The sequence below is a fragment of the Nicotiana sylvestris genome, chromosome 9 (genome assembly GCF_000393655.2).
Source record: "Nicotiana sylvestris chromosome 9, ASM39365v2, whole genome shotgun sequence".
Taxonomy (NCBI): Eukaryota; Viridiplantae; Streptophyta; class Magnoliopsida; order Solanales; family Solanaceae; genus Nicotiana; species Nicotiana sylvestris.
The window spans coordinates 79,629,397-79,773,575 of NC_091065.1; the positions used below are offsets into that span (position 1 = coordinate 79,629,397).

Genomic DNA, 144,179 nt, shown 5'->3' on the forward strand with positions numbered 1-144,179 from the left:
TATATGTCAACACCGGTGGGTGATTCTATTATGGTCGACCAAGTTCTTCGTTCTTGTATCGTAGTGTTTGGGGGTTTTGAGACCCGTGTTGATTTGTTGCTTTTGGACATGGTCGACTTCGATGTTATATTGGGGATGGATTGGTTATCCCCGTACCATGCTATCTTGGATTGCCATGACAAGACCGTGACCTTAGCCTTACCGGATTTACCCCGTTTAGAGTGGAGAGGGACTTCTGGTCATTGTACCCATAGTGTTATCTCGTATGTGAAAGCTCGGCGTATGGTCGAGAGGGGATGTTTGGCCTACTTGGCGTATGTTTGCGATTCTAGCGCGGAGGCCCCTTCTATTGATTCTGTGCCCGTTGTTCGGGAGTTTCCTGAGGTCTTCCCTTCAGACTTGCCGGGTATGCCACCCGACAGGGATGTCGACTTTTGTATTGACTTGGCCCCAGGCATTCAGCCCATTTCTATCCCGCCATATCGTATGGCCCCGCTGGAGTTGAAAGAGTTAAAGGAACAGCTGCAGGATTTGCTTGAGAAAGGTTTCATTAGACCCAGTGTTTCTTCTTGCGGTGCGCCGGTGTTGTTTGTTAAGAAAAAGGATGGTTCGATGAGAATGTGCATTGATTACCGGCAATTGAACAAGGTTACAATTAAGAATAAGTATCCACTGCCGAGGATTGATGATTTATTCGACCAGCTTCAGGGTGCGAGGGTGTTCTCGTAGATAGATTTGAGATCTGGTTATCATCAGCTGAGGATTAGGGCGTCTGATGTCCCTAAGACAACATTTCGTGCTCGGTATGGGCATTATAAGTTCTTGGTTATGTCATTTGGGTTGACCAATGCCCCAGCAGCCTTTATGGATTTGATGAACCGAGTGTTCAGGCCTTACTTGGACTCGTTCGTGATAGTCTTCAATGATGATATTTTGATATACTCCCGCAATTAGGAGGAGCATGAGCAACACCTCAGCGTGGTTCTTCAGACCTTGAGGGATAGTCAGTTGTCTGCTAAGTTCTTAAAGTGCGAGTTTTGGTTGAGTTCGGTCGCATTCCTGGGTCATGTCGTATCAGCAGCAGGTATTCAGGTAGACCCGAAGAAGATGGAGGCAGTCAAGAACTGGCCTCGACCAGCTTCAGCTACGGATATTCGGAGTTTCCAGGGGTTAGCAGGTTACTACCGTTGGTTCGTAGAGGGGTTTTCGTCCATTGCAGCCCCTATGACCAGATTGACCCAGAAGGGTGCCCAGTTCAGGTGGTCAGACGAGTGTGAGGCGAGCTTTCAGAAGCTCAAGACGGCTTTGACTATGTCACCGGTATTGGTTTTGCCCACAGGTTCAGGGCCATATACGGTCTATTGTGACGCGTCTCGTATTGGGCTTGGTGTAGTGTTGACGTCGGAAGGCAAAGTCATTGCCTATGTGGTAGTTGAAGATCCACGAGAAGAATTATCTAGTTCATGATCTCGAGTTGGCAGCCATTGTTCATGCCTTGAAGATCTGGAGGCATTACTTATATGGCGTGACGTGTGAGGTTTACATTGATCACAAGAGTCTTCAGTATCTGTTCAAGCAGAAAGAGTTGAATTTGAGGCAGAGGAGGTGGTTAGAGTTGCTAAAGGATTATGATGTTACTATCTTATACCACCCGGGGAAGGCCAATGTGATGGCCGATGCATTGAGCAGGAAGTCCGCCAACATAGGTAGTCTTGCTTATATTCCAGTCAACCAGAGATCGCTTGCTTTGGATGTTCAGGCCTTGGCCAATCGTCTTGTGAGGTTGGATATTTCTGAGCCTAGCAGAGTGTTGGCTTGCATGGTTGCTCGTTCCTCACTATTAGAGCGTATCCGCGAGCGGCAGTTTGAGGATTCCCATTTATGTGTCTTGAGAGACACGGTGCAGCGTGGAGGTGCCAAGAAAGTAACCTTAGATGATGATGGTGTATTGAGATTGCAGGGGCGAGTTTGTGTGCCCAATGTTGATGGTATTCGAGAGTTGATCTTAGGGGAGGCCCACAGTTCTCGGTATTTTATTCACCCAGGCGCCGCGAAGATGTATCAGGATCTGAGGCAGCACTATTGGTGGCGTAAGATGAAGAAAGACATCGTTGTGCATGTGGCTCGGTATTTGAATTGTCAGCAGGTTATGTACGAGCATCAAAGACCTAGTGGTCTATTTCAGAGGATTGCACTTCCCGAGTGGAAGTGGGAGAGGATTACGATGGATTTCGTTACTGGACTTCCGATGACTCGGAAAAAGTTTGATGCAGTTTGGGTCATTATTGATAGGCTGACCAAGTCAGTGCATTTTGTTCCTGTTGCAGCCACCTATTCGTCCGAAAGGTTAGCCGAGATTTATATCAAGGAGATTGTTCGCCTTCATGGGGTGCCGCTATCTATCATTTCGGATCGAGGTACGCAGTTTACCTCGCATTTCTGGAGAGCGGTTCAGCGAGAGTTGGGCACCCAGGTTGAGTTGAGTACAGCATTTCATCCTCAGACGGACGGTCAGTCCGAGAGAACTATTCAGATTCTTGAGGACATGCTCCGAGCCTGTGTCATTGATTTTGGAGGCTCGTGGGACCAGTTTTTGCCTTTAGCAGAGTTCGCCTACAACAACAGCTACCAGTCCAGCATTCAGATGGCTCTGTATGAAGCGTTGTATGGTAGGCGATGTCGGTCTCCAGTTGGATGGTTTGAGCCGGTAGAGGCTCGATTATTGGGTACGGATCTGGTTCAGGAGGACTTGGACAAGGTCAGGATTATTCAGGATAGGCTTCGTACAGCTCAGTCCAGACAAAAGAGTTATGCAGACCGCAAGGTCAGAGATGTTGCTTTCATGGTTGGTGAGCGGGTATTGCTCCGTGTATCGCCTATGAAGGGCGTGATGAGATTTGGGAAGAAGGGCAAGCTCAGCCCTAGGTTCATCGGTCCATTTGAGATTCTTGATCGTGTGGGAGAGGTGGCTTATAGACTTGCCTTGCCACCTAGCTTGTCAGCTGTGCATCCCGTGTTTCATGTATCTATGCTCCGGAAGTATCGCGGAGATCCATCGCACGTGTTAGATTTCAGCACTGTCCAATTGGAAAAGGATCTGTCATATGAGGAGGAGCCGGTGGCTATTCTAGACCGGCAGGTTCGACAGTTGAGGTCGAAGAGTTTTCCTTCGGTGCTTGTTCAGTGGAGAGGTCAGCCTCCTGAGGCAGCGACCTGGGAGTCTGAGTCCGATATGCGGAGTCATTATCCTCATTTATTTCCCGACTCAGGTACTTCTTCCTTTTGTCCGTTCGAGGACGAACAGTTGTTTTAGAGGTGGAGAATGTGATGACCCAAGGGTCATCACCTTAATTCTTCCTTGTTCCGTGCTCTCGAGGCCTTGAAAAAAACCTCGCTTTTAGTCGCCTCGATTTGCATGCGCAGTTCGGGCGCGTAGCCAGAAAATTTTTATGTTAGAATATGTGAATTTTGTGAAACATTTGATGAATTTTGGTATTAATATGCATAATGTTGACTGCGGTCAACATTTTGGGTAAACGGACCCAGACCTGTGATTCGACGGTCCTGGAGGGTCCGTAGGAAAATATGGGACTTGGGTGTGTGCCCGGAATCAAATTCTGGGGTCCCAAGCCCGAGAAATGAATTTTTGAAAGAAATTGTTTTTCTGAAATTTGATATGAAATTTGAAATGAAAAGGAGTTAGAAAATATAGGTATCGGGCTTGTATTTTGGTTCCGACGCCCGGTACAAGTCTTAAATATGTGTTAAGCACTATCTGAAAAGTTTGGCTAAAAACGGACGTCATATGACGTGTTTCGGACAAAAAAATGGAGAATTTGAGTTATGGAAGTTGAAGAAAGAAAATCATGTGTTTGAGGCTTGATCCTATGTATATGATGTTATTTTGGCGATTTGATCGCACGAGTAAGTCCGTAAGATGTTTTTAAGGTTGTGTGCATGTTTGGTTTGGAGCCCCGAGGGCTCGGGTGAGTTTTGAATGGGGCCCGGGAGGTCTTGGACTTAAGAAAATGCAGGTTCAGGTGTTGCAAACACCAGCGCAGCCGCGGTCATTTCCGCGCGGTCCGCGCTAGAGCCGCGCGGCCGCGATGCCTTTCTGTGCGGTCCGCGTGGCTGAGTCTGAGGGCTAGGGTTTCAGGTTAACCAGCGCGGCCGCGCACCAAAACAGTGCGGTTCGCGCTGGAAGGGTTCAGAAAAGCCCCAATTTTTCTCCCACTCGGCGCGACCACAACACATTTTTGTGCGGTCCGTACCAGGTCCTCAGAAAGGTATACAAGTTCAGAAATCTCAGTCATTTTTCACTTTTCAAAAACCCAAAACCTAAGAGGCGATTTTCCAAACAACTTTTCTTCTCCAAAATGATTGGTAAGTGATTTCTAACTTAATTTCTTTACCCCTTAACATCTTTTAACATAATTTCAACCTCAAATCAAAGATTTTCAGGGGTGAAATTGGGTGCTTTGGGTAGAACCTAGGTTTTCTACAAATTGAGAAGTTGGACCTCAATTTGGGGTCCGATTTCAAAACAAATCATATATTGGGATTCATGGGGGAATGGGTAACCGGGTTTTGGTCCAAACCTCGAGTTTCGACCACGTGGGTCCGGGGGTATTTTTGACCTTTTTGGGAAAAACCTTGAAAAATCTATTCATGCATTGGGGATGATTCATTTAGTAATTATTAATGTGATTAAGTAACTTATGACTAGATTTGAGCGGATTGGTGGTGGAATCAAGAAGTAAAGCTATTCTAGAAGCGTGAGTTGAGCTTGGAGCATTCGAGGTAAGTGTTTGTTCTAACTTTGGCCTGAGGGAATAGGATTAGGATGATATTTGTTACTTGCTAATGTGGAGTACGGTGTATAGGCATGGTGACGGTTATGTATGCACCGGAGTCTAGCATGACCGTGAGTCTTGATTGCTTTTAATTCGAATAATGTGACACAAGCTCCTTGTTTATTTGATAAGTTTCATATAATGTGAATGGTTCAGGAAGAATGATTTAAAAGGAGAATGTGTTGTGAATACTCCCTTGCCGGGATGCGTAGACTGATATATATATTCTCCCTTGTCGGGATATTTTGGGTTGTTAGATGTACCCTTGCCGGGTTAAAGGTATTGAGTTGTTATTCTCCCTTGAAGGGGTCTACTATATGAAGTCAGATATTATATACTATATTGTGGTATCGTGTGGCACGCCGTCCACTTATATATGATATTATGGGATGGTGTGGCACGCCGTCCACTTGGTTATTGGCCTCTGTTGCCGGTGACATATTGTGCACTGTGATAAAGATGAATTGGGATCGTGTGGCACGCCGTCCACTTATATACTATATTATGGGATCGTGTGGCACGTCGTCCACTTATATATGATATTATGGGATCGTGTGGCACGCCGTCCAGTTATATATGATATTATGGATCGTGTGGCACGTCGTCCACTTGGTTATTGGCCTCTGTTGCCGGTGACATATTGTGCACTGTGATAAAGATGAATTGGGATCGTGTGACACGCTGTCCACTTATATATGTTATTATGGGATCGTGTGGCACGCCGTCCACTTATATGTGATATTATGGGATCGTTTGGCACGCCGTCCACTATATATATATATATATATATATATATATATATATCATGGAAACCGGAGTTTCTTCTATTTATTTTCGATATTTCATTTTTATCTGTTACTCCCCGATAGCATGTCCCCTCTCAGTTTTACTTTGTATTATCTTGTTATTATTTTCTTGCACTTGTTGTATATATCTGTACAGGTTAATTGTGGTAGGTATTGTCTAGCCTCGTCACTACTTCGCCGGGGTTAGGCCAGGCACTTACCAGCACATGGGGTCGGTTGTGCTGATGCTACACTCTGTGCATTTTTGTGCACAGATCAGGGAGCAGCTTACGGACCACAGCAGTAGGACTTCTGGGAGCTATCTTCAGTCCAGGGACTCTCGAGGTAGCCTAGCTGGCGTTCGCAGGCCGAAGTCCTTTTCCATGTTTTTAGTTTGTTCATCTTGTATCAGACAAACATGATGTATTTCCTTTCAGACATTGTTTGTAGTATTCTGTAGTAGTCCGTGAGCTAGTGACACCAGACCTTGGGTAGGGATGTGTATTAAACTTCCGCACTTTTGGTTTTCAGTTGCTTTAGATTTAAAGTCTTCCGCTTAAATTTTGTCTCGTTTATTATATTGTTTGAAAGAAAGAAGGAAAGGTGTTTTAAATATTTGGCTTGCCTAGCTCCGATAGTAGGCGCCATCACGACACCCGATGGTGGGAAATCCGGGTCGTGACAATCGCTATTTCTAAAAATTCAAAACTATTTTACCCACCAAAATAGCGACCAACGTTGGTCGCTATTTTAATTACATAACTCTTAAAACCGGGATCCCCTCCCATTCTTTCTAAAAAATTCCCAAAATCCCTCTTTTCTCTCTCACACTCAAACTCCACCCCCCTTCCAACTCCCACCACCATGCCCCACCCACGCCACCAACGACCACCGCTCAGCTGATGCCGTCGCCGTCGCCTATGCCGCTGTTGCGTCTCTCCTTCTCCACCTCCTAAAAATTCAAGGTTAGAATTACAAACCTAGGGTTTCAATTAGTGTATCAATTGTTTATTGTTTCAACCTAGAATTAGTGTTTCAATTGATTATTTAACATTGTATTTTATAGAAACCTAGGGTTTAGATTGTATTTATCATTATTTAACATTTTATAGAAATCTAGGGTTTAGGGTATGGGTTGAATATTTAGGCTAGGCTTTATTGAGTATTTCTCCTTCAATATTTTAGTAAGCAATAGATACTAATTTAACGTCAAAGACTTGATTCATAGGTAGATATATATTAGGGTATAAATTGAACTTTTAGTTTAATCTTGATTAGTTTATAGGTAGATATTTAATATAGACACATGATAGTATATTTGGATTTTCTCTTAAAGTTCAAGACAATGTTAATGTTTAAGGCCTTAAGCAAATCGTTACGTGGCTCTTGTTTGAGTACAACGAGTCGCCCACTTTTAGGATATAAATTGAACTTTTAGTTTAAGTTTAAACTCGTAGGATACGAATATAACTTATAGTTTTTAGGTTTTGTTCTTGTGAATTGAACTTGTAGGATATAAATTGAACCTTTTAGGATACGAGTTGAATTTTTAGGATATGAATTGAACCTTTTAGGTATGAGTTGAACCTTTAGGATATAAATTGAACTTAAACTCGTAGGATATGAATATAACTTTTAGGATATAAATTGAAGCTTTTATGTATGAGTTGAACCGTTAGGATATGACTTGAACTTTTGTGGATATAAATTGAACCTTTTAGGATATGAGTTGAATTTTTAGGATATGAATTGAACCTTTTAGGTATGAGTTGAAGCTTTTAGGATATAAATTGAACTTTTAGTTTAAGTTTAAACTCGTAGGATATGAATATAACTTTTAGGATATAAATTGAAGCTTTTATGTATGAGTTGAACCGTTAGGATATGACTTGAACTTTTGTGGATATAAATTGAACCTTTTAGGATATGAGTTGAATTTTTAGGATATGAATTGAACCTTTTAGGTATGAGTTGAAGCTTTTAGGATATAAATTGAACTTTTAGTTTAAGTTTAAACTCGTAGGATATGAATATAACTTTTAGGATATAAATTGAAGCTTTTATGTATGAGTTGAACCTTTAGGATATGACTTGAACTTTTGTGGATATGAATTGAAGCTTTTATGTATGAGTTGAACCTTTAGGATATAAATTGAACCTTTTAGGTATGAGTTGAACCTTTAGGATATGAATTGAAATTTTGGTTTATGTTTTGGAATTTTAGATTGCGGGAGGATTTTGTAGAAAAGGTTGATGACGTTATTAGACATGCAACGGAACTTTCACCAAGAATAACTAAGATAAAGTACCTGGCAGAATGTGCCTTTAATTGTTATTCTCATTAGCGACAATGATGATGAGAAGGCAATGGCATGTGTTTCAAATAGTGATTGTGTAGGTAGGAATTTAGTATTTCCTAAGTAGATAAAAGAAGAGCTTATAGAGGAATTTTGTACTTCATTTTCCATAAGGAAAAGAAGTTTGATTGAGAGTGACAAGGTTGATGAAGACGGATGGTTTTCCGTTGGTCGTCGCAGTTCCCATAAAATGGGGATCATAAGACTCTATGATGACAGAGATTATAGGAAGTTTTGTACTCAACTTTCTTTCGAGTCTGATCCGTACAAGCTTAATGTGATATTGGTTCAGATTCAGATAATGATTTGACTGACAAAAGTATAGAAATGCTCTTAAAAAGAATTAAAGGTAAAATATTTTTCAGCTTCCTTCTCGACCAAGAAAAACGTTTTACCTTTAATTCTTTTTAAGAGCATTTCCATACTTTTGTCGGTAAAATTATTGTCTGAATCTGAAGAAATATCATCTAATATCACATTAATCTTGTACGGATCAGACTTGGAAGAAAGTTGAGCACAAAACTTCCTATAATCTTTGTCATCATAAAGTCTTATGATCCACGTTTTAACCTCTTTTATCTACTTAGGAAATGTTAAATCCTACCTATACCATCACTTTTTTGAAACACATGTCGTTGCCTTCTTATTATCATTGTAGCTAATGAGATAAACAATTGATCAAAGACACACTCCGTCATGTACCGTATCCAAGTTATTCTCTGTATCAAAGTTCATCTCGAGTAATAGTACCACGAGGATAATTACCAAAGCTACCAGACAACTTTATGATGCCAGTGAAGCAAGATGAGCTATTCAATGAAACTCGTATTGTAAAGAAGAAGAAAGAGACTGATTCAGAAAGGAGGGTCGAGCCTCGACTACATACATGTAAGTTTTTTACTTTTCATTAAATATTTTGATTTGCTTTTATATAAATTTTGAAATACTAATTCAATATAATTTTTCATATAGGTTCAATTCGCTTCACATCTGACGTGGGGAATTCATACGCAGTCAACCACCTAATGAACCGAGCGAGGCAATCCAACTTGCAGACGAGGATGATGAAAGAACACTCCTTCAGTACTTTATATACTATTGTGTTAGTTCTATTGTGTTAGAACTAATTTACATTGTGTTAGTTCTATTGTGTTAGAACTAATTTACATACCAATTTACTATTGTGTTAGTTCTCTTTAGTTCGAATGGGCTTGTAATAAGCGTTAACTTAGTTTTGTTAGCTTAATGTGTTAGTTCTATTGAACTTTATTCTTTGTTGCTTTTAATTGCTTTTTATTGTTGTTGTTGTTGGCATAAAATGCCTATTTAGGAAATTGGTATGGCTCGCAGGTGGTGTAGCTGCAAAAAACAGGCAGTTTCTGCCAAAATAATACACAGAAAAGCGACCAAAGTTGGTCTCTATTTGGTCGCTTTTCATGTTTAAAAAAATAATTTTCTGAAGAATAGCGACCAACTTTGGTCGCTATTTACCCAGATTTCTACAAAAAGCGACCAAACTTGGTCGCTATTTCATTAAAAAAATAAAATTTCTGGTGATATAGCGACCAAAGTTGGTCGCTAATATTTAAAAAATAAATTAAATTCATGTATTTAGGGACCAAAGTTGGTCGCTAGTTTAATAAAATAAATAAATAATTGAATAAAAAAGCGACCAACATTGGTCTCTAGTTTCCAGATTTTAAAATATAATATTTGGTTTAGAGACCAAAGTTGGTCGCTTTTTAGTGATTAATAATAAATAAATAAATAATGTATTTTTTATTTAGAGACCAACTTTGGTCGCCAAATTTATATTATTAAATTAATAAAGCGACCAAAGTTGGTCTCTATAGTCAATATCCGGAAAAATGGGTCCATTTAGCTTAGAGACCATCAATATAGCTACCAGGCACTTTTGGTCGCATTTTGGTCGTTATTTAGCCAAAAAGCTGACCCAGTGGGACGGGCTTCATGATTTTTCATTAATAGAGTATTATTCTGCTCAGCCACAAGTAGGCATGTGATTAACTCAGAATATTTCTTAAAACCTTTTTCACGGTATTGTTGTTGTAGCACCACATTTGAAGCGTGAAAAGTAGAAAATATTTTTTCCAATAAGTCCTCATCTGTGATAGTGTCTCCACATAATTTTAATAGAGAACTTACTTTAAAGATAGCAGAATTATACTCACTTACGGTTTTAAAGTCTTGCAACCTTAAATGTATCCACTCATACCGAGCTTTCGGTAATACCGTAAGTTTTAGGTGGTCATATCGATCCTTCAAATTAATCCATAATTCAAGTGGATCTTTTACGGTTAAATATTCAGTTTTTAACCCTTCATGTAGATGATGACGAAGGAAAATCATGGCCTTCGCTTTATCCTGATTTGATGCTTCATTTCCTTGTATAATAGTATTTCCAAGACCTTTAGCGTCAAGGTGAATTTCAGCATCAAGAACCCATGATAAATAGTTCCTTCCGGTGATGTCAAGTGCCACAAATTCAAGTTTTGATAAATTTGACATAGTGAAAACTATCATAAAAGATGAATAAGTTAGAGAAATAATTATAATAATAAACAATTAATGAAAACAAAACGATTAAGGTAAAAGAAATGAAAATAGAGCTATATCATGTTAACAATCTACTATTTCATTTTATTCTTGCCATAAAGTAGAAATTACATACTTGTTTCATTTCACTTTATATTATTGATATATATGTGTTAATAGAATTGAACGTGACTAACATTATTTATATGTTCCAATAAATATAAAGTAATTAAAAAATTATTGCTTGTCAATTCATTTCTCACAGTTCTTCAAAATGCCTTAAAGATATGTTTTGATCCAGGGAGTCCCTGACATTAGTGCATAGCTAGTTTGATGACTTTGAGGTCCTCTAAGAGTTGAGCACAGAAGGAAGTAGTTATTTAATCACTGCAATGTACTTAAACTATTTAAGATGCCCAAGCACACAAGTAATCTGCAAACAGTGAGCATATGATATGTACTGCCATAAATAAGATGATTATAATGATACATACCTTAATAAAATATGGTTCAACTTAGCGGGAGTCAAGAATAAAATTAGAGTTTCGTGCTGATAACGTGTTATAAAATAAAAGTAATGCAGTAAAATATAAATAAGAAGAGATAGAAAGAAGGGAGAAGTGTTTTCTTCTTTCACTTTGGTGTATTTTTCCATTGCAATTACATGGCCTTTTATAGGCATAAAAAGTAAAGATGATGGATACTAAGATGTTTACTATTCTTTCTCATTTAGCAGAAAAAAATTGAAAATCTTAACATCTTTATAATGAGGCACCTAAATCTAGTACTAATCCAAAGTCTTACACCAAGAAACTTTGGAACCCACCTCGGTAAAAAAATACTTTCCTTGCACCTTTCAGAGCGATGAGTATGACTGAAAAGGTCTAAAAATAATATTTATATTTATCTTCCGTCTACCTTTTGGTCCAAAATTACATATAACGTTATCTTTCGGTCTATAAATTCCTCCGCGACTAGCAAAATATTGTGTGGTCCCTTTTTTAATGTGCTGGCATTATTTCAGTGGGCCACATGACATCCCAATTCGGATTGAATTCTACCCACCTCGGTACAAAGTGCGAAAAAGGGCTAAAATACCCTACAGACAATAAGGCGCCACGTGTTCCAATGAAATGATGTCAGCATATTAAAAAAGGGGCCACATAATATTCCGTTAATCGTGCGGGTATTTATAGACCGAAAAGATAACGTAGTATGCAACCAAAAAATGAATGGAAGACAAATATAAACCATTTATCAAACGATACGGATATTTTTAGCCTTTTTCCGTAAATTAAATCTAAGTGAATAGATGAATTTCATAAATTCGACATTCTGTAAAATGACTTTCGCTCATTTGAATATTAAATCTTTATATAATTATTAGTCATGCAACTTATTAATGTTTAAAAAATAAGACTCAAAGCTTACCGCTATATATATATATATATATACTAGGAGTACCTGTTGTTTTATGTTTAACATCCATCTATTTTATTTTATATGACAATTTTTCTATTTTGTGGAATCAAACAACGAAAGTGGTGACTGCGATCAAGTTTCAACATTGTTTGGATTTGATCAACATTGTTGAACACTGAAGATTGAAGATGAAGACACAACCAAATTTGTTATTGAGAGAAAATTGAAGATGTGGAATTTTGCCAAGGTGGAGATTTGTTGAATTTGACAAAATGTTTGTCCCACATCGGTGGGAAAACAAAAGTTGGGGGGATTTTCCCCCTATAAAAGAAGGCTTAATGTTTAGGTTTTAAACACACCTCTCATTTGCCTTCTCATCTGTTTAAGGCATTTGTATCTTCTCTCTTTAGTATTATTTCACTTGTATTTTTGGAGTGGAATAAAATATTGGTTGTGTCCGAGGAGTAGGCAAAATTAGCCGAACCTCGTAAATTCTGGTGTTCCCTTTATTGTTGCTTTGTTGTCTTATTTATTATTTGGTGGCTGTCATAAATTTTGGTATAGTAGTTGTGACTTATTCACACTCTATACATTTGGCTTCCGCAACAATTGGTATCAGAGCCAAGGTACTGTCTAAGTATGCTCTGTGGTTGCAGCATAGTCTGATCTTCCACATCAGAAAAGATTTATCTTGGTAACTGTGTCAAGGTTCTGTCTGAGTATGCTCTGTAGTTGCAGCTTAGTCTGATCTTCTACATCAGAAAGGAAATAATCTTGATTTGTGTCGTCAGCTATTAAATAATATTTTGTGTCAAATATGGGAGATAATAAACAAGAAGAATCTACATCAAGTGTCAACAATACGTCATCATTGGCATCTTCGCTTATGACAAGAATTGTGTCAAATGCGAAATTTGCGGTAGAAATTTTTGACGGGTCCGGGCATTTTGGGATGTGGCAAGGCGAGGTTCTAGATGTCCTTTTTCAACAAGGGCTAGATCTGGCCATTGAAGAAAAGAAACCAGATGTTATTGGAGAAGAAGATTGGAAGATTCTCAACCGTGTTGCTTGCGGTACCATTCGATCCTACCTTGCTAGAGAGCAGAAATATCCATACACAAAGGAAACTTCTGCAAGTAGATTATGGAAAGCACTGGAGGATAAATTTTTGAAGAAAAACAGTCAAAATAAATTGTACATGAAGAAGAGATTGTTTCACTTCACCTATGTTCCTGGTACCACGATGAATGAACATATCACCAGTTTCAATAAGTTGGTTACAGATTTGCAAAATATGGATACAACTTATGATGATGGTGACTTGGCCTTGATGTTGTTGGCGTCACTTCCTGATGAGTACGAGCACCTTGAAACTACTCTACTCCATGGAAATGACGAAGTTTCTCTCAGAGAAGTTTGTTCGGCTTTGTACAGCTATGAACAAAGAAAGCGAGAAAAACAGAAGGGCGGAGAAGGAGAAGCACTATTTGTGAGGGGTCGTCCTCAAAATCAAACGAGGACAAAGAAGGGAAGATCCAAGTCAAGATCCAGACCCAGCAAAGATGAATGTGCCTTTTGTCGAGAAAAAGGGCACTGGAAGAAAGACTGTCCGAAGTTGAAGAATAAGGCCAAATATAATAATGGAAAGGCCATTATGGATTCAAATGTAGCTGATTGTGATGATTCAGACTTCTCATTAGTTACAACAGAGTCATTAACATCATCAGACATATGGTTGATGGACTCGGCTTGTAGCCATCATATGTGTCCCAACAGGGACTGGTTTGTGGAATTTCAAGAAGGAGAATATGGAGTCATCCACACAGCGGATAACAGCCCTCTTACCTCATATGGCATTGGTTCAATACGATTAAGGAACCATGATGGAATGATCAGAACATTGACAGATGTTCGATATGTACCGGATTTGAAGAAGAATCTCATCTCTGTGGGAGCCCTAGAATCAAAAGGGTTCAAAATCATTGCAGAAAATGGAGTGATGAGAGTATGCTCCGGTGCACTAGTGGTAATGAAGGCTAATCGGAAGAATAATAATATGTATCGCTATCGTGGCAGTACAGTTATTGGGACAGCGACAGTGACATCCAGTGACGACAAAGAGGCAGAAGCAACCAAGCTATGGCACATGCGCTTGGGACATGCTGGAGGAAAATCCTTGAAAACTCTATCAGATCAAGGATTGTTAAAAGGAGTAAAGGCTTGCAACTTGGAGTTTTGTGAGCATTGTGTCAAAGGGAAACAGACAAGGGTTAAATTTGGTACAGCGATCCATAATACTAAAGGCATTTTGGATTATGTACACTCTGATGTTTGGGGTCCTTCCAAAACACCTTCATTGGGTGGGAAGCACTATTTTGTAACCTTTGTTGATGATTTTTCCCGAAGAGTATGGGTGTATACAATGAAGAGCAAAGATGAAGTGTTGGGAATTTTTCTCAAATGGAAGACGATGGTGGAGAATCAGACAGGCAGGAGGATCAAGTGTATTCGCACAGACAATGGAGGTGAATACAAAAATGATCATTTCAATAAGGTATGTGAAAATGATGGCATCATCCGACACTTCACTGTTAGACATACACCACAACAAAATGGAGTGGCAGAACGTATGAACCGGACCTTGCTGGAGAAGGTACGGTGTATGTTGTCCAATGCTGGCTTGGGCAAAGAATTTTGGGCTGAGGCAATTACATATGCATGCCACCTCATTAATCGCTTACCATCTGCTGCTATTGATGGCAAGACACCATTTGAAAAATGGTATGGAAAACCTGCTGTAGATTATAACTCTTTGCACGTGTTTGGCTCAACTGCATATTATCATGTGACGGAGTCAAAATTGGATCCAAGGGCAAAGAAGGCTATTTTTATGGGAATTACTTCTGGAGTCAAAGGATATCGCTTATGGTGTCCTATGACAAAGAAAGTAATATTCAGCAGGGATGTTACCTTTGATGAATCTGCTATGGTAAATAAGGTAACAGAAGATACCAAACAAAATAAAGGTGCTTCTAAGCAGGTGGAGTTTGAGGGAAAATTTATTTTTCCTACACAAGAAGCAGAGGAGGAAACAAATGAAGATTATCCTCTAGAAGGAGAGCCAGTAGAGGAGATTCCAACTCAGGAACCTCAACAACAACTTGAATCAATAGCAACCAGCAGGCCAAAAAGAACAATAACGAAACATGTTCGTCTCATAGAGACGGTTGCTTGTGCAACCTCAATTGTAGCTGATGATGTTCCTACTACTTATAAAGACGTTGTCCAAAGTTCAGAAGAAGATAAGTGGAGGATTGCCATGAATGATGAAATACAGTCCCTTCATCAGAATCATACATGGAGATTGGCCAATCTCCCGAAGGGAAAGAAAGCAATTGGGTGCAAATGGGTATTTGCAAAGAAGGAAGGATTTCCTAACCAAGTAGATGTTCGCTACAAAGCAAGATTGGTGGCCAAAGGATATGCTCAAAAGGAGGGAATTGATTACAATGAAGTGTTTTCTCCAGTTGTAAAACATTCCTCCATTAGAATTATGTTGGCTTTAGTAGCACAATTGGATTTGGAACTAGTTCAGATGGATGTAAAAACTGCGTTTTTACATGGAAACTTGGAGGAGGAAATCTACATGACTCAGCCAGAAGGATTCAAAGTTGCTGGAAAAGAAAATATGGTGTGCAAACTTGAAAAATCGTTGTACGGATTGAAACAATCTTCTAGACAATGGTACAAGCGATTTGACGAGTTTATGTTGCGGCAAGGGTACAAGAGAAGCAAATACGATCATTGTGTGTATTTGCACAAGCTTAAAGATGGTTCCTTTGTATATCTTCTCCTATATGTTGATGATATGTTGATAGCTTCCAAGAATTTGGAAGAAATTGATAAGTTGAAGATTCAACTGAAGAAGGAGTTCGAGATGAAGGATTTGGGTGAGGCAAAGAAAATTCTTGGCATGGAGATAATTAGAGATAGACGTTCAAAGAAACTCTGTTTATCTCAAAAGGAATATTTGAAGAGAGTACTTCAACGTTTTGGCATAGATGACAAGACTAAGCCAGTTAGTACTCCACTTGCTTCCCATTTTAAGCTAAGTACTACTATGTCGCCAATGGATGAAGTTGAACGAAAGTATATGTCAAAGGTACCATACGCAAATGCTGTTGGTAGCTTGATGTATGCAATGGTTTGCACAAGGCCTGACATTTCACAAGCTGTTGGAGTTATTAGCAGATATATGCACAATCCAGGGAAGGAGCATTGGCAAGCTGTGAAGTGGATTCTACGGTATATTCATAATACTGTAGATGTCGGGTTAGTTTTTGAGCAGGAAGACAATCAGTCTGTAGTTGGATATTGTGACTCAGATTTTGCGGGTGATCTGGACAAACGAAGATCAACTACTGGTTATGTGTTTACTTTTGCAAAGGCACCAGTTAGTTGGAAGTCTACTTTGCAGTCAACAGTTGCTTTGTCTACAACAGAGGCAGAGTACATGGCTATTACAGAGGCTGTGAAAGAGGCAATTTGGCTTCAAGGATTGCTAAAGGAGCTTGGTGTTGAACAAAAAGGTATCACAATTTTTTGTGATAGTCAAAGTGCTATTCAATTAGCGAAGAACCAAGTTTATCATGCAAGGACGAAGCACATTGATGTTCGATATCATTTTGTACGAGAAATCATAGAAGAAGGTGGAGTCACAGTGAAGAAAATTCATACTACGGAGAATCCTGCTGATATGCTGACAAAGGTGGTGACTGCGATCAAGTTTCAACATTGTTTGGATTTGATCAACATTGTTGAACACTGAAGATTGAAGATGAAGACACAACCAAAATTTGTTATTGAGAGAAAATTGAAGATGTGGAATTTTGCCAAGGTGGAGATTTGTTGAATTTGACAAAATGTTTGTCCCACATCGGTGGGAAAACAAAAGTTGGGGGGATTTTCCCCCTATAAAAGAAGGCTTAATGTTTAGGTTTTAAACACACCTCTCATTTGCCTTCTCATCTGTTTAAGACATTTGTATCTTCTCTCTTTAGTATTATTTCACTTGTATTTTTGGAGTGGAATAAAATATTGGTTGTGTCCGAGGAGTAGGCAAAATTAGCCGAACCTCGTAAATTCTGGTGTTCCCTTTATTGTTGCTTTGTTGTCTTATTTATTATTTGGTGGCTGTCATAAATTTTGGTATAGTAGTTGTGACTTATTCACACTCTATACATTTGGCTTCCGCAACATGTCCTTCATTCCTTTTAAAAGAAAGTATTTAATGATTTAGGAAAGATTACTCTTCACATTAAGTGAGTTTCCCAGCGCAGATGTTGACACAGGCTATATATAGTAAGCAACTTAGGGTAAAAAAGAATTACTAGTAGTTTAATATATCATTCTAATAATAGTATAATAACCAATGGACCACTTCAAAATCCAACGCCCATTCATTCCTCCTACCCTCGTCTCGTCTCGTCTCGTCTCTTACTAAATCTGACTCGCTAGGGAACGTACCTTACAATGGTTACAAAATCTAATAGTAGTAAATAGCAATATATATATATGCTTAATTACAAAACATGTCATGATTCACAGAACTTTAAGCCCTTAACCATCTGGTAGTCACCAACCAGTCAAAATCAACCACCGTCAAACCCTTACTCCTCTTCAAACAAACAAGTAATCATTTCTTCTTTACAAATTCCAAAAAATTATCTTTATCTCTCTCTCTCTGATAATTTTTTGGTCAGCTATTTTTTTGTCTATGGTGTACATCCTTTGCATATACAATGACGGAGATACCGCCTAACAGCCAGATGCAAACCATGTTGCAGAAGGCAGTGCAATCGGTTCAATGGACATATACTCTTTTCTGGCAATTATGTCCCCAACAAGGGTACGTTTTTCTTCCGATCATTTTGTTGAATAGTGGCGATATCGAAAATACTGAGTTGAATACTGAATTTTGAAATATGTATATCTAATTCTGTTTATATTTATTTTTTACCTAAATTCTACTGAACTCATGATTGAATCCGCCACTGTCATTAAATAAAAAGATGTTCCTTTTGTCTAACTTGTATCGCACGTACTTTTCATTTTCAATATACGGGTGGAAAACAAATTAAGTCCTTACAAGGGTATGTCTTTCTTTCATATCAAAAATCATCTTAATGAACAAAAAGGAGGATTCGGAATTTAGATTTTTTTAAGGAAGGACAGTTGATTGTGATAAAATATATATCTAACTCTATTTTTATTTTACATTGGGAACTCGAGAACTCAAGGTGGAATCGGCCACTATCATTGAATACAGATTATTTCCCTAGTCTAAATTTTTATTGCACTTTCAATTTCAAAACATGATAAGTACTTAATACAATATATTATATGGAAATGTATTTTACTGTTTCATAGGGCGTTAGTGTGGAGAGATGGATATTACAATGGGGCTATAAAGACTAGAAAGACAGTGCAGCCAATGGAAGTTAGCGCTGAGGAAGCTTCTCTTCACAGAAGCCAACAGCTTAGAGAACTTTACGAATCACTTTCCGCCGGCGAGTCAAATCAGCCAGCGAGAAGGCCGTCGGCAGCTTTGTCACCGGAGGACTTGACGGAGTCCGAGTGGTTTTATCTCATGTGTGTTTCTTTCTCTTTTCCTCCTGGCATCGGGTAAGTTCCTTACCATATCATTCTTTTCTTTGTCAAATAATTAATTACTAGGATATACTTATCATGTTGTACCGTTTACCTATCTTATAATTTTCATGTTACTAAACCTACTTATTAGGGACGTTTATTTTATCAGTAGTTACTTTTTCAATTTAAGTTAGATATACTAATATGAAAACAAAAGTTTGCAATTTAGCTGGTAATTATAATTAGTCTTTATTTTTTGAGTTATTTTATTAGGATTATTAGGCAAAATCAAAAGGTATGTAGGTCAACTTAATCTAATAAATGGTGCAAAAAATTTGTACACTACAAGTAAACAAAACTTAAACTCTGATCTTTTAAGTGATTTGATAATGTAAAATTGAGCATATACCGAAGTTATACCCAAAAGAAATTTATGGGATAAATAACCCTCTTCTTCCAAATTGCAAAGTGCAAACTACTCTCTATTTTCATCCCGACAAAGAATTAGTATAACAACTTCCTAGCGTTAGTAGACCTTTTTACTAGTGTGAGCACACGATATCCAAGTAGTACTAGTAATTAATTGGAGAGAGTATGAGGGTTGTTACATCGAAATAAAAGCGAGAATACACAAAAGAAGCAACTTCAACTTTGACTTCCCTAAGTAATTAATAGATTGATGAGAAACCATATATATTGATAGAAACTCTTTCAAGTCTGTTTGCTAAAGATTATTAAATGTGCTGATAAAATAAGATGTTTGGTAACTTTAATGCTTGCTTTTCTTCCTTGTTGAGGGAATAATTCAATTTGCTATATTAATGGGTTGTTTATCGCTTTAGGAATACTGGGAATAACAATTTAGAAAAATTGTTACTATTACTGAAGAAATTATTGTTTAACTGTGTCTTCTTTTTTTCTTTGTTTAATATTGTCTTTTGCAATACGCATATAGTAGGACAAAATAGTAACTGTATACGTATGTTTTTTTGGCATTATATATTGTCAATGTGTCGCCGCCCCACCTAAACGAATCTCAAAAAGAAATTATGAATCGGAGGGAAAAAAAATAGAAGAAAAAGAAAGAAAGATTTAGGCACGGTTAAAGCGGATTCAGAATTTGAACTATTTTTACTCTATTCTTAGAGTATGCTTGCTTGATTTCTAAGCTTTAAGTACCGTGTTACTCCCACCATTCTAGTTTATATACTCATTTTCTTTTTTAGCATGTTCAAAAAAGAATGATCAATTTTTAAATTTAAAAATATTTAACTTAGAACTTTTGTTTTTGGTCTTAATGAAAAAAACTTCTATAACCACAAAAAACGTATTGATTGTCTCAAGATTACAAATTTAAACGATATAATCTTAAAATCACTTATATTTCAGTATATTCATTTATTTCTTAAGTTTTATGCTCATCAAAACATGATGAGAACTACTCCGATATTTGATGCTTGTTAGTACCAAGGGACAGTAATTCTCATTCCAAGAACTGATGGCTAGTAAATATCTAGCTAGGACATTCATTCACATAGTGATTAGTGTCATGTCATTGTACCTTTGGTGTAATTAAGGATCAGCAGTTTCGTGCAGTAAATATAGTAGGTGTATGTTCCTCAAATATGATTCCCTTTAATTTTCTCCACGTGCATAAGCACAGATTTTGCATGTATTACCTGTATAGGTGAATACTTAAATTGTAAACATTATCTCTGAGTTCTGACCATTATTATTTCATGAAAAAAATAAAAAAAGATTACCTGGCAAGGCTTATTCGAAGAAACATCACATATGGATCATGGGCGCAAACGAGGTTGATAGCAAAGTCTTCTGTAGAGCTATTCTTGCCAAGGTATATACAACCATCTTTTTGACTCTTCAGTATTGAATATATATAGCACATTTGATGCTAATTTAATTGACGTTGCTTCTTAATTAACTTTTAGAGGTTACAGCTTAAATTAATTACTTTAGGAATTGTGCCTCAAGATAATAAACTACTGTTATTTTTCTCTCTTCCAGCAATTTAATTAACTGGTTATTTTCTTCTTGTTTCTTGACGGTAACTGACATGCCTACTAGAGCGCCCGCATACAGGTAATAACAGACCCTTTCACATATTAATTTACTTGTTCACTTTGGTAATCAATAAAAATTAATTTATTTCCTTCTAATTTTACATTTATCATTAAATAACCATTTTCCAAACTAACTGGTATATTGGTAATCAAATTTAGATTTTTAAAGTACCACTAATAAAGATAATTTAGTAAAATAAACATTCTTAAAGGGATTACAAAATAGAAACCGGACAAGTAAAAAGAACGAAGGGAATAAGAAAAATACTCTGTATTCTTTTTCCTAATTAATACTTTATCATTGTTCACAATGTATATATGCAGACGGTCGTTGGTATTCCTCTCTTGGATGGTGTACTGGAACTGGGAACTACAGAAAGGGTAAAACAGAAAACAAAAGCTCAATATATTTACGTTAATATAATTTGCAGTAATTTAATGTAAAGAATTTAGGTCCATATATATCAATGAAGTTTAACCTGTGAAATATTTTTGTACATATCCAAGACGTGATGAACAACATATATATATATATATATATATAGGTTCAAGAAGAGATTGGATTCATAAACCATGTAAAGAGCTTTTTCACTGAGCAACAACAACCTCAGCTACCAAAGCCAGCCTTATCTGAGCACTCCACTTCCAATCCCACCACCTTTTCCGAGCCACATTTTTACTCCGGCAATACTTCGCCATCTGCTAATGTTGATATTGCGCATCAAGATGGCGGAGCTGCCGGCGAAGAAGATGAGGAGGAGGAAGAAGAAGAAGATGATGATGAAGCCGAGTTGGACTCGGATAGTATAGCGATTCAAAGCGCGGCTAATCCTATTGCCGTTGAGGCTAGTGAACTCATGCAGCTTGATGTGTCCGAGGCTATACAGCTCGGCTCGCCCGATGATGACTCTGATAATATGGACTCTGATTTTCATTTGGTTGGCGCTGGAAACACGGCTCATGACTACCAGCGCCAAGCTGACTCTTTCAAAGCCGAGACCGCCATTAGCTGGCCGCACTTCCAAGACCTTCAACAATTACCAGGTACTCCAATACGAAATTTAAGAAAAAAATACATAAACTTTTAAAACTAACCGCATTAAACACATGATGTAACATTCTGTAGCTATAAGACTTATAAAATTTGTATTCTTAAACATACTATAACATTTATGTAATTATAAAATCTTCTCACTAAGAATAATATTGAAGCTTAAACATAAAAATATGTCCTTCTTTTATTAAACGAACTAATAATTAAAGAATGCTGTTATAAAACCTGAGGGAGTATTATGAGTAAATTACACTAAACACTCCTATTGATTTAATTGTTCATACATCTTTTGTATTTTAAAATAAAAAACACTTACACATTACGCCCTATATTAGGGAATTTTACATGTATTTGAGCTTAAATTATATTACTTAGTAATTCCAAGAAGAAGAAAATAGTCTTCTTTTCAATGTAAAAGTTGAAAATCCAATTTTGGCAGTTTGGCTTAGAGGGGTAGGCCATATTTTCCTGTCTCAAAGGTCGGAGTAAATTGAGGTAAAATTGAGGTCCATGTACTTTGCCAATAAGCATTAGGGTACCTTAGGTTTGTGCTAGTGATATTTTCTTACTTATTTGTATTACAATTATGGTATTATTTTTATTTCACATTCTATGTCAGATAATAATTACGTTGTGATTAATCCCCAATAAAACAATAAATGGAAGCATTTGCCCTGATCCCAAAAGCCATCCTCAAAGTCTTTTTACAAAACTAAGTTTAAATTGAAAATAAGAATTTATCTATGCTTATCTAGTAAAAGCAAAAACAATATGCTTTATATTATATCCCGTATATCATATTTTTAGTTGAATGGACCAAATATAAACCAATAAAAATATATTCGCTAAATAATCCTGTTATTTTTAAAATTCCTATATTATAAACTTTGATTAACTTGTTCACAAACGAAACAACCCTTAAGAGCCTTTTTGGTAAGATGCATCGGGAGTTACAATACATTTATAAAACTCAACATCCATTATATTTAATCCGTCTCAATTTATGTGATATTGTTTGGATGAAAGTTAAAAAAGAAAGAAACAAAGACTTTTAAAATTTGTAATCTAATATAAGCTATAAATAATTGTGTAGCTATAAGCTATCTTATTAAGAGTAAAATAAGAAGTTTAAAGTTATATTAAGTGTATCATTCTTTTACGGGACAAATAAAAAAATATCGTACATACATAAATTAGGACATAAGGATTATATTGTTTAGTTGCCATTTTCTTACCCACATAGGATTTGGTATAGATATACACTGTTAGGTGCATTTCTTTCGTTATTCAGGTTAATAAGCACATGCATATAGGAATCTATATATCATTTTATATGGTCTAATTTTTGAATAAGAATGTGCACGAGTCTTAGAAATACATGACTTAAAATTAAATCTAACTTATTCTACATTTCAGTTTGCATAGAATTATACTGGTACATAAAATTTCTCATAATTTATGCAGAATTTATTTATGAAAAAACAAATAATAGTAGCTAGTAATAGACATCATAGTAATAAGGCTGGATTTTACACTAACCAAACAATTCCTAGCAGTGTAACATAGTATCAAAATTAAATCTAACTAATCCATATTAATAGTGTACATCTTTTTACTATTTTAACCTAGTAGATTTCCTACTTCAATATTACACTCACAAATTTGGAACTACAGGTGGCTCTAGTTATGATGAATTATCACAAGAAGACACACACTATTCTCAAACAGTGTCAACCATTCTCGAACACCGAAGCTCCAAATTTTCCTCTACAACAATGGGCTGTATTTCTCATGACTCGGCCCAATCTGCCTTCACATTGTGCCCTAGCACCACCGTCTGCAGCCCGAATCCCGCCCACTGCCGCCACGACGACTCACTTGTCGACGGTGGCGGCGCCTCCCAGTGGCTGCTCAAAAGCATACTCTTCACTGTCCCATTTCTTCACACTAAATACCAATCTGAAGCTTCTCCAAAGTCACGTGACGTCGCCACTGTTGATTCCTCCAGTACTGCTTCTCGCTTTCGCAAAGGCTGTAGTATAACGTCGCAAGAAGAGCCAAGTGGAAACCATGTACTTGCAGAACGACGTCGTAGAGAGAAGCTAAATGAGCGTTTTATCATATTAAGGTCTCTTGTACCTTTTGTAACGAAAATGGACAAAGCCTCCATTTTGGGTGACACCATAGAGTATGTCAAGCAGTTACGTAAGAAAGTTCAGGATCTTGAAGCTCGTGCTCGCGACACGGAGCACTCCAGAGATGCAGGTACATTTTTTTTTTTTTACACTGTTAATATATACTACGACCTCTGCACATTAAATTTCACACATATAATAGTATATTGTTCAATTTATGTGGGACATTACTATTTATTTCAACTTACAAGAAATTTTCTGTACCATGCTTTTTAAAATATTTAAACATATATTAACTATTATGACTTACAATAGTAGTAATTTTTAGGTAATTCATGTAAATTTTATTTTGAAAACTTGAAGAATCTATAGACTTCATACCAAAAATTAATTATTTTAACCCTTGTATTTGAGTTATGTCAATCTAGTACGTAATAGTAGTAAGTTAGCATTACCCCATTTGTTAGTTCCTAAAAACTAGCCCACCAGGACAGTAAAAATATATTTTTATCTTCGACCCTTTCTAACTTTCGCTGAGATGCCTCATTAAGTTTTTTGAAAGCATTTTCTGTTTGACATGTGAATTGCAAGTCGCAAATTGAAGGCAACAAGTCATATAAAAAAAAGGTCTATCAGAAGTGCGGATAAAAGGGAGAACCAAAAAAAGAGAATATGGAGGGTGTACTACAAAAATGTACTAGTAAATATTTTTAATGTGCCAGCAATTTGAAAACCATAATCAAGTCAATTAACAAAATCACACAAATATATAATAGATCCTACTAGTTAAACTTTCCTGACTTTAAATTTTGGACGTGACAAAAGATAAAAAAGGTGGCACAGCTACAGTGAAGGTGTTGCAAGGAAGGGGTAAGAGGAGAATGAATACGGTAGATGGAAGTGTTGGTGGAGGGCAGGCAACGATAACGGCGTCCCCACCGTCAACGACGGAAAATGAGGAGGTTGTGCAAGTACAAGTATCAATTATCGAAAGCGATGCATTGGTGGAGCTCCGGTGTCCGTACAAAGAGGGGTTGCTGTTAAATGTAATGCAGATGCTAAGGGAACTCAAAGTGGAAGTTGTAGCCATTCAATCAGCTCTTAATAATGGCGTCTTCTTGGCTGAGTTAAGAGCTAAGGTATGGCAAAATTACATTAATTCTTGGATGACTTTATATTTTTGACAAAAACGAAAATACATACATATATGACAATATTTTTCTAATAGAATTAACTTTTATATATACATTGATAATGTAAAGTTTTGTGCATTGTCAGTTTAATTTAAAATGCTATAACAGTGAAATAACTCTTCATATTCTTTTTTTTTTTCAGGTAAAAGAGAATATATATGGAAGGAAAGCAAGCATTTTGGAAGTAAAAAGGTCAATACATCAGATAATCCCTAGAGATTAATTAATCTCCCAGTTTGTCCCAAAAAAATAGCCTTCTCTTAACTATTTCAAAGCAGGTCGGAAACAAGTGTTGAATACAAACTAAATGCAACTATAGTGTATGTGTAATTTTATGACGTTGGATAAGACAATTTCTTTGGGACATACTAAGCAGCGAGTATAGAATAATACAAAATGTCACACAAGAAAATTACACGGGAGGAAATGGAAATTAGCAGCTACTGGATATTGATGTGGTTGCCTCACATCTTTAGTATAATTGTCTATAATATTAACTATGAATCGAAGAGTGATATATATGTAAAATTATGTTATAAAGTTTACCATGTAATTCGGAAGTCACAATTTTTCTTCTAGCTTCCTTTTAGGTTTTTGACTTGAAGTCAAAATATTGTTCAGCTAGAAAATATGAATGCCTTGAAACTGTCTTTCCATTTTCAGAAATCTTCTGAACTACATTTGCGCATTAAATTAAATCGTTGAAAACGTCAAAAATTTCTATTCTCAAATTAGGACAATTTCTTATTTTCGTGGTACTCATTTTCTTTCAAGGCGGTATAGAATTTTTCAATATTCATATTTGTTCCATGCAAAATTTTATTGGAATCAAATCAAGATGGAAGAAACTTGAGGTTCATAGAGCAATCCACTAAAATAAAGCATCAACAATAGATGGCTTAAATATATATAAACTTCTCAATCAGATTATCTATATATAATCTCTTATCTCTTTCATTTTTTTTCCCTTCCAATTGAATATTGTTAGATTGGGTCGAGTTTTTTTCTCTCTCACTGGGTAATTAAACTTTGCTCTTAATTAATTTACTAGATTTATTAACTTTTTCTCTTGTTTTTGGTGAAGCCTTTCAGGATTTATTTAGTGGAATATTGAATCTGAGAGTTTTTTTCTTCTCAATTTACTTGGATTGAGGCATAATTGATGTTATGTCTAAGATTTTTTTCAATGACCTGAAAGTTTTTCATGTGAAAAAGAAAACCCAAAAGCAAAGGTCGTTCATAAACAAAACAAACTGTATACTGTGGAAATCGGGGCTACCCAATTTTATTCTTTGATGGAAAAAGTGATACCACGTCAGAAGGTCGGGACGTCGAGTTCGAGGTCAAATTTCCTTTCCAAGATCGAGGTCGATATCACTTACCGAGGTCAGGAGAGGGCATACTTCGAGATGATGCAAGTATAGTTTAGTAACAGAAAGTGCGAGATACCCGCAACGGACCGAAGATCATGGCATGAATTTCGGAATGGATTGGTCCTCGGCGGTTAATCAGTCATCAAATATGATTTCCTACTATAATTAGAAGTGTACCTTATTTAGGACTTCCCTATTATATAAAGGGGGATCACATCCATTTGTAATCATCATTATTCACTAAGAAGAATATATAGACTCATTACTTTCTTGTTATTTCACTTTACTGTTCATCAGAGCTGCTTTATCATTTGTCATTCCTATTATCACACCTCGAGACTACCATAGGTCGAGGTCGAGATTTGGCTTGCATACCGGTTTGATTTATTTTATTCTCTAATTTATCTATTTAATTCCTTATTTATCAATTGGTATTGGATTAAATCACATATCCTTAAAACCACAATATAAGTTTAATTGTTACTCGAATTTTAGAGTAAACAGTTTGGCGCCCACCATGGGGCTAAGGATAATAGTGATTGTTTCGGTATTAATTCTGATAACACACATTATTTCACACTTGTTCGTGTCAAGTATTTTTTGCTCTCAGGTTAAAACATGTCAAACTCATAAAACGCACCCGTACATGGTGATGATGGTCTCAGATTTCACAGGGAAAATGATAATGTAATTTCTCCAGGAGTCGGGGTGTCACCGACTAATCTTGGGGGAGCACCGATTGTCGATATCAGTTCGCATGTTGCTCTAAATATGGACCTAGGCGCGAACCCCCAAGAGAGTGTACGTAGGGAAGGCCGATCTGGTGGTCAAGGTACACAGGGCAGAGGAGACGAAGGAGTTAGCCTCCAGGTTATATTCGAGATGCTACAGGCTCAGCAGGCCGCTATTGCTTAGTTTCAAAATCAACATAGGACTCCAAGTGGGGTCGAGCCAGAAATCACTCGTCGTACCGAGCCAATGCCAGAAAGGTCGAATCGTAACAAATCAGGTACTGATCCTGCAATAATGAAAATGCTCGAGGATCTCACTAAAAAAATTGAGTCAAAAGAGAAGAAAATCAAAGATAATGATAAAAAAGTGAAAACATATAACTCCCGTGTTGATCTACCGGGGGTACCCCCAATCCTAAAGGGTTTGGATTCGAAAAAGTTCGTGCAGAAGCCTTTTCCTCAAAGTGCAGCTCCAAATCCCATTACTAAGAAGTTCTGTATGTCGGACATACTTAAATACAACGGGACCACCGATCCTAATGAACACATCACTTCGTACATGTGCGGAATAAAAGGAAATGACTTAGAAGATGATAAAATCGAATCTGTGCTGTTGAAAAAGTTCGGAGAAACCTTTTCGAAAGGAGCAATGATTTGGTATCACAACCTACCACCAAATTCCATCGACTCATTTGCTATGTTAGCAGATTCTTTTATAAAGGCACACGCCGGGGGCATAAAGGTCGCAACAAGAAAATCGGACATTTTCAAGATAAAATAAAGGGATAACGAAATGATGAGGGAGTTCGTGTCCCGATTTCAAATGGAATGCATGGAGTTGCCACCGGTCACGGATGATTGGGCCGTTCAAGCTTTTACTCAAGGGTTGAACGAACGGAGTTCGATAGCGTCATGTCAGTTGAAGCAAAATTTGATCGAGTATCCAGTTGTGACTTGGGCAGATGTGCACAATCGATATCAATCAAAGATTAGGGTCGAGGACGACCAGTTAGGAGCCTCTTTCGGTTCAGTACATCCGAATAGGTCGGCAGTTAAAACCCTGAGGGACGTCGACAGGGAGACAAGTTCGAACAAAGAACGATATCAGCCATACACAGCAGATCGAAGGAACAATGGTTCGGGATGCAATTTTTCCCAAAATGATCGAAGAAGTGATCGAGGACAAAATTCTCGGGGACTTATGAGCAAAAGTGGTTTTGATAAGCATGTCGATCCCATAGAGGCACCTCGGTTATCGAAATACAACTTTAGCATTGACGCATCGGGCATTGTATCGGCAATCGAAAGGATCAAATATACTAGGTGGCCCACACCCATACAGATCGATCCTTCCCAAAGAAATCCAAATTTGATGTGCAAGTATCATGGCACGCATGGTCACAAGACCGAGGATTGCAGGCAATTGAGAGAGGATGTAGCTTGTCTATTCATTGAGGGCCACCTTCGAGAGTTCCTCAGCGATCGAGCCAAGAATCATTTCAGAGAAAGGGACGCTAATAGGAAAAATAAACAGGAGGAACCCCAGCATGTCATCCATATGATCGTCGGTGGGGTCGATGTTCCACAAGGACTGATATTCAAACACACTAAGGTATCGATCGCTAGGGAAAAACGAACCCGAGATTATGTGCTAGAAGGCTCCTTATCATTTAACGACGAAGAAGCATAAGGCATTTCTCAGCCACACAACGACGCTCTGATAAAATCTATCTTATTAAATAAAGTTCAAGTTAAGTGTGTTTTAGTGGATCCAGGTATCTCGGCGAATATCATCCGATCGAGGGTCGTGGAGCAACTCGGCCTACAAGATCAAATTGTGCCCTCAGCTCAGGTCTCAAACGGCTTCAACATGGCTAGTGAAACAACTAAAGGGGAGATTATTTTACTGGTGAACGTGGCTGGAACCATTCAAGATGCCAAATTCCACGTGATAGAGGGCGACATGAGGTATAATGCCCTAATCGGGAGGCCTTGGATCCACAACATGAGGGCAGTCTCCTCGACTCTCCACCAAATGATGAAATTCCCGACAACGGACGATGTAAAAATAGTATACAGGGAGCAACATGATGCAAGAAAAATGTTTGTGGTCGATGAGGTAACACTGATATCAACTCTATCAACCTCGGAAAGGTCGAGCATCAAAGGTAAATAGGAAGCCAAATAGCAATCACAACCATCAGCCTCGACCGAATCAGGAAAGCAGTAGCTAGAAGAAGAAGAAAAAGAAAAAGAAAAAGAGGATTTTCTAATTCCGCGAACTTTTATTGTTCCAAAAGATTCTGACGCCACCAAATCAACGGTCGAAGAGCTGGAACAGGTTATATTGATCGAGTACCTGCCGAGCAAAAGGTATACCTGGGAACGAGATTAATCCCCGAACTCAGGAAAAAGCTTATTCAATTTTTTATGGATAATATAGATTGTTTTACTTGGTCCCATTTAGACATGACAGGTATCCCACCGGAGATAACAATGCATCGGTTAAGCCTTGACCATAGGTTCAAACCGGTGAACCAAAAGAGAAGGCCCCAGTCCGAGGTAAAGCACACATTCGTAAAGGATGAGGTAACTAAACTTCTCAAAATAGGGTCCATTGGGGAGGTGAAATATCCTGAATGGTTAGACAATGTAGTCGTAGTCCCTAAAAAAGGGAACAAACTTAGAATGTGTGTAGATTATAAGGATTTAAATAAGGCATGCCCCAAAGATTCTTTTCCGCTGCCTAACATTGATCGCATGATCGACGCCATGGCTGGCCACAAGATCCTTACCTTTCTCGATGCCTATTCTAGGTATAATCAAATTCAAATGAACCCGGAAGACCAGGAAAAGACTTCATTTATCACCAAGTATGGAACATATTATTATAATGTAATACCCTTCGGGCTAAAAAATGCTAGAGCTACTTACCAACGCCTAGTAAATAAAATGTCCGAAGAACAAATAAGTAAGTCAATGGAAGTTTATATCGATGACATGCTAGTTAAGTCCCTGCCCGTAGAGGACCATTTGGCTCATTTGCAGGAAACGTTCAAGATTTTGAGAAAATATAAAATGAAGCTCAACCCCGAGAAATGTGCTTTCGGGGTTGGTTCGGGCAAATTCCTGGGCTTCATGGTGTCGAATTGGAGGATCGAGATCAACCCCGATAAAATCAAGGCCATCGAAGACATCACCGTCGTGGACAGTGTAAAGGCCGTGCAGATGTTAACTGGACGGATAGCTACTTTATGTTGATTCATCTCGAGGTCATCGGATCGAAGCCACAGATTTTTCTCTCTAATCAAAAAGAAGAATGATTTCGCCTGGAGCCCGGAATGTCAACATGCATTAGAGGAATTAAAGCGATACCTATCGAGCCCGCGACTGCTTCACACTCCAAAGGCAGATGAGAAGCTTTACTTGTACTTGGCAGTATCGGAAATCGCGGTAAGTGGTGTCCTGGTTCGAGAAGAGCAAGGTACGTAATTTCCCGTTTATTATGTAAGTCAAACCTTAGAAGAAGCAGAAACTAGATATCCACACTTATAGAAATTGGCACTTGCATTGATAAGCGCCTCTAGAAAGTTAAAATCATACTTTCAATGTCACCCATATGCGAGTTAACCACTTACCTACTTAGTAATATTTTGCACAAGCCCGAACTATCAAGCCGATTGGCCAAATGGGCCGTCGAACTCAGTGGGTACGATATCGAGTATCAACCCCAAATGGTCATCAAGTCTTAAATTTTAGCAGACTTTGTGGCCAATTTCACGCCAACCCTCATACCCGAAGTTGAAAAAGAACTTTTGTTAAAATCAGGAACATCATTGGGGGTATGGGCCCTTTTCACATATGATGCTTCGAATATGAAGGGGTCCAAGCTAGGCATCATTTTGAAGCCGCCCATAAGCGGCACTATTAAGCAGTCTATCAAAACTTCTAGGTTAACTAACAATGAGTACGAGGCCATAATTACAGGTCTTGAGTTAGCTAAAAGCTTGGGAGCAGAAGTCATTGAAGCCAAGTGTGACTCTTTACTGGTGGTAAACAAACCTTCAAAAGTCCGAGAGGATAGAATGCAAAGGTATTTAGACAAGTTGGAGGTAACTTTGCACTGTTTCAAGGAATGGACTTCACAGCATGTACCTCGAGAACAAAATAGTGAGGCTGATGCACTTGCAAACTTTGGGTCATCGGTCGAGGAAGACGAGATTAGCTCGGGGACGGTCATTCAACTCTTGAGGTCTGTGATCGAGGAAGGTCATGCCGAGATAAACTCTACAAGCTTAACCTGGGATTGGAGGAATAAATATATTGAGTACTTGAAGAGCGGAAAGCTCTAGTCGGACCATAAAGAGTCGAGGGCCCTACGAACCAAAGTTGCTCGATTCACATTGGATAAAGTCAGAACACTATACAGAAGGACATTCGATGGACCATTGGCAGTATGCTTAGGACCAGGAGACACCGATTATGTTTTACGAGATGTCCATGAATGCACTTGTGGGAACCACTCCGGTGCCGAATCATTGATTCACAAAATCATTAGAGCGGGATACTACTGGGATAGCATGCAAAAAGACACTAAGGAGTTTGTTCGAAAATGTGATAAATGTCAAAGGTTTGCACCGATGATCCATCAGCCCGGAGAACAACTTCATTCAATCCTAACCTCGTGACCATTCATGAAATAGGGGATGGATATCGTCGGCCCTCTGCCAACGGACCCAGGTAAAGCTAAGTTCATTTTATTTATGACTAGCTATTTCTCTAAATGGGTTGAAGCACAAGCGTTCGAGAAAGTGAGAGAGAAAGAGGTTATAAACTTCATCTAGGATCACATCGCATGTCGATTTGGGATGCCCGCCGAAATAGTGTGTGACAATGGAAAATAATTTATCGGCAGCAAGGTAACGAAATTCCTCGAGGACCACAAAATAAAAAGGATATTATCAACGCCGTATCATCTTAGTGGGAACGGACGGGCCGAATCGATGAACAAGACTATCATCCAAAACATGAAAAAAAGGTTGAACGACGCTAAGGGGAAGTGGAGAGAAATTTTACCCGAAGTTCTTTGGGCATATCGAACAACATCAAAGTCTAGTACGGGAGCAACCCCGTTCTCCTTAATATATAGCTCAGAGGCCTTTATTCCGGTAAAGTCGGGGAACCTAGTGCCAGATTTTGACATGCATCAGAAAAATCAAATCATGAGGCTATGAATACCAGCCTCGAACTATTGGATGAAAAATGAGAAGTTGCACTCGTTCGGATGGATGCGCAAAAGAAAAGGATCGAGAGATATTATAATAGAAGAACCAAACTTCACCACTTCTGAATCGGGGACTTAGTTATGAGGAAAGTCACCCTTAATACTCGAGACCCGAACGAAGGGAAGCTAGGCCCAAATTGAGAAGGACCATATCGGATCCTCGATGTCATCGGAAAGGGATCTTACAAACTTGGTAGATTAGAGGGCGAGCAATTGCCAAACAATTAGAATATATCACTCCTCAAACGGTATTATTGCTAAGGTATGAATTTCCCCCTTTTCATTTGTATTTGATACTAACTTATTGCAGTGTTCGATCGAAGACGTCGAGAAACTCTTCAACATGAGGACCTTAGGTTTTAAAGCACGCGTTGCACTCTTTTTCCCTTAGATCGATTTTTATCCCAAATGGCTTTTCCGGCGAGGTTTTTAAAAAGGCAACAATTATGTGCTACCTGAGGAAACTTCAACAGTATCAAAGGCTTCTTTGAAATCAACCTCGAATACGGGGGCATCATCCTCGGATGTTATATTTTCGAGAAAAGTATTTCATGTCGAAGGGTATCGATAGGGAAACTTTGTAATGGGCTGAACGGTCGAATGAACCGTGTCCATATAGATTAGTCGAGTCCCGATGGAAAAACATGTATGCATGTATAAATTATTTCAAGATGCATTCTTTCTATATCAAATATCTTGTGTCACAAAGAAAACTTTCTACTATTCGAGCTCCATACTTATGATTTTGTGAGAAATGGCTCAAGGGACAAATGCAAATATACCTCGAACACTCGGGGATTGTCGTCGATGATCGACATATTCGAGTTATCTAAACTCGAATTCATAAAACCTCAAAGAGGCACTTTTCGATCTATAGGCCAAGGCCATCATTCTCAGGGACTAGCACTTCGAACAAGTTAGAAATGTAATTAGGGAATAAACTTGGCATCAGCTTCAAGCGCCTTAGCTTGAGCTATCTCTTTAGAGAGGTCATAACCTCGAGCGTGGATTTCCTCGAGGGTCTCCTTCAGGGATTGGCACTTCGCCAGATTATTGCTCCGTCACTCTCAATCAGAAGCCTCCCTTAGCTGCATTTGAGCAGCCTCAGCGTAGGCCAGGTACACGGCTATGGACTTGTCAGCCGTGATCTTCGTCTTCTCGACCTCCGCCTTAGCTTCAGCAAGCTCGGCTTCAAGCTCCTCGATAATTTTGACCTGGGCTGAGTTTTTCTCTTTGATGCCCCAAAGTTGGACCTCGATCGATGACAATTTGGCCAAGGCAGCCTCTTTCTCTGCGTCAAGGCAGTCCATGTTCTCCTTCCGCCAATCATAGTTGGCTTTGATCTGATCAACTTCAACTAGGAGTAGCTCGATTCTTTCCAGATTTTGTTGCAACTGAGATATTGAAGTATTAGCCTCCACAGTTGAGTCGAAACCGTACTCTTTCAAAAGGATAGTTACCTGCTCATCTAGTTTGGCCTCTTCCGTACGAGCCTCGGCCAAGTCTGCTCAAAGATCCCTGATCTCCTCTTCTTTCTTCATATAGAGGCATTTGATGTTGTATCTATCCTCAGTAAGCTTCTTGTTATCAGCCTCACACCAGTTCAGCTTGGCTTGGGATTTGGTGAACGCATCCCGATGAAGCACCACAGCCTATGGAGAAAGGAAAGAAATCAGCCATAAGGAAATAAAAGCAAACATAATAATGAGGGATGAAATTTACCTGTTTCAGGAGATGATGGGCCTCATCAAAAATAGTATTGACCCCCGCAAGGTAGCCACGGAATATGTCTTCCCTATCGTAGGTCGTTCCCACATCGGGGGTCTCCATAGATCGAGCCTCCCGAAATTGCCCTTCGGAAAATTCAGGGTCGGGCGGCGAATCATCAATAGTGATTGCCCCAACCAAGTCACCTGGGGCACTCTCTCCCTTTTGAAGAGCCATACTACCGGACCCTTCGAGCACACTCGCCATTAGTTCATCACGACAGGAAATATCTTCAGCCCCGGATTGCTTAGGGACTTTGCTCGGAGTACCTTCCGAGATCTCCTAGGTCCGACGATGAGTCTCCTCGACCATCACCAGCCTAGCTGTTTTAGAGCTTCGACGCTCTCCCTCCTTCGAGGCACCAGCTCACAATTAGCATCTTCCCCCTCCTCTTCTTCATCTCGTAGCTTTTGGGCTTCGTCGGCAGATAGAGCGACGAAGTCATCCTTCAATTTGTGGGCCTTACTCTTCTTGGACTTTGGGGTATCAGAAGGTAAGGAACTTCTCCTTTTCTTGTCCTTAGCCGGTTTGGGAGCCACCTCTTCCCCGGGCGGGGCCGGCCTTATTTCAGCAACATCCCCGAGACCTGCATGAAAAAAAGTCAAGTATAAGTAAAGAGAGTTGCTTCAAAAAAGGGTGTCAAAAGCATACAGGATGAGCTTACCGTGATTCTTGGCCTCCCATCTGCCCCTTGCCAAGTCACGCCAGCAGTGCTCGACATGGGAGGAAGCTGTAGCCAGCTACCGAACCCAGTCTTCAAGGTTGGGGATCGCGTGAGGCATCCAGGAAGTCGTTGCACAATAGAAGAAAGCATTACATAAAGCAAAAGAAAAAAGAAAACAAAGTTCAAAGACTAATGGGTAATTCATTACTTATGATCAGGGTTCCACTTCTCGGGGAACAACAGCTTCTCCTCTGGGATGAGGCCGCAGGTCCTTACCCGCACGAACCAGCTCATCCAACCATGGTCATTATCCCCATCGATGCTCGCAAAAAAAGACTTCATTGATCTCGTTGGAGCTTGCTTAATCCTAGAAAAAGTCGAGGTCGATACAACCCTATGAGATGGCTTAGAGTGAATTCCAACCCCTTAGCCTTTCTAGAGAAGAAGCGGAGCATGATCACTATACTCCAGAACAAGGGATAAACCTGGCCGAGGGTAACCTGATACGTCTTGCAAAACTCAACGATAACTGGGTCAAGAGGACCCAATGTGAAGGGGTAAGTGTAGACACTTAGAAACCCTCTACGTGAGTGGTGATACTCTCTTAGGGAGCAGGGATTTGAACCACGACCTCGGCCCCCCAGTTTCAGTCCTTCTTCACATCTCGAGCTATTTTGCCGTTATCGAGTAGATATATCTCGATACGTGTTCACATCGGCCGGGGACCGATGGAGGGTTCTCGACTTTGAAGTCGGTTTTTAGGATACAAAGGCTGGGAACGTACTCGTGAGGGAGCGGTTCCATCGGCGTTTTGTCACCGAACGACCGAAAAGAAGAGGAAGAAGCTTTCTCTTTTTGCGGGGCGGTTGGAAGTTTTCGCCATTATTTCAGGTAAAGGGAAGCGGAAAGAGATAAAAATTGATAATTTTAATGCTAACTAAGTTGATTCAATGGGTGGTGAAGGAGAAGAGATGGAGAGAGTAAGGAACTTAGAAAATTTGGTGGAGGTGAAAGTAAAATTTGATTTCAACCGAAGAGCCTGAATTTATAGGCTCACAGCGACGGTTCGGTGGTGCTAGTGGCCGATCGTCACTGGCAAGCATTAATGGTTTGGGGAACTGTACTGACGGGACATTTCGGTCACCTCGACCGCTTACGTCACGGGGATAACGTCATTCTCGGGGTCTCCAGAAAATCGAGGCTCAAGTCATTTCTTATCATTTTATTCTAAGAAACGAGGGGACTGTCTGTATACGGTAAAAATCGAGGCTACCTGATTTCATCCTTTGATGGAAAAAGTGATACCACGTCGGAAGTCCAAGACGTCGAGTTCGGGGTCGAAGTTCCTTTCCAAGATCGAGGTTGATATCACTTACCGAGGTCAGAAGAGGGCATACTTCGAGATGATGCCGGTATGGTTCAGTAACAGAAAGAGCGAGATACCCGCAACAAACCGAAGATCATGGCGTGAATTTCGGAATGGATTGGTCATCGGTGGTTAATCAGTTATCAAATATGATTTCCTACTATAATTAGAAGTGTACCTTATTTAAGACTCCCCCATTATACAAAGTGAGATCTCATCCATTTGTAATCATCATTATTCACTGAGAAGAATATATACACTCATTACTTTCATGCTATTTCACTTTATTGTTCATCAGAGCTGTTTTATCATTTGTCATTCCTGTTATCATACCTCGAGACTACCATAGGTCGAGGTCGATGTCGAGATTTGGCTTGCATACCGGTTTGATTTATTTTATTTTCTAATTTATCTATTTAATTCCTTGTTTATCAATTGGTATTGGATTAAATAACATATCTTTAAAACCACAATATAAGTTTAATTGTTACTCGATTTAGGGTAAACACAAACACAACAAATAAACTGGTAATTTTATAGCAATGGATTTAAGCGACATATGAATTCCATAGCAGCGGAATCACGATTCCTTTGCTAAATGAGTGAACGGAAAAGAAAAAGTTTATACGATTGATACTGTGAAAATAGTTGACTTTTATCTTAAGGAGTAAGTGATTTAATAAGGTGACAATATTGGTAAAAGTAATTCTTTCTCGTAAAGAATCCATTTCGATACTCGAGGTGGGGTGATAACCCACAGTGAAATGCATTCTACCCGATAAGGCTGACACTTTGAATCCTGTTTAGACTGTGGAAACGTCTCTTGTAGTGTCTTTCATGTTTGGATGGTATGTCTTTAGGCACCCATCATGGAAGATAGGGTGGATCTTTAGCTCGGAAAGAAGCTGAAATTTTTAGGCAATTTGTCCTACTTTCTCTAGGAAAGTACACCAACGACTTTTTTCTTGGCAGATAGTGACTTGATGTTGATAATTACCAATAATTCAATATACACAGTGACAAAGCTAGAGTGTATTGGATGATAGCGCAAAATGAAAAGAGAATCTGTTTGACACTGAAGTGTCAACCCCTTCCATGGAAAAAACAAGATTAGTCACTTTCCAATAAACGGAGCCATGCATGAATATAACTCAGACAAGAGTTCACTTTTCACCCATGCATGCAATCCATGTCCAAGCTTTTTCGCATCTCGCTTGGATACTGATTTTCTGAATACTAGCTCATAGACAAATTCAAAATTTAGAGTCTCTATGTATTACTAGTATTTTTTATATATTAGACTCATTTTTTAACACGTATGAGCAGGGGGCGGCCCAAGGGTCAAGCCACTAAAGCAAACCCTCAAATTTTTGTTTTTGTTTTCTACTCGTATTTGTATTGAGATTCCGATTAATCTAGATTTGTACCGCGTAACACCTAGTAAGAGAGAGAACACATTTTAACAGGATTTTTTTAACCACAGAACTCGAACCCAATATATCTAATTAAGGTAAGTTGGATCATATACATCTCACAACAATCTTTAAAGGTAGGGTCTAAATATATTTGGTATTTTAAAATAAAAAATAAAATAGTTTATAAAAGGCAAAGATAACTTTTAATTTAGTACTGATGTAACCGTTTGAGCAAATGGAGAAAGAGAATCACTCCCCCTAAACCTTTGTCGCGAATATAAAACTTTTCATTATTTAAATTTTACGATTGACGTCATTAGTAAGGTACATATATTATTATTCTCCTTTTATATTTCTCACTAAAAACATGCAATAAACTTTTAGAATCTGTTATCTTCAATAGTCCAAGTATTATTTTTATCTTTCTCATCAGAAAATGAGTACTACATTCTTATATTATCTTTCTTGGTTTCTGCAAAAAAAGCTTGAGTTTTCGATACACTATATTGTTCTCTTTACAACATGTTTGGATGGTTGTTACTTGTTGTATTGTATTGTATCATTACTTTAAATACAATGTTTGTTTTGATTGTTACTTAAATTTTATTGTATCGTATCGTTTAAATCCATCGTTACGTAACAACGAAAAGTGTCACTTGATGGAACGACCGATTTGATGTGGTTGCGTCGTTTTCTTATTTTTTTATCTCATCTTGCCCTTTTTTATTATTCAATAATCCTACTTTATCCTTTACCTTACCTTTTTATATAATAATATTATCTCGTACCTTACTTTTTCTTTATAATACTGCAAGTTTTTTCTTCATACTGTCGATGCATGACATTATAAAACGACGGCAAACAATACAATTTATCCAAACATTGTATACATTAAAACGATACAGTACAATATAATACGATACGATACATTATGAAACGATGTATAACAACCATCCAAACAAGTTGTTAGAAAGAAAAGAGTTTTATTTTTTCGATAAAAAATAAGAGTTGAAGAGTATTGTTGAATAAAACTATATTGCGCATTCTTCTTTTTTTCTCAGGTTTCAAGCGTTTCAACAAGTATATTAGAACATAAAAAATTATTTAAACGATATCAAGTTATCAACTTCTTGAATCTGGTTCTATTTAAGATCAACAAAATCTTAGGAGAAATTACATTATTTATAAAAGAAACTATTAACAACTTTACATCTTAAAAATCTAGAAAATAGACGTCAATTAAAAATATAGATGAATTTTTTTTCTTCTGAAAGGTCCTAGATTAAGGCCTCGTTTGGTCATAAGTTTTGCCAAAATAAATTTGGGATTTATTTTCAAAACTCATGTTTAGCCATAAATTTTGCCCACATTTTGGCAAAATCCCAAATCCCAAAATCACCCCAATTGCTGATTTTTGGCCAAAATTCCAAAACTTGAGAATTATATACATGTTTTTCCAAAATAAAGTTGGAAAATATGTTTTGAAAACGTATGTCCAAACACATTTTTTTCTTCAAACCAAACTTCACCCAAATCAGATTTTTCAAAACAAATTTAGAATCTATGGCCAAACGCTAGCTAAAAATTGGCTTTAGGCCACCAATTTTCTTGCACCGTCCATGCCATGGGCGGTCCTTCCATAAAGCAAGTAAAGCAATCGCTTTAGGCCCCATATTTGTGGGGGCCTTATTTTTTGTTACACCTAATAGACTATGTATAAGTTTAAAAAAGAGTTCTGTAAAGTGAACAAGTTTGATTTCTTTCTTTAACAAATATAGAGAAGAAGGATTTGCAACTGCTATGATTTCTACCAAGGAAATTGCACTTGAAAAGGAATATCGAAACTGAATTACGTAAGAAACATGTGATATATAAGAAGTAACAATTTGATGCATTTGATAATGAAATCTCAAAATCTTTCGAAGAGTTCTTTAGACTTGATTACTTTTATACATAATAGACAAGGCTATTTTTCACTTCAAAAATAGATTTTGAACGATTTGAAGCATATGAAAATATTTTTGGTTTTCTATTTGGCAGTAGAAACTAAAATCACTAGATGTTGAAGATTTTAAAAAATATTGCGTTAATCTGGAATATTTCTTAAAGCATAATAATCAATTAGATATTGATGGTTTAGATATATTTTCTGAACTAAAAGTATTAAGAAAAATAGTACAATTAGAAGATAAAAGTTTAATTCATATACTTAATCAAATAAAAAGATTTAATTTTTTTCTAAATGCCTAAATTGCTTATGGAATAATGTTCATAACTCGTGTTACCGTTGCTTCAGCGGAAAGAAGTTATTCAAAATTAAAATTGAAAAAATCTTACCTAAGAATAACAATGTCACAAGAAAGATTGAATGGATTAACTATATTGTCAGTTGAGAAATACTTATTAGGAGTTATTGATTATAAGACAATTATTAATAACTTTATATCTAAGAAAAGTTAAAAAAAATAAACTTCAAATAAATAAATTAAAAAATTAAAAAATAAAGGCCCCTTATAAAAATTGATTTTAGACCACAAAATTTGTCGGGTCGCCCTGTTGAAGATATTGTTGTTTGGCCAACATCCAGTCAAAATATAAAAGAAAAAAACAAGAGTAGGAGATTTTATGTCAGACAGAATCCAGAATTTGACTATTGGGTCGTTTATTCTGGCACTAGGCTTTGCTCCTAGTCCCTCCCTACCCTCTTGTTCAAAGTTTTCTTGATTGATTTTTGTACGTGTCTATAGAGACGAATTTAAGATTCTAATGATTAATAATTCTTTATAACGGTGGGTGAAGTACATACTATATATTAAATTGTATACATTGTATATAGACAAGAGGGGTTGCTCTGATGGTAAATAACCTTCACTTTCAACCAAGAGGTTATGAGCTCGAGTCTCCCCAAGAGCAAGGTAAGAAGTTCTTGGAGGGAAGGATGCGGGGTTTCTATTAGGAAATAACCTCTCTACCCAGGTAGGGAATGAACTGAAGCCAATGACCTATATGTTAAATTTTATACACACCGTTTAACGTAAAAATTGGGGTGCCCCTTTTTAACCTGTAGCCGCTTTATCTTTCTGTTTGTACCTGTACCCGTTTTTTTGTTAAAAGCCATTCGAAAAGACTATTTTGCCCTTCTTTATTAAAAGACTACTTTCTCTCCAAGTATACGTTAGTCCTCTACTGTCTCTGTCTCTCTCTCCCGTTATTCGCATTTTTTTTATTTGCTCTTCTCTGAAATCAAAGGGTTTTCGTCGTTGTTTCGAATTTTCAACTGCTAGTCGTTGTTGTTCCCACATTACGATTTAATCACATGTACATTGCATTAACTTTCTGGGTTTTATTTTACGATTTAATTTCTAGTTTTGGGTTTGATAGTCATATATTTATGATAGGGTTTAGTTTGATAAGTTCATTAATTTTACTTTTATGTTTGTATTTTTAGGTTTTTTGAACGAGCGTTTATGTTGTTAATGAAAATTCTATAAATTCTTCTGTGATTAGACGTTCAAATTTTAAAAAAATTTCAGAGTTAAACAGATGACAATGATACCTTAGATAGGAGCTGAAGTTTTTTTCATGTTTTGGCATTATTTTTTATTTTGAATTTGTGTTTTGTTTTTTTGCTGAATGTTTTGTGCTTGTATGGAGAACCAGAATTAAGTTTTTCTGTTTGTAACTGGTGAATTCCATCTTTAGGAGCTGAAGTTTTTTGTGTTTGTAACTGGTGAAGTCCAGCTTTAGGAGATGAAGTTTTTGTATTTGTAACTGGTGAATTCCATCTTTAGGAGATGAAGTTTTTTGTGTTTGTAACTGGTGAAGTCCAGCTTTAGCAGATGAAGTTTTTGTATTTGTTACTGGTGAACTTCAGCTCTAGAGCTGAAGTTTTTGTTTTATACCTGTCGAACTTTAGCTCTAGAGCTGAAGTTTTTTTTGTAACTGTCGAACTTCAGCTCTAGAGCTAAAGTTTTTGTTTTATACCTGTCGAACTTCAGCTCTAGAGCTGAAGTTTTTTTTTGTAACTGTCGAACTTCAGCTTTAGAGCTGAAGTTTTTGTTTTATACCTGTCGAACTTCAGCTCTAGAGCTGAAGTTTTTGTTTTATACTTGTCGAACTTAATCCTTCTTAGGTGTTGAAGTTTTAAATGATCTTTTTGATAATGTCCTGATGTTATTATTTGTATCTTTTACTTTTTTGGACAGATGGCTCCTAAAGCACCTAAAGATCCTAAAGTAGCTAAAGAAGGCAAAGCACCTAAAAAACCTAGACTACCTGTAGTAGCACCAGGTCCTTATGTCCCTGAGCCTCCACCTACAGGACCAGGACAAAAATATTTTGAGTTTACAGAATGGTTTAACTCTAAGGGTTACTAGAAGGGGAACCATGATTTGAAGAGTTTAATTGCAAATTTCTTGACTCCTGCACAAAGGGATAAGCTTAATAATGGTGCATTTAGATACATTATTGCTATGGAGAATTTCAAATGCAGCATAAAGCTGGTTCATTATCTGTGTCTTTCTCGAATATTCACGAATGATCGAGACTCCATTAATTTTAAGATTTTTGGGCATGATGTTTCCTTCACCCTTGAAGACTTTCACATTATGTGTGGTTTGCGGATCACAGCACATAATATTGAAAAACCATTTAATCGAGAGAGCACTATTCTGAAGCGCTATTTTGGTAAGTCCAAGGGTGTGAGTTTGAAGGATATTCGAAGTTTTATGACTCGCAATGTAATTCCAAAGAATGTTGTGTATCATGCACACGTATGCGAGAGTGATGATGATGCAGTTAAGCTTATGGAAATTCTTATTGTAGAGTCTATTCTGTTTGGGAAAAATACCGAGTCATGTGTGATTTAGGAGTATGCATCTATCGTTGAAGACGAGAAGCTTTGTGCTGAATATCCTTGGGGTAATGTGGCTTATGAGAAGCTCATTTATTCACTGAAACATGCATTGGACAAGCAGAACAAACATCATGCAACTGAGTATAAACTTACTAGATTTCCATATCCGTTATTTGTTTGGTTCTATGAGCACTTCCCAGATGTTCGGGAGAAGTATGTAGCAGAGGATGAGTACCTTGATATGCCTCAGGTCCCCAGGATGTTACGTTATGTATGCGTGGGAGAGCCTAAATATCTCGAACTTTATTATATGTTCAAAACTCATGAAGTAAGTTACTTTTTTTATTTTTGTATTTGTGTTAATATGCTGATGTATTAGTTTTTTTCTCCTCATAATATACTTTTTTGTATTAAACAGAGATATCGCGACTTTAGGGTATTGGATATAATTCCTGCAGAAGAGGAATTGAATTCAATGCCTTTAATTGGGAAATTACCGTGCAGCCGGATTCGTTCAAATGTAGTTAATGCAGTTCCTTCAACTGGTAAATCACCACGTACTCTGAGTCGATCAAAATAATTGAATCGAACTCCTATCATTGGTAAATCACCACCTACAAAGAGTCGATCAAAAGAAGCGAATCAAACTCATGACATTGGTGAATCACCACGTAGTCGGAATCAACCAAAAGAACCGAATCGAACTCCTTTTATTGGCGAAGCATCTCGTACCAAGAGTCATTCTACCTCGTCTACATTTGACTTTGATGACGATGAATTACTTGATACAATATGCTCTGTAAGTTTTGATATGAAGTTTTTTGGGTTTGTTTTTGTAAAAGTACAACATGTTTTTTGAGCTGAAGTTTTCTTCTATATCTGAATTTTTGTTGTGTATTTATTGTAGAGGTTAACGACGGAGGTTCAAAGGCATGCAGAAAAAGAAAGAAGCACGATCGTGAATGAAGTTTTTGATAAGTTTAAAAAGGAGGAGCGAACTGCTATTGTGAATGCGATTTTTGTAAAAGTGAAGGTAAGCTAATTTATAGAGAAGTCTTTTTATTTGTGCTGATTTTATTTCAGATTAATCATTGTTAGTAATTTTTTTTCTAGGAATATTTCGATGAGAAGTTTGAACAGTTGTTTATGATTGTCAACAAATTAAATGGAATGGACGATGGCAATTTTGATTTGAGTAAGCATCGAGAATATGACAGGAGGAACGACTGTTACAAAGATCCATCGGCTTTTGAAGGCGATCAACATGTTCAAGAACAAGTTGAAGAGCACAGTTCCAGTGCAGATAGATTGAGCAGAGATGTAAATGATGAAGCACATTTATCAACTGAGAATATTGGAAGAAAGCAAGGTGCACATAATCAAGTTGTTGAGACTGAAAAACATACTGCTCATGATGCATTGCGTAAAGTCACAGATGATAATGCTACACATAATGATGCGGCTATTGAAGGCGTTGAACATGTTCAAAAACAAGGTGGAGAGGAACAATCCAATGTCCGTAGACAGAGTAAAGGTGGAGAGAAAGGTGCAGATGATCAAGTTGTTGGCACTAAAAAACATGCATCGAATTGTGCTTTGGAAAGTGATATTGGAAATCAAGCATCTGTTGGTACATTAAATCTGAAAGACGATCGTTATGCAGGAGTAATAGCGATTTGCAATGAACTTCTAGGTGGTGATACACAGGAAGTTGTTACTACAGGTACAAAGTGTGAAGTTTATAATATTTCAATTATACCTTAGATAGGAGCTGAAGTTTTGTTTTCATGTATTTGTATTTTTTGTAAAACTACAGCATGTTTTTTGGTGAATGTTTTGGTTTGTAACTGGTGAACTTTCAGCTATAGAGATGAAGTTCTTTTTTTATAACTGTCGAACTTCAGCTCTAGAGCTGACGTTTTTTTTTTATAACTGTCGAACTTTAGCTCTAGAGATGAAGTTTTTTTTTAACTGTCGAACTTCAGCTCTAGAGCTGAAGTTTTTTTTTTGTAACCGTCGAAGTTTTTGTTTGTGACTGGCTAACTTCAGTCTTCTTAGAGTTGAAGTTTTAACTATTTTTTTTATAACATCCTGTAGTGAAATTTTCACTACAGGTATAAATTTTTTCTATGTTTTATATATAGAAAAACTAGTTGATCTATTCCCCCTCTTTTATGAATATGCAGTGGAAGTTGAAACTAGTCGTGGTTCAATTGCCACAACTCAAAAACTCTCTGATGATGCTCAATTGAATGAAGGTAGAGTTGAGAAAAACCTTCCAGAGAATACTGCAATGGTCGTCGACGTTGGTTCACAATTGAATGATGCTAGAAATGCTAATATTGAGAAAGGCATGCAGCCTGGGGAAACCACAGCGGAAGACAAACGTAAAGGTATTTTATAGATCATGAATTTATTATATTTGATCGAAGTATATTTTTTACATTTTGAAATTTTACATATTTTATTTTCTTTTTTATGTTTTTGAATGATTTTTCAGAAAGACTGGAGGCAGCTCGAAAAGAATTGGGTGAGATTTTGCAGCAATATGAAAAAGGAGAAATACATATATTCACACTTGTTGACTCACAGACAGGTGTGAAGTGTGTTGGTATTATTTTATAAAATTTAGTCAGTATTATTTATTATTTATTTATTTTTTGCATGAAGATACAGGATCTGTTGGAATGCAAACACCATCTGTGTCGCAACACTTAGACCAGGTAATTATTTTCTGCAATTCGATTACTGGCTGTTTTATTGCCTAATGTATGTTCTCTATCAGTTTTATTTATGTTTATATTTTCCTTGCTTTTGCAGATCTCATCTGATGCATAGGAACTGCTTCCAAAACCTAAAAGAAGGAAGATTTCTAGTTCTCCTAGGTGTGACACCAGTGATATCCCCAACTTCAATTTATGTTCATTTTCACTTGGTAGTACACAAGGGGCTGATTCAGAAGGTAATTCTGCTGTTGTTGTTGTTCGTGAAGAGACAGAAGAACGTCGTGAACAGCAGGGAATTGGTCAAGCATCTGCCACGATGGTTGTAGTTTCCCCCCTGCTGCTGAACAGCAGCAGTTAGTTGTGACGGAACAGCAGGAAGAGCAAGCAAAAGGGAAACAATATAAAAAAGGGAAAAGGGTGCGTATAGAGAGTATTTGGTTGAGATCTCCTTATGTAGTTTATAAGAAAAAGCAAAGGGGGCAAGATTGGATAGTAGGAAAGAATAGAAGAAGGTGTCCCTTCCATTATGTTAATCAAGACAGTGGATTGATGCAAAATTTTAAAGAGTGGTTGGAGATGGATGCTAGTAAATATGATTCCAATCCATTCAGATTAGCTGGACTTGATATTCAAAAATCATTCTTTACCGAGCTTATGGATCCTGACTCTGATCTTGCGGATGAAGTAAGTTATTAAGTTTGTTTTTTGAATTGGTTTTCAACTGTATTTCCCAAAAGTTCAGCTTATTTTTTGTAGTATAGCTTTATTCATAGTAAACTGCTGAAGTTTTTTAGCTTATTTGCTAAAATTGAATATGCTTAAGTTTTTGTCATGCTGTTTGTAGTTGTGTAATGTGTTTTTTCTAAAATTCATAGTGGTAATTTCACATGTTATCATTTGTCGTTGTCCATTTGCAGCATATTGATGTGGGCGTATATTACTTGCGCAAAAAATATTGCTATCACCTTCCACGTTATACAAAATCAAGATGTGCAGTAACAGATTTACTTTTCGATCAGTATATGACTATCCTGGATAGTATTCATCCTTCAGAAGAAAAGTTGAAGATAATTGAGAAAAGGAAGCAAAAGAGAATGGCGGTTCTTAAGAGCAAATCAAAGAGAAAGAAGATATTCGAAGAACAGATTGAAAAAAAAAACGGTTATTAAGCCACTTACGGACTTTTGTTGGTATGAGGAAGAATCAACGAATGAAAAGGTGGCCAACTACGTAAAAGGCCTCGACCTTTCCTTTGGTATCTCATGGGCATCTGCCAAAAAAGTATTCTTTCCATTTCGACTTAAGCCAAGGGAGTGCCAGATATCTACGCACTACTTTTTTGGAATTCTGGACTTTGAAGACAAATTTATATATGTGTATGATTCCATGGGCGACGCAACATACGAGCGTGCACTTGAACATGTCAAAATTTATGCCCGGTTGATTCCATACTGTCTCAAATGCTTGAATTTTGGGGAACATAATAAATTTTATGGGGCCAGTCCTGTGGAAAAATTTCAAATTAAGTGGATGAACACACCAAAACAGACTACCAAGTACGTGTTTCATATATGTTTTACCATGCATCTTATGTTTATTATTTTTTGCCCTTGTGTTAACTATTCTTTAATTTTTTTTTCATGTGTTTTTTGCAGTGTTGATTGTGGTATATTTGCTCTTAAGTTTATTGATATCCGGTTGAAGAGAGAAGATGTCTTCAATTTCGATCAAAGTCAAACATTGGCATTCAGGAGAGAATTGGCTGTCAATCTTTGGGCTCATGGAAAGTGGAAAAAAGATAGCGGCTATGAAACTCCAGCAGAACGAGAAGGACATGATTATGGAGATTTTGAAGAGACTCTGTGTGAATTTTTTTATTAGAGGATTGGTTGTACATAATTTGGATTTTGTGAATATACATTAATTATTTTTTTAGTTCACTTTTTTGTCATACAAATATGTTTGTGTCTTTTATCATGAATTTTAAGTACATTTTTTGTTTGAAAAAACTTAAGCATGACTTCTGCTTTTTGAGATGAAGTTTTGTTTAAAAGTCATAAGAAAACTATTGAATCCGACACAAAAACTTCACCTTATCAGGTGGTGAAGTTTTTGGAAATATGGTAAAAAACTTCAGGACATTCGGCCAAAGTTTTTTCAAAAAGCTTTAAGACAAAAACTATTAAATCTAACACAAAAACTTCTGCTTATCAGGTGCTGAAGTTTTTGGAAATATACTAAAAAATTTCAGCACATTGGGCCAAAGTTTTTTGAAAAAGCTTTAGGACAAAAACTATTCAATCCAACAGAAAAACTTAGGCTGATCAAGTGCTGAACTTTTTGGAAATATACTAAAACACTTCAGCACATTGGGTCGAAGTTTTTCGAAAAAAGCTTAAGACAAAAACTATTGAATCCAATAGAAAAACTTCAACTTAACAGGTGCTGAAGTTTTTGGAAATATACTAAGCAACTTTAGCACATTGGGCCGAAGTTTTTCGAAAAAGCTTTAGGACAAAAACTTTAGCATGTTTTGGTATTTTTTTAAGTTGATACTTATCTTTTTTGCATTTACTATCTATTTTTTGTATTTTGTCAACTACTTCATCTTTCATTTAAATTTGTTTGACCATATAGTAAATGATCCGAAAAGTTATTTTTCAGGCTGAAGTTATTTTTTTACTATAGAAAAACTGTGGGTTTTACTAGGGCTGAAGTTACATTTCTTTTTGCATTTACAACATACTTGTTTTTACCACCTACTTATCTTGTTTCATTCAATTTCTTTGAACATAAAACAGTAAAAACAGCTGAAAAGTTACTTTTACATTTATAGATATTAAATTGATTAGGTGAACTCTTTGTCTATATTAACAATCTCTTCACTTGAAAATTTCATAGTCATTCATAGAGTTCTATCATATTTCTTTAAATATGTATTCATCCTTAGTCTTTCAGCTTTTGTTAAAGAAAAAATGTCTGGTGCAAGCGGAAGTGGGAAGCCTAATATGGATAAAATTATGCAGAAGTGGGAGAGTTTGAAGTGTGAGTGGTACAATAACAAACCGATGTCTAAGCTTATGCTTTTGTGGGATCAAATAAAGGCTGATTGGGAGAGAATCAGACCACAGTTTTTTGCCAATCAATCATTCCAGAACAGGCTTAACATGGAACGTAGTTGTGGAAGTTATTCAACCTCGTTCGACAAGGTTGTGCAATAGTTTGATAGTTTTCAGTTTCCCAGCTGGAACGACTATTCCAAGCTGCAAAACAACCTGAAGACTCTTCTTTCTCTTATGGACAGAGTAATCGTCGAACAAACTCAGCTGTGTGATCAATTCAACAAGTTAAAGATTGATCTTCTTGGATTCAGTGGTCTTTTGCCCGACTACCCTATAGTTATCTCCGATAGTGATGATGATGAAATATTTATAGAAATTGAGGAGTACTGTGATGGTGACGATGATGATGGTGATGATTGTTAGTGTTTGTAATCCTTTTTTATGTTTTCAATGCTATGCTTTTTGTTTACTTCAGCCCATAGAGCTGAAGTTTTTAGGTTAATTTTGTATAACTTCAGCCCGGAGAGCTGAAGTTTTGTTTGTAAATGTGTATTGTTCTGACCTCTTTTTATATCAATGTAATTGCCACCCTCTTTGTTCTTAGCTTTCTATTGCATTATCCTTGTTATTTGTTGGTATTTGCTTTATACTTCTTAGTTGCTTAGAAATGCTACAACTTTTGTTTGTACATGTGTTTCTTTTTGTGTGTTGTACGCATATATGTGTATGTGTGAGAGAGTGTTTGTATGTGTGTGTGTGAGTGAGTGAGTGAGTGTTTGTATGTGTGTGTGTGTGTGTGTTTGTTTGTTTGTTTAAGGATATGTATTTCACATACTGTAACCTGAAGTTTTTTCTCGCAGAAATCACTGCGTACTTTTTTAAAATGCAACAAAACCTGTAAGCCTGTGCAACAAAAATGAGTGATTTGTACTTTAGTAGTATATAAAATTGTCCAAGAGCTTATATTTTTTATTCCTATGAAAAAAATCACATTTGAATTATGTCATACAATAAAGAAAGTCTAAATTCAGACCAAGGATTATTGAAGCTTGGAGTATTTTTCAGTGTGTTTCTTGGAATATGGATGAGGTGCTGGAGAAAACAAGCAAGTTGTTCTGTTATGCCCAACTTGTTTACATCGACTGCATTTGGTAGACATGAATGGTACTGATGATTCAGTCGCAGGTATATGCCTCTTCTTTTGTCTTCTTCCTTGTAAAATCTCTACATCGGGAGGTTTTGTGATCTCAAATTGTACATTTTGTGGTATTTTCCATGATTTTTGATCTCCCACGGTATTCACATGTCATTCATATGTTTTCAACCATGTTTCCCTTGAATACCAATTTGAGCAGTAATCAGATTTTTGCAAATATCTCTTATTAATAGCAGCAATTGCATGTGGACAGGGCAATCCATCAAGTTGGAATTCCAGGCAGTCACAAGTTCTCTTCTTTAAGTCCACAATGAATTCAATTCATTCACTATTTATTCTAAACAACATTGAGTCAAGGTTGAACACCTAACAAGGAATAAAAAATTAAGATAAATTATATTAGTGTATTTTTGCTTCAAAAAGAAAAAGTATGAAATTTTTTAAATGTAAGCAGTAAATCACTGCAACAGATATAAAAAGCTGAAGTTAATAAATATACTCACAAACATTTTGCAAGCCAAGTCCATCTTCTTAGTCATCTCTTCTTCTGCCCATATTGATACTCTGTGAAAAGTTTCATTTGTCTTTTTTCTCCGTTCATAAAACCATTCTCCCAACTTTTCTTGGATGAAATCTAACATTCTTAAAATAGGCATTTCTCTCCCTTTTAGTAAAATGGAATTCATTTATTCTACCATGTTTGATGTTAGCATATCATAACGTCACTGTGGGAACCACGATCGAGACCATCTCTCGAGAGGCTCTTCCATTATGTAATTGTATGTTTTCTTGTCAATACTTTTGAATTGGGACATTAACTGATTAAAATATTCACGTTTGTATGACCTTGCAGCACTTTAAAAGATTTATTATCGTGGCCTTTGCATGTCTTTGCTTTAAATTTTTCTCAAAGTGATAGAGGCGGATACCATGGTGAGCTTCAGAAAAAACTTTTCTAATACCATTTGCGATCGATGACAAGAAAACCAGTTCACGACGGACTTGAATTGCTTTTCTCATTTCCCCGAAGAACCAAATGTATGCCTCATTGTTTTCTAAATCTGCTACAGCAAAACATAGAGGAAAGATTTGATTGTTTGCATCCTTTGATACAGCAACAAATAGAACACCCCGATATTTTGACTTCAAAAACGTTGCATCTACTGTAATAACGGTTCTATAGTAGGACCAACCAGCTACTGATACCGCAGGAGCGAAGAACAAGTAAGCAAATTTGTACATTGAAACACAAAAAAACAAATCATAAGGTGTGAAGTTTTTCAAATAGTAACATTTGAAACTTCAGGCTGATGGTTAGTATTGTTTTGCTTACCTATTTTGCGCATCTCTTTTTATGCTTGTGTATGTTCCTGGGTTTTTGGCCACCATCATGTGTAGGTATGAAGGAAGAATCTGGTAGTTCTCTTCAGGTGTTTCCCTTATGCAAGCAACAGCTTTTAAATAGCACGTCATGCCTTGTGATAACCAATGTCAATTCCAAATTTCTTTTTCATTTCATTTTCTACAAAGGCTGGTGTAACCTCTATCTTTTTGTCTCGAACATGTTCTATAATTTGTTCACTTATAAAATTTGATGTAGCATGCTTCTGATCTGATTTTCTTGCATCAACCGAGCATTCATGGATGTTATGATATTTTATCACCCTGAACAGTGTGGAATTTTTTATTTTGGTAGCACGTACATTCCAACCACATTTGTCCACGATGAATTTCAGCTCGTATCTCTTGGAACATGATCTAACAGCAGTGAATTCAACTTTTTGATTTATCTCCAAGTTGCAGAAAAATTTAGTCATGTTTTGTTTGTTCTCAAAGATTGATTCAACTCTTACTTCCTCAGGCAACGCATCGTGCCTAAGTATTTTACATGGTGGAGATTCTTTCACCTTTCTCCTTACTCTTTTTCTTGATTTCTGAGAAGCACAAGAACTTTCAGCAATTTCTTCAATTCTATGTGATGTTATCGATATAAGCTCCATGTTTACTTCATTTTCATTGTTCTTTATCATTGCAGAAGGTGAAAAAACGCTTTGTTGGATTGTGTGTTGGTTGTCAATTTGCATTATTAGTTGTCCTTCTTCTTCTTGGTCATCGACAAACTGGTATGAATTTATTGGAGGAGGGGGTAATTGTTGCAGCACTATGTATTCTGAAGCAGGTGTAATGTTAGAAGGTTGTTGCCCGTTGTCTACTTCCATTATTGGCACTCGTACTTCATGTTGATAGTCAGCAAAAGGTTCTGAATCTATCGCATATGCAAGAGATTGGTTGAATGCTGTTGATTCTGAAGGTTGTATTTTTTCGATGACGAAATGGCAATTCTTGTATGCTGAATCAGTTGTAAGCAAATGTATATACGTATTGAGTTCCTCATCTGAAGTTACAAGCATTCCTTTGCTTGTATTTAGTTTGATATCAAACCATACTTTTAATGCATATCTGGTTGAATCAATATTTGCAACTTCACTAATTTTCTTCAGGAAAGTATTGAATGATATGTCCTTATTAAGTAGAACAAGTTTTGTATCATGATCCAAGTATTTGAAATCAGGAGTCCAACTCCCATTGAAAGTTATAACAATGCAAATCGAACTCATCCTGCAGATTCATGTTTAGTGGCAAGTATTAGGAAAGTGAACAGAAGAATTTTTTAGGTTGTTTGTGCTGAAGTTTTTACAAATAAACTAAATCACTTAGGCATCTTCTGCTGAAGTTTTTTTTGGAAAAAGATGTATGACATAATTAATGAATCCTGCAAAGAAAACTTCAGCTTATAAGTGCTAAAGTTTTTAGAGATAAGCTTAATAACTTCAGCATATTAGCTGAAGTTTTTTTATGATGGTGATTCATCAATGCAGAGGAAAAAAACTTCAGCACCTAGGCCGAAGTTTTTTTGGTGCAATATGATTTTTTAATTTAGCCAGTGTAGGAGGAAAATTTTAGCCATCCTGCTTAAGTTTTAAGTAATAACTAAAAAACTTCAGCACCTAGGCCGAGGTTTTTTTGGTGCAATATGATTTTTTAATTTGGCCAGCGTAGGAGGAAAACTTCAGCTCACCTGCTTAAGTTTTTAAGTAATAACTAAAAAACTTCAGCACCTAGGCCGAAGTTTTTTTGGTGCAATATGATTTTTAAATTTAGCCAGTGTAGGAGGAAAACTTCAGCCCTCCTACTTAAGTTTTTAAGTAATAACTAAAAAACTTCAGCACCTAGGCCGAAGTTGGCTTGGTGCAATATGATTTTTTAATTTAGCCAGTGTAGGAGGAAAACTTCAGCCCTCCTGCTTAAGTTTTTAAGTAATAACTAAAAAAATTCAGCACCTAGGCCGAAGTTTTTTTGGTGCAATATGAAATTTTAACTTATATTTTATGGTTTTTTACCCAGTGTACGAGGAAAACTTCAGCTTTTAATTATTGACAAAAAAACTTCAGCAACAAAACAATCATATAAAATTTAATATAATTTCTTCTTCGTTGTGTTATTTGCCAGCTCGTTAACTAAATAACTTCAGCTTAGAATGTTAGAATTCATCATCAAATAGATTTAGAATTGCAAATTCAGCATATCAGTGAAGTTTGTCAAACAACTTCAATCAATCAATCAGAAAACATATAATTCAAAAACTATTTTGAATTCTGGAGATGAATTTGAATACTTACAATGTATTTGAATTTGAATTTGAATGTGAGACGCATTCTCAGGAGAGACGGACTGAAGGAGGAGATACGGAGGAGATCTGGAATTTGAATCTGGGAATACGGAGGAGAGACGGACTCTTATATGTTTTGGAAGGGGTATAATTGTCTTGTTAGTTGATTAGGAAATCAATAGTTTTTAAAAACAGGGTATAGGTTAAAATGTGGCATAAAACTAGTGTACGACCGCAAATCCCCCGTTTGACGTCGCTTATCTATAAACTGCACCTCCCACTGCTTTTTGTTCTGCAAAATTCTTTTAGCTTTACTTTTTTTCCTCTTTCCCACGTACTAGTTGACTAATCCCTATTATGTTAAGTGTGAATTACTCTTGTGGCAATACAAACAACCTTGCTACTGTATGATTTATTTTCAAAAGAGTCTATATGATTTTAATTTCAAATTGTATCCTACTTTTAATTCTATAACCAAATTCGGAATAAATTTAGATCTTAAGCATGCTAACCTTAAATAATGTAAAACAAATGTTGATTATTTGAATAAGAGGGTATTGAGTTCCATCACGCAATAGCCTTTTAAATTGAAAGAATATTTAAATTTAATACTCTGTTTGGTTAGAAAACCAGGTATAAGTTATTCCGGTGTTAATTTTAACACCGGGATAACTTATACCTTATAGAATGTGGGGTAATTAGCACTGGTATAACTTATACTTATTAACACCAGGATAACTTATACCTTATAGAATGTGGGGTAATTAGCATCGGTATAACTTATATCTTCTTCTTAGAAATTATGCAATTGTCATTCTTAATACAACATACCAAACAATGAATAAACAACAATCTCAGCATAACTTATCCCAATATAACTTATACCGGTATAAATCGTATTCCAACCATTAAAGTTCCAGTTTAGATTTGTACCAGCACTTTTAGCTGACATTCCAATGAAAATTTTCAGTTGCTTGTATTAAATATTAAAAAGAAAAAGAGTGTATCAAGATGCTCTACTACAAGTTGTATGCGGATTGAATCCACAGTTTGATACATACGAATAGGGTTCTTGCGCCTCTAGGTTATGATATTCCTTTTCTACACAAGCAAACTTTTCTAGCACATTATTATGAAATTCTAACCTTAGATTCACTGTGGAGACCGTTTGGGAATGGCTAGTAAACTAGTAGTAATACAACTAAAACATATATTTCAGTCTCAATTTTTTTATCACGATGTCAGTACCGGCAATATGAACCAGACTAGTTACTACTGTTATATTTATCTGGAGTACCTATGAATATTTAATTACTTAACAATTCTATTGGAGAGAGCACACAAACTCAATTATACGCTGAAGGTGTAACACCAGAAACGATCTCTTCAAGTCAGGTTCATCACTTGCTAGTATAGGTCAACATTAGTACATTATTAGGAAAAAGCATGATAAGGTCGAAGTCACTATCAACATCAATTCTATTACAAGAATACATGTGCTATGAAGGTAACCTCTGTTTTTTTTTTCTTTTATGCGTGGGGGTGGGGGGAGAGTTGGGGGGAGGGGGTGGGCGGCAAGGTTAAGGAAGAAGGAAGCCATCCTCACTCTTCAGTTGGAGAAATCCTGGAAGCCAAGCCCTTGATAATATGCCGACACTGAAACCTGACAAGTCATTGAAGCTAAAACCATTAAGAATTAGCACACATGGACCCTGTCAATGTACAGTAGAGGATTCTATTCTCAGCAGTTCCCTTTGCCCAACTTTATCTTTGCCTAAAATCTGAGGTAGAAATAAACATAACATGGAAAAACAACTAAGCATATAAAAAGCCATTGCAGCTGCTTCCCTGAGCTAACTGATAATTACATGGACACTCTTCAGGGTCCCCAGTAGTTCGGAAATGTCAATTCACACAATTTCAGGAGGCAGGCCGATGAATATTTAATACCGACTCAAACAGAAATTGCAACAACTGCTGCACTAACCAATGGTATAACTAACAGGACTGTCGGTTTATAGCGAATAACTTCTAAACATCTCTATGAACATACAAATAAAAACTTTGGTTTGGATTCAAAACTGATCAAAGCCTCTGTTTTTTCACGCTTTTAGACAGGATGCTTCCACCACTTCATACCATGACTGATTTTTTAATCAGATGGAAAGGGCCAAAAACTCAAATCCCACCGTTGCAGGTGTAAAAAAAAAAAAAGTTAAAATGTTAAGACATGATTTAAAGGTTCACATTACATTGTGCTCAACTTTATACATGATGCCGACTTACTATAGTGCATTTTTTCCCCTCATACCATCTTATTTTAGCCAATGAACTAAATTATGTCCCAGGATGCCAAACCTTTGAAAAAAACATTAAAACAACAAATGAAGTATTTATGACAAAAGCTAAGATGGCAAGCATTATTAGATCCCCAGTAAACAATTTAACAGCCTTTTTAGCTAGAGCATCATAAGTTCTTGGATTCACTATATTTCAATATGAATGATAATCTGCGCAGAAAACAGTGAAACTGAAATCTTAGTGATGAGAGTTGACAAAAATCCTTCGTACTCCCCATTTTTTGAAGCATAAAACATATTGAATGAAAGTTTGAATTCTCTTTTCCTTTTGTTGCCAGATTTCTGAATAGCAATGTCAATGACAAGGATAGATCAAGAAAACACAAACATATAAAAAAAGGATAAAAGATATAGAGTTATCATGGACTGAAAACTGAAATTACCAGATAACGTCTTCGAGTTTAGAACTATGCGATGTGATTGCTTTAGCAGTTTGAGTATCATCAGCACATGCTTCTCTTTCAAGATTTTTGCTTTTACAACTAAACCGCAATTTCAAAGGCACTATCTGCACCGCCACATGTTAAATGCTTGTCAGCAAAGCATTTATAGAAGCAAAATAGTGTATCATAGTGATGCTTCATAAATATAAGGCTTTGAATAATGAAGTTAGATATCATGTTAGGCCTTGATAATAAAAAACACATGCTAGACTCTCAATGGACGATCGTTATTTATTAAAAGCTAACAGGAACTTCAACGTCCATCTCTAGCTCACATCAGTCCAGCTATTGTTTCAAATTTTGCAAGCTGTATCCGTAATGAACTGGGGAAGAGAGGGGATATAAACCAGTCAATCAGCATTATTTTTGCTTGGGCAAAGAAAATGACGAAAAGAAGGGGAGAAATTAGGAGGGAGCTTCTATATGCAAAGCACCAGCTCAGGAAAGATTTCATTCTCATCAAATTGGTATTACGGAAGCTTGAAGATGATCAATAATTGACGAGCACAGCTGAACCAGCTAATACTGATAAACATCAGAATTATCATCAAGAATGTCTACCAGGAGAATATGCATCCCCAGAACCGAATCACAACAATTTAGAATTCAAAGGAACAATCTCTGGGAATATACCTTTTTACTGTACCTAAAAACCCTCTTTGGAAGAAAATGCAAAGGCAAGTTGATTGAAGAAGAAGCTTGAACCAATAGGAACAACTTGGTTGTACCTAAAAGGATATGAGACTAGCAATGAATCCCCAGCAAGTATATCTTTTTTATTGTATCACTAATAGATAGTAATTGCCAATAAAATACCAGCAGTGGAGGTAGATCCTGCACCCTTTGAAATTAAGACCCGAATAGCCTGTGTAAAAACAGAAACCCAAATTCATGCACAATAGAAATATATCGATATATATATATAGAAATGTGAGATGTAACATAAATAAACAAAAGAAGAAACCTTCTTTGAAAGTGCTTCCACAACTCGATTCCTAGTAAAATCTCCTCCTGAGGCTGCCGTTTCATGCGAAAAGCAGAGCTCATACACATGTAGCGGGCGCAAAGGACTAGGCCCAAGAATCAGAACAACCCTTTGAATAGCAGGAAATTCCGTGATCATCAATTGAAGAGCAGTCTTGAGACTAGATATAGTGTTCATTAACTTATCTAGTCTTCTTATTCCCATCCTCACCTCCCTCTTCCTGGCGACATGCTTTCTACGTGAAGGGCCCGTTTCTGCGTGTAAAAGAGCTGTCTCCTAAAGGAAAGCCAGTACTAGGTCATAGCGCTAGAGATACGAGTACCACAAAAGATGGTTACAAACAGAACAACGGTTTCGAAAGCAAGTTGCAATGTCTCTTTCCTTACGACTAAATTCTCTTCTATCAATTGTTATTGGAGTTCAAGCAGAGTTCTGCAAAAATGCTCTAGGATACAATATGACCTGAAACCTAAGTACATTATACACTAACAGAATTAGATTTCTAAACAAGAAAATCAAACTATCTAACTAACAAGAAAGTTTATAATATTTCTTTGATTCGGGTAATGTAGAATAGAAAGCCAGTGAAAGATAATTGTTGCAGTGGACTTATTCCGTATATGTACCATACAACTTTCAATATCTAGCAACATTTATAAAGACAAAACTCGCTAATTCATAAGCCAAAAACCTATGTACATCTGTGAAAACAGATCTCTAGTATTAGACACCACTTTTGTTCATAACATACTTCAAAACTTCAACTAGTACGTATTACTTTAATTTTGTTTTGATTTACCAAAAGTAGATAAAAATTAAAAAAAAATACCCATTTACTACATTATCTTTCCGTGAATTTAAAAATTAGACTTCAAAAATATCAAAATCCCGCTACAAAAAGAGCAGCATACTTTAAAGTAAATGATAGTGTTCACTTACCAATTCCGCATATTCAGTGTTCAATACGTCATATTCTAGAGTGAGATCCTGCAGTATGCTGCGCAATTAAACAAACAACATACAGGCGATTAATTAGAGCAGCACCAGAGAAGCAAACAACATAAAAATCTGAACAAAATCAAATTAGTACAAAATTTTGTACTCCTGTTCCAGTTTATGTGAAACTATTTACTTTTTGGTCCATTCCAAAAAGAATGAACCCTTTCTAAATTTGATAACAATTTAGCTTAAAGTTACAACTTTACCCTTAACGAGAAGCTTTTATAACCACACAAATATTGTGGGCCCCATTTGGACTTGTTTAGTACCACAAATTTCAAAAGTATTCATTTTTTACTTAAATTCTGTGCTCAGTCAAACAGGTTCACATAGGAACGGAGTGAGTACTACTTACGAAGGGATTTGCTGGTGCATATAGAGGACGAAACCTAAGATGTCAGTAACAAGATGGAATCTGATAGAGCTGTTGAGAGTATCTGAGATTGTTTCGATGTCTGTGAAACCTACTTCACTTTCTCCTTCCCCTTCCATCAGCTCTCTATAGTCGTCTGATTTGGGTAATGTAAATTCAAATTAACACTTTAGCGCGCTGGTCCGAGTTTTGGCTCCGATTTTCCAATATATTCCCCACTTTACTTTTATTACTAAATTATTATTATTTTTCTCGAAAGGTTTGAAAAAAAACGTCTTTGGAATTTTGAAGTAAGACAAGGTCCATTGCCTTGGTCACTCAACTATCACATATTATCTATCAAAGTCATCTTTCTTTCATTTGTAACAACAAAATCACTTAACTATATCAATAACACTTAGAAGGTCACTCAATTAGATTTCTCAAACTTTTGATCGCCAAATATGTATTTTACCCTCTAAGGGGTCGTTTGGTATGAGGTATAAGAAGGTATAGGGATGGCATAAAAATTTAATACCACCTTAATATTTTGTTTGGTTAGCAAATCAGGTATAAGTTATCCCGGTGTTAAAATTAATTTTAACACCAGGATAATTTATACCTTATAGAGGGTAGGGTAATTAGCACCGGTATAACTTATACCTTCTTCTTAGAAATTATACAATTGTCATCCTTAATACAACATACCAAACAGTGAATAAACAACAATCCCAGCATAACTTATACCAGCATAAGCCATATTCTAACCAAACGACCCCTAAGGGGTCGTTGGTATGAGGTATAAGAAGGTATAAGGGTGGTATAAAAATGTAATACCACCTTAATACTCTGTTTGGTTAGCAAACCAGGTATAAGTTATCCCGGTGTTAATTTTAAGACCGGGATAACTTATACCTTATAGAGGGTGGGGTAATTAGCACCAGTATAACTTATACCTTCTTTTTAGAAATTATGCAATTGTCATTCTTAATACCACATACCAAACAATGAATAAACAACAATCCTAGCATAACTAATCTCAGCATAACTTATCCCAATATAACTTATATCAGTATAAATCGTATTCCAACCAAACGACCCCTAAATTATCAACTTTTATCTTCTTTTTATTTTTTTAGCTTTTTAATTTAATAATTTTTTTCTCTTTTTAATTTATATTATGGACTTATCTTAGAATAAATAAATTTTATTTATAAATTAAAAAAAAAAAAATAATATTCAAGCATATATAATGTTGGAATAATAAAATATTGAGCATAGTAGAAAGTTAATTATAACAATTCATTTGTAATAATAATTTTGATATTAATAACAAAATCAAAAATTTATTTACACAATTGAGAATGAAAGAAAATAGAAGTTTTGAAATATATATTCCATGCACGTACTATAGAAAATAATTATTTATAATAAAAGTATTTTTGTAATATACATTACATATTCTTGAATATTATACTCAATTATATTATTATTTCGACATTATATATGCTAGAATTTTTTTTAACTAAAATATTTGTGTTCTATAGGTAAGTCCATAATGTTGATTAAATAGATAAAAAGCAAAAAACGGAAGATAAAAGTTGATAATTTAGAGGGTAAAATAGGTATTTGGCGATCAAAAGTTTAATAAATCTGGTTGAGTGACCTTCTGAGTGATATATACATAGTTGAGTGACTTTGCTATTACAAACGAAAGAAAGATTTCGGAAAGTTGAGTGACCATCTGAGTAATGGACCACCGGTAGCACTTAAATCTGGGGCATTTGCATCTATACCCGCTTTTTGTGTCACGTTTTAACTTGTGCCCACTTTGCAAAAAAAATTGTAAGCGTAACCACTTTTTCGCATAACTTCAGCATACGGGGCTGAAGTAGCAAAGGCAATCACGCAAAACTTCAGCATTCTAGTAGACGGGCCTGAAGTTCAGCTCTAGAGCTGAAGTTTTTGTTTGTAACCGGCGAACTTCAGCTCTAGAGCTGAAGTTTTTGTTTTGTAACTGGCGAACTTCAGCTCTAGAGATGAAGTTTTTATTTTTGTAACTGGCGAACTTCAGCTCTAGAGCTGAAGTTTTTGTTATTATTATTATTATTGTTTTGTGAGAAAGTAGTTTCTCAATTCGTGCAGCTCCATATTTTCAAAATTATGCAATTTAACTTTCTTTGCCTCATGCCTCCAACAATTCCAAGGTAGAGATGCACAACAAAGTTTCTCATGTTCGTCATCAGCTTCATCTTTGTATGTAAGCTACAAAACCAAGAAAACCACAACAGGAACTAAGGTAATAAATATCTCCATGAACAATCAATCATGAAACTAATATAGAAAGGTTAATTAACAGTCAATGTGAGGGAAGGGGAAGCTTTATCGAATTAGGTATATCAAAATAATATTCAGTTCGAGCAGATAAGACGTATATGCATATGTCCCTGCTTTTCCAGTATTATGAATTAAATTCTTGTGTTTATAATAATAAGAAGCACCAACAGCAGCAGAAGAAAGAAGAAGAAGAAGGAGGAGGAGGAGGAAGGGGATGAGGAGAAAGGGGGCTGAAGTTATTTAAAAAGTGGGTACAAGTTAAAAGTTTTTAGAAAAATGGGTATAGGTTAAATGGGGGCGACCAAATAGGGCGCCCCGTGTAATTTTTACCTTATATCTCTTGTGAGTTTGTTGGAGTCCAAGATGGTCCGGGCAATAAGAAGATCACAGATCCACTTTGACTGGACCCGGAAGTATTCATTTGTCTTGTATTTATTTTTGAGTAAACTTCGTTTGTAACCATCCGGGGAAAACTAATGACAATATGTAGCCACAAAATAAATCATACAACTAATATCCCAAAACCAATTACAAGGACTAGCCTAAAACCACTGCCACTCTTTCCACTTTAAATTTCAAACTTTTCAACTCCCTAACCTACTTCATTCCATGTCTTTCCCTTAATTTACCACCTACTTAGAGAAATTCGAAGTAAATTATTTGGGAATTTTCAGACATCCCCTTTTGTTTTACAGTTCCGTTAGCTGCGAGTATTAATTTTAAAAGGCAAAATACCTTAAAACCCCCCTAAACTTGACACGGATTATTAATTACAACCTTAAACTATTCGTGGTCTTAATTACCCCCCTCAACTTGGCGTTTTGAGAGCCATTACCCCTCCCCCGGGACGCTGATATGGCAAAGAGTGTGGGTGCACTCACATGCCACATGAATTTTTCCTGTATATGTGACATTTTTCAAAAATAAAATATATTTTTACCTTTTTAAGTATGTTACTTCTTTAATTAACTTTTTTCGAATACAATTTATAATAAAACTTGGATAGAACTACATTATTAAGGCAAAATATTTTTATTTGGCTAAAATATTAAAGTTTTAGTTAATCTTTTTTTTGAATTTGACCTGAAAATAAAGATTTATACAATTAAAATAAATAGTCAAGGCATCTAAAAAGTTATAAAAAATACATGGTTTGTAATTAATTATTTTGGCTATAATTTTTTATATAGCTCTAAATTATGGTGCTCTAAAAATATATATATTTTATAGATTTGCCTGAAAAAATAAAAATACACAGTTGAAATAAATAGTTATTGCATCAAAAGAAGAAATAAAAAGAGTGTACAATTTCTTCAACTGTGTATTTTTATTTCTTCAATTGTGTACAATTTCTTCAACTATAAAAAGAGTGCACTGCCTGATTTTTGAATTATCTGGCTATTTTTGAATTTCTCCTTCTAAATTGGGGTTCTGCCCGATTCTCTTCCAAATTACTTCGATTTCTTGTATGCAACATAGTTCAATCTTCATCGTTTCCTAACTTAAAGAAAAAGAAAAAATTTGTATATGTTATAAAATAAAGACTATAAAGTAAAGACAAGTATAGAGAGAAACTGATATATTATTCGAATTCAAACTGATGTACATAATGAACTGAAATCTCTTCTATTTATAGAAAAAAGAAGTTGCTGTGTAAGCTGCTACTATACCAGATATGGATAATCTTCTACTGAGAGCAATGTTTATCCATAACGGAGTACTGAAAGGATAAGCTTATTATACCCGATATGGATAATCTTCTACCGGGGGTAATGTTTATCCATAACTGGGTACTGAAAGGATAAGCTTATTATACCCGGTATGGATAATCTTCTACCGGGGGTAATGTTTATCCATAACCGGGTATCGAAGTGATAAGCTTCTTCAGGAAGCTTATTTCCAATAGAGTACTTAAATAGATAAACATATTTACGGTGGAGTCCCATATGGATAAGCTTCTTCAGGAAGCTTATTTACAACGGAGTACTAAATGAACATCCATAATATATTTATAACACTCCCCTTGGATGTTCATTAAAAGATAATGTGCCTCATTAAAACCTTACTAGGAAAAATCACGTGAGAAAAAATCCCAGTGAAGGAAAAAGAGTACACATATTTAGTAATACGCATTGTTAGGTGCCTCATTAAAAACCTTATAAGGAAAACCCCATGGGAAAAAACCTTAGTAAGGGAAAAAGAGTGCATCGCGTATTTTACTCCCCCTGATGAAAACCTTGTTTCAAATATTTGAGTCTCCGCATTCCAATCTTGTATACCATCTTCTCAAAAGTTGAAGTTGGCAAAGATTTAGTGAATAAATCTGCTGGATTATCACTTGAACGGATTTGTTGCACATCAATGTCACCACTTTTCTGAAGATCGTGTGTGTAGAATAATTTTGGTGAAATGTGCTTCGTTCTATCTCCTTTTATAAATCCTCCCTTCAATTGGGCTATGCATGCAGCATTGTCTTCGTATAAAATTGTGGGTCTTTTCTCACATTCCAAACCACATTTTTCTCGAATAAAATGAATTATTGATCTCAACCATACGCATTCCCTACTTGCTTCATGAATAGCTATTATCTCAGCGTGATTTGAAGAAGTAGCAACAATAGATTGCTTTGTGGAGCGCCATGATATGATAGTACCTCCATATGTAAATACGTAGCCGGTTTGAGATCGAGCTTTATGGGGATCAGATAAATAACCTGCATCTGCATAACCAACAAGGTCTGCACTATCTTTGTTAGCATAAAACAAACCCATATCAAGAGTTCCCTTTAAATATCGCAATATATGCTTAATCCCGTTCCAATGTCTCCGTGTAGGAGAAGAACTATATCTTGCTAGTAAATTAACAGAGAATGCTATGTCAGGCCTTGTAGCATTAGCAAGATACATTAGTGCACCAATTGCACTGAGATAGGGTACTTCGGGACCAAGGAGTTCCTCGTCCTCTTCTGGAGGTCGGAACAAATCCTTATTCACTTCAAGTGATCGAACAACCATTGGTGTACTCAATGGGTGCGCTTTGTCCATGTAAAAGCGTTTTAAGACCCTTTCTGTATAGGCAGATTGATGGATAAAGATCCCGTCTGCTAAATGTTCAATTTGCAGACCAAGACAAAGTTTTGTCTTTCCAAGATCTTTCATCTCAAATTCTTTCTTAAGATATTCAATTGCCTTTTGGAGCTCTTCTGGAGTTCCAACAAGATTTATGTCATCAACATAAACAGCAAGTATAACAAATTCTGATGCCATTTTCTTTATAAAAATACATGGACAAATAACATCATTTATGTAACCTTCTTTCAGCAAATATTCACTAAGGCGATTATACCACATGCGCCCAGATTGCTTTAAACCGTACAAAGATCTTTATAATTTGATCGAGTACATTTCTCAAGACTTTGAATTATATGCTTCGGGCATTTTCAATCCTTCAAGGATCTTCATATAGATTTAGCCAAATAAGTCATATAGGTTAAGACTTGTATCTAAATGGTATGACATCTTCAAGTGTCTGGACTGCTAGTCCGATCCTCACAATCTTTTACAATATTGTGCACTATATTGTATTAAATATATCGTCGACGATCATTTTGTGTCAGTTCCGAAGCGACATAACTTGTGGAGATCTCATCACTTTCTTTATTTTCAGGTACCTGAACTTTTTCGGGAGTTTCATGAAATGTTATGTCGTGGGCTCTTCTAGAGCTTATTTCCTCCTCATTATGATCATTTTGATCATTAGCTCCTACTATTTTTCAAGGATTGTTACCTTTGGAACCGATTGGTCTACCACGCTTCATGCGTACAGTAAACTCTATCCTTCAGGGACTTTAATTTTAATAGGAGCATTTGCAGCTGAAATATGATATTTAATTTTGGATCAGCAAATGCTTCTGGCATTCGACTTGAATTATCTTCTAAGTGAGGATCATGATAATTCGATTCATATAGCATATTTTTCAACTGTTTATTCCATCCCCCAAATGTTAGAAAAACTAACATATATCCCCAATCATCTTTGGGAAACATATCTTTGTGTATTATGGTAGAGAAATTAATCATATACCACGCAACAAAAGATAGTAAAAATATTTGGTTTCTGATCCTAAACCAATTGTGAAGGGAGGACTTATCATATATTGTTGATCTGATGCATACAAGTGCTGTTATATGCAATTTAGAAAATCTTAGACCAACACATGAAGCTTTGTTCTCATAAGCAATGGTTTAGCCATTAATAGGAGGTATTCAATGCTAAACCAGCTTGGATATAAACCAGCATTATCAAGATGAAACTGTCTTGATTTCATAATCTGAAAATTATGCTCTTAATCGAGAAAAGCAATTCCAAATGTCAAACTGCAGGTTGACAATAATTACACATGTAACCATCTCATATATGCACCTATAAGTGGTTCACATGATAGGTGAACGGGCCCATATTCACCTTTTATATATTTCAGAATCAGGGGTCTTAGTCCCAACTTTAGCTGGTATAATCAATTCATTATGAGAACAAGCAACACATGAGAATTCCTGAAGAATCTTCTAGTTCTTTAGTATATGCTTATCTGAATTCTCAAATAGCTCATTTAAAAATGGCAAATGAAAACTTCAAGTTTATCATGTCATGTGCTATCTCTTAGTAAACTTCTGGTTTACTATGGCATAAACTTTTGCTTTAGTAAACTTCTGGTTTACTGTGATACATGATATAGTACAAATTAAAGAATAAGGCGGGTAACTTCTCACATACATATTATTTTACCCCCTATGATTGTGGAAACATGAAGATTATCAATCTTCCAATCATTTGTAGTCTCAATATGATAGCCATTTGTATTAGTAAACTTCAGGTTTACTACAACATATGTTTTGACCATAATCATATAATATGAATGACATATTTGTATATAAGCTCTTCGAGAGCCTTCATTTATTATCCACAATCTAATATTTATCTGGCACTACTGGTGTCATGTATTCTTTAGGCAAACATTTAGCTCTTCAGGAGTTGTTGATACATTTTGTACTATCAAATATTGCTCAGACACTGCTGGTGTCATGAGAGAAAATCACAATCAAATAAACAATGTAAAACAATTGTTTAAGCACACGAAAACTCCTCTTCATAATATTTTTCCACTTCAGGAGGCAATTTCAATTGTGTTACTTCTTCAGGAGCAAATTTAAAATACGAAATATTGAGTATATATTCTCTCAATTATATTAACTCTTCTGGAGGTGAATTGTAATGTATTCACATCAAGAGCGCGTTCATATTTACCCGACTTATTAGTATTGTCACATTCACTTCAGGGAATGGATTAATATTATCAAAAGTTCTCATCCTTCAGGAAATCGAACATAATTATTTGAATGCGCATTAATCACATCAAATTGTGATGCCTCAACCTCTTTTAAAATATTTACTACTTCAGGAGCAAATCGAGGTGTGCATTTAATATAGAGAATATTTATGTAGCTTATCTTCAATTGTAACCATAGAAAGCCTAAATTATCACTTCTGGTGATCATAGGCATATACCACTTCTGGTAGTTAACAAAATATAATTACAATGAGATATACGAAATATAACCACTTCTTGTGGTTGTATATTTCTTGCAAACTCTGCTAGAGTTTAAGTTGATCTAATAATGTTATCCATATTCTTCAAAATGACATAAACAAGATATATTATAGTAAACATCATTATCAAATCATAATTTTTCTTTATGTACAACAATTACATAACCATACTATCTATTACAAATAACAAAAATTAAAATATTTACATTTCTACAGATTCACCACCGATTACATGACTTGTTTCTCCTTCTGGGAGTGCAAGGTAATCAGTTACATCCAAATGCATGAAGTCTAAATTATCTTCAGAAATAAAATTTGCTTCAGCATTTTTCTCTGTCTTCTTTAGGGAGGCTTGATAAAGCTCAACCAGGTGCTTTGGCGTACGACAGGTACGTGACCAGTGCCCTTTTTCTCCACATCTATAGCATGCATTTTCTGCATTTGGTGCTTGCACCGCTTCATGCTTTTGTTCCTTCCTTTTCCACTGTTGGTGGTGAGGAGTGTTCTTTGGTGCATTATTATTACCATGATTAGAGTTTCTTTCCCGACCACAACCATGACCACGACTGGGGCCACGATCTTTTCCACATTTATCCTGGTGGAAGTTTGTCTCATTCACTTCAGGGAATGGACAAGAACCAGTAGGTCGGCTTTCATGATTTTTCATTAATAGCCCATTATGTTGCTCGGCTATAAGAAGATGTGAGATAAGTTCAGAATACTTTTTAAATCCCATCTCTCGATATTGCTGCTGCAGGAGCATATTCGAGGCATGAAAAGTGGTGAAAGTTTTCTCCAACATATCATGATCAGTAATATTATCACCACATAACTTCAATTGGGAAATAATTCTGAACATAGCAGAATTATACTCACTGATAGATTTAAAATCTTGTAGCCTTAGATGAGTCCAATCATATCGTGCCTGTGGAAGAACGACCATCTTCAGGTGGTCATATCTATCTTTCAAATTATTCCACAGTATGACTGGATCTTTAACAGTAAGATATTCCATTTTCAGGCCCTCATCAAGGTGATGGCGTAGGAATATCATTGCTTTGGCACGGTCTTGGTTTGATGCCTGATTTTTGTCTTTGATGGTGTCTGCCAGACCCATCGCATCAAGATGAATTTCAGCATCAAGCACCCAAGACATGTAGCTTTTGCCCGATATATCCAGGGCTACAAATTCAAGTTTAGAAAGATTTGACATTATTTAGGAAAAGAAAGTTCTTACCTCAGATACTTTCAAAATATTTGCTCGAGATGGCAGAGTCTCGTGCTGATAACGTGTTATAAAATAAAGACTATAAAGTAAAGACAAGTATAGAGAGAAACTGATATATTATTCGAATTCAAACTGATGTACATAATGAACTGAAATCTCTTCTATTTATAGAAGAAAGGAAGCTGTTGTGTAAGCTGCTACTATACCAGATATGGATAATCTTCTACTGAGAGCAATGTTTATCCATAACGGAGTACTGAAAGGATAAGCTTATTATACCCGATATGGATAATCTTCTACCGGGGGTAATGTTTATCCATAACTGGGTACTGAAAGGATAAACTTATTATACCCGGTATGGATAATCTTCTACCGGGGGTAATGTTTATCCATAACCGGGTACCGAAGTGATAAGCTTCTTCAGGAAGCTTATTTCCAATAGAGTACTAAATAGATAAACATATTTACGGTGGAGTCCCATATGGATAAGCTTCTTCAGGAAGCTTATTTACAACGGAGTACTAAATGAACATCCATAATATAATATATTTATAACACTCCCCCTTGGATGTTCATTTTTCTCATGTAAGGAAAGGTTTGAACAAAAATGTCTTGGAATTTTGAAGTCAAGACACTAGTAATCACTAAAAAATTATAGAGCACTGATATCTCTTGTGAGTTCAATCTTCATTGTTCCTTAACTTAAAGAAAAATAAAACATTTGGGTAATAGTCATTACATATAAAGATATTACTTTTGGTATCGTCAATATAAGTTTAAAAGGTCTTAAAAGACACAATATCTTGAGCAGTAAAGCATTCTCGGCGATAATTTTGGTTTTGTTGATTGATAATTTATTAAATTTGGTAATAATCTGCTTGGATTTGGAGCAAAATCAAGAATCCCAATGTAAAGACTACTGATTGTACAGAATAATTCATTAAAAAAAGTAAAATTAAGTGTAGCTAACCCTTTGATTCATCAACTGACCATTATTTAATCTTAAAGTTTAAATTGTAATTTCTTTCTCTAAAACTTTTAAAAAAAAATAAATAAAAAAAAGGTGCTGCTTTTTTCTATGATGTTAAGATATTCGCTGGCTTTGTTAATTTCTCTGTCAATTATATAAAGCTGAAAAGAAATTTATAAAGCTAAGATGAGCACCTTAACTCAATTCACTTTAAACGAAACGAGAATAGTTTCATTGAGATAAAGGAGTTAAAATCTTTTTCGTTAGCCAAAATAAGTACACAAAGTAATGCATCGTTTGGGAAGGAAGGGAAGGGAAAAAAATCATTCCACTGTTTCCAACTCCTACATTAAATAGAAAGGACCATTTGCATACAGATTTACCCAATTTCACAAACGTGAAAGCTGATTAATGTTTGTACAGCCAAATTACAAGGAGCAACTGTAGTTAAACATTTTACACTCTGATGCACACACCTTTCAGCCAACAAAAGAACATTTTAAACATACCCCTCAAAATTAAAGCAAAATTACATCATCTTTTGCTTGCCAAGAGAAGAATAGACTTGCTTCTTGCCATATTTTGGCCATCTAGAACATATAAAAAATGTAATTATATACAATTGTGAGCACAAATATTCTGCGGGTATCTTGAACTCTATTAATGCTCAGATAGAAGTTCATTAGTTTGTGTCAACATTGGAAGGTAAGAAAGCCAAATAATGCTTCCAGAATAAATTGATAAACCTCTCCCCATCACTCTTTTCTTTGTTTAATTTCAGTTATTTGCAGCTCAAGCTAGTCCTGGTCACGTGCTAATCCTTTATCCTGGAAACACAATGTAGGAAGTAGATGAATTGTGTTGTCATCAGCAAAAATTCAAAAGGATGCATGTAGTAAGTCTAATCTAATTTGTGAAGCTAGTGGATAGAAATAGTTTTTCCTGTTTCAAGTTATGCAGTTACTTCAAATTCTGCAAAAACTCATTTAATCATCCGAAAGCTCATTTAATCAATGCATAGCACAGCTTAAGTGTGACCAGGAAAAAAAGGAAGAAGGATAAGACAATTTACTTTCGGCCAAAGGATGGGCTACATTTTACTTGCTACATATGGAAATTGTGTCTGACACGGAGGAGTTGACAGACCGAGACATCTTTGATCTTCCAAATTTCAAAAGTTGATCAGTAGTTAAGATTTCACTCAAGAAGATCCTAGACTCTGCAAAATATTCTCAGCACCAATGATGCAAGCAAGAATTGAATCCCATTTTACTGCACAAGCACCAAATAAAGTATGAGATAAGTCATAAAGCACAGACCAACTAAGTATGAACACAGTAGATATAACAACCTTGAATAGAGCCACCCTCCAATCTCATACCCCATACCGCTTCAAAGCCATACTTAGACTTGGCATTACATTATATGCTTGATAAGATCTTCTCAACTCAATGATTGAACCCACCTGCAAAGCAGAAGGCAGGAAGAAGAAATGTTTCAGCTTAACATCTGAATGATAATAGCCATTCCACCACATTCCAAGGTATAATAGTAGTGATTTCAACTAAGGGTAAGAAGAATTGCCAGACAACTTCATACGAATTATTAGTCTCTTTGAATCTGTTCTTGTTAAGAACTCTGTCTATATAAGTTTATGGGTTAATTTCATGCTACCTCCTTGTGGTTTCAATTGCAGTTTACTTCCTTTGCTATATGGAATACACATCACCTCACTGTGGACTCGAAAATCATGTGAATTACCTCATTACCGTTAAGTCATACTTGCCACTGCTATTAGTCCTTTGTAACAGTTGTAAAAATTCCAGATCTGCCTAGTGAAAATTTTAATACTCGACTAATCCACCCTCAATATAAAGACATTACCTTATGATATTGCAATGGACAGAGGATTAAATTGTGGCCTGATGCATGGCTAGGTCACAGCCTTCTGAAAGATGAGGGAATGAGTTTCCAGTACAAGGTAGCTTCACAACGTGATGCATATATATCACGATATAGAGCAGATAACTACAGGAACAATCTGATATATACCACAATATAGAGCAGATATCTACAGGAACATTCCCCTTAGAAGGAATTGTCAAGACTTGGAGATTGACCGTGCTATGATCCTGGATAGCCCCGATGCTGTAGAGAAAACTACTTCGAGGATTTGAATTCATACCACATATACATGGTATCATGGAGGGCCAAAATAGGGCTAATGAGCTATTTGGAGGACCAGAGATAATTGTGCACAGTTGGCTCAGGCCAATTCACGGAGTACCAATCGTGTTAAAAGGACCAAGGGACTTTGGGTGTGAAATTGGGAGAACTTCCGCCCGACTAAATATAGATTCAATTCTCTTATAGAGCAATCCAGCAGTAGGCTTATGCCTCCGCTGGACAACTGATAAACAAGTAACTTCTCTTAGGAACAAGAAGAGAGCAATTTCAAGGGCATACCTGAGGGTGTCCAACAAGAACTTATTGGTTGCATAAAAGAGACTATTGAATACCATCAAAAGATAACAGAAGTCATTATCCTTCTCAATCACTTCTCCAATAGACTTTTGTTGTTTGGCTCACTTCTCCAATCGATTAAGATGTGCCAAAGCAACAACAGACCCAGTGTAATCCCACAAGTGGGGTCTGGGGAGGGTAGTATGTACGCAGACCTAACCCCTACCACCTTCAAGAAGGCAGAGAAACTGTTTCCGGAAGACCCTCGGAAGATGTGTAAAAGCAAGAAGAATTTTTAATTAAATAGGCTTAAAAAGATTTAGTAAAGGCATCCATATCACATTTTTTTCATTCCTCTTTTTTCCTTTTCTTTAACCTTAGGGTTAGGGATCCTATTGGTGGGGGAGGGGGGGGGGAGATTTTGTGTGTTCAGAAAGCAACTACACATGCCTGAATACCATGAACGTATATCATTTTTTTATTTGCACCGGGTGTCCGAGTCTCTTCGAGCCCCGACTATTCCCGGGGGTGCACAGGCCCTCGGCAAGGAGTTTCCCGCAAGTGCACCACGGTTAATTCAGGTTTTACCCAGTCCGATGGCCCTCAGAAATTGTTTGCACCCAGTGGGTTTCGAACTTGAGACCTTGAAAGGGAGCAAACCCCAAGGCTTAAGTCAATTGCCACCAGGCCAACCCCTGAGGGTTCCATGAACGTATATCATTAGTATTGATGCCAAAAAGTTTAAGGAGGTATCCACATCACATTCATTTTGTTCCTCTTTTTTCCTTAACCTTTGGGTTAGAGAGACTATAGCTGCGCACGCGCGCGATGGCTGTTTGTGTTAATAAAGCACTGAAACCATGAACTCACAATTATTAGCACTGATGTCAATCCTATTGCATATCCTTCATTGATATGACGCAAATTATGGTCCAGAATGGTGGATGTGGTGGCCAAAACACTTAATAGCAGACCACCTGCATAACAATGCAATATAATAAAAAAAGAAAAGCATCTTCTGTTAGTGAATCATACAAGAAGAAATTGAGGTTGAGAGAGAGAGAGAGAGAGATCTGCACCCCAGAACCGTGTTGAAGCTTGGATCTTTGTCAGATATTCAATTGTGGCTTTTCCAGGCTTTATACTTGGAATTCTAGCAGCTATCTTGTTTAAGTAATCAGCAATTTCTTTTGGCATGTTGGCCTGGTCACAAGTTTACTGTTAAGTAAAACCGAGCAAGAGAGAATATCCCTGAAAACCTTTCAAAGGAGTTTCTTTCTTCAAGTGATAAACGCCCAGAAATTGATATGAGAATGACATCAGATAATCAGTTTTTAGTCACTTCTCTACGTGACATCATCTTTCCTAAAGACTACTTCTTTCTCCCCTTATTTTTATTCAGAGAAAATTCAGCATTATGTGGTCTTCTATTCTTTTTGGACCTCCTGGCTACCTAATTAGCAACTCTTAAAGGTTGAGTTCAATTTCTAGTTTCGCCAACATCTGCCCTGAACATCATAAAGTCACCAGCATGTCCAGGTATCTTTTATTTATTATTTCACCTTATTAGGCCAACTGTTATTTTGGGTTCCCTAATGACTGGAGGACTTCAATCCAAGGAACTAGATAGAAACGTTTTAGTCCAGCAACATCCTTGTTAAAAAGGACCCAGCCTATTGAATTGACTCCACTGATGTTCTATCATGCCAATTAAGCAGTAATATTGAAGCAACATTTTAAAATCCACTTTCTGCACGTTAAGTCAATGGCAAACTTACAATGTCAAATATGTTGAAGAGGAAGACAAAGAAAGCATAAACTGCATAGTAAACCCACGGATCTGCCCCAAGAGAAGTGTCAGGATTCAAAATGTCTCTGATGTGTTCCCAAAACCTTGAACCAAGAAGACTGTCAAAGAAAGTACGTGTCAGAAACCTGCAGCTGAAAATTCAAAAAGCTTATGCCAACTGAAGCGCAGGTACAATATTGGTTCCAAATCACTAATGTAGGTAAGATCCTACTACTAAAACAATGGTAAAGAACCACTAAAGTTCTTTTCTTTTGTTTTAGTACAAGCAAAGAACCACTAACGTACTGGTGTGACTGTAATGTAATTCAGTTGAATATAAAGTAACCTTGCAAGGATGTTGGGAAGTGCCAACAGATAGGAGGTAACAAGGATAGGCTGCATTCCTGCTGGATTTATGTTGAATGGTATATAGGGCTCCACCTCCGGAACTGGAGAATCTTCTCTGCTCAAGATGAGTCGCTTAAATCAGACGCCAATAATTAATATATTCACAACTATATGTATCTGTAGGTAAAAGAAACTGAAGTCTACGATAACTAGCTTCTACATTCCTAGATAGTACAAATATAAGTTGTAACAAATTCCAAAGCCAAATAACAAATTCGCTTCCAACTCAATTATTCGGGGGGTCCCAAGTCACAACTAGAGAGTTCTTTTTGTATGTATGTGTTTGCATACATGGATGAATGTGCATGTGCACGTGTGTGTACATATCCATACTTACATGTCAGGCACAAGCCAGACATGTTTGAGTGATTTATCATCCAGAACACCAAACAAAATTCCTTTTTTCCAGTTGTGAAATATCAATCAAGTGAAAAAATAGTTCAGCCCTGTCCTACAAGGCTACATATTCAAGCAGTCATAAACTCATTCCATTTGGTGGTAAAGTACATGGCTTGTGCATCCAAATATGGCAGAGTACAATTACTCCTCCCTGCTCTTATTAGTCGCACTCACTTACACATGGTCAGGCATGCAAGAGAAAGTAATTACTTCAGTATTGCATGCACATGAAATCTATGATTTAAGAAAACACAAATATTATGGAAGTTTAGATGCATTCATATTTCATACTAGTCACTGATATGAGCTACTCAATAATTCCTTGATAAGAAATTTCTACTCTACATATACCTCCAGTTACCACCAGTACTAAAAATTCCATTATAAAATTTCACTGTAGTACTGGCAAGTTTTTAAGTTCCCGTTACCACTCAAATAATGTTGTCTAAGTTCCCCGAAATCTTAGCTCATAACAACATTTACATGAGCATTAGGCATACAGTTGTTCCTACGAAGCTTTCACATTATTCAGCAACATAAAATCTGGCGTCCGCCAAAAGAAAATGTAAATCATCAGCAATTCAGAGTTCAAGTCACCTTGCAGCAGAAGCAACTTTAAAACCGTAATATTGCAGCTTAACTTTCCGGCAACCTTCACTCACAACGACGGCCCACATTGTAACAACAGTAAAAACACCTAGCACAGCAAGTACATAAGGCCACCAGCTCCCGCTACTCCCTGTGTATGTTAGAATGAAAGGATACTTTAATCAAGAATTTAGAGGGAGTGAACTATTCGATCCTCTTTTTTTTTTGGTTTATCAAATTCTTTTGTTATGTACTTCTAACCATTTTCGGATCATGACACAGGTAAAAAATGGGTTCAGGACAAAAGAAAGAATCAATTCTCGTACACAACATGCTGATGTAATTGCCAAATGATTACAATGATCAGAAAGAATTAAGAGGCTACAGTATCTCATTTGTAACCCACCTGCTATTTGAGTTAACATTTTCTGCAATGTATCTGTGTAGCCGGTGAGAATACCCACACAAATAATCAAAGTCGATCCTTGACCTGAAACCATCCAGTAGTGGTCAGCAAACATGAAAAGGAAGAGCAAGGGAACAGAAAAGGAAGAATCAATCAAATTCAATTTCATTCAGTTATAACTTATATCAATCAACCGACTAAGTCTCGTTACCAAGTTAATTGGAGTTAGCTAATTTCAGTTACATCATTCCTCAAATATATCAGTAGATCAACCAAGTCTATACCAAATTAGTTGGATTGGCCAATTTCAGTCACTACATAATTCTTCAAACTTCTACAATCTCAGATTTAAACAGAAGAACTATAATTGGACCTCCCAAAAGTATGCCAAAACAACTCTTAACAGACAGTGATACTAACTTTCATCGGAGAAAACAAGCGTCATCATGCCACTAGTTTACTATTCCTTATGCCTCAGTCAAACAGGCCTAGTTTTCTTTTTGCAGTCCACTTTCCCTAAAATAAATTTTAAATACATTTTACATAACTGAAGGTCATCGGCCATTTCTTTTAACTCTTCCCTAGCCAGCTCTGTTTCCATTCTTTTCTCTTTCTTTCTTTCTTTTTTTGGACTAGGAACTTGGTCACTATTTTATATATCCAGATCTACAAAAGTTAACAATGAATTCCACATGTTGTGTCAGTACATACAAAATGATAAACATTTTTAGCCCTTTAACTAATAATCGTGCCACATCACCAGGTCAAACTAAGAGAGTAAGAATTGCATGGGGGAGTATCGAAAAGCCAAAGCACTACTCAGAGGAAAATAGTATGACGTGAAGGGAGAGATGGAAAAAAAATATAGTAATAACAATAATATGAATAATAATGATAACAACAATAATAATAGTAGTAATAATAATACTACAACAACAACAATAATAATAATAATAACAATAAAACAATGAAAAAAGACAAACAAGCAGCAAAGATGCCTAAAATAGGGAAAAAACAAGTAGAATTAGAAATTTAAGGCACGTTTAAAAAAAGGAAGAAAGGAAGAAAGAAAAGAAAATAAGATAAAGAAAGAAGCACAGAAGGAACAAATACCAAATCCAGACTCTGTTATTGTGTCACAGATCCATGACATAGTCATTGCACCAGAAACTAAAAGGAATGAAGTCATCAACACATGCTTAACCCTGCAACAAAATGAAGGTGATTCAGAGTGGTACTAATTTCAGCCAACATTATGCAAATAAAACATCAGCAGCATGAGAAGAAACTTTGACCCAAACAACCGTGGATGAGAACAATTATGTATCAAGACTTAGCTTTTACAAACCCTCTCAACAATGAGAGATGATTGGCGTTAAATATTTCAAGGAACAAGAACAATTCAATGCTATTATGCTGAAGGCCTTTATACAGAAAAACATTTTCAGTCGCCAAAAAAAGCTACTAAAAGGCTCTCGGATTCATCTTCTAATAGCACATAAGAAGAACGAATCCGCAAGGAAGTTTGATTTTGCTGATTATTCCAAATACCAATATATTCTCTCTCTTTTATCAGTAAAAGAAAGATTTCATCAACTTAACACCAGCACTAAGAGAGCAGATGAAGGCTTCAAGCTTCAGAAATAAAAAATCTTCAAGGAGTATTTCTCATCCGATTGAACAAAAAATGAAAAGAGAACGTCAAAACAATCAAAAGTCAATGAAAAGTTTGTCAGAAAATGATCAAAAAACAACTGTCGTATTACTATTATCTACTTCCAATAGATAAAGAGGGGGCAACCTTATACCAAACGTGCCGCAATCATAGCATCCCATTAATTAAGCGAGCTAGATGCAATTGTTGTTTTCGATCACTATGTGCAGATAAATCAGTAACTATCTTTAATAAAGTAATCTTCTTGAACCAAATTAACCAAAATTCAATCCACCTTTTTCAAATCAATAGGATATATACCTCCTTAATGATTTACGTCAAAATTCAAACCAAAATACAAGGAAGAAAGCGGGTATACTTCCAGTGGAAGATTTTCAAGCTCTTCCTTTGCTCTTTCTAATTGAGCCAAGAACAACGCTATACTTCAAACCGATACATTGACGACACTTTAAGATGGGATATGTGGGATGGAATGGAAAAACTAGGAATTTACAACTTCATGCCTTAACGTGCTTCTAAGCATTTTCTAAATTTTCAATAATATAACTTTCAAGTTTTACATTGAACAATGTGCTTAAGAAACAGATCAACTTAAAGTAAATAGACAACAAGAGTAGTATTCACTTCTCTTTCCAAATTAGGAATATCAAAAAACAAAATTTGAAAATTTCCAAAGCTGGGGTAGAAAATAAACAACTTTAAGGCTACTTTGCAGTTTTGTACAGAAGAAATGGAGCTAATTTAAAGAAATAAAACTTTACTGGAAAATGAACTCCCACATTATGCAATAAAAATAATACTCCGCGACATTTTGTGCGCAATGAAAATTGAAAATTGCAAAAGTACAATCACATTGATTATTACACGAAAAATTTGTACCTCTCTTACCTATGACTGGCAGCATATATCGAATATGGAAGTGAGTAACAAGAGAGAATAAGAGCCTCCAAAATTGCAAAACCAAGCGAGATCCACCATCTAAAATAGATCCAAAGTTTCATAAGCTTGTGCAAGTTTTTGAGGACAAAACAAAGAAATTGACCACCAAAGTAAAAGAACAATCCATCTCACTGGTTGATATGAAAAAACTAGACATACATATAACTCTTGATCTTTTCATGCCCATCTAAGCCCTCTTTTCTCAGCTTTACCAAAGAAGGAAGAACATGACATAGTACCTGAACAGGGAAATTGGCATTCACTAGTTTTGCACAAAACTGAGGCATTATGTAACAGAAAGATGAATCCTACCATTTCATATGTCTTGGTCCCTATCAAACCACTGAATCAGAAGGACGCATGAATCACTTGCTCTTTCAGCAATAGTACTAATCAACTAAACAGAAAATGCATTCTGTTCCACCGCAATAAAATCCTTTAAAAGTAATTTTTTTTTTGGGAGAAAGATAAAACCCTTTAAAAGAATGCTCTAAGCAAATCGACAACGATCAGTAAAATAGAAATGATGTTGGAGGAATGCTTGAGGTAGTTTTCAATGGTGCAGTCACTAGATGTGAGTATTATTATTGTTCAAATACCTTTTCTTATTATCTTGAACAGCACAAAAGTTTAGCTGTTATTTTCACTTTTCTCCAACTCGGACAACACCCTCCTCCAAGATTCCTTAAATCTCTTTTAGAAATCACTTTGGTAGATGTCTTGTTTCAACATTTTTCACCTGAAATATATTCTTTTTTATAATCGAGACATGCCCGAGGCCAGTGCACGGTTCAAAAATCAGTACATTCTTTTCACCTGACATTTATATACTACAGTACATACAGATGTAGGTCCACAGAAAGATTTTGGGAAAAACTATTCTGGTACATCCCTCTGGTGGTCCAACATAACAAATATATTCATGTAAGCAGAAGATGTGAAAAAAAAAACTTCTTTGCACATAATAAAATAGCTTATGAAACATAGAAAATAAAAGAGTACAGCAAAATGTTCTTATCCTGGTTCAAAAATTTTATATATGGTGAAAGTAAGCTGACCTGCATAAGAATTGATGCTGCTATCTGAGGACTGACCCCAAGTTGGAAAAGGGAGAGTTTCAGTTCGGGAGTGGAATCACCAAGTTCATCTGCAAAGACAGTTTATTGATAATTCAATGGAAGAAAAAGAATCATCCTTTCACCCCTTCCCAAGTCCCCGTTCAGCGTCTGAAGAGCCGGTCGCTACAACCAACTCATTTCAAAAATGAACTCCATTAACTAAGAAAGTATAACTCTAGATGAAAAAACAACTTACTAACAGATCCCGAGACAAAGCTGAGATAGTCTTCTGGAATCAACCTCCTGTCAAATCCTGGAAGAGGAATGAAATATCCTATACGACTGATGACAATTAAAATGGCAGTCACAAACAGCCTTCTCCGTATCTCACTCTTGAAAAAAGACTCGGCAGCATTATCAATGACGGAACCCAGTCTTACAAAGTTCAAAAATCTATTTCTGAATTTCTTCTGCTTAGGCTGCAAGGATACAAAGTCATTGGCATCTGTCGATGTTGGTGACACTCCCTCATCTTCACTTACTGGTGAAGATTGTCTATAATGCAGCGTTTCTCCAGATGATGCCCTGATACTTGTATAGCCACTTGCAAGTTGATGGGTGAAATAGCTGGATAATCCTTTCTTACCATTAGACAATATCAGATCCTTTCGTGAAGAAAAGTGCCTTCTACTCGATTCAGAAAATTTTAACTTGAGAGGAAGGTGTGTTCTGTTCAATGGCAAATTATAGAAATGGAGATTACATCCGGCAAACTTTCCTGCTAGACAAAAGTTGGAAAAAAAAAAAAAAAAAAACTGGTCTTAAATGCGTTTCTACCAGAAAGAGCAAAATATAGAGCTCGAGTGATAGACTGGTGAAGCAAATAAACATGCTTTAGGTTTGTTAAGATTGGCGCATAACCCAAGTTATATATTGCCACAATCTGTATATAGTAAAATCAAGAGACTTAAAATATATTCTCTAGTTCAAATCAAGAAAAATTCACCGCTAAAATTACAAGTCTTAACAATTGCTTTTCCTAGGAAGGTATTAACATAATTACATCCCCTTGTAAAACTGCTTTACTTGGAAAATATAATTATATTTATAGGATAACGCCCTCAAGCAAGTAAAGTAATATCAACCAAACAGAACCTGCAAATTTCGCTTAGATAAGAGTATGTCATTAAAGAGATCAACTGCTTTGCAATTTACACTGTACATATGTGTTTAAATTTATTTATTTATTTATTTATTTTGTCTTGAACCCTTGACCTAACAGAAGACTAGTTGTTGTGTTTCAAAATCTGATTTTGAAACATTCTAGCGTAATTGAAAGAAAGCTTGGGCCAAATGGAAGGGGCTCCCGATGATAAAAGGCTTACTGGATAGGGCCATACTCATAAAAATTTCCTAACTAAACCAATTGGGGCGATAGACCCACGAAGCAAAAGCAGTTTTCCTCCCATTGAACCTTGCGTAAAAAACTGGAAAGCTTACACACAGGTTTTTATTCAACTTTCTTCTTATCTTGCTTAATGTTCTTACATTTACTTCTGTCCGGAGTAAATGAAAATCATCTTATGGTTATGGAGACTTTAATTTTTATTTATTTTATGTTGTATTGGTAATGGACAGCTTGCCACGCACTTCGACTAATTAAACAAGCAGCTAGTCCAGTGCACGAGCATAGATTGCGAAGGCAATTGTACCATGGACTCACACCAAGTGGTAGCTGGAATTCGGACCTCCAAGTTGTTACCTCAACACTGGGTCATCCTCTTGGAGACTGCGGACTTTATATGCAACTGATACTAGGAGAATGCAACGCCGAAGAAGATGCTTTCCAACATAGACACTCGCAAGAAGGGGAGATGGATGGTAAAGCCATCCATGTATACAGCCTTCTAAGACTACAAAGTACTCATCATTTCTTCAGAAATACCTCACTCCAACCATTTGAATCATAACCCTCAGTCCTCACCACATAGTCATCAGTTATCTAAGCTCTCTTTGGTGCAGACACACACACACACACACACACACACACACACACACACGGGCGCGCGTGGAGAGCAACCAATGCTTCAATTGGAAAATAAGCTTTGAAATTTATTCAAGTGACACCCATTTCACAATGAGGAAAATTAACATGCTAAAAACACAAACATAGAGAAGGAAAGAGAAAAACAAGAAAGAAAAGAAGTAGTACATTACGAAATAATGATGGCAAAGGCGTAGTTTTAACGATAAATCCAGCAAAGACGGACGGGTGACTAATTTGGAAACAAATAAGTTGCAAAAAGAAAAAAGGAGACAGACTTGCCTCGAATCCAGAGGTCCGCCGTTGTGGAAAGCGGTGTGCAAGAGCTGAGAATGGCGGCTTCCATAGCACAACTTCAATGAAAAACTGCTCTGAAACCCTCAGCTCCTCACGTCCAAAATCAAAATTGCTCAATCCTTAACGCAGCTCTCCAGTATAGGAATTCACTTGTCAAACTTTCCACGAAACGAAAAGCTAAAGAGTCCACGAAAGGGTACAAAATCTCTGAACACGGCAATTCTTTTTGCCTGAGCTTCACCTATGGAACTGGAGAGTCCAAAGGAGCTCGAAAATTCACACGAAGTCGAAGAAAGAAAACTCTCTGGATTGTGTAAGTTGTGATTTGTGGGAACTGAGAATGTGTGAGATAGCAACTCAGAGTGCCGTAGGTGAAGATACAGAGCAAGAAGAAGGGCGAGAGGCAGGGTGCGGGACAAAGATAGAAGAGCGGGCGACTTTGGGGGTAATAACTGCTGTCTTCTAGGTTTCTTTTTCTTTTCTTTTTTCCCGGTTCGAAGAGAGTTACTATCTTTTTTGTGTTTTTACAAAAATTAGGAGGACGTTTATAAAACAAACACAATAAAGTAAAGACAAGTATATACAGAAACTGGTATATTATTCGAACTCAAACTGATGTACATAATAAACTGAAATCTCTTCTTTTTTCTAAAGAAAGGAAGTTGTTGTGTAAGCTATTGTGTAAGTTGCTACTGCAAGCTGCTGTATAAGCCGCTCTACAAGATGTTGTGTAAGCTGCTACTGCAAGTTGTTGTGTAAGCTGTTACTATAAGCTATTGTGTAAGCTACTATTATTCCAGATATGAATAATCTTCTACTGAAAGCAATGTTTATCAATAACGGAGTACTGAATGGATAAGCTCATTGTACCTAGTATAGATAATCTTTTACTAGGGGTAATGGTTATCCATAACGGAATACTGAAAGTATAAGCTCATTGTACCCGGTATGGATAATTTTCTACCGGGGATAATATGTATCCATAACGAAGTATCGAAAGGATAAGTTTATTATACCCAGTATGGATAATCTTCTATCGGGGTAATGTTTATCCATAACCGGGTACCAGAGTGATAAGTTTCTTCAGGAAGCTTATTTCCAATAGAGTACTAAATAGATAAACATATTTACGACAGAGTCCCATATGGATAAGCTTCTTCAGGAGGTTTATTTACAACGGAGTACTAAATGAACATCCATAATATAATATATTTATAACACTCCCCATTTGATGTTCATTAAAAGATAATGTGTCTCATTAAAAACCTCATAAGGAAAACCTCATGGGGGAAAACCTTAGTAAGGAAAAAAGAGTGCATCGCGTATTTTACTCCCCCTAATGTAAATCTTGTTTTAAATATTTGAGTCTCTACATTCCAATCTTGTATATCATCTTCTCAAAAGTTGATGTTGGCAAAGATTTAGTGAATAAATCTGTTGGATTATCACTTGAACGGATTTGTTGCGCATCAATGTCACCACTTTTCTGAAGATCGTGTGTGTAGAATAATTTTGGTGTAATGTGCTTCGTTCTATCTCCTTTTATAAATCCTCCCTTCAATTGGGCTATGCATGCAACATTCTCTTCGTATAAAATTGTGAGTCTTTTCTCATATTCCAAACCATATTTTTCTCGAATAAAATGAATTATTGATCTCAACCATACGCATTCCCTACTTGTTTCATGAATAGTTATTATCTCAGCGTGATTTAAAGAAGTAGCAACAATAGATTGCTTTGTGGAGCGTCATGATATGACACTACCTCCATATGTAAATACGTACTCAGTTTGAGATCGAACTTTATGGGGATCAGATAAATAACCTGCACCTGCATAACCAACAAGATCTACACTTTCTTTGTTAGCATAAAACAAACTCATATCAAGAGTTCCCTTTAAATATCGCAATATATGCTTAATCCTGTTCCAATGTCTCCATGTAGGAGAAGAATTATATATTGCTAGTAAATTAACAGAAAATGCTATGTGAGGCCTTGTATCATTAGCAAGATACATTAGTGCACCAATTACACTGAGATAGGGTACTTCAGGACCAAGGAGTTCCTCGTCCTCTTCTGGAGGTCGGAACAAATCTTTATCCACTTCAAGTTATCAAACAACCATTGGTGTACTCAATGGGTGCACTTTGTCCATGTAAAAGCATTTAGAGACCCTTTCTATATAGGTAGATTGATGGATAAAAATCTCGTTTGCTAAATGTTCAATTTGCAGACCAAGACAAAGTTTTGTCTTTCCAAGATCTTTCATCTCAAATTCTTTCTTAAGATATTCAATTGCCTTTTGGAGCTCTTCTAGAGTTCCAACAAGATTTATGTCATCAACATAAACAACAAATATAACAAATTCTGATGTTATTTTCTTTATAAAAATACATGTACAAATAACATCATTTATGTAACCTTCTTTCAGCAAATATTCACTAAGGTGATTATACCACATGCGCCCAGATTACTTTAAATCGTACAAAGATCTTTGTTATCTAATTAAATAAATTTCCTGAGATTTTGAATTCGCTTCAGGCATTTTAAATCCTTCAGGGATTTTCATATAAATTTCATTATCAAGTGAACCGTACAGATAAGCTGTAACTACATCCATTAGATGTATTTCAAGCTTTTCATGCAGTGCTAAACTAATGAGATATCAAAATGTTATGGCATCCATAACAGGTGAATATGTTTCATCAAAATCGACTCCAGGTCGTTGTGAGAATCCTTGTGCAACAAGACGAGCTTTGTATCTTTCAACTTCATTTTTATCATTCCTTTTTTTGCATAAAAACCCGTTTATGACCAACTAGTTTTATAACAGCAGGTGTTTGGACTACTGGTCCAAAGACCTCTCTTTTAGCAAGTGACTTTAATTCCAATTGAATTGCCTCTTGCCATTTTGGCCAATCAGATCTTTGTCGACATTCTTCGACAGATCGAGGTTCAAGATCCTTACTATCTTGCATAATATTAAGTGCAACATTATATGCAAAAATATTATCCACCACTATTTCAGATCGATTTAAATTAATCCCATCACCAGTCAAACTTATTAAAAGTTCTTCACTCATATGAGCTTCGAGTTCATTGATTTCTTCAGGAATCTCAGAATTAATCAGATTTTGGGTCTCTTCAGGAGATCCCTTCATAGTATCGTTTTGATCATTTGTCGATTTTCTTTTTCGAGGATTTCGATCCTTAGAACCCAAAGGCCTACCACGCTTCAGGCGTGCTTTAGGTTCACTAGCTCTCATGCTAGTAGATGGTCCTACTGGGACATCAATTCGGATAGGCACATTCTCTGCTGGGATATGTGACTTAGTTATCCTTTTCAAATCAGTAAATGCGTCTGGCATTTGATTTGCTATATTCTGTAAATGGATGATCTTCTGGACCTCCTGATTACATATAGGGGTACGGGGATCAAAGTGAGATAATGATGAAACTTTCCACACAATTTCTCTTTTGATTTCCTTTTTCTCTCCCCCTAATTGTGGGAAATTTGTTTCATCAAACCGACAATCTGCAAATCGAGCAGTAAATAAATCTCCTGTCAATGGTTCAAGATAGCGAATAATAGAGGGTGATTCAAACCCAACATATATTCCTATCCTTCTCTATGGCCCCATCTTACTGTGTTGTGGTGGTGTTACTGGCACATATACAGCACATCCGAAAATTCATAGATGAGCAATATTTGATTCATGACCAAAAACTAATTGTGACGGAGAATATTTATTATAACATATCGGTCTAAGACGGATAAGTGATGTTGCATGCAAGATAGCATAGCCCAAAACAGTAGTGGGCAATGTTGTTTTCATAAGTAGCGGTCTTGCTATCAATTGCAGGCGTTTAATAAATAACTCTACAAGGCCATTTTGAGTATGAACATAAGCTACAGGATGTTCAACTTTTATCCCAACTGATAGATAATAATAATCAAAAGCTTGAGATGAGAATTCACCAATATTATCAAGGCGAATACCCTTTATATGACAATCTGGGAATTGTGCCTTTAATCAAATTATTTGGGCTAATAGCTTTGCAAACGCTAGATTGCGAGATGATAGTAGGCACACATGAGACCATCTTGAAGATGCATCTATTAGGACCATAAAATATCTAAACAACCCACTTCGTGGGTGAATAGGTCCACATATATCCCCATGTATACGCTCTAAAAAGGCAGGAGATTCAATGCCAACCTTCATTGGTGATGGTCTAGTGATCATTTTGCCTTGATAACAAGCATCACAAGAAAATTCGTCATTTGTAAGAATCTTCAAGTTCTTTAATGGATGCCCACTCAAATTTTCAGTAATTCGTCTCATCATTATTGATCCAGGATGGCCCAAATGGCCATGCCAAAGCACAAAAGTATTTGAATCCATAAACTTCTGGTTTACGATAGAGTGTGCTTCAACTGTACTAATTTTTGAATAGTATAAGCCAGAAGATAAAGTTGGTAACTTTTCTATAATGCATTTCTGGCCAGAAATATTCTTTGTAATACAAACATATTCCCAGTTCATTTCATCTATTGTCTCAACATAATACCCATTTCGGCGGATATCTATAAAACTCAACAAGTTTCTTCGGGACTTGGAGGAGAACAATGCATTGTGTATAATAAGTTTTGTTCCCTTAGACAGAAATATAACTTCTGGAGCCTTCAATCAAACTTATATTACCAGAAATTGTTGAAATATTTGCTTTCTCCTTATGCAAATAAGAAAAGTATTTCTGATCCTTGAATATGGCATGAGTTGTTCCACAATCAATAACACAAATATCTTCATGATTTGTCTTTGATCCAAATATAATCTGAGGATTATCCATGTCACACCTCCTTTTTCCGCACCGCGAGGTGCGTATGGAGTTTTTCCAATTAAAGGACAATCAAAACGGGATTTATTTATTCATTTCAGAGTCGCCACTTGGGAGATTTAGGGTGTCCCAAGTCACCAATTTTAATCCCGGATCGAGGAAAAGAATGACTCCATATTACAATCTGCGTACCAGAAATCCGGATAAGGAATTCTGTTAACCCGGGAGAAGGTGTTAGGCATTCCCGAATTCCGTGGTTCTAGCACGGTCGCTCAACTGTCATATTCGGCTTATTTATCTGATTTTAAATACAATTATGAACCAATGTGCAAATTTAACTTTTTACCACTTTATTATTATTATTATTATTTTAAAAAAAAAATTGTGAACATCGTTTAAAACATGTCTTTGGATTACGTCACATGAAATGCACCCGCAATCCGGAACACATTTTTATTCAATGTTTTAAGATTTAGATTTGGGTCGCATGAAATGCGCATCCGAGTTTAAGAAGGTAAAATTGATTAAATCGCGCCTAAAGAGTCTAGCGCGTCATTATCTTTGGGGAAGGAAGTGAAATTCACTAAACAATCCATCCCAAATTCTAAGTAATTTTTTTTAAAAAAAAAAATTAAATAAATAAATGAGATTGGAGAATCCTGTAAATTTTTGTATTATTTACATCTATTTATTTTTAGCGAAATCCTTCCTTATTTTAAGAATATCCTTTAATGACTACCTTTTTATTATTACTAAGTTTGTTTATAAATATAAAATCAATATCTACATTCTTGAAAATGACATATTAAATAGAAGAGAAAAACAAATATTAACAGAAAGTAATAAAATTATAATCATAAATACAACATGGAATTATCGAAAAGTAAAAAAATAAAAATAAAAAAAAACTAATTATCCCATAGTTGGATTAAAATTCAAATTGTTAGTAAGACTTAAGCTTATTGAAACTAATTATTTACAAATACTGAAAATTGAAAGAAATAAAAATAAAAACTTGAGTACTAAATCATATTTCTAAAAATTTAAACAATTTAACATTAACTAACTTTGTTTTAATTCATCATGTCCTAATACTTGTTCGCAAACTAATTCATGTTATAACTGAAATTGACTACATGATTCGGATTAACTTATCGTTGACGAAAAACCTTATGAATAAGGAACTTAGTTAATTTTTGCCAAACTGATTCAATAACGCCATTTTTACGTTATTTCTTCTATTTTTTGTTATTAAACAGTTTTAATTAATAATCAAGCTTAAATATATTTCCTAATAATCTGGTTAAGGCGTTATTTAATATGTCGCTATAATATGCCTAGTTATGCCAAATGACAGTGATTTACAGAATAATAATACATGAATAACCTAAATACAATACAAAAAATTAAATTAAACTAAATTAAAAATTTAACACTCCATTCTTCATTTCAGCTTACAAAATGCCAAAATTACAGTTGTGTACCTGATATTGTCAATATAAGAAGAAGAAAGTCAGCAACGTAATACGTAACACAGCAACAGCAACAATAACCAGCAATAACCAGCCAACGAAAATCCCAGTGACAGCTTTGAAAAATTCAAAATAAAATCCAAGAATGCCGAAAATAACGGACAGAAACCAAGGGAAATTTTCAGATTTTTGAAAGGCTATTTAATCTTCAACCCTTAATTTCTACACCTGTATACCAGAATATTTATCAGGTGTGTACTACTTTCTCTTCTAATTTTCAACTTTTTTTTTTATTTTCTCTTTGTATGTTTTTCTTTTCTTGAGAGTTTGAATGTTTTTTCGGAATAAATGTTCAGCTCCTTTTTTTTAATCTCTCTTTTTTTTTCTCCTGTATTTCTTCTCCTCTTGTGTTCAAGACTTCACATATATATAATCCCCACCCTTTAATCAATTAAAAACAATCCCTTTCTCTACCAAACCCATTATCTTCCCACTCATCCCCATTACATTAAATAAATATATCACACCACCCCATTATATTTTGTCCCCCATGCTTCAAATAAAATAATGCAAGATTCCCCTTTAAATTAAATCTTGTCCCCCCTTTATATTAAATAATCATATCACAACCCACCCCATTTCATTTTGTCCCCCATGCTTCAAATAAACAATTACAAAATGTACAATTCCTAAATTACCCCTTCCGACCTTACTGAAATTACCAAACTACCCCTGAACGTATTACAAATTTACCAAACTACCCATCAGCTATAACACATCAATTAATCAAACTTAACCAAAATATAGACAATATGATCAATTTCTAACAATGTTCAAACAACAATATGAACACGGATGAACATCATAACAACAATATCACATGAACATGATTTTAACAACATTTCAACAACAAATCACATGAACACAAATTGAACAACAAAGAACAACTAAAATTTGATTGAACAATATTTTAGCAACAAACAATCCTATTTTCGGATTCAACACCAACAACAAACAAAGTATGAAGATTTCTAAATTCAATCATATTGAACTTAAAATCAATTCTAACAACATTACAACAAACAATTCTTATATTAAACTTTAAACAAGATTATGAGAACAATTCAAGCAATAATCATAAATGGTAAACAAGAAATCAAACTATACAAAATTCGGATTCAAGAACAATCAAACAAAGTATGAACATGAATGAATCTATTTTAAGACAACAAACATGACGGATTAAACGATTAAAACAATATATTCCTTTAATACAACTAAATTCTTTAAACAAATAACAAGATCGACGAAGAAACAATTATGAACTTAAACTTGAACTTAACAATATTAACAATTTCTAACAATACATAAACACATGAAACAAATTGAAGAAATAGTTGATTAAATTTCAATTTGAATCTAACAAACATCAAACTAACAAATACTTACTTAAACAATAATACAAACATGAAATAAACATGAAAACAACTAATTAAACTTCTATTTTGAAATCTGAAAATTAATTTAACGAAACATATGAACAAACTAAAATTATTTCAACTATGGACAAACAAAACAAACATTGAATCATTTATCGATTTTGAATCCGAAAAACAACGAACAACAAAAAAATATGGACGAATTTTGAAAACATAAACCAACTAACCGATTCGAAACAACGACGAATAAACGAAGAAGATGGAGAGGAAGGAGCAGCAGTCCGCAACCATTGATTCAATGTTTGTTCCTGAAGAAGCTGGACGCGGAGCTGCTCACGTTGATTCAAATGGAGAAGCTGCCGCGAAATAGCAACGTCGGGGAACTGGACGCGGCGAGAAGCAGTAACAGGCCGGAACGCAGCAGCAGTGGGGGAAACGGGCAGCAATGGCGCGTTTGAACGATGAGGAAGCAGCTGCGGCGAGCAAAAGGAGTTGAAGAAGAAGCCGCGATAGTAGCGGCGTACGTGTGGAGGACGACGAAGCAGTGGCTATGGCTGTTTGAGCTGAAGAAGACGACGTGAGGCAGCAGCTATTGCGGACGCTGAAGCAGACGCAGCGGGTAGTCCATGGTCGAGCTTGAGCTCGTCAATGGAGAAACAACGCTGGGATGATGGACTGTTGTGTCGTTTGTTTGTGTATGTGTGTGTGAGTGTGACGACGTGAGGGGGTGTTCATGGTGGAGGGTGGTCGATGTTGGTGAGGGCAGCCATGGTTGTGCTTTGGAGTTGTGAGGAAGAAGAAGGAGAAATGGGGGGGGGGGGCGGATGCTTAGGCATTTTTTAGGGTTTTCTTACTATTTTTTTTTTGTTTTTCTTTGTTTTATTTTTTGAAATGCAAGATAATAGGGTGTTGGGTTATGGACCGGGTTGACCCAGTTCGAAATGGACTGGGTCGTAGGGAAGATTGGGCCATTTTTTGGGCCTATGGCTTGAAGTTGAAGAAGAGGCCTAATTCCGACTTTCTTTATATTTTCGCTCTCTTTTCTTCTTTTATTTTTCTAAAACTAAATTATAAAAATACTTAAACTATTATTAAGAACTAAATTAAGTTATAAAAGCGCAAATTAACTCCCAATAACAATTAACGCACAATTAAGTATTAATTAAGCATAAAATTGTATATTTGGACATTAAATGCTAAAAATGCAAACGATGCCTATTTTTGTAATTTTTAATTTTTGTAAAACAAATTTAATTATTATCAATTATAGAATTAAATCCTACATGCAAAATGCGACATATTTTTGTATTTTTTATTAATTTAGCAAATAAACACGCACAGACAACTACAAATAATTATTCCAAATATCACAAAATTGCACACCAAAGAAAAATCATTTTATTTTTGAATTTTTGGGAGTAATTCTCATATTGGGCAAAAATCACGTGCTTACAGCTGCCCCTCTTTGCCTGGAGACACGAAGGGTTTTCGTGCAAAGATAAAGCGAGCGATTTTTGCCCATCCGAGTACTCTGTTGAAGCATTTTTTTGAAAAAGATTTGACCGAACCTTTGCTTCAAAGGTTTCCTACATATCCTGGGCTAAACAGGAATCAGGTCAATGTAGTTCGGGAAGTCTTGGTAGCTGGGACTACCATGGGACTGCAATGTTACTGCTGTTGCATGCTACTTTTACTGTTTGCTGACCTCCTTATTACACCATGCTTAAAAAAATAAGAAGCTAGACTAAGCTAGAAATTACAGAATCTTATCTGTTTTCCCCCTTGCTCCGGTTGCCTTGCTTTTTGTCGGTTTGTGTTTCCTCTGGTGCCTTTTTACCAAGACTTCTGGCCCTTGTTTTTTTTTTTTTTTTTTTTAATACCAGTTTTCGTCATTTTGTTCGGTCCGCTGGGGACATGGCTTTCTTCATTAAGCTTTTTGGCTGTTCCTCTTGGGACACGATTATCTTTCATCAGATTCATCAAGACGCGTCTTTTCTTTCTTTTGACTCATGCGCTTGAATTTGCGCTGGGACTTCTTGTTGCCACCTTCTGCCTTCCGGTGTTGGGATTTTTATTGTTTCCTGCTGGGGATTCTTGTTGTAACCTTCTGCCTTCCGGTGGGGTTACTGACTTCAAAATCTGCAGTATAAGACTGAAAAGTATTCCTCTCGTTATACAGGTGGGTGCCTGGAAATGGAAAAATGAAATGTATGCCCGCATTATACTGGTGGGCGACCTGGAAATGGAAAACTGAAATGTATGCCTGCATTATACTGGTGGGCGACCTGGAAATGGAAAACTGAAATGTATGCCCGCATTATACTGGTGGGCGACCTAGAATATGGAATGAACAGACAAAATGTATTCCCTCATTATACTAGTGGGCGACCTAGAACTGAAATGTATTCCCGCATTATACTGGTGGGCGACCTAGAACTTAAATGTATTCCCGCATTTTACTGGTGGGTGACCTAGAACTTAAAAGTATTCCCGCATTTTACTGGTGGGCAACCTAGAACTTAAATGTATTCCCGCATTTTACTGGTGGGCGACCTAGAACTGAAAAGTATTCCCGCATTATACGGGTGAGCGACCTAGAACTGAAATGTATTCCCGCATTATACTGGTGGGCGACCTAGAACTTAAAAGTATTCCCGCATTTTACTGGTGGGCGACCTAGAACATAAAGTATTCCCGCATTTTACTGGTGGGCGACCTAGAACTGAAATGTATTCCCGCATTATACTGGTGGGCGACCTAGAACTGAAATGTATTCCCGCATTATACTGGTGGGCGACCTAGAACTGAAATGTATTCCCGCATTATACTGGTGGGCGACCTAGAACTTAAATGTATTCCCGCATTTTACTGGTGGGCGACCTAGAACTGAAAAGTATTCCCGCATTTTACTGGTGGGCGACCTAGAACATAAAGTATTCCCGCATTTTACTGGTGGGCGACCTAGAACTGAAATGTATTCCCGCATTATACTGGTGGGCGACCTAGAACTGAAATGTATTCCCGCATTATACTGGTGGGCGACCTAGAACTGAAATGTATTCCCGCATTATACTGGTGGGCAACCTAGAACTTAAATGTATTCCCGCATTTTACTGGTGGGCGACCTAGAACTTAAAAGTATTCCCGCATTATACTGGTGGGCGACTTAGAACTGAAATGTATTCCTGCATTATACTGGTGGGCGACCTAGAACTTAAATATATTCCCGCATTTTACTGGTGGGCGACCTAGAACTTAAAAGTATTCCCGCATTATACTGGTGAGCGCCTAATTGGTAAAGAATAATTTGAATTTGTTTCCTTGATTCTCCGAGAAAATTTCCACTTGTGGCAGAAAATTTTCTGCCCCAATTCTGGCGATCTTTCTTATGGCGTATCTTTAGGCCATCATCAACACTTTATTTTCCTGTTCAAATCAAAGAAAATTTAGTTAGTTTTTTTTTCGAATATGGCGAGTGGTCATGTCACTCCTGATGGGGATGATTGTCCCCTTTCCCTTATTTCTGTCCGGCGTTCTCAAAACTTGTTGGGGATGATGTTATTTGCTGGAGATAACATTCTGCTGGGGATGGTTTTTCCATTTATCCCTTCACCATTTTGTATCTCAAAATTTCTGGAGGTTATTTTGCCGAAGATGGATTTTCCTTTCTTCCCTTCCACTTCTGTGTTGTCCGACCACCTCGGAGCTTGGTCGATATTCGGTCGGAGTACTCTGGGTATCATCTTGGAACTTGGCTTACAATTTCCTCAACATGTAAGCCATGTTGGGGATCGTCTTGGGGATCGTTTTTCTGCTTGTTCGTTTTTTTTTTCGGCTCTTCCCCGTACTTTCCTTGCCATTTTAGGACAGTATTATTCGGCCTGGCAATCAACGTCTTTTGCCTTATTGCCTTGTCTCTGGATTGCCCTTTTCACCTTTTATGTTGTACCATTTTGGCAACTGGTAGTAAGCTCTGAAAGACCTTTCTTAAAACATAAATTTCTAGAAAAATTCTTTTAAACAAAGAAATGAAAAGATAGAAAAATGAGAAAATCTTTCTGAACAAAAAAAATGAACTTATCTGGGTGATACAACCGATTCCAATGATCATGTTGTGCATTCCGGATTAATCAACCCAGTCTATTTGTGTCGATCAAACTTTCTGATGTCTTCACTTGCTGGGGATAAATAGGTGCCCAATTCTTCGCAAAATACGGATCTTTTCCGTCAATCTATCTTGTCGCCTTATAGTGCCCTTCGCGGGGTTTTCACTAACAAGGCTCTCTCATTTCTCACAACTCCCGTCGCCTTATGGTGCCTGTGAAGGTTTTCACCGATAAGACTCTCTCATTTTGTATTTCTCAGCTTACGTCGCCTTATGGCGCCTGTGAAGGTTTTCGCCGATAAGACTCTCTCATCTTATTTTCTCAGCTTGGGATTGGAGTGTTGCCGATAAGATTTATCTCTGCCGGGAATTCTTTTGGCTATAAATTCTTTCAATTCATGATCCTCATTCAGTCAGGGACCGACGTTTTATTCTTGGTTTTCATTTGCCTATCTTAACACCTCTCGGATACTGATCGGGAGGTCTTTTTTGGATATCAATATAGGTTTTAGAAGAAAAGGATATAAAATTCAAAATAACTTTGATGGGTAAAGTATTACAACTCTTGGAATCAAACTCTTTTTTTTTTTTCAAAATTTAGAAACATAATTTCTGCCCCAGTTTTCTTACTTGGGGATTTTTCTTTTGATTTTTTTTTCCTTTTTTTTATTACCTTATGACCGAGCCGTGAGGCGCCTACGTATCCTCTTTGAGGAATCAGGTCGAACGTAGTTCACTGACTCCTTTGTTTTCTTGCGACCTTCAAAAAGTTTTTTTTTCATACATTTTTTCATTAATGATTCCAAGAGAGGGGTATAAAAAGATAAGTATGGCTCAAAGGGGTAAAACAAAGGTTAAAAGTGTTTGGATAGAAGAAAGAATTGCCTCCGTCATTTCATTATCCGATAAGCACTAAGTACAAACAAACAAATAAACAACAAAAGAAATTACACATAATATCTTTTGACTGCATCAGAATTGATAGCCATGTCGACGCATCTTCCTTCAACATCCGTCAGACGTAAAGCGCCATTGGATAATACTCTGGTCACAATATACGGCCCTTGCCAATTCGGGGCGAACTTGCCTTTTGCCTCAATCTGATGTGGGAGGATCCGTTTCAATACTTGTTGCCCTACTTCAAATTTTCTGGGGCGCACCTTCTTATTGTATGCTCTTGCCATTCTCTTTTGATACAACTGGCCATGACATACTGCTGCCAATCTTTTTTCATCCATTAAACTCAGCTGCTCTAGTCGGGTTTTGACCCATTCATCATCGTCAATCCCGGCCTCAGCGATAATTCGAAGGGAAGGAATTTCAACTTCCGCTGGTATTACTGCTTCGGTTCCGTATACCAACAAATAAGGAGTCGCACCTATTGAAGTACGAACAGTAGTGCGGTATCCTAACAACGCAAATGGTAGCTTTTCATGCCATTGTCTGGATCCTTCAATCATTTTCCTCAATATCTTCTTTATATTTTTGTTGGCTGCCTCAACTGCTCCATTCGCCTTGGGCCGATACGGGGTGGAATTACGGTGTGTAATCTTAAACTGTTCACATACTTCTCTCATCAAGTTGCTGTTAAGATTAGCACCATTGTCCGTGATTATTATTTTTGGGATCCCAAATCTACAAATGATATGGGAATGGACGAAATCCACCACTGCCTTCTTGGTTACAGACTTAAAAGTTTTGGCTTCAACCCACTTAGTGAAATAATCGATGGCTACCAGAATGAACCTGTGACCGTTCGAAGCTGCCGGCTCGATAGGCCCAATGACATCCATGCCCCATGCTACAAATGGCCATGGTGCGGACATTGTGTGCAATTCCGTTGGTGGAGAATGAATCAGATCTCCGTGTATCTGACACTGATGGCATTTTCGTACGAAACTGATACAATCATGCTCCATAGTGAGCCAATAATATCCCGCTCGCAGAATCTTCTTTGCCAACACATATCCGCTCATATGGGGCCCACAGACTCCAGCATGTACCTCTGTCATCACTATCGTGGCTTGACCTGCATCAATACATCTCAGCAATCCCAGATCTGGGGTTCTTTTGTACAACATTCCTCCACTGAGGAAAAATCCATTTGCCAGTCGTCGAATGGCTCTCTTTTGATCTCCGGTTGCCTGCTCCGGGTATATTCCCATCCTGAGGTATTCCTTGATATCATAAAACCATGGCTCGCCATCCATTTCTTCTTCTATTATGTTGCAGTAGGCATGCTGATTACGAACCTGAATATACAATGGGTCAACATGGATTTTGTCTGGATGGTGCAACATCGATGCTAAAGTGGCCAAAGCATCGGCAACCTCATTGTGAACTCTCGGGATGTGTCTGAACTCCACTGATCGAAATCGCTTGCTCAAATCGTGCAAACATTGTCGATATGGTATAAGCTTCAAATCCCGTGTTTCCCATTCACCCTGGATCTGATGTACTAGGAGGTCCGAGTCTCCCAAGACCAAGACGTCCTGAACATCCATGTCTGCAGCCAATCGTAGGCCCAAAATACATGCCTCATATTCAGCCATGTTGTTGGTACAATAGAAACGTAGCTGAGCTGTAACAGGATAGTGATGTCCTGTTTCTGAAATAAGTACTGCTCCTACTCCAACTCCTTTTGCATTAGCAGCCCCGTCAAAGAAAAGCTTCCACCCTGGTTCCTCATTCAGTTCTAACTCCTCTATATGTATCACTTCTTCATCTGGAAAATACGTCCTCAAAGGCTCGTATTCTTCATCAATAGGATTCTCAGCCAAGTGATCGGCCAATGCTTGGGCTTTCATGGTCGTCCTCGTCACATAGACAATGTCGAACTCTGTGAGTAATATCTGCCATTTTGCCAATCTTCCTGTGGGCATAGGCTTCTGGAAAATATACTTTAATGGATCCAGACGTGAAATAAGGTATGTAGTATGTGACGACAGATAATGCTTAAACTTCTGTGCTACCCAAGTTAGAGCACAACATGTCTTCTCAAGTTGAGTGTACTTATTCTCATAGACTGTAAACTTCTTGCTGAGATAATAGATGGCTTGCTCTTTTCTTCCTGTGATGTCGTGTTGACCCAACACGCAACCAAACGAATGATCCAGGACCGTTAGATAAAGGATTAATGGCCTCCCCGACTCAGGTGGAACCAATACAGGTGGATTGGATAAATAACCTTTGATCTGGTCAAATGCCTCCTGACATTCTGCCGTCCATTCTATCGCGGCATCTTTCCTCAGCAATCGAAAGATGGGTTCACAAGTTGTTGTGAGCTGAGCGATGAATCTGCTGATATAGTTCAATCTTCCCAACAGACTCATTACTTCTGTTTTGTTCCTTGGTGGCGGCAATTCCTGGATGGATTTGATCTTTGACGGATCCAACTCAATGCCTCGCCGACTGACGATAAATCCTAACAGCTTTCCAGATGGAACACCAAATGCACATTTGGCTGGGTTGAGCTTAATGTCGTACCTTCGAAGTCTTTGGAAAAACTTCCTAAGGTCTGCTACGTGGTCTTCCTGACGCTTGGATTTGATGATCACATCATCTACGTACACTTCGATCTCTTTGTGTATCATATCATGGAACACAGTAGTCATTGCTCTCATGTACGTTGCCCCAGCGTTCTTCAAACCGAATGGCATTACCCGATAACAATAAGTCCCCCATGGCGTAATGAAAGCTGTTTTCTCTGCATCTTCTTCATCCATCAAAATCTGATGATACCCAGCGTAGCAATCCACAAAGGAGCCGATTTCTCGCCCGGCGCAATTGTCGATCAAGATATGGATATTGGGCAATGGAAAGTTATCCTTTGGGCTTGCCCTGTTCAGATTACGGTAGTCGACGCATACCCTGATCTTCCCATCTTTCTTTGGTACTGGCACTACATTAGCCAACCAATCAGGATATCGAGAGACCCGAATAACCTTTGCTTGCAGCTGCTTGGTTACTTCTTCTTTAATCTTCACACTCATATCTGTCTTGAACTTCCTCAGTTTCTGCTTGACGGGAAGGCATGCCGGGTCAATGGGCAATTTGTGAACCACTAGCTTGGTGCTTAAACCCGGCATGTCGTCATACGACCATGCAAAAATATCTTTAAACTCAATGAGTGCTTTGATTAATTCTTCCCTGATGCCAGGCTCAATGTGGATGCTGATTTTGGTTTCTCGGACATTATCCGCATCCCCTAGATTTACAGCCTCGGTGTCATTCAGATTAGGCTTGGGTTTCTCTTCAAATTGGCATAGTTCTCGGTTTATTTCTTCGAAGGCTTTATCCTCATCATATTCAGACTCATCGTCATAATCGATCTCTTGTATCATTAAATCAGAGTCAGATTGATTTATTAGACTAGGTCGAAGATCCGTCGTGCATGCCATGTCATTAGAACCAGTAAAAAGAGAACTGTTCAGAAAGAGAAAAGAATAAAACAAAATTAAAATGAGACAAGAAAAGAATTTTATTAAAATGCGGGATAACAGGGTTCACACTTTTACAAGATAAAATAAGATTTGGATTACACCCTGAATAATCCGAAAAATAAGAAAGCAAAAATCAAAGCCTACTACCAGGACTCTCCCCGAGTAGGAAGAGGAGTAACCGTCCAATTGTTGGTTTTGGCCTCAGGCCCCATAAACTGTATGTCTGTTCCGCTGGAACCCTCTCCGACTTCTACCATATTGACATCAGTGAACAATCTTTCGAAGCTCTGATTCAGATCCCCGTCAATCCCAATCAATGGCCCGAGAACTTTCGGGACCGGTGACCCCTTGGCGCTTGCTCTAACAAAAGATCTTGAGAGACGTGGCACAGGTTTGGGAAGAAACCAAACTTTCTTCTTCATTTTCCGCGCTCGTTTTACATCTGCCGCAGTCGGTTTGAACCCCAACCCAAAGGTCTCCAAATTCTTGGGCAAGGAAACAGGTTGAACAATTCCCTGAAGTTCAGCTCCCAAGCCTTTTCCTGGCATAAACCCATTACCCAGCATTTCTGAAACCATCATAACCGTTGCGGAAGCTATCCTAGGATGCTGAATGATTTCACCCTCGGGGATCTTGTTTGCCGACACTGCATCAAAAATCTGGTAGACCCAGGGACCTTTGTCATCATTGGTCTCTATGAAGGGTACAATGGCGCCTCCTACGATGCACGCAGTGTCCTCGCCGTGCAACACGACCTCTTGTCTATCCCACTCGAACTTGACCATCTGATGCAAGGTGGATGGCACTGCTTTGGCTGCATGGATCCACGGTCGTCCCAACAGAAAGTTATAAGATACCGTAGCATCTAATACCTGGAATTCCATGGTAAACTGGACTGGACCGATGGTCAACTCAAGTACAATATCCCCCACGGTGGCTGTTCCATTTCCGTCAAATCCTCGGACGCAAATGCTATTCTTTTGGATTCTTCCGTGGTCGATCTTCAATTGGTTCAGGGTGGATAATGGACAAATATTGGCACTTGAGCCGTTATCCACTAATGCCCGAGTAACTGCCGAATCTTCACATTTGACAGTTAGGTAGAGAGCTTTATTATGCTCCGTGCCCTCCACTGGCAGATCATCATCTGAAAATGTTACCCTGTTCACCTCGAAAATTTTGTTGGCAATCGTTTCCAGGTGATTTACAGAAATCTCATTGGGCACATGAGCTTCATTCAGTATCTTCATCAGGGCCCGACGATGTTCATCCGAATGGATTAATAATGATAGCAGTGAGATCTGGGCCGGTGTTTTCTTCAACTGTTCGACCACGGAGTAATCCTGCACTTTCATCTTCTTTAAGAAATCCTCAGCTTCTTCTTCTGACACAGGTTTCTTTATTGCAGCTGGATTGGGTCTTCTCAACTCCGCCGGAGCAAAACACCGTCCTGATCGAGTCAGTCCCTGCGCCTCACAACTATTCTCCTCCACTTGTTGTCCCTTGTACATCACCACTGCCTTCTCATACTTCCAAGGCACAGCCTTGCTATCAATCATTGGTGTTTGGACTACTGGTTTTATGATGACCGGTTCCCTGCAGACCCCTTTCACAACAACCACGGGTGCAGATGATGCTCCCGTTATTACCAACTTGGCTGGTTCTGGTTTCCTTGTAGCGGCAGATGGATTCTTCCCCAATATCACCACTGGCTTGACATCTTCCCCCTTCAACTGTACCCCTGCTTCCTCATTGATCGATTTTTCTTTCGGAGTGGCACGGATCATCATCACTGTCTGTGAGGGTTTCTTCGGCTCCCCTCCTTCGTGCACAAGCTCGATCATGTGGGCTTCAGGGTGCTTTGGCAATGGGTTCTGGTTAATGTTGGGTGCCTCCGGTGCCTGTACCTCGATCTTGTTGGTATCAATAAGATCTTGTATTGCATGTTTCAGCCTCCAACATTTCTCGGTATCATGTCCGGGAGCTCCCGAACAATATTCACATCTTACCGAGTGATCCATATTTTGGGGTAAGGGATTTGGTAATCTAGGCTCAACAGGATTTAATAAACCCAACTGCCTCAATTTGTGGAACAAGGCAATATAAGTTTCCCCCAACTCAGTAAAAGTTCTTTGCCTCTGCAATCTTTCATTTCTGGCGGCCGGATTTCCCCTGAAACCCATCCCTGGAGGGTTCCTGTAGGCTCTTGGTGGTGGATAGGTGTTTTGTGGTGGTGGGTATGTGTTATGTGGAGGTGGGTATGTATTGTGGGGAACCGGCGCGCGCCATTGTGGGCGAACCGGAGGTTGGGTGTATGTCTGGGCTTGATGGACGGTGAAATGTTGTTCTTGTGGTTGGTAGTAGGGTTGTGGAGGGTAATTTGGAATGTGTGGGTAGTTTAGACGATGGGGTCTGGGTTGGTAATGAGGGGAAGGACCTCTAGATCTGGACCAATTGTCGGCCTCTAATGTCGTGACCTCCTCTCTCCTTTTCTTCCCTAGCGCACCTCCCGTGCCGCTCTGAATGGCCTGAGTTGTTGCCTTAATTGCCGAATAACTCAGGATCTTATTGGACTTAAGTCCCTCTTCTATCATACCTCCCATTTTCACAACTTCATTAAATGATTTGCCAACTGACGTCACCAAGTGACCAAAGTAAGTTGGCTCGAGAGTTTGTAAGAAGTAATCCACCATTTCTCCTTCTCTCATTGGGGGATCAACTCTGGCTGCCTGTTCTCTCCATCGGAACCCAAATTCCCGGAAGCTCTCTCCGGGTTTCTTCTCGAGCTTTAGCAATGTGAGACGGTCTGGGACTATCTCAAGGTTGTATTGGAAATGTCCTGCGAAAGCCTGTGCCAAGTCATCCCAGGTGTACCACCTGCTCGGATCTTGTCTTGTATACCACTCTAACGCCGACCCGCTCAAACTCTGGCCAAAGTAAGCTATTAATAGCTCATCTTTGCCCCCTGCTCCCCTCATTTTGCTACAAAAACCTCGTAGATGTGCCATAGGATCACCATGCCCTTCGTATAAATCGAACTTGGGCATTTTGAACCCTGCTGGTAATTGAACGTCAGGGAAAGGGCATAGATCCTTGTAAGCCACGCTGACCTGGTTACCTAACCCGTGTATGTTCCTGAAGGATTGCTCCAGGCTTTTAAATTTCCGCATCACCTCGTCCTGCTCTGGGCTCTTAGCCGGCTTTTCAATCTCCGCCGGGACCTCAAAGTGGGGATTATAGGTATGTGGCTCGGGTGCTTTGAATGTGAGTTCAGGGGGGTAATATTGTGTATCGTGAGCCTGAAACAGTGGCTCACTAGATGATCTGTGCAATGGGGCTGGGGGAGGTGCCACAAAGACGGGAACATTTGGTGGAGGAGGGTTTTGAGTGGGTGGTGGAGCTTGGGAATCATAAGCCTCTCTTCCCTGATAATAGTGATGGCTTGGGAAACTTGTTGAAGGACCGGGAGAGGGGTATTCCGGCGTGTGTGTTGGTTGGAGGGTAGGAGTAACGGGTAGTTCTTGCCCCTTCTGGGCTCTAGCTAAGGCTATCTGCATTTCATTCATTTCTAGCCTCATTTTTTCCATTTTCTCCAGGGCTTCCTTCAGCATCTGATTGGCCGTTTTTTCTGACTCAACGCTGTTGTCTGACCCAGTCATGCTTTCTGGTATAGGACCTTTTGATCTTGTCTGATAATGGTACGGTGCCAGTACGCTCTAACAACTAACTGATATTGATTGGAAAAACAACAAACTTGTCAGTGTTAGAGTCTTAACAGATATTGTAATTGCACGTTAGGGGGATGCAATGCTCCTAGGCAGTTAATCATTTCTAACATGCTTTTGCTCTGACCGCATGCATCATCCCGGCTTATTTTTGCTCTGACAAATATATATTCTTCCTTTTTTTTTTTTTATTACGGTCGAATCCTATAGAGATTGCCTACGTATCGTGACCCCGCACGAATCAGACCAAGCGTAGTTCGTGCCATAAGACCAAATATTATTTTTTTTATTACTCAAAATAATGCTATTACAAGCCATCACAAAAAAAAACAAAAAATACAGACTTTATATATATATATATATATATATATATATATATATTTTGAGAATGTTTGAAGAAAAAAAAACATATGGGTAGACAACAGACTCGAAAAACAAACAAGTGCAAGATTGAACTAGGGATACATTAAAGCTTTGAATTTTGGTGCCCGCGAGGCATCATTCGGCCTTTCCGCGGGCTTGGGGGCCAGGCTTCTTTGCAAGCTTTTTAGTTCCTCCATGATCTGATGGACATAACCCATGATTGAGGCAAATAGGACATCACGAGGCATCTCTTCACATGTTAGGCACTTTGTGGTGATATAGCGCCCTATATCATTGATCCTACCCCTGATTCTATCCCTCTCTATGCACAGCTGTTCTATCCGTTGATTCTTTAGTCCCAATATTCGAGTATTGTCAATGAGCTGCTCTTGGAACCTCTCCATTTGTTCTTCCATCCGGGCTATCGACTCATAGCAGTGTTCTCTATATGTTCTAGCATCCTGGGCTTGTTTGAGGACCCGATTATTGAGAATGGAGTTTATCTCTCTCAATGTCGCAACACTCATTTCGTAGTCCCTTTTTACTTGCCATAGGTGCTCTCTCCGTGATGTTGTAACTGTAGCCCACCTGACCCGCATTCTTGTTATACAAGCCTGGGATCTCTCCAAGTCTTCTCGGCTTTGGCTGACTTGATTTCTCAATTCCGCTATCAACCTTTCATCAGAGCGACGTTTCTGTCGGTCGCTATCACTCTTACTGACTTGGCGAATTCGGGCTTTCAGTGCCTGGTTTTCTTTGGCTAATTTGTTCTTCTCACCCTGCTCTGAGGCTACTTGAACGTTGTTTTCAAACATAAGCCTTTCAATTTGTCGCTTCAGCTTCCCGATTTCAACCCGGTAGCCTTCCTCTCTCACTAACCAGCCCCACTGTTCCTGCGAATCATCCGTAAATTGTTGGACGTGAGCTCTTTTGGCAGGCCTCTGACGAATCTGGAACCTTTTCCCGAACCAAACATCGTATTTTGGGTCTACCTCACCCTTAGCCAGCTCTCGAACCATAGTCTTGGGTTCAAGGAATCTACATTCGTGCCACAGCTTTCTAATTTTTCCTTCGGGGAACACGACTCCTGGACTCAACTCAATGGCGTGCTTGCTTAGATCCTCATCAGTGGGAATTACCTGAAATCTTCCTAGTTGGCGCAGTACCCGATGAGGAGCATATGGTTGGATGCTACGAAGTCCCATCAAAAGAACATGACATTCCTCGGCCGCCATGTATATTACCTCAGTATCATTCAACCACCCAAATGCCCATTCAACTTGGTCGGCTGTTGTTGACCTCAATTGTGCAAGCCATGCTTCGACGCCTTCGGGAAATATGACGCCTGTCATTCGTTTCTCAAAGCCGCTAATGCAGTTTCTCTCAGTCAACCCGTGGTTCATGTATCCCACTCGGTGATGGAGGTGTTCTTGCATCCACAGCTGGAGTAACAGATTGCATCCCTGAAAGAACTTGCCTCCTTCTCGGCATATAGTTAAAGCTCGGTAGATTTCGGACAAAATCAAAGGAACCACAGTACTGTCGGTTCTTTTGATTGCAACATCGGCCATCCCTACAAGGCCTATCTCTATTTTTTTATCTTTGCGGGGACAGACCACAACTCCCAGAAATGCTGTGATAAATGCCAAAGTACGTCTTGCTTCCCACTTGATTCTGTTCCCAGTGTGAATTAATCCGAGGTTTGGTTCTTCCAAACCCTGAGGAATTCCGTACCGTTGATACAAGAATTGGAGAGTACAACATCCCTTCGACAAATCATCATTCTGTACCTTCCGACTAATGCTTAGCAAATCCAAGAACGCGTGCGGAGATACTGGTCTTGGTGAAAGTAAATACTGCCCTCTTAGTTTCCCATTCAACCCCGCATATCCGGCGACTTCCTCTAGTGTAGGTGAAAGTTCAAAGTCAGCAAAACGAAACACGTTGCGTGTTGGGTCCCAGAACGGTATTAGAGCCTCGATGATATCTGTCCTTGGCTTGATATTCAACAGATCGACAAAACCTCCCAAAACTCTTTCCACTATCTTTATACTATCCTTTCCCATATCATTCCACCACATGTGGAGTTGCGAAGGGACCTCGCTACACACTGAGAATGGTTCATTTTGACTTGTGCTCATCCTGCACATTTATTATAGTGATTAAAGAAGGAAAAACTTTTATTTGACTTAAAAACTATCTATATTCTAAAGAAATATTTTTTGGATTTTAATTTATTATTTTTTTTTTTGAAAAAAAAACTTTTAAGGAGAAAGGAAATATTTTTGAACCAATATTCTGAATTTATGAAAGAAATACTACAGAAAAAATATTTTTGAATTTTATTTTGAATATCTTTTAAACAAATAATTGGGATTTTGAGATTAAAAGGAAATATATATATATATATATATATATTTTTTTTAAAAAAAATTCGAGGTCTAAAAAGAAAAACTTTCTAAAGAAGTGAGTAATGTTAAATATTTTTGGATTTTTTTGAATATGGTGAGCCGAAACCAAAGAGGTTTGCCTCTGATCTCACATCCGGTGAGAATCATACCCGCGTAGTTCAGGCTATAAACTAACTAATTTTTTTTTGAAAACAAACAAACTTTTCCTTTTTCTTTTATATCAAAAAAAACTATTTTCATTTTTCATTTTTTTTAAATAAAGCAAATTAAAATAAAAGACTTATTCCTACACACTTTCTGCTTTCTAGGCAAACCAACAATTCTAAAAGTAAAAATATATATGTTTTTTTTTAAAAAAAAGATTCGGCAGCATTTCGACAGTACTTGGACACTGATTTTTCTAAATTAATCAAATAACTTTCCACTTGCTATTTTTATTTTATTTTATTTTTTACACTCCCGAGACTCAAAAGCCGGTCAACATGCAAGACCGAGCAAATAAATGCACATAAAACAAATAAGATGCATCAGGATGGTCATTTTCATTTTTGGTGCACCTGTCCTAGACAGACCCAACCCCTGTGTTGAGCCTCCAAAGTCAGATGCACGTGATGCAAACAAACGTTCCTACTAGGGATCCGACATGTGGTTTTGTTATACTAGGTTCAGAACCTGGGTGTTTGTTCTAGACCTGGCTTACCCGAGCGGACAGCTCGAGCCGAGGGGGGGTAGCGTACCGGGAATACAGAAGCTTCACCGGCTTAGCAACTTGTCCGAACCTCGTTCTAAATTGGGATTTTACACTATACAGAAAAGAAGTCGTACGAAGTACACCCTTCTTCATGATTTAGAAGACTCAGAGAGGAGATGGGTTTCGGCACAGTTTATACACAGTTCATGTAATATCAAAGCGGTAAAAGCAGCATTTAGCACATTAGGCTCAAACATGTAAAAATCAGATAAAACCAAATATAACAATTTATATGAGCTCGAATTTCTAACCCTGAACCACTGGTTCTGGGTCCAAATCCCCAGTGGAGTCGCCAGAGCTGTCACACCTCCTTTTTCCGCACCGCGAGGTGCGTAGGGAGTTTTTCCAATTAAAGGACAATCAAAACGGGATTTATTTATTCATTTCAGAGTCGCCACTTGGGAGATTTAGGGTGTCCCAAGTCACCAATTTTAATCCCGGATCGAGGAAAAGAATGACTCCATATTACAATCTGCGTACCAGAAATCCGGATAAGGAATTCTGTTAACCCGGGAGAAGGTGTTAGGCATTCCCGAATTCCGTGGTTCTAGCACGGTCGCTCAACTGTCATATTCGGCTTATTTATCTGATTTTAAATACAATTATGAACCAATGTGCAAATTTAACTTTTTACCACTTTATTATTATTATTATTATTTTAAAAAAAAAAAAAATTGTGAACATCGTTTAAAACATGTCTTTGGATTACGTCACATGAAATGCACCCGCAATCCGGAACACATTTTTATTCAATGTTTTAAGATTTAGATTTGGGTCGCATGAAATGCGCATCCGAGTTTAAGAAGGTAAAATTGATTAAATCGCGCCTAAAGAGTCTAGCGCGTCATTATCTTTGGGGAAGGAAGTGAAATTCACTAAACAATCCATCCCAAATTCTAAGTAAATTTTTTTTTAAAAAAAAATTAAATAAATAAATGAGATTGGAGAATCCTGTAAATTTTTGTATTATTTACATCTATTTATTTTTAGCGAAATCCTTCCTTATTTTAAGAATATCCTTTAATGACTACCTTTTTATTATTACTAAGTTTGTTTATAAATATAAAATCAATATCTACATTCTTGAAAATGACATATTAAATAGAAGAGAAAAACAAATATTAACAGAAAGTAATAAAATTATAATCATAAATACAACATGGAATTATCGAAAAGTAAAAAAATAAAAATAAAAAAAAACTAATTATCCCATAGTTGGATTAAAATTCAAATTGTTAGTAAGACTTAAGCTTATTGAAACTAATTATTTACAAATACTGAAAATTGAAAGAAATAAAAATAAAAACTTGAGTACTAAATCATATTTCTAAAAATTTAAACAATTTAACATTAACTAACTTTGTTTTAATTCATCATGTCCTAATACTTGTTCGCAAACTAATTCATGTTATAACTGAAATTGACTACATGATTCGGATTAACTTATCGTTGACGAAAAACCTTATGAATAAGGAACTTAGTTAATTTTTGCCAAACTGATTCAATAACGCCATTTTTACGTTATTTCTTCTATTTTTTGTTATTAAACAGTTTTAATTAATAATCAAGCTTAAATATATTTCCTAATAATCTGGTTAAGGCGTTATTTAATATGTCGCTATAATATGCCTAGTTATGCCAAATGACAGTGATTTACAGAATAATAATACATGAATAACCTAAATACAATACAAAAAATTAAATTAAACTAAATTAAAAATATTAATTCTCCATTCTTCATTTCAGCTTACAAAATGCCAAAATTACAGTTGTGTACCTGATATTGTCAATATAAGAAGAAGAAAGTCAGCAACGTAATACGTAACACAGCAACAGCAACAATAACCAGCAATAACCAGCCAACGAAAATCCCAGTGACAGCTTTGAAAAATTCAAAATAAAATCCAAGAATGCCGAAAATAACGGACAGAAACCAAGGGAAATTTTCAGATTTTTGAAAGGCTATTTAATCTTCAACCCTTAATTTCTACACCTGTATACCAAAATATTTATCAGGTGTGTATTGCTTTCTCTTCTAATTTTCAACTTTTTTTTTTATTTTTTCTTTGTATGTTTTTCTTTTCTTGAGAGTTTGAATGTTTTTTCGGAATAAATGTTCAGCTCCTTTTTTTTAATCTCTCTTTTTTTCTCCTGTATTTCTTCTCCTCTTGTGTTCAAGACTTCACATATATATAATCCCCACCCTTTAATCAATTAAAAACAATCCCTTTCTCTACCAAACCCATTATCTTCCCACTCATCCCCATTACATTAAATAAATATATCACACCACCCCATTATATTTTGTCCCCCATGCTTCAAATAAAATAATGCAAGATTCCCCTTTAAATTAAATCTTGTCCCCCCTTTATATTAAATAATCATATCACAACCCACCCCATTTCATTTTGTCCCCCATGCTTCAAATAAACAATTACAAAATGTACAATTCCTAAATTACCCCTTCCGACCTTACTGAAATTACCAAACTACCCCTGAACGTATTACAAATTTACCAAACTACCCATCAGCTATAACACATCAATTAATCAAACTTAACCAAAATATAGACAATATGATCAATTTCTAACAATGTTCAAACAACAATATGAACACGGATGAACATCATAACAACAATATCACATGAACATGATTTTAACAACATTTCAACAACAAATCACATGAACACAAATTGAACAACAAAGAACAACTAAAATTTGATTGAACAATATTTTAGCAACAAACAATCCTATTTTCGGATTCAACACCAACAACAAACAAAGTATGAAGATTTCTAAATTCAATCATATTGAACTTAAAATCAATTCTAACAACATTACAACAAACAATTCTTATATTAAACTTTAAACAAGATTATGAGAACAATTCAAGCAATAATCATAAATGGTAAACAAGAAATCAAACTATACAAAATTCGGATTCAAGAACAATCAAACAAAGTATGAACATGAATGAATCTATTTTAAGACAACAAACATGACGGATTAAACGATTAAAACAATATATTCCTTTAATACAACTAAATTCTTTAAACAAATAACAAGATCGACGAAGAAACAATTATGAACTTAAACTTGAACTTAACAATATTAACAATTTCTAACAATACATAAACACATGAAACAAATTGAAGAAATAGTTGATTAAATTTCAATTTGAATCTAACAAACATCAAACTAACAAATACTTACTTAAACAATAATACAAACATGAAATAAACATGAAAACAACTAATTAAACTTCTATTTTGAAATCTGAAAATTAATTTAACGAAACATATGAACAAACTAAAATTATTTCAACTATGGACAAACAAAACAAACATTGAATCATTTATCGATTTTGAATCCGAAAAACAACGAACAACAAAAAAATATGGACGAATTTTGAAAACATAAACCAACTAACCGATTCGAAACAACGACGAATAAACGAAGAAGATGGAGAGGAAGGAGCAGCAGTCCGCAACCATTGATTCAATGTTTGTTCCTGAAGAAGCTGGACGCGGAGCTGCTCACGTTGATTCAAATGGAGAAGCTGCCGCGAAACAGCAACGTCGGGGAACTGGACGCGGCGAGAAGCAGTAACAGGCCGGAACGCAGCAGCAGTGGGGGAAACGGGCAGCAATGGCGCGTTTGAACGATGAGGAAGCAGCTGCGGCGAGCAAAAGGAGTTGAAGAAGAAGCCGCGATAGTAGCGGCGTACGTGTGGAGGACGACGAAGCAGTGGCTATGGCTGTTTGAGCTGAAGAAGACGACGTGAGGCAGCAGCTATTGCGGACGCTGAAGCAGACGCATCGGGTAGTCCATGGTCGAGCTTGAGCTCGTCAATGGAGAAACAACGCTGGGATGATGGACTGTTGTGTCGTTTGTTTGTGTATGTGTGTGTGAGTGTGACGACGTGAGGGGGTGTTCATGGTGGAGGGTGGTCGATGTTGGTGAGGGCAGCCATGGTTGTGCTTTGGAGTTGTGAGGAAGAAGAAGGAGAAATGGGGGGGGGGCGGATGCTTAGGCATTTTTTAGGGTTTTCTTCTATTTTTCTTTTTGTTTTTCTTTGTTTTATTTTTTGAAATGCAAGATAATAGGGTGTTGGGTTATGGACCGGGTTGACCCAGTTCGAAATGGACTGGGTCGTAGGGAAGATTGGGCCATTTTTTGGGCCTATGGCTTGAAGTTGAAGAAGAGGCCTAATTCCGACTTTCTTTATATTTTCGCTCTCTTTTCTTCTTTTATTTTTCTAAAACTAAATTATAAAAATACTTAAACTATTATTAAGAACTAAATTAAGTTATAAAAGCGCAAATTAACTCCCAATAACAATTAACGCACAATTAAGTATTAATTAAGCATAAAATTGTATATTTGGACATTAAATGCTAAAAATGCAAACGATGCCTATTTTTGTAATTTTTAATTTTTGTAAAACAAATTTAATTATTATCAATTATAGAATTAAATCCTACATGCAAAATGCGACATATTTTTGTATTTTTTATTAATTTAGCAAATAAACACGCACAGACAACTACAAATAATTATTCCAAATATCACAAAATTGCACACCAAAGAAAAATCATTTTATTTTTGAATTTTTGGGAGTAATTCTCATATTGGGCAAAAATCACGTGCTTACAGCTGCCCCTCTTTGCCCGGAGACACGAAGGGTTTTCGTGCAAAGATAAAGCGAGCGATTTTTGCCCATCCGAGTACTCTGTTGAAGCATTTTTTGAAAAAGATTTGACCGAACCTTTGCTTCAAAGGTTTCCTACATATCCTGGGCTAAACAGGAATCAAGGTCAATGTAGTTCGGGAAGTCTTGGTAGCTGGGACTACCATGGGACTGCAATGTTACTGCTGTTGCATGCTACTTTTACTGTTTGCTGACCTCCTTATTACACCATGCTTAAAAAAATAAGAAGCTAGACTAAGCTAGAAATTACAGAATCTTATCTGTTTTCCCCTTGCTCCGGTTGCCTTGCTTTTTGTCGGTTTGTGTTTCCTCTGGTGCCTTTTTACCAAGACTTCTGGCCCTTGGTTTTTATTTTTTTTTATTTTTTTTTTAATACCAGTTTTCGTCATTTTGTTCGGTCCGCTGGGGACATGGCTTTCTTCATTAAGCTTTTTGGTTGTTCCTCTTGGGACACGATTATCTTCATCAGATTCATCAAGACGCGTCTTTTCTTTCTTTTGACTCATGCGCTTGAATTTGCGTTGGGACTTCTTGTTGCCACCTTCTGCCTTCCGGTGTTGGGATTTTTATTGTTTCCTGCTGGGGATTCTTGTTGTAACCTTCTGCCTTCCGGTGGGGTTACTGACTTCAAAATCTGCAGTATAAGACTGAAAAGTATTCCTCTCGTTATACAGGTGGGTGCCTGGAAATGGAAAAATGAAATGTATGCCCGCATTATACTGGTGGGCGACCTGGAAATGGAAAACTGAAATGTATGCCTGCATTATACTGCTGGGCGACCTGGAAATGGAAAACTGAAATGTATGCCCGCATTATACTGGTGGGCGACCTAGAATATGGAATGAACAGACAAAATGTATTCCCTCATTATACTAGTGGGCGACCTAGAACTGAAATGTATTCCCGCATTATACTGGTGGGCGACCTAGAACTTAAATGTATTCCCGCATTTTACTGGTGGGTGACCTAGAACTTAAAAGTATTCCCGCATTTTACTGGTGGGCGACCTAGAACTTAAATGTATTCCCGCATTTTACTGGTGGGCGACCTAGAACTGAAAAGTATTCCCGCATTATACGGGTGGGCGACCTAGAACTGAAATGTATTCCCGCATTATACTGGTGGGCGACCTAGAACTTAAAAGTATTCCCGCATTTTACTGGTGGGCGACCTAGAACATAAAGTATTCCCGCATTTTACTGGTGGGCGACCTAGAACTGAAATGTATTCCCGCATTATACTGGTGGGCGACCTAGAACTGAAATGTATTCCCGCATTATACTGGTGGGCGACCTAGAACTGAAATGTATTCCCGCATTATACTGGTGGGCGACCTAGAACTTAAATGTATTCCCGCATTTTACTGGTGGGCGACCTAGAACTGAAAAGTATTCCCGCATTTTACTGGTGGGCGACCTAGAACATAAAGTATTCCCGCATTTTACTGGTGGGCGACCTAGAACTGAAATGTATTCCCGCATTATACTGGTGGGCGACCTAGAACTGAAATGTATTCCCGCATTATACTGGTGGGCGACCTAGAACTTAAATGTATTCCCGCATTATACTGGTGGGCAACCTAGAACTTAAATGTATTCCCGCATTTTACTGGTGGGCGACCTAGAACTTAAAAGTATTCCCGCATTATACTGGTGGGCGACCTAGAACTGAAATGTATTCCCGCATTATACTGGTGGGCGACCTAGAACTTAAATGTATTCCCGCATTTTACTGGTGGGCGACCTAGAACTTAAAAGTATTCCCGCATTATACTGGTGGGCGCCTAATTGGTAAAGAATAATTTGAATTTGTTTCCTTGATTCTCCGAGAAAATTTCCACTTGTGGCAGAAAATTTTCTGCCCCAATTCTGGCGATCTTTCTTATGGCGTATCTTTAGGCCATCATCAACACTTTATTTTCCTGTTCAAATCAAAGAAAATTTAGTTAGTTTTTTTCGAATATGGCGAGTGGTCATGTCACTCCTGATGGGGATGATTGTCCCCTTTCCCTTATTTCTGTCCGGCGTTCTCAAAACTTGTTGGGGATGATGTTATTTGCTGGAGATAACATTCTGCTGGGGATGGTTTTTCCATTTATCCCTTCACCATTTTGTATCTCAAAATTTCTGGAGGTTATTTTGCCGAAGATGGATTTTCCTTTCTTCCCTTCCACTTCTGTGTTGTCCGACCACCTCGGAGCTTGGTCGATATTCGGTCGGAGTACTCTGGGGATCGTCTTGGAACTTGGCTTACAATTTCCTCAACATGTAAGCCATGTTGGGGATCGTCTTGGGGATCGTTTTTCTGCTTGTTCGTTTTTTTTTCCGGCTCTTCCCCGTACTTTCCTTGCCATTTTAGGACAGTATTATTCGGCCTGGCAATCAACGTCTTTTGCCTTATTGCCTTGTCTCTGGATTGCCCTTTTCACCTTTTATGTTGTACCATTTTGGCAACTGGTAGTAAGCTCTGAAAGACCTTTCTTAAAACATAAATTTCTAGAAAAATTCTTTTAAACAAAGAAATGAAAAGATAGAAAAATGAGAAAATCTTTCTGAACAAAAAAAATGAACTTATCTGGGTGATACAACCGATTCCAATGATCATGTTGTGCATTCCGGATTAATCAACCCAGTCTATTTGTGTCGATCAAACTTTCTGATGTCTTCACTTGCTGGGGATAAATAGGTGCCCAATTCTTCGCAAAATACGGATCTTTTCCGTCAATCTATCTTGTCGCCTTATAGTGCCCTTCGCGGGGTTTTCACTAACAAGGCTCTCTCATTTCTCACAACTCCCGTCGCCTTATGGTGCCTGTGAAGGTTTTCACCGATAAGACTCTCTCATTTTGTATTTCTCAGCTTACGTCGCCTTATGGCGCCTGTGAAGGTTTTCGCCGATAAGACTCTCTCATCTTATTTTCTCAGCTTGGGATTGGAGTGTTGCCGATAAGATTTATCTCTGCCGGGAATTCTTTTGGCTATAAATTCTTTCAATTCATGATCCTCATTCAGTCAGGGACCGACGTTTTATTCTTGGTTTTCATTTGCCTATCTTAACACCTCTCGGATACTGATCGGGAGGTCTTTTTTGGATATCAATATAGGTTTTAGAAGAAAAGGATATAAAATTCAAAATAACTTTGATGGGTAAAGTATTACAACTCTTGGAATCAAACTCTTTTTTTCTTTTTTTTTCAAAATTTAGAAACATAATTTCTGCCCCAGTTTTCTTACTTGGGGATTTTTCTTTTGATTTTTTTTTCCTTTTTTTTTATTACCTTATGACCGAGCCGTGAGGCGCCTACGTATCCTCTTTGAGGAATCAGGTCGAACGTAGTTCACTGACTCCTTTGTTTTCTTGCGACCTTCAAAAAGTTTTTTTTTCATACATTTTTTCATTAATGATTCCAAGAGAGGGGTATAAAAAGATAAGTATGGCTCAAAGGGGTAAAACAAAGGTTAAAAGTGTTTGGATAGAAGAAAGAATTGCCTCCGTCATTTCATTATCCGATAAGCACTAAGTACAAACAAACAAATAAACAACAAAAGAAATTACACATAATATCTTTTGACTGCATCAGAATTGATAGCCATGTCGACGCATCTTCCTTCAACATCCGTCAGACGTAAAGCGCCATTGGATAATACTCTGGTCACAATATACGGCCCTTGCCAATTCGGGGCGAACTTGCCTTTTGCCTCAATCTGATGTGGGAGGATCCGTTTCAATACTTGTTGCCCTACTTCAAATTTTCTGGGGCGCACCTTCTTATTGTATGCTCTTGCCATTCTCTTTTGATACAACTGGCCATGACATACTGCTGCCAATCTTTTTTCATCCATTAAACTCAGCTGCTCTAGTCGGGTTTTGACCCATTCATCATCGTCAATCCCGGCCTCAGCGATAATTCGAAGGGAAGGAATTTCAACTTCCGCTGGTATTACTGCTTCGGTTCCGTATACCAACAAATAAGGAGTCGCACCTATTGAAGTACGAACAGTAGTGCGGTATCCTAACAACGCAAATGGTAGCTTTTCATGCCATTGTCTGGATCCTTCAATCATTTTCCTCAATATCTTCTTTATATTTTTGTTGGCTGCCTCAACTGCTCCATTCGCCTTGGGCCGATACGGGGTGGAATTACGGTGTGTAATCTTAAACTGTTCACATACTTCTCTCATCAAGTTGCTGTTAAGATTAGCACCATTGTCCGTGATTATTATTTTTGGGATCCCAAATCTACAAATGATATGGGAATGGACGAAATCCACCACTGCCTTCTTGGTTACAGACTTAAAAGTTTTGGCTTCAACCCACTTAGTGAAATAATCGATGGCTACCAGAATGAACCTGTGACCGTTCGAAGCTGCCGGCTCGATAGGCCCAATGACATCCATGCCCCATGCTACAAATGGCCATGGTGCGGACATTGTGTGCAATTCCGTTGGTGGAGAATGAATCAGATCTCCGTGTATCTGACACTGATGGCATTTTCGTACGAAACTGATACAATCATGCTCCATAGTGAGCCAATAATATCCCGCTCGCAGAATCTTCTTTGCCAACACATATCCGCTCATATGGGGCCCACAGACTCCAGCATGTACCTCTGTCATCACTATCGTGGCTTGACCTGCATCAATACATCTCAGCAATCCCAGATCTGGGGTTCTTTTGTACAACATTCCTCCACTGAGGAAAAATCCATTTGCCAGTCGTCGAATGGCTCTCTTTTGATCTCCGGTTGCCTGCTCCGGGTATATTCCCATCCTGAGGTATTCCTTGATATCATAAAACCATGGCTCGCCATCCATTTCTTCTTCTATTATGTTGCAGTAGGCATGCTGATTACGAACCTGAATATACAATGGGTCAACATGGATTTTGTCTGGATGGTGCAACATCGATGCTAAAGTGGCCAAAGCATCGGCAACCTCATTGTGAACTCTCGGGATGTGTCTGAACTCCACTGATCGAAATCGCTTGCTCAAATCGTGCAAACATTGTCGATATGGTATAAGCTTCAAATCCCGTGTTTCCCATTCACCCTGGATCTGATGTACTAGGAGGTCCGAGTCTCCCAAGACCAAGACGTCCTGAACATCCATGTCTGCAGCCAATCGTAGGCCCAAAATACATGCCTCATATTCAGCCATGTTGTTGGTACAATAGAAACGTAGCTGAGCTGTAACAGGATAGTGATGTCCTGTTTCTGAAATAAGTACTGCTCCTACTCCAACTCCTTTTGCATTAGCAGCCCCGTCAAAGAAAAGCTTCCACCCTGGTTCCTCATTCAGTTCTAACTCCTCTATATGTATCACTTCTTCATCTGGAAAATACGTCCTCAAAGGCTCGTATTCTTCATCAATAGGATTCTCAGCCAAGTGATCGGCCAATGCTTGGGCTTTCATGGCCGTCCTCGTCACATAGACAATGTCGAACTCTGTGAGTAATATCTGCCATTTTGCCAATCTTCCTGTGGGCATAGGCTTCTGGAAAATATACTTTAATGGATCCAGACGTGAAATAAGGTATGTAGTATGTGACGACAGATAATGCTTAAACTTCTGTGCTACCCAAGTTAGAGCACAACATGTCTTCTCAAGTTGAGTGTACTTATTCTCATAGACTGTAAACTTCTTGCTGAGATAATAGATGGCTTGCTCTTTTCTTCCTGTGATGTCGTGTTGACCCAACACGCAACCAAACGAATGATCCAGGACCGTTAGATAAAGGATTAATGGCCTCCCCGACTCAGGTGGAACCAATACAGGTGGATTGGATAAATAACCTTTGATCTGGTCAAATGCCTCCTGACATTCTGCCGTCCATTCTATCGCGGCATCTTTCCTCAGCAATCGAAAGATGGGTTCACAAGTTGTTGTGAGCTGAGCGATGAATCTGCTGATATAGTTCAATCTTCCCAACAGACTCATTACTTCTGTTTTGTTCCTTGGTGGCGGCAATTCCTGGATGGATTTGATCTTTGACGGATCCAACTCAATGCCTCGCCGACTGACGATAAATCCTAACAGCTTTCCAGATGGAACACCAAATGCACATTTGGCTGGGTTGAGCTTAATGTCGTACCTTCGAAGTCTTTGGAAAAACTTCCTAAGGTCTGCTACGTGGTCTTCCTGACGCTTGGATTTGATGATCACATCATCTACGTACACTTCGATCTCTTTGTGTATCATATCATGGAACACAGTAGTCATTGCTCTCATGTACGTTGCCCCAGCGTTCTTCAAACCGAATGGCATTACCCGATAACAATAAGTCCCCCATGGCGTAATGAAAGCTGTTTTCTCTGCATCTTCTTCATCCATCAAAATCTGATGATACCCAGCGTAGCAATCCACAAAGGAGCCGATTTCTCGCCCGGCGCAATTGTCGATCAAGATATGGATATTGGGCAATGGAAAGTTATCCTTTGGGCTTGCCCTGTTCAGATTACGGTAGTCGACGCATACCCTGATCTTCCCATCTTTCTTTGGTACTGGCACTACATTAGCCAACCAATCAGGATATCGAGAGACCCGAATAACCTTTGCTTGCAGCTGCTTGGTTACTTCTTCTTTAATCTTCACACTCATATCTGTCTTGAACTTCCTCAGTTTCTGCTTGACGGGAAGGCATGCCGGGTCAATGGGCAATTTGTGAACCACTAGCTTGGTGCTTAAACCCGGCATGTCGTCATACGACCATGCAAAAATATCTTTAAACTCAATGAGTGCTTTGATTAATTCTTCCCTGATGCCAGGCTCAATGTGGATGCTGATTTTGGTTTCTCGGACATTATCCGCATCCCCTAGATTTACAGCCTCGGTGTCATTCAGATTAGGCTTGGGTTTCTCTTCAAATTGGCATAGTTCTCGGTTTATTTCTTCGAAGGCTTTATCCTCATCATATTCAGACTCATCGTCATAATCGATCTCTTGTATCATTAAATCAGAGTCAGATTGATTTATTAGACTAGGTCGAAGATCCGTCGTGCATGCCATGTCATTAGAACCAGTAAAAAGAGAACTGTTCAGAAAGAGAAAAGAATAAAACAAAATTAAAATGAGACAAGAAAAGAATTTTATTAAAATGCGGGATAACAGGGTTCACACTTTTACAAGATAAAATAAGATTTGGATTACACCCTGAATAATCCGAAAAATAAGAAAGCAAAAATCAAAGCCTACTACCAGGACTCTCCCCGAGTAGGAAGAGGAGTAACCGTCCAATTGTTGGTTTTGGCCTCAGGCCCCATAAACTGTATGTCTGTTCCGCTGGAACCCTCTCCGACTTCTACCATATTGACATCAGTGAACAATCTTTCGAAGCTCTGATTCAGATCCCCGTCAATCCCAATCAATGGCCCGAGAACTTTCGGGACCGGTGACCCCTTGGCGCTTGCTCTAACAAAAGATCTTGAGAGACGTGGCACAGGTTTGGGAAGAAACCAAACTTTCTTCTTCATTTTCCGCGCTCGTTTTACATCTGCCGCAGTCGGTTTGAACCCCAACCCAAAGGTCTCCAAATTCTTGGGCAAGGAAACAGGTTGAACAATTCCCTGAAGTTCAGCTCCCAAGCCTTTTCCTGGCATAAACCCATTACCCAGCATTTCTGAAACCATCATAACCGTTGCGGAAGCTATCCTAGGATGCTGAATGATTTCACCCTCGGGGATCTTGTTTGCCGACACTGCATCAAAAATCTGGTAGACCCAGGGACCTTTGTCATCATTGGTCTCTATGAAGGGTACAATGGCGCCTCCTACGATGCACGCAGTGTCCTCGCCGTGCAACACGACCTCTTGTCTATCCCACTCGAACTTGACCATCTGATGCAAGGTGGATGGCACTGCTTTGGCTGCATGGATCCACGGTCGTCCCAACAGAAAGTTATAAGATACCGTAGCATCTAATACCTGGAATTCCATGGTAAACTGGACTGGACCGATGGTCAACTCAAGTACAATATCCCCCACGGTGGCTGTTCCATTTCCGTCAAATCCTCGGACGCAAATGCTATTCTTTTGGATTCTTCCGTGGTCGATCTTCAATTGGTTCAGGGTGGATAATGGACAAATATTGGCACTTGAGCCGTTATCCACTAATGCCCGAGTAACTGCCGAATCTTCACATTTGACAGTTAGGTAGAGAGCTTTATTATGCTCCGTGCCCTCCACTGGCAGATCATCATCTGAAAATGTTACCCTGTTCACCTCGAAAATTTTGTTGGCAATCGTTTCCAGGTGATTTACAGAAATCTCATTGGGCACATGAGCTTCATTCAGTATCTTCATCAGGGCCCGACGATGTTCATCCGAATGGATTAATAATGATAGCAGTGAGATCTGGGCCGGTGTTTTCTTCAACTGTTCGACCACGGAGTAATCCTGCACTTTCATCTTCTTTAAGAAATCCTCAGCTTCTTCTTCTGACACAGGTTTCTTTATTGCAGCTGGATTGGGTCTTCTCAACTCCGCCGGAGCAAAACACCGTCCTGATCGAGTCAGTCCCTGCGCCTCACAACTATTCTCCTCCACTTGTTGTCCCTTGTACATCACCACTGCCTTCTCATACTTCCAAGGCACAGCCTTGCTATCAATCATTGGTGTTTGGACTACTGGTTTTATGATGACCGGTTCCCTGCAGACCCCTTTCACAACAACCACGGGTGCAGATGATGCTCCCGTTATTACCAACTTGGCTGGTTCTGGTTTCCTTGTAGCGGCAGATGGATTCTTCCCCAATATCACCACTGGCTTGACATCTTCCCCCTTCAACTGTACCCCTGCTTCCTCATTGATCGATTTTTCTTTCGGAGTGGCACGGATCATCATCACTGTCTGTGAGGGTTTCTTCGGCTCCCCTCCTTCGTGCACAAGCTCGATCATGTGGGCTTCAGGGTGCTTTGGCAATGGGTTCTGGTTAATGTTGGGTGCCTCCGGTGCCTGTACCTCGATCTTGTTGGTATCAATAAGATCTTGTATTGCATGTTTCAGCCTCCAACATTTCTCGGTATCATGTCCGGGAGCTCCCGAACAATATTCACATCTTACCGAGTGATCCATATTTTGGGGTAAGGGATTTGGTAATCTAGGCTCAACAGGATTTAATAAACCCAACTGCCTCAATTTGTGGAACAAGGCAATATAAGTTTCCCCCAACTCAGTAAAAGTTCTTTGCCTCTGCAATCTTTCATTTCTGGCGGCCGGATTTCCCCTGAAACCCATCCCTGGAGGGTTCCTGTAGGCTCTTGGTGGTGGATAGGTGTTTTGTGGTGGTGGGTATGTGTTATGTGGAGGTGGGTATGTATTGTGGGGAACCGGCGCGCGCCATTGTGGGCGAACCGGAGGTTGGGTGTATGTCTGGGCTTGATGGACGGTGAAATGTTGTTCTTGTGGTTGGTAGTAGGGTTGTGGAGGGTAATTTGGAATGTGTGGGTAGTTTAGACGATGGGGTCTGGGTTGGTAATGAGGGGAAGGACCTCTAGATCTGGACCAATTGTCGGCCTCTAATGTCGTGACCTCCTCTCTCCTTTTCTTCCCTAGCGCACCTCCCGTGCCGCTCTGAATGGCCTGAGTTGTTGCCTTAATTGCCGAATAACTCAGGATCTTATTGGACTTAAGTCCCTCTTCTATCATACCTCCCATTTTCACAACTTCATTAAATGATTTGCCAACTGACGTCACCAAGTGACCAAAGTAAGTTGGCTCGAGAGTTTGTAAGAAGTAATCCACCATTTCTCCTTCTCTCATTGGGGGATCAACTCTGGCTGCCTGTTCTCTCCATCGGAACCCAAATTCCCGGAAGCTCTCTCCGGGTTTCTTCTCGAGCTTTAGCAATGTGAGACGGTCTGGGACTATCTCAAGGTTGTATTGGAAATGTCCTGCGAAAGCCTGTGCCAAGTCATCCCAGGTGTACCACCTGCTCGGATCTTGTCTTGTATACCACTCTAACGCCGACCCGCTCAAACTCTGGCCAAAGTAAGCTATTAATAGCTCATCTTTGCCCCCTGCTCCCCTCATTTTGCTACAAAAACCTCGTAGATGTGCCATAGGATCACCATGCCCTTCGTATAAATCGAACTTGGGCATTTTGAACCCTGCTGGTAATTGAACGTCAGGGAAAGGGCATAGATCCTTGTAAGCCACGCTGACCTGGTTACCTAACCCGTGTATGTTCCTGAAGGATTGCTCCAGGCTTTTAAATTTCCGCATCACCTCGTCCTGCTCTGGGCTCTTAGCCGGCTTTTCAATCTCCGCCGGGACCTCAAAGTGGGGATTATAGGTATGTGGCTCGGGTGCTTTGAATGTGAGTTCAGGGGGGTAGTATTGTGTATCGTGAGCCTGAAACAGTGGCTCACTAGATGATCTGTGCAATGGGGCTGGGGGAGGTGCCACAAAGACGGGAACATTTGGTGGAGGAGGGTTTTGAGTGGGTGGTGGAGCTTGGGAATCATAAGCCTCTCTTCCCTGATAATAGTGATGGCTTGGGAAACTTGTTGAAGGACCGGGAGAGGGGTATTCCGGCGTGTGTGTTGGTTGGAGGGTAGGAGTAACGGGTAGTTCTTGCCCCTTCTGGGCTCTAGCTAAGGCTATCTGCATTTCATTCATTTCTAGCCTCATTTTTTCCATTTTCTCCAGGGCTTCCTTCAGCATCTGATTGGCCGTTTTTTCTGACTCAACGCTGTTGTCTGACCCAGTCATGCTTTCTGGTATAGGACCTTTTGATCTTGTCTGATAATGGTACGGTGCCAGTACGCTCTAACAACTAACTGATATTGATTGGAAAAACAACAAACTTGTCAGTGTTAGAGTCTTAACAGATATTGTAATTGCACGTTAGGGGGATGCAATGCTCCTAGGCAGTTAATCATTTCTAACATGCTTTTGCTCTGACCGCATGCATCATCCCGGCTTATTTTTGCTCTGACAAATATATATTCTTCCTCTTTTTTTTTTTTTTTTATTACGGTCGAATCCTATAGAGATTGCCTACGTATCGTGACCCCGCACGAATCAGACCAAGCGTAGTTCGTGCCATAAGACCAAATATTATTTTTTTTATTACTCAAAATAATGCTATTACAAGCCATCACAAAAAAAACAAAAAATACAGACTTTATATATATATATATATATATATATATATATATATATATATATATATATATTTTTGAGAATGTTTGAAGAAAAAAAAACATATGGGTAGACAACAGACTCGAAAAACAAACAAGTGCAAGATTGAACTAGGGATACATTAAAGCTTTGAATTTTGGTGCCCGCGAGGCATCATTCGGCCTTTCCGCGGGCTTGGGGGCCAGGCTTCTTTGCAAGCTTTTTAGTTCCTCCATGATCTGATGGACATAACCCATGATTGAGGCAAATAGGACATCACGAGGCATCTCTTCACATGTTAGGCACTTTGTGGTGATATAGCGCCCTATATCATTGATCCTACCCCTGATTCTATCCCTCTCTATGCACAGCTGTTCTATCCGTTGATTCTTTAGTCCCAATATTCGAGTATTGTCAATGAGCTGCTCTTGGAACCTTTCCATTTGTTCTTCCATCCGGGCTATCGACTCATAGCAGTGTTCTCTATATGTTCTAGCATCCTGGGCTTGTTTGAGGACCCGATTATTGAGAATGGAGTTTATCTCTCTCAATGTCGCAACACTCATTTCGTAGTCCCTTTTTACTTGCCATAGGTGCTCTCTCCGTGATGTTGTAACTGTAGCCCACCTGACCCGCATTCTTGTTATACAAGCCTGGGATCTCTCCAAGTCTTCTCGGCTTTGGCTGACTTGATTTCTCAATTCCGCTATCAACCTTTCATCAGAGCGACGTTTCTGTCGGTCGCTATCACTCTTACTGACTTGGCGAATTCGGGCTTTCAGTGCCTGGTTTTCTTTGGCTAATTTGTTCTTCTCACCCTGCTCTGAGGCTACTTGAACGTTGTTTTCAAACATAAGCCTTTCAATTTGTCGCTTCAGCTTCCCGATTTCAACCCGGTAGCCTTCCTCTCTCACTAACCAGCCCCACTGTTCCTGCGAATCATCCGTAAATTGTTGGACGTGAGCTCTTTTGGCAGGCCTCTGACGAATCTGGAACCTTTTCCCGAACCAAACATCGTATTTTGGGTCTACCTCACCCTTAGCCAGCTCTCGAACCATAGTCTTGGGTTCAAGGAATCTACATTCGTGCCACAACTTTCTAATTTTTCCTTCGGGGAACACGACTCCTGGACTCAACTCAATGGCGTGCTTGCTTAGATCCTCATCAGTGGGAATTACCTGAAATCTTCCTAGTTGGCGCAGTACCCGATGAGGAGCATATGGTTGGATGCTACGAAGTCCCATCAAAAGAACATGACATTCCTCGGCCGCCATGTATATTACCTCAGTATCATTCAACCACCCAAATGCCCATTCAACTTGGTCGGCTGTTGTTGACCTCAATTGTGCAAGCCATGCTTCGACGCCTTCGGGAAATATGACGCCTGTCATTCGTTTCTCAAAGCCGCTAATGCAGTTTCTCTCAGTCAACCCGTGGTTCATGTATCCCACTCGGTGATGGAGGTGTTCTTGCATCCACAGCTGGAGTAACAGATTGCATCCCTGAAAGAACTTGCCTCCTTCTCGGCATATAGTTAAAGCTCGGTAGATTTCGGACAAAATCAAAGGAACCACAGTACTGTCGGTTCTTTTGATTGCAACATCGGCCATCCCTACAAGGCCTATCTCTATTTTTTTATCTTTGCGGGGACAGACCACAACTCCCAGAAATGCTGTGATAAATGCCAAAGTACGTCTTGCTTCCCACTTGATTCTGTTCCCAGTGTGAATTAATCCGAGGTTTGGTTCTTCCAAACCCTGAGGAATTCCGTACCGTTGATACAAGAATTGGAGAGTACAACATCCCTTCGACAAATCATCATTCTGTACCTTCCGACTAATGCTTAGCAAATCCAAGAACGCGTGCGGAGATACTGGTCTTGGTGAAAGTAAATACTGCCCTCTTAGTTTCCCATTCAACCCCGCATATCCGGCGACTTCCTCTAGTGTAGGTGAAAGTTCAAAGTCAGCAAAACGAAACACGTTGCGTGTTGGGTCCCAGAACGGTATTAGAGCCTCGATGATATCTGTCCTTGGCTTGATATTCAACAGATCGACAAAACCTCCCAAAACTCTTTCCACTATCTTTATACTATCCTTTCCCATATCATTCCACCACATGTGGAGTTGCGAAGGGACCTCGCTACACACTGAGAATGGTTCATTTTGACTTGTGCTCATCCTGCACATTTATTATAGTGATTAAAGAAGGAAAAACTTTTATTTGACTTAAAAACTATCTATATTCTAAAGAAATATTTTTTGGATTTTAATTTATTATTTTTTTTTTTGAAAAAAAAACTTTTAAGGAGAAAGGAAATATTTTTGAACCAATATTCTGAATTTATGAAAGAAATACTACAGAAAAAATATTTTTGAATTTTATTTTGAATATCTTTTAAACAAATAATTGGGATTTTGAGATTAAAAGGAAATATATATATATATATATATTTTTTTTTTAAAAAAATTTGAGGTCTAAAAAGAAAAACTTTCTAAAGAAGTGAGTAATGTTAAATATTTTTGGATTTTTTTGAATATGGTGAGCCGAAACCAAAGAGGTTTGCCTCTGATCTCACATCCGGTGAGAATCATACCCGCGTAGTTCAGGCTATAAACTAACTAATTTTTTTTTGAAAACAAACAAACTTTTCCTTTTTCTTTTATATCAAAAAAAACTATTTTCCTTTTTCATTTTTTTTAAATAAAGCAAATTAAAATAAAAGACTTATTCCTACACACTTTCTGCTTTCTAGGCAAACCAACAATTCTAAAAGTAAAAATATATATGTTTTTTTTAAAAAAAAAAAATTCGGCAGCATTTCGACAGTACTTGGACACTGATTTTTCTAAATTAATCAAATAACTTTCCACTTGCTATTTTTATTTTATTTTATTTTTTACACTCCCGAGACTCAAAAGCCGGTCAACATGCAAGACCGAGCAAATAAATGCACATAAAACAAATAAGATGCATCAGGATGGTCATTTTCATTTTTGGTGCACCTGTCCTAGACAGACCCAACCCCTGTGTTGAGCCTCCAAAGTCAGATGCACGTGATGCAAACAAACGTTCCTACTAGGGATCCGACATGTGGTTTTGTTATACTAGGTTCAGAACCTGGGTGTTTGTTCTAGACCTGGCTTACCCGAGCGGACAGCTCGAGCCGAGGGGGGGTAGCGTACCGGGAATACAGAAGCTTCACCGGCTTAGCAACTTGTCCGAACCTCGTTCTAAATTGGGATTTTACACTATACAGAAAAGAAGTCGTACGAAGTACACCCTTCTTCATGATTTAGAAGACTCAGAGAGGAGATGGGTTTCGGCACAGTTTATACACAGTTCATGTAATATCAAAGCGGTAAAAGCAGCATTTAGCACATTAGGCTCAAACATGTAAAAATCAGATAAAACCAAATATAACAATTTATATGAGCTCGAATTTCTAACCCTGAACCACTGGTTCTGGGTTAAGTCCCCAGCAGAGTCGCCAGAGCTGTCACACCTCCTTTTTCCGCACCGCGAGGTGCGTAGGGAGTTTTTCCAATTAAAGGACAATCAAAACGAGATTTATTTATTCATTTCAGAGTCGCCACTTGGGAGATTTAGGGTGTCCCAAGTCACCAATTTTAATCCCGGATCGAGGAAAAGAATGACTCCATATTACAATCTGCGTACCAGAAATCCGGATAAGGAATTCTGTTAACCCGGGAGAAGGTGTTAGGCATTCCCGAATTCCGTGGTTCTAGCACGGTCGCTCAACTGTCATATTCGGCTTATTTATCTGATTTTAAATACAATTATGAACCAATGTGCAAATTTAACTTTTTACCACTTTATTATTATTATTATTTTTTTTTAAAAAAAAATTGTGAACATCGTTTAAAACATGTCTTTGGATTACGTCACATGAAATGCACCCGCAATCCGGAACACATTTTTATTCAATGTTTTAAGATTTAGATTTGGGTCGCATGAAATGCGCATCCGAGTTTAAGAAGGTAAAATTGATTAAATCGCGCCTAAAGAGTCTAGCGCGTCATTATCTTTGGGGAAGGAAGTGAAATTCACTAAACAATCCATCCCAAATTCTAAGTAAATTTTTTTTAAAAAAAAATTAAATAAATAAATGAGATTGGAGAATCCTGTAAATTTTTGTATTATTTACATCTATTTATTTTTAGCGAAATCCTTCCTTATTTTAAGAATATCCTTTAATGACTACCTTTTTATTATTACTAAGTTTGTTTATAAATATAAAATCAATATCTACATTCTTGAAAATGACATATTAAATAGAAGAGAAAAACAAATATTAACAGAAAGTAATAAAATTATAATCATAAATACAACATGGAATTATCGAAAAGTAAAAAAATAAAAAAAATAAAAAACTAATTATCCCATAGTTGGATTAAAATTCAAATTGTTAGTAAGACTTAAGCTTATTGAAACTAATTATTTACAAATACTGAAAATTGAAAGAAATAAAAATAAAAACTTGAGTACTAAATCATATTTCTAAAAATTTAAACAATTTAACATTAACTAACTTTGTTTTAATTCATCATGTCCTAATACTTGTTCGCAAACTAATTCATGTTATAACTGAAATTGACTACATGATTCGGATTAACTTATCGTTGACGAAAAACCTTATGAATAAGGAACTTAGTTAATTTTTGCCAAACTGATTCAATAACGCCATTTTTACGTTATTTCTTCTATTTTTTGTTATTAAACAGTTTTAATTAATAATCAAGCTTAAATATATTTCCTAATAATCTGGTTAAGGCGTTATTTAATATGTCGCTATAATATGCCTAGTTATGCCAAATGACAGTGATTTACAGAATAATAATACATGAATAACCTAAATACAATACAAAAAATTAAATTAAACTAAATTAAAAATATTAATTCTCCATTCTTCATTTCAGCTTACAAAATGCCAAAATTACAGTTGTGTACCTGATATTGTCAATATAAGAAGAAGAAAGTCAGCAACGTAATACGTAACACAGCAACAGCAACAATAACCAGCAATAACCAGCCAACGAAAATCCCAGTGACAGCTTTGAAAAATTCAAAATAAAATCCAAGAATGCCGAAAATAACGGACAGAAACCAAGGGAAATTTTCAGATTTTTGAAAGGCTATTTAATCTTCAACCCTTAATTTCTACACCTGTATACCAAAATATTTATCAGGTGTGTATTGCTTTCTCTTCTAATTTTCAACTTTTTTTTTTATTTTTTCTTTGTATGTTTTTCTTTTCTTGAGAGTTTGAATGTTTTTTCGGAATAAATGTTCAGCTCCTTTTTTTTAATCTCTCTTTTTTTTTCTCCTGTATTTCTTCTCCTCTTGTGTTCAAGACTTCACATATATATAATCCCCACCCTTTAATCAATTAAAAACAATCCCTTTCTCTACCAAACCCATTATCTTCCCACTCATCCCCATTACATTAAATAAATATATCACACCACCCCATTATATTTTGTCCCCCATGCTTCAAATAAAATAATGCAAGATTCCCCTTTAAATCAAATCTTGTCCCCCCTTTATATTAAATAATCATATCACAACCCACCCCATTTCATTTTGTCCCCCATGCTTCAAATAAACAATTACAAAATGTACAATTCCTAAATTACCCCTTCCGACCTTACTGAAATTACCAAACTACCCCTGAACGTATTACAAATTTACCAAACTACCCATCAGCTATAACACATCAATTAATCAAACTTAACCAAAATATAGACAATATGATCAATTTCTAACAATGTTCAAACAACAATATGAACACGGATGAACATCATAACAACAATATCACATGAACATGATTTTAACAACATTTCAACAACAAATCACATGAACACAAATTGAACAACAAAGAACAACTAAAATTTGATTGAACAATATTTTAGCAACAAACAATCCTATTTTCGGATTCAACACCAACAACAAACAAAGTATGAAGATTTCTAAATTCAATCATATTGAACTTAAAATCAATTCTAACAACATTACAACAAACAATTCTTATATTAAACTTTAAACAAGATTATGAGAACAATTCAAGCAATAATCATAAATGGTAAACAAGAAATCAAACTATACAAAATTCGGATTCAAGAACAATCAAACAAAGTATGAACATGAATGAATCTATTTTAAGACAACAAACATGACGGATTAAACGATTAAAACAATATATTCCTTTAATACAACTAAATTCTTTAAACAAATAACAAGATCGACGAAGAAACAATTATGAACTTAAACTTGAACTTAACAATATTAACAATTTCTAACAATACATAAACACATGAAACAAATTGAAGAAATAGTTGATTAAATTTCAATTTGAATCTAACAAACATCAAACTAACAAATACTTACTTAAACAATAATACAAACATGAAATAAACATGAAAACAACTAATTAAACTTCTATTTTGAAATCTGAAAATTAATTTAACAAACAACATGAACACACTAGAAAATTATTTCAAAGATGAACAACGAACAAAACAAGGATTAAATCATTTAACGATTTTGGATCCGGAAAATATCAAACAAAATATGAACAAAAATAAAACTCAAAAACAACTAACCGGAGATGAATCAACGACGAACTTTGATTGTAAACAAATCTGTCCAAGCCTCGACCAAAGCTCGAACGAAGGACGACGAAGACGAAGAAGAAGTAGAAGCAGCGGCGGAGGAAGGAGGAGCAGCGGCAGCGTCGCGGACAGCCAGGCCGGAACGCAGCAGCAGTGGGGGAACGGGCAGCAATGGCGCGTTTGAACGATGAGGAAGCAGCTGCGGCGAGCAAAAGGAGTTGAAGAAGAAGCCGCGATAGTAGCGGCGTACGTGTGGAGGACGACGAAGCAGTGGCTATGGCTGTTTGAGCTGAAGAAGACGACGTGAGGCAGCAGCTATTGCGGACGCTGAAGCAGACGCAGCGGGTAGTCCATGGTCGAGCTTGAGCTCGTCAATGGAGAAACAACGCTGGGATGATGGACTGTTGTGTCGTTTGTTTGTGTATGTGTGTGTGAGTGTGACGACGTGAGGGGGTGTTCATGGTGGAGGGTGGTCGATGTTGGTGAGGGCAGCCATGGTTGTGCTTTGGAGTTGTGAGGAAGAAGAAGGAGAAATGGGGGGGGGGGGGGGCGGATGCTTAGGCATTTTTTAGGGTTTTCTTCTATTTATTTATTTTTGTTTTTCTTTGTTTTATTTTTTGAAATGCAAGATAATAGGGTGTTGGGTTATGGACCGGGTTGACCCAGTTCGAAATGGACTGGGTCGTAGGGAAGATTGGGCCATTTTTTGGGCCTATGGCTTGAAGTTGAAGAAGAGGCCTAATTCCGACTTTCTTTATATTTTCGCTCTCTTTTCTTCTTTTATTTTTCTAAAACTAAATTATAAAAATACTTAAACTATTATTAAGAACTAAATTAAGTTATAAAAGCGCAAATTAACTCCCAATAACAATTAACGCACAATTAAGTATTAATTAAGCATAAAATTGTATATTTGGACATTAAATGCTAAAAATGCAAACGATGCCTATTTTTGTAATTTTTAATTTTTGTAAAACAAATTTAATTATTATCAATTATAGAATTAAATCCTACATGCAAAATGCGACATATTTTTGTATTTTTTATTAATTTAGCAAATAAACACGCACAGACAACTACAAATAATTATTCAAAATATCACAAAATTGCACACCAAAGAAAAATCATTTTATTTTTGAATTTTTGAGAGTAATTCTCATATTGGGCAAAAATCACGTGCTTACAATCCATATTCTTCAAAATGACATAAATAAAATATATTATAGTAAACATCATTATCAAAGCATAACTTTTATTTATGTACAATAATTACATAACCATACTATCTATTACAAACAACAAAAATTAAAATATTTACATTTCTACAGATTCACTACCGATTACATGACTTGTTTCTCCTTCTGGGAGTGCAAAGTAATCAGCTACATCCAAATGCATGAAGTCTAAATTATCTTCAGAAATAAAATTTGCTTCAGCATTTTTCTCTGTCTTCTTCAGGGAGGCTTGATAAAGCTCAACCAGGTGCTTTGGCGTACGACAAGTACGTGACCAGTGCCCTTTTCCTCCACATCTATAGCATGCATTTTCTGCATTTGGCGCTTGCACCGCTTCATGCTTTTGTTCCTTCCTTTTCCACTGCTGGTGGTGAGGAGGCTTATTTGGTGCACTATTATTACCATGATTGGGGTTTCTTCCTCGACCACGGCCATGACCGCGACTGGGGCCACGACCTCTTCCACGTTTAGCTTGATGGAAGTTCGTCTCATTCACTTCAGGAAATAGACAAGAACCAATAGGTCGACTTTCATGGTTTTTCATTAATAGCTCATTATGTTGCTCGGCTATAAGAAGATGTGAGATAAGTTCAGAATACTTTTTAAATCCCATCTCTCAATATTGCTACTGAAGGAGCATATTCGAGGCATGAAAAGTGGTGAAAGTTTTCTCCAACATATCATGATCAGTAATATTATCACCACATAATTTCAATTGGGAAATAATTCTGAACATAGCAGAATTATATTCACTGATAGATTTAAAATCTTCTAGCCTTAGATAAGTCCAATCATATCGTGCCTGTGGAAGAACGACCATCTTTAGGTGGTCATATCTATCTTTTAAATTATTTCACAGTATGACTGGATCTTTAACAGTAAGATACTCCATTTGCAGGCCCTCATCAAGGTGATGGCGTAAGAATATCATTGCTTTGGCACGGTCTTGGTTTGATGCTGATTTTTGTCTTTGATGGTGTCTGCCAGACCCATCGCATCAAGATGAATTTCAGCATCAAACACCCACGACATGTAGCTTTTGCCCGATATATCCAGGGCTACAAATAAAAGTTTAGAAAGATTTAACATTATTTAGGAAAAGAAAGTTCGTACCTCTAATACTTTCAAAGTATTTGCTCGAGATGGCAGAGTCTCGTGCTGATAACGTGTTATAAAATAAAGACTGTAAAGTAAAGACAAGTATAGAGAGAAACTGATGTATTATTCGAATTCAAAATGATGTACATAATGAACTGAAATCTCTTCTATTTATAGAAGAAAGGAAGTTGTTGTGTAAGCTGCTACTGCAAGCTGCTATGTAAGCTGCTTCTACAAGCTGATGTGCAAGCTGCTATTATACCAGATATGGATAATCTTCTACTGAGAGCAATATTTATCCATAACGGAGTACTGAATGGATAAGCTCATTGTACCTAGTATAGATAATCTTCTACTAGGGGTAATGATTATCCATAACGGAGTACTAAAAGGATAAGCTCATTGTACCCAGTATGAATAATCTTCTACCGGGGATAATATTTATCCATAATGGAGTATCGAAAGGATAAGCTTATTATACCCGGTATGGATAATCTTCTACCGTAGGTAATGTTTATCCATAACCGGGTACCGAAGTGATAAATTTCTTCAGGAAGCTTATTTCCAATAGAGTACTAAATAGATGAATATATTTACAACGGAGTCCCATATGAATAAGTTTCTTCAGGAAGCTTATTTACAATGGAGTACTAAATAAACATCCATAATATAATATATTTATAACAAGGGCGATAATAAAAATCATTTCTCCTTTCGAATTATTTAATTTTAAAAAACAATTCTCCTTTTAACGTTAAGTATGAAGATTTTCTTCCTCCCAATGTATACATTAGGAGTGGCAAACGGACGGGTCGAGTCGGATATGGTTCGGATCTGAAACGGGTAATGAAAAAATAGATCAATTATCCGACCCGACTCATATTTAATACGGATAAAAAATGGGTTAACCGACAGATAATATGGGACCATATTATCTATGAATTCTTGCATATGATCACTTTTGGGAGAATTCTTAGTCTCCCTAACTTGAGGAACCCCCAATTTGAGGCTTTACAAATATAAAAGTTAGACTTATTGGTTATACATTGGTTACTCATTGGTTATCCATTTTCTAAATGGATAATATGGTCCTTATCCATATTTAACCCATTTTAAAAAGTTCATTATCCAACCCATTTTTTAATGGATAATATGGGTGGTTAACTATTTTCTTTTAACCAATTTGCCACCCCTAGTCTATGTTGTCCTTTTAACTTGTATTAATTTACAAAATCGCATGTCAATTACCCGTAAAATTGTAATTTGGAGAAAGGGTAAGACTTTGGTCAGGCAATTGTTGCAGTTTCTCATTCTGCATATCATCCAATCCTTCTTCTTGAGCCTTTTAGAGGGCTTTCGGATCCACCGCTTAAAAGTATAGATAAGATCATAAGAAACTAAATTAGTATTGTAAATTAAAATATTACATGAAGGGAAATCGGCAATTTAACTTGGTAAAAATATTTTATTGGATGCAATTATTTTACAATATATTACACGCTGTCACGATCCAAAATTTTCACCTTCGGGACCGTGATGGCGCCTAACATTTCACTTGCTAGACAAGCCAACATTAGAGAATTCACAAAATCAACTTCTGCCAATTTTTAGTAATTGCTAAACAGAAGCTAAACAGAGTTTGCACAATATTATAAAACCCAAAATATCTTAAACATTTAGGATCTGGAGCCACAACTCACGAGCTACTACGATTTACTACAAACAGAGTCTGAAAGATAATACATTATTCTGAAGAAAAAGAAACAGTAAAATAACAAGACTAGGAATAGGCTTCAGGGTCTGCGGACGCCAACAGATCTACCTTGGTCTCCGGACGATCAGGTCTAGCTGCTAAACTCGGGATCAACTCAATCCAGTACCCAAATCTGCATAGAAGTGCAATGTAGTATCAGTATAACTGCCCCCATGTACTAGTAAGTGTCGAGCCTAACCTTGGCGAAGTAGTAATGAGGCTAGCACAAGACACCACAGAACAAACTTGTACAATATAACGATATATATATATATATATATATATATATATATATATATATATATATATATATATATATATATATATATATATATATATATATGCCAATAACAATGATAAGGAAACAAGACAGGTAATATTGGAAGGGGGCATGCTGAGGGGATCACAAAATGTCATGACCCTAACCCCGAACCCGGTCGTGATGGCGCCTCTCATGAAGACAAGGCCAACCAATTAGACCCAATTCACTTTTTAAATCGTTAAATGACATAAAAACAGTCTAAACATGATATAGCAATACTAAGTAGCGGATAATGTCAATAAAGTGCGGAAGTACAACCTAACACAGCCCTAACCGGGGTGTCACAAGTCACGAGCATCTAACCATACCAAATCCTCACATGCAACTATAGAGTTTTAAATACTGAAATAAGAACACAAGGAAATAGATAGGGAGGAGCTCCGGGCTGCGAACGCCAACAAATACCTAAAGACTCCTTGAAGATCCGCCTGAAGGTAGAATGAATCAGCTCTCGGGAGCGGGACCAGCTACGCCTGAATCTGCACACATGGTGCAGGGAGCAAAGTGAGTACTCCAACTCAGTGAGTAACAAATACAAATGACGATTGAAAGTAAGAACACATGTAAGGCACAAGGCATTCTATAATGAAGCAGTAAAATCACTTAAAAACAGTAAAACCAATAAAAAAATAAAGTAAAATCCTTTTTCAACCAGTAAACAGGTAATTGGCAGATAATTAAGATAAAGTAAACAAATAGAAGTTCGCCCCCTCGGGCACAGTATCAACAAATCCGCCCCTCAGGCAACATCTCATATCAGTACCAGCCCCTCGGGCTCAATCTCACATCATAATGGGTACCCGCGCTCACTGGGGGTGTGCAGACTCCTGGAGGGGCCCCTTACGGCCCAAACGCAATAACAAGCCATCTCGTGGCATCAAATCTAGGTCTTCGACCTCATATCAATCAATCCATCGCGTGACATATATATTTCAGGCCCTCGGCCTCAAATCAGTATCAGTGTTTCCTTACAATTAGGCCCTCGGCCTTACTCAGTCAAAAATACTCACAAGCCCCAAGGGCAGTAGTAAAACAGTGTTTCTCAGCCCAAACATCATTTAAGTCTTAAAACTGAGTAAACATGGCTGAGTATGAAAAAAACAGTGAAAAAATAACATGACTGAGTTTAAGTATAAAGTCAAAACAGTGAGGAAATATCAATAGAAAGCCCCAAAGGGTTCAAATAGTTGGCACTAATTCCAAATATGGCATTCAGCCCAAGTAATGAGGATAGCAAATAGTTTTCATTCAAATATGCGGTAAAATCATCAATCGGGACGGACCAAGTCACAATCCCCAATAGTGCACGGCCCTACGCTCGTCATCAAGCGTGTGACTCACCTCAATATAGCACTACGATGTGCAAATCCGGGGTTTCAAACCCTCAAAATATCATTTACAATCATTACTCACCTCGAACCGGCTAAATCTCTAGCTTGTGACGCCTTTGCCCCTCGAATCGGCCTCCACGCGCATCGAATCTATCCAAAATCAGAACGAGAACGTCAAAATATGCTAAGGGAACGAAGCCCAAGCGAAAACAAACAATAAAGGGCACAAATTCCGAAATTACCAAAACCCGACCCCCGGGCCCACGTCTCGAAATTCAGAAATTTTCACATCAATAGATTCCTTATCTCCCCACGAGTTCATACATATCAAAAGTTCTCAAATCCGACCCCAAATGGTTCTTCAAATCCACAATTAAAGGCCGAAGTTCTCAAGCCCTAGTTTCCCCAATTTTAACTTTTGATTTCCATAATTTCTAGATCTAATCTATGATAGCATAAGAACGAGTTTTAGGTCCAAATTCCTTACCTCAATGAAGTTCTCTTGAAATCGCCCTCTCAAATCGCCCAAAAAGCTCCAAAGCCAAAGTCAAAAATGGTGAAATATCCCAAAATTTGTGAAGAACCCTTTTTATACTTTCTGCCCAGTTGTTCCGCATCTGCGACACCATTGCCGCTTTTGCGGTTCCGCATATGCGGTCTCTCTTCCTCTTCTGCGGAAATCACTTAACGGGCTTTTCCACATCTGCGATCCAATCTCCGCACCTGCGACTCCGCGGGTGCGGTCCAACTACCGCATCTGCGGCTCCTGGCTCTTCCTCTCAAATCCGCTTCTGCGGCTCCCCTTCCGCACGTGCGACGCCGCACCTGCGGTCCCCAATCCGCAGGTGCGAAAATACCAGAAGCAGCAAATTCAGCTGCTGCAACAAAATTCCAACTTCTCTGTTAACCACCCGAAAACATCCTGAGGCCCCCGGGACCTCAACCAAAAGCACAAACATAACCCAATACCTTATTCAAACTTATTCCAATCATCAAAATGCCTCAAACAACATCAAATCTACCAAATCACATTGTATTCAAGCCAAACTTTCTAAAATCTTCCAAATTATGCTTTCGATCAAAAATCTAACCAAACCATATCCGAATGACCTGAAATTTTGCACACACGTCCCAAATCACACAAAGGAACTACTACAACTCTCGGAATCCAATTCCGACCCCTATATCAAAATATCGCCTATCAACCGGAAATCGCCAAAATCTCAACTTCGCCAATTCAAGCCTAAATCTACTCCGAGGCTCCAAAACCCATTCCGGTCATACTCCTAAGTCATAAATCATCTCCCGAAGCTAACCGAACCATCAGATCTCGCATCCGAGCCCTCTAACACACAAGTCAACATCTGATTGACTTTTCTAACTCAAACTTCCTTAAAAGAGGCTAAGTGCCTCAAACCTTACCAAAATCATTCCGGATTCGATCCGACCAACCCGATACTTCAAAACACGGATAATGAAGCATAAAGAAGCAAAAATAGGGGAAACAAAGTGGTAACTCATGAGACGACTGGTCGGGTCGTCATATCCTCCCCAACTTAAACAAACGTTCGTCCGCGAACGAATCAAGAAACATACCTAAAGCCTCAAACAGGTGAGGATATTTGCTTCGTATCTCCCCCTCGGTCTCCCAGGTAGCCTCCTCCATGGGCCGACCTCTCCACTGCACTTTTACTGAAGCTATATCCTTTGACCTCAACTTTTGAACCTGACAACCCAAAATAGCTACTGGCTCCACATCATGGGTCAAATTAACATCCAACTAAACCGTGCTGAAATCCAGAACATGAGACGGATCCCCAATATACTTCCAGAGTATAGAAACATGAAATACCGGATGCACACTCGACAAACTATGTGGTAAAGCAAGCTCATAAGCCACCTCCCCAATCCTCCGAAGCTCCTCAAAAGGCCCAATGAACGGCGAATTCAACTTCCCTTTCTTCCCAAACCTTATAACACCCTTTATGGGTGAAACCTTCAATAGAACCTTCTCGCCAACCATATAGGACACATCTCAAACCTTCCTATCAGCATAACTCTTTTGCCTCTACTGCGTTGTACGAAGCCTCTCCTGAATCACCTTCACATTCTCCAAAGCATCCTGCACTAAATCAGTCCCCAATAGCCTAGCCTCACCAGGCTTGAACCAACCAACTGGAGATCTACACCGCCTCCCATACAAGGCCTCATATAGAGCCATCTAAATACTCGACTGGTAGTTGTTGTTATAAGCAAACTCTACAAGCGGTAAAAATTCATACCATGACCCTCCGAAGTCAATGACACAAGCACACAACATGTCCTCTAATATCTGAATAGTGCACTCGGACTGCCCGTCCGTTTGAGGATGAAAAGCTATGCTCAACTCCACCTGAGTACCCAACTCTCTCTGCACGGCCCTCCAAAACTGCGAAGTAAACTGAGTGCCCCGATCTGAAATGATAGAAACTGGGACACCATGCAAATGAACAATCTTTCGGATATAGATCTCTGCCAACCGTTCTGAGGAGTAGGTAGTACACACAGGAATGAAGTGCGCGGATTTGGTCAGCCTATCCACAATCACCCAAACAACATCAAACTTCCTCAAAGTCCGTGGAAGTCTAACTACAAAGTCCATAATGATCCTCTCCCACTTCCACTCTGGAATATCTATCCGCTGAAGCAAGCCACCCGGTCTCTGATGCTTATATTTCACCTGCTGACAATTGAGACACCGAGCTACAAATCCCACAATATCTTTCTTCATTCTTCTCCACCAATAGTGCTGCCTCAAATTCTGATACATCTTCGCGGCACTCGGATGAATGGAATACCGCGAGCTATGGACCACCTCCAGAATCAACCCCCGAAGCCCATCCACATTGGGCATACAAATCCGTCCATGCACCCTCAACACCCCATCATCTCCAACGGTCACATCTCTAGCATCATCATGCTGAACTCTGTCCTTAAGGACAAGCAAATTCGGATCATCATACTGGCGCTCTCTGATGCGCTCATGTAAGAAAGATCGAGAAACCACACAAGCCAATACCCGATTGGGCTCCAAAATATCCAATCTCATGAACCGATTGGCCAAGGCCTGAACATCGACTGCAAAGGGTTTCTCCCTAACTGGAATATATGCCAAACTCCCCATACTCACTGCCTTTCGGCTCAAAGCATCAACCACCACATTGGCCTTTCCCGGATGGTACAATATAGTGATATCATAATCCTTCAGAAGCTCCAACCATCTACACTGTCTCAAATTAAGATCCTTTTGCTTGAACAAATGCTGAAGATTGTGATGATCAGTAAACACCTCACAAGATACGCCATACAAGTAATGCCTTCAAATCTTTAATGCGTGAACTATGGCAGCCAACTCCAAATCATGAACGGGGTAGTTCTTCTCATGGGGCTTCAACTGACGAGAAGCATAAGCAATAAATCTACCCTCCTACATCAATACACAACCAATCTTAACTCTCGAAGCATCACAATACACAGTATATGAACCTGAACCTAATGGCAAAACCAATACTGGATCTGTGGTCAAAGCTGTCTTGAGCTTTTGAAAGCTTTCCTTACACTCGTCCGACTATACAAATGAAGCACCCTTCTAAGTCAACTTGGTCAAGGGCGATACGATAGATGAGAATCCCTGAACAAACCAGTGGTAATAGCCTGCCAAACCAAGAAAGTTGCGAATCTTTGTGGTTGAAGACGGTTTGGGCCAACTCTGAACCGCCTCTATCTTCTTTGGATCAACCTGAATACCCTCGCTGGACACTACGTGCCCCAAGAAAGCCACTGAACTGAGCCAAAACTCACACTTGGAGAACTTTGCATAAAGCTTTCCCCATCAATCTCTGCAACACAACTCTCAAATGCTCTGTGTACTCCTCCTGAATACGCGAATACACCAGAATATCATCAATGAAGACTATGACAAACGAATCAAGATAAGGTCAGAACACGCTGTTCATCAAATGCATAAACGCTGTTGGGGCATTGGTCAGCCCAAAAGACATCACCAAGAATTCATAATGACCATATCGGGTCCTGAATGCCATCTTAAGAATATCTGAAACCCTGATCTTCAACTAGTGATAGCCTGAACGGAGATCAATCTTGGAGAACACTCTCGCTCCCTGAAGCTGGTCAAATAAATCATCAATGTGAGGAAAAGTATACTTGTTCTTAATTGTTACCTTGTTCAATTGCCTATAATCAATACACATCCTCATAGTGCCATCCTTCTTTTTCACAAATAGGATTGGCGCACCCCAAGGTGACACACTAAGCCGAATGAACCCTTTATCAAGGAGTTCCTAAAGCTTTTATTTTAATTCCTTCAACTTTGCTGGTGCCATATGATATGGCGGAATAGAAATAGGCTGAATGCCCGGCACCAGGTCAATACCAAAATCAATATCCCTGTCCGGTGGCATGCCCGGCATGTCTGCAGGAAACACATCGGGAAAATCCTTCAGAACTGGAACAGAATCAATACTGGGAGTCTTAGCTCCGACATTCCTCACGAAGGCTAGATACGAAATACAACCCTTCCCAACCATACGCTAGGCTTTCAAGAATGAGATCGCTCTACTAGGAACATAATCAGTCACACCTTAACACTCGATCCGTGGCACACCCGGTGTAGTAGTGTGACTGTCTTAGCATGATAGTCCAGAGTAGCACGACACGTAGATAACTAATCCATGCCCAAAATGACATCAAAATCCACCATACTCAAGAACAACAGATCCACTCGGGTCTCCAGACCCCCAATAGTCACCACACACGACCGGTACACACGATCTACAATAACAGTATCGCCCATCGGGGTAGATACATGAACAGGTAAAGCAAGAAACTCACGGGCCGTACCCAAATAACGAGCAAAGTATGATGACACATAAGAAAAGGTGGAACTATGATCAAATAACATAGAGGCATCTCTATGGCAGACTGAAACAATACCTGTAATAACAACATCTGAAGCGATATCATCGGGTCTGCTTGGGAGTGCATAGAAACAAAACTGAACACCCCCTAATCGACCTCCCCCTCTAGGGCGACCCCTGGTTAACTGACCTCTACCCTTAGCTAGCTGAGCGGGTGGTGGTGAAGAAACTGGCACTGAAGCCGATGACTGACCCCTCTGCTGGGACGAACTAGCAACACGATGAGGACACTGCCTCCACATGTGGCCCATCTCGCCACACTCATAACAACTCCCAGGTGTTGGAGGAGGGGACTGAAGGGAACCCCTCGCACCAGAGTGAGTAGCAGATGCACTCGGCATAGAAGAGCCCTGAGCTGATGGAGCACGAGATGAACTCTGAGCTAGAAGGGCACTAAGTGATGACTGGCCCTGCTGAGAACCATGATAACCATCACCCGAAGATGCCCCACGATAACCTGGGCGAGCTGGCTGAGCAGATCTAAATGAACGGCCTCTGTCGTGCTGAAATTGACCCATCGAAGGAGTACCACTATAGCTGCCAGATCCTTGAGGCCTCTTGGACTCCCTCTCCTCTCGCTCTTGGCGACGAACAGACTCAATATCACGGGCGATATCCACAACCTCCTCGAAAGTATCACCAGTCACCCTCTCCCTAGTCATGAGAATACGGAGTTGATAAGTAAGACCATCAACAAACCTCCTAATCCTCACTCTATTTGTCGGGACCAACCAGATGGCATGACGAGACAACTCAGAAAACCTCAACTCATACTGCAACACAGTCATCTCCCCCTAACTCAACCCCTCAAACTGCCTGCGCAGCTTCTCTCTACGAGACTGCGGCACATACTTCTCCAAAAAGAGAACGGAGAACTGCTACCAGGTAAGAGGTGCTGCACCAACATGCCTACACCTCTCAAAATCCTCCCACCAAGTGAAAGCAGCTCCCGAAAACTGATAGGTGGTAAAAGCGACCCGCTGGTCTCTAGAATACCGGCAATACGAAGCATTCTCTGACACTTATCCAAAAAGCCCTGGGCATCCTCGCCATCTGTGCCACTGAATGACGGAGGCTGAAGTCTACTAAACCTCTCTAACCTACACTGCTCATCCTCCGGCATGGCAGGAACTACATAGTCCTGAGCAGCTGCAACCAACTGGGCTAGATGCGCCCCCGGCGTCTGAAGTCCCTGCACGACCTGCTCAGGTGTGCGAGCGGCGGGAGTCTGATTGCCTCCCCCGGCTTGAGAAGTAGTTGCGGTTGTAGTGGCTGAGACCGCCTGAGCCAGGCTAGTACAAACTGATAAGATCTGTGCTAAGGCCTCCTGAAGACCGGAATCACAATGGGCACAGCTGGTGTCTGAACTGGTGTCGCTGGAGCATCCATAACTGGATCCTGATCCTGAGCTGGGGCAGTTGGTGGATCTATAGGTACTGCCCTCGCTGCTCTGCCTCTGCCACGACCACAATCGCGCCCTCGGCCTTTGGTGGCCTCAGCTGGTGGCACTAGTGGTCGTCCACCCCATCCGGTAGTGCGTGTCCTCACCATCTATGAGAGAATAGAATAACAGAAGTTTAGTACTCGGATCAACAAGTTCGCACGACAAGAGTTTCAAGAATATAATGTTTTTCCAAAAGGTTCTGCAGCCTCTCGAGGATAAATAGTACCGATCTGCGAGACTTTATTAAACCTGCTCATGACTCGTGAGACCTATGTAACCTAGACTCTGATACCAACTTGTCACGACCCTAACCCCGAACCCGGTTGTGATGGCACCTCTCGTGAAGACAAGGCCAGCCAATTAAACCCAATTCACTTTTTAAATAGCTAAATGACATAAAAGCAGTCTAAAACATGATATAGCAATACTAAGTAGCGAATAATGTCAATAAAGTGCGGAAGTACAACCCAACACAGCCCTAACCGGGGTGTCACAAGTCACGATCATCTAACCATACCAAATCCTCAAATGTAACTACAAAGTTTTAAATACTGAACTAAGAACACAAGGAAATAGATAGGGAGGAGCTCCGGACTGCGAACGCCAACAACTACCTAAAGACTCCTCGAAGATCCGTTTGAAGCTGGAATGAATCAGCACTCGGGAGCGGGACCAACTACGCCTGAATCTGCACACAGGGTGCAGGAAGTAAAGTGAGTACTCCAACTCAGTGAGTAACAAATGTAAATAATGACTGAAAGTAAGAACACACGTAAGGTGCAAGACATTCTATAATGAAGCAGTAAAATCACTTAAAAACAGTAAAACCAGTAAAAAAAATCAAGTAAAATCCTCTTTCAACCAGTAAATAGGTAATTGGCAGATAATTAAAATAAAGTAAACAAATAGAAGGTCGCCCCCTCGGGCACAATATTAACAAATCCGCCCCTCGAGCACCATCTCAGATCAGTACCAGCCCCTCGGGCTCAATCTCATATCATAATGGGTACCCGCGCTCACTGGAAGTGTGCAGACTCATGGAGGGCCCCCTTATGGCCCAAGCACAATAACAAACCATCTCGTGGCATCAAATCTAGGCCCTCGGCCTCATATCAATCAAGCCACCGCGTGGCGTATATATCTCAGGCCCTCGGCCTCAAATCAGTATCAGTATTTCCTCACAATTAGGCCATCGGCCTTACTCAGTCAAAAATACTCAGCCCCTCGAGCAATAGTAAAACAGTGTTTCTCAGCCCAAACATCATTTAAAATATCATTTAAATCTTAAAACTGAGTAAAACATGGCTGAGTATGAAAAATAGTGAAAAAATAACATGACTAAGTTTAAGTATAAAGTCAAAACAGTGAGAAAATATCAATAAAAAGCCACGGAGGGTTCAAATAGTTGGCATTAAGCCCAAATATGGCATTCAACCCAAGTAATGAGGATAACAAATAGTTTTCATTCAAATACGCGGTAAAGCCATCAATTGGGATGGACCAAGTCACAATCTCCAATAGTGCACGACCTCACACTCGTCATCAAGCGTGTGCCTCACCTCAATATAGCACTACGATGTGCAAATCCGGGGTTTCAAACCCTCAGAACATCATTTACAATCATTACTCACTTCGAACCGGCTAAATCTCTAGCTCGCGATGCCTTTGCCCCTTGAATCGACCTCCACGTGCGTTTAATCTATCTAAAATCAGAACAAGAACGTCAAAATATGCTAAGGGAATGAAGCCCAAGCAAAAACAATCAATAAATGGCACAAATTCCGAAATTACCAAAATCCGACCCCCGAGCCCACGTCTCAAAATTCAGAAATTTTCACATCAATAGATTCCTTATCTCCCCACGAGTTCATACATATCAAAAGTTCTCAAATCCGACCCCAAATGGTCCTTCAAATCCACAATTAAAGGCCTAAGTTCTCAAGCCCTAGTTTCCCCAATTTTAACCTTTGATTTCCATAATTTCTAGCTCTAATCCATGAAATAATAGCATAGGAACGAGTTTTAGGTCCAAATTCCTTACCTCAATGAAGTTCTCTTGAAATCCCCCCTCTCAAATCGCCTAAAAATCTCCAAAGCCGAAGTCAAAAATGGTGAAATATCCCAAAATTTGCGAAGAAACCTTTTTATACTTTCTGCCCAGTTGTTCCGCATTTGCGGTACCATTGCCGCTTTTGCGGTTCCGCATATGCGGTCTCTCTTCCTCTTCTGCATAAATCACTTAATGGGCCCTTCCGCATCTGCGATCCAATCTCCTCACCTGCGACTTCGCAGGTGCGGTCCAACTACCGCATCTGCGGCTCCTGGCTCTTTCTCTCAAATCCGCTTCTGCGGCTCCCCTTCCGCACGTGCGGTGCCGCACCCGCGGTCCCCAATCCACAGGTGCGAAAGTACCAGAAGCAGCAAATTCAGCTACTGCAACAAAATTCCAACTTCTCCGTTAACCACCCGAAATCATCCCGAGGCCCCCGAGACCTCAACCAAAAGCACAAACATAAACCAATATCTTATTCAAACTTGTTCCAATCATCAAAATGCCTCAAACAACATCTAATCTACCAAATCACATCGGATTCAAGCCAAAATTTCTAAAATCTTCCAAATTATGCTTTCGATAAAAAACCCAACCAAACCATGTCCGAATGACCTGAAATTTTGCACACACATCCCAAATCACACAACGGAACTACTGCAACTCTCGGAATCCCATTCCGACCCCTATATCAAAATCTCGCCTATCAACAGAAAATCGCCAAAATCTCAACTTCGCCAATTCAAGCCTAAATCTACTCTGAGCCTCCAAAACCCATTCCGGTCACACTCCTAAGTCATAAATCACCTCCCGAAGCTAACCAAACCATCGGAACTCGCATCCGAGCCCTCTAACACACTAGTCAACATCTGGTTGACTTTTTCAACTCAAACTTCCTTAAAAGAGGCTAAGTGCCTCAAACCTTACCAAAATCATTCCGGATTCGATCCGACCAACCCGATACCACAAAACACGGATAACGAAGCGTGAAGAAGCAGAAATGGGGGAAACAGAGCGGTAACTCATGATACGACTGGCCGGGTCGTCACACAAAATAAGGATCACATCAGAAACTAGAACTTTGATCAACCGATATAATTAGAACAAATAAGGACAAGTAGCCACAGCAAAAGAAATTACACGGCATCACCCTTCGTACTTTTACTCTGATCCTCACCATATGAATCAAATAGAAACGACACGAAATCAAACTTCGTGCATTACCTCTCTCATAACATGGCACGACATCACCCTTCGTGCATTAACACTCATAACATGGAACGACATCACTCTTTATGCATTAACACTCACAAAACATGGCACGACATCACCCTTCGTGCATTAACACCCTCCCTCACCAAAACAAGGAGCAATAATAATAAAAAGATAAAAATGACAACTACAAGTCTTACTTCAACGTTTGATTCCACAATATCAATCTCAACGTTGAGTCAATACTCAATCAATACCAAGGTTCGTAAACATGATAAGATTGCTCAACATAACAAGTAGCTAGTCTAAACATGGATAATGGGATCAAAGAAGCAACAATTTCAAGAATAGGACCCACTTGCATGCTATAACTCGACAACAACGTACTGGTACTCGTCACTTCACCTATACATTGTACCTAACATTCAAACACGCAACAAATAGGCAAATAAGACCTAATCCCTCAAGCCAAGGTTAACCACGACACTTACCTCGATCCAGCGGCCAACTCAAAGCTCAATCAGCACTTTTTCCTTCACACAAGCCTCCAGACTAATAGAATCTAGCAAATTACCAATCAAACGATTCAATTTAAGCCTTAGGAACTACCCACGATCGTAAAGAATTCAATTTAGGCAATTTTTGAAAAATTCAACAAAAGTCAACACCGGACCCGCTTGGTCAAAACCCGAAATTCGGACCAAAATTCGATTATCCATTTACCTCCGAGCCCAAATATTTAATTAGTTTTGGAATCCGACCTCAATTTGAGGTCTAAATCCCCAAATTTCAAAATCCCTAGTTTCTATCCAAAAATCACCATGAAAACCTTAGATTTTAGGTTGAAATCTTGTAAAATGAAGTGAAAGATTTAAAGAAACTAGTTTAGAATCACTTACCTATGATTTGGAGAAGAAACAGTCTTTGGAACAATCGCCTCTTGTGTTTTAGATTTTTAAAATTTGAAGAATGAGAGAAAAATCCCGTCTAAGTCTCTTTCATCAGCTGCAGATGTCGCATTTGTAACCTTGCGAAGCCCGCAAATGCGAACCCCTTCTCATTTATGCATAGTCCGCAAATGCGAGAAAATGTTCGCAAATGCGAACACTGGATGACCGCAAATGCAACACAATCTCGCAAATGCGAAGGCTACCCTCCCCAGACCAACTTCGCAAATGCGAAGTTTGTTTCGTTGCTCGCGCAATGAAATCGTCAAAATAACACCTAGAACTACGAATTTAGCACCAAATCAAATAAAATTTTCAAGAAAACTTTGAAACTTCTAATTTCTCAACCGGACGTCCGAATCACGTCAAACCAACTTTGTTTCTCACCAAATTTCACAGACAAGTCATAAATAGGGTATTGGACCTATACCGGATTTCGGAACTAAAATACGGACCCGATACCCAAAAAATCAAACCTTGGTCAAACATCTCCATTTCATTAAGTCTTTAACTTTCAAATTTCGACAAAGTCCGATATCTCGGGTTAGGGACTTCCGATTTCGATTTCTGGCATACGTCCAAATCCCAACTCACGATACGGACCCATCGAAACCGTCAAAACATGAATCCGGGTCAGTTTACAAAAAACATTGACCTATTAAAAGTGCCGAATTGAGTTCTAAAACAGAAGATGACATTTCGGGTCATCACACACGCATGATCAAGAATAGAACAAATTGTAAGTCTCGAATGATTTAAAATATTTACTAATAAAAACGTTAACATAGAATAGTCCATTATTTTATTGATTTATTTTATTTCTCAAATTTATTGCCAACTAGTAAGTCCATTCCTTTGGAAGAAAAATATTTGACGAATAATGTTGCCTTGATAAATCACCATTCTCACTCTTGGCAAAATTGCACTCATCACTTTTCCAGCTTTCATGAACATATGTTGCTACCCAAAAAAAAAAAAAAAGGACCAATCAGTAATATTAATGTAGATTACAAACTTGTATACCTAACAAAATGCTAACAAAAGAGAGAACTATAGAAAAACTAAATTAAAGAACAACAACTCAATGATTAATTTTAAGTGAATTAGGGCTAATATCGTAAAGATACTATAAGTAGAGTTGCTAATTTAAAAATAGTTAAAATACAAAACTTGTCGATTAGCTGAAACTAATTGCACTCGCCAATCGAAAAATATATAATATATATATATATATATATATTTGTATGTAATACGCATATATACAAAAAATATATATTTTATTGCCTATTATTTTTTAGAG

At 38.0% G+C, this 144,179-nt stretch overlaps 3 protein-coding genes across 5 annotated transcripts; 1 reads left to right on the forward strand and 2 right to left on the reverse strand.

The window, feature by feature from the left end:
- Positions 1-17,535: 17,535 nt before the first annotated feature.
- LOC104249116 (basic helix-loop-helix protein A) lies at positions 17,536-25,665 on the forward strand. 2 transcript variants are annotated; one of them, NM_001302566.1, is made up of 9 exons: positions 17,775-17,881; positions 18,403-18,657; positions 20,383-20,479; positions 20,710-20,724; positions 21,030-21,086; positions 21,251-21,749; positions 23,434-24,024; positions 24,720-25,033; positions 25,230-25,310. In NM_001302566.1, exons 1-9 carry the CDS (start codon positions 17,775-17,777, stop codon positions 25,308-25,310), a joined length of 2,016 nt encoding a protein of 671 aa, NP_001289495.1. The 2 variants fall into 2 exon arrangements, with proteins under 2 accessions (XP_009803796.1, NP_001289495.1); XM_009805494.2 differs by lacking the exon at positions 20,710-20,724 and having other exon boundaries at positions 17,536-17,881; positions 25,230-25,665.
- Positions 25,666-54,506: 28,841 nt separating this feature from the next.
- On the reverse strand, positions 54,507-58,522 carry LOC104249115 (uncharacterized). The gene is made up of 7 exons (XM_009805492.2): positions 58,299-58,522; positions 57,884-57,941; positions 56,924-57,220; positions 56,776-56,824; positions 56,593-56,687; positions 55,900-56,024; positions 54,507-54,819 (listed from the first exon to the last, which is right to left on the reverse strand). The coding sequence occupies exons 1-7, from the start codon at positions 58,433-58,435 to the stop codon at positions 54,759-54,761; spliced, it is 822 nt and encodes a 273-aa protein (XP_009803794.1). The 5' UTR covers positions 58,436-58,522; the 3' UTR covers positions 54,507-54,758.
- Positions 58,523-68,769: 10,247 nt separating this feature from the next.
- Positions 68,770-80,975, reverse strand: LOC104236936 (preprotein translocase subunit SCY2, chloroplastic). Of its 2 annotated transcripts, XM_009790984.2 has the most exons (15): positions 80,489-80,974; positions 78,419-78,940; positions 78,163-78,251; positions 77,264-77,343; positions 77,054-77,143; positions 75,604-75,695; positions 74,491-74,574; positions 74,094-74,235; positions 73,036-73,152; positions 72,679-72,808; positions 71,980-72,103; positions 71,771-71,877; positions 69,789-69,902; positions 69,510-69,709; positions 68,770-69,264 (listed from the first exon to the last, which is right to left on the reverse strand). In XM_009790984.2, the coding sequence occupies exons 1-13, from the start codon at positions 80,550-80,552 to the stop codon at positions 69,813-69,815; spliced, it is 1,731 nt and encodes a 576-aa protein (XP_009789286.1). In that variant the 5' UTR covers positions 80,553-80,974; the 3' UTR covers positions 68,770-69,264; positions 69,510-69,709; positions 69,789-69,812. The 2 variants fall into 2 exon arrangements, with proteins under 2 accessions (XP_009789286.1, XP_070011992.1); XM_070155891.1 differs by lacking the exons at positions 68,770-69,264; positions 69,510-69,709 and having other exon boundaries at positions 70,322-71,877; positions 80,489-80,975.
- Positions 80,976-144,179: the final 63,204 nt, after the last annotated feature.

What these genes read in the sequence shown, in the direction of transcription:
- LOC104249116 (NM_001302566.1), top strand. Translation starts at nt 17,775, where the DNA reads ATGACGGAGATACCGCCTAACAGCCAGATGCAAACCATGTTGCAGAAG. An exon ending in CAATTATGTCCCCAACAAGG is followed by an intron (nt 17,882 to 18,402) that starts GTACGTTTTTCT and finishes ACTGTTTCATAG; the next exon opens with GGCGTTAGTGTGGAGAGATG. An exon ending in TGGCTGAGTTAAGAGCTAAG is followed by an intron (nt 25,034 to 25,229) that starts GTATGGCAAAAT and finishes TTTTTTTTTCAG; the next exon opens with GTAAAAGAGAATATATATGG.
- LOC104236936 (XM_009790984.2), bottom strand. Translation starts at nt 80,552, where the DNA reads ATGGAAGCCGCCATTCTCAGCTCTTGCACACCGCTTTCCACAACGGCG. An exon ending in CTTTGTCTCGGGATCTGTTA is followed by an intron (nt 78,252 to 78,418) that starts GTAAGTTGTTTT and finishes CTGTCTTTGCAG; the next exon opens with ATGAACTTGGTGATTCCACT. An exon ending in AATAACAGAGTCTGGATTTG is followed by an intron (nt 74,575 to 75,603) that starts GTATTTGTTCCT and finishes GGATGGTTTCAG; the next exon opens with GTCAAGGATCGACTTTGATT.
- LOC104249115 (XM_009805492.2), bottom strand. Translation starts at nt 58,435, where the DNA reads ATGGAAGGGGAAGGAGAAAGTGAAGTAGGTTTCACAGACATCGAAACA. An exon ending in ACACTGAATATGCGGAATTG is followed by an intron (nt 57,221 to 57,883) that starts GTAAGTGAACAC and finishes GCTTTCCTTTAG; the next exon opens with GAGACAGCTCTTTTACACGC. An exon ending in TGGAAGCACTTTCAAAGAAG is followed by an intron (nt 56,825 to 56,923) that starts GTTTCTTCTTTT and finishes GTTTTTACACAG; the next exon opens with GCTATTCGGGTCTTAATTTC.